Genomic DNA, 144,179 nt, shown 5'->3' with positions numbered 1-144,179 from the left:
GTCTGTGCGGAGAACATTTTCTCCACGGTCGACCATGCTTGTTCCGCCGTCTCTGCACTGATGATTTGTGGCTGAATTTCCTTCCCCGCACTTGCTAGGATGAGCCAAAGGATCTGTTGATCCCGAGAATACCACACCTGAAACGCTGGGTTAGGATTGGTGACGATCGTGTCGTCGGTCTTCTTCTCGACGATTTCAGCATCGGGAGCCTTGGTCTTGCCATTGAGATGCCCCTCGTAGCCAGCACCGCGGATCGCGGCGAGGACCTGCGCTCTCCATGACGCATGATTGTTCTTGGATAGCTTCTCGGTCACTTGGAAGCCGAAGAATGGATTGGTGATGGTGCTTGAACTCGTTGCCATGGAACCCTAAGCTCTGATTACCATGTGAGAGATTCAGAGGCGCTTGGAAGGAGAGAAACGTCGTCACAGGCGTGCTGCGTGTTGATGGATTGATGACTGGAAAAGCCCCAGCCGTGGCTTACATATAGGGGAGGTGTAGCACCTAGACAACGGCCAGGAGATAATTAAGGAGGTAAAGATAGTAACAGATTATCTCTTTTCCTTTTACAGCGCTAGCTACCATATCTCCTTGCCTCTTCTATCTTTGGTGTACACGTTTACAATCTGTCACAGCATACATACTCTAATACGTGGAAGCTGGCCAAGGTCGTAGACTTGCAGGGATGGGGAATCGGCAGTCGCAAGGAGGGAGGGTTAGGTGTACATCGGGTGCTCCGTCGCAGATCTAGCTTGTCCCCGACCAACTCCATTGGCCCTCCGTCGCAGATCTAGCTCGTCGGTATTTGACACGAAGCCGGCGGCGGAGGATATCGCGAGCACAGCCAGGCACCAACGACCAACTCCATCGGCCCTTCGTCCAGCCGCCAATCGCCATTCCTGTGTAGGGACATTCGAACGATCATTTTCCATGTCCCATACGGAAAAATGTAAACTACAAAGCTTGGTTAATGAGTTGGTAAAAATAAGTATGAGTAATTTAGGCTACATAATCAAGAATGCAATATGTAGCGTATTTTATTTTCGAGACCTGCAAATAATATGTTTCTTTGTGTCGAATACAGAAAAATATAGAATACAAAATATGGTATCACTGTTCATATAGAGAACATAATTTAGAGTATACTGCTGGAGAAGGAGAAGATATAGAGGATGAAATTTTTTGGAGTGTGTTGTAAAGGACGGAGAATATTCTTTTAGGGGATAAAATTTAGAGGACATTGCTGGAGACAGCCTAAGGTTTTATCTTATAGTTCAGCTAGTCACTAGCTAATACCTGTCTATGTCATTGTTATTGGTCAGAAGTCAGATCCCTTGCACATGAAGGATCGAGGAGCAGAAGCCCTGGCATGCATGCCAGCAGCCTTGGTTCGTCTTGGCCGGAAGAGGACAGCGCGATAAAAACGGTGGTGTGTGTGTGTGTGTGTGACATCGTCGCTGCTGCGTCATCGCGATCATGGCCACTGTGTTTTGCTAATGCTTGGCACCAGCTTCTGTAGCCTGGGTCTGGCTGCCTGGGCACGTAGTAGGATGTAGCTTGTCACGCAGCTGCGTCGCCGTGCGGTCTACGGTGCGTAGTGCCTTCATCCAGGCTGTGGCCGCCAACCGTGACGTCCGAACCGCCGCCGCAGCTTTGGCCGGCGCGCGCGGCCGCGCCTTTTGGAGCACACTATAGTACTGTGTAGCCTGGGCCCTGGGCTCTGGGCTCGACGCGAGAGAGGAAGCAACAGAGAAGGGGCGCCAAGGGGGTCGGTGACGGTAACGGATGCCTCGGCCAATGGAGTACAAGTGTGTGCGGGCGGGATGGATCATGGTCGACATGGGTTGTGTGCCATGGCATGCGCATACAGACACAGGATCGCTACTCTGCCGTTGACCTGAACGGATCCCTAGGCGCGCGCTGCCGGCGGGAACGGCACCTGGGTCGGTCGCGCGATGCACGCTGCACGGGCGTGTTGCCGCCGGCCCGCTTCACGTGAGGATCGGGGGGATAGGCGATAGCGATCGAGGACGGTGTGACGCGACGCCAGGAGCCCAGGACAGCCTGCGATATCGACCAGCGGTGTCCCAGGATCATACCATACCAGTATTTGTGACGGCCTGATCGGCAGTGGCCGTCAAGTGGATCATTAACCTTGGTCTCGGCGGGAAGCCTGGGCTGGGATAGCCGTGCTAGCTCTAGGGCTGGAAACGAGCCGAGCCGAGCTCGGCTCGGCTCGGTGCCTGAACGAGCTCGGCTCGGCTCGTCCATTCCACGAGCTGGTGAAAGAGGCTCGGCTCGGCTCGACCTTGGCTCGCGAGCCGGCTCGGCTCGGCTCGCGAGCCATATTTTGGTACTTTTCGTTGCATTATTTGGTGAATTAACATTATATAAATTTGAAATATAGAATCATCATTCTACATTATGAGTAAATTAAATGATAACTTGTAATATATTCATCATCAAATACTAAAAAATAAGCTATTATCCATAAAATTATCTAATATTCATTATTATTCCATAAATTGACCATTTTTGCAAGGCTCACGAGCTGGAACGAGCCAGCTCGGCTCGGCTCGCTGCAAAAACGAGCTCGAAGAAGAGGCTCGGCTCAGCTCGTTCGAGGCTCGCGAGCCGCTCCGAGCTCGAGCCGGCTCGCGAGCCTCGAGCTAATTTTCCAGCCCTAGCCGTGCAGGCTCGGGAGGCATACGAGTTCCGGACGGCAGTTCCGAGGGCGCGCGATGCCCCCCTTCCCCCCAGGTTGGGTCAGCTCCGCACCGCTAGCTCCGGGCGACGTCACGCATTGGCTGCGCACCGAAGAAATTGCTGGAGTAAATAGGATAGGATTTTTAATATCATTCGTCGGTGCCTTGCCTGCCCACCTCGTCTCGCTTGCTGCGTGCATATGCATGCATGCTTTGCGGTCAAAACTGCCGATCCCGAGGCAATCTTTGAAACCCTGCCACTGATTTCTTCTTGTACTACTCCCCAAGTCCTCCCAGGCTACTACTCCTTAAATGAGACTAAGGCTATCTGCACCGGCGAACCTTAAATGAGACGCTACACAGATCGAGTCATACATATGCAGTAAAAATTTCCTGCAGCGGCTTACTCTATCAAATATGGATAGGCAAAGAAGGCAGGTGTTCTCGTGCGCAAAATGCATCCAGTCGATCCGTTTTATATCCAACGGTGTTATGACATTTTACAAATAAGTCCTCCTATGCTCTCCACGTTGGTGCTGTTCATTAAAAATAGAACACAGCACTGTTAGGTACTGGACGGATGGGTTGAATGTATTTTGCGTATGAGAACACATGACTTGTTTGCCTATAGGATATGCTCTCATATCCAATATATACCGTGAAGTTGAGAGAGACCACGAAAACTTTATTTGCGGCGTCCCCCTTCCGTGCTACTGGAAGCCTAGAGGTGGGAGTGTGGGACCGGATGCGAGGCTGGAGGCAATCGCGGTGGGAGGCCGGTAAGAGTGAGGTGAAATAAATAATAGAATATATGGTAGTTGGTATAAAGCAGAGATTTAAGGTAAAACTCTTACTATAATTTTATAAATAAATATTTAATTTCATGTCGGTAATCGTGCCAAAAAGAGTTTTGATCCATGTAAAACTCTTTTTTTTAACTTAAAAACATTACGTATCATCAACATTATTTTAAAAAACGCTTATGTCTATCAATTATTCGACATGAAACTCTTACTAAAAACTGACCTCACCAAATCATGACCCAACACAACACACGTACGTGACCATCCAAGTACCAACCTCCGAAACAGCGGATGATGTCGCCTTGTCTCTTCCATTCCATTCCCTCGCACATGACAGTCATGCGACGCACCGCGACGACGCCGCAGCGAACGACGCGGGCCAAAACTGGAAACGCCGGCATCGGCGGCAAACGACGGAGAGCGAAACGGACGGTCGTCCGGGGGATCCGGTCCGGCGGGCCCCGCGTCGCGTCGCGTAGCGGGACAGTGACGGGGACGGCAGCATAAATGACGCCAACTGGACACGAAAACGACTAGGATACGCATCGTCGCTACGCTATACGTACGCAAGCAGACGCTCAGCTCCGTTCCGTTCCGTTCCTTTAATTCCTTTCCTTTCCTTTCCTACACGTAGAGCGGCGTGGTGTTGGAGAACGGGGCACTGTGTGCGCGCTGTGCTGTGTCAGAGCCTCCGTTCCGGTTGTACAGTCAAAAAGGCTTGGCCGGATGCAATAGTGCGTGGATCGGTTAACAGTGGTACGGTGGACAGTAGTGTTCGTATGTCGGACGTACTAGACCGTAGGAATACAATGATAGGGTGTCCTGGTAACTTGTCAGGGTCGGCTTGGTTTGCTCCGCGCCAGAGCTGTCTCTCCCCAGACAGAGACAGCGCTCCCAGACAGGCGTCCGATTTTGATCGTCTGGGGCTAAGATATTTTGCTTAGCAGGTAAGTGACTGTGAGTCCGCAAAACAAATAACCCCTTATGTACAGTTTAGTTCACATATTTATAATGTAATAGGTAATTGATAATGTTGGTGAGTTGTTCTCAAATACTATAAGTTAAAAATAAGGCAACATAAAATATTAATGGTTAAAATTCTTCGTCCTTCGAAGCATTATCCTCTGTAAGATATAATGATCTTCAGACGAAGGTCATGAAGGACGTACATTCATCATCGTAGCATATATTAATGAAATAAGAAGCATATGAAACATGAGAAATAACATTAATCCATATGATATTGTTAATATATCTTTACTATATCATCATGAATGAACATAAAAAATATTGAATTACATCTGTACTTTCGGCTTGACAGAAGGTAAAAGTCCAAGCGTGACACACGAATGAATACAAGTCAGCGTGAACATCTATTTATAGACACAGGGCGCAGGCTGTGTAAAATTACATTCATGCCCTTTATGTTTACTATTGACTTAAGGACAATCTATCGAGGACTAGATAGCATTTTCCTCTTTAAGTCGGTTCCTTTTTTTTTTTGCTGCTGAGCCGAAGCTTCCTTGCGCGTAGCTTCGGAACCGGTTCAATATTCGTCCCGACCATGCTTTACATATTGTGTACATCTTCATTACGAGTCCGAAGGTTCCTATAAATATATCACACTTGGAAAACATTGTTAATCATGTTTTTAAGAACCTTCGGAATACGAAGGCCTCCAACAGATAACGTTAAATAATGTTTATTTTAGTATATGTTTTTATTTTAAAAGCATCTTCTGAAAATCATTAGGTCTAAAGAAAATGCTTGGAATAATTTGATTGTACGTTTGCACCATATAAATAAGTAAATAAATAATTGTACATGATGTATGTGTCCTCTGTATATACTGGAGTATCTGACAGGCGGCTACCAGAGCAGCGCACACATGAAAAAACAACCGTCACTGCCGCGCGACAGGAAAGCGTCCTTGCAGAGAACGCTACAGCGACGTCGTATCGTACGTACGTGGTCCTGGCCGGAGCCGGACACGACACGCCCGGACCACGTCCAGCTCCAGCCCCACCTCCACGTCCCGGTCCGACCGAGGGACCCAGGACCGCGAACCAGAGTATTTCTCTTCCGGATGACAGACACCCCCCGTGATCCGCAGCGGCGAAGAGCAGACGCACCGCGCGCCGCCGATCGGCCGATGCGGCCGCGCCACATCAGCACGCAAGCAAACACAGCGCCGCGGAAAGCAGCGGGACGGGGAGGCGTGGGTGGGTGGGGAATACCGCGCGCCCGTGAATTAAGGGTCGCTGTCGGCTGCCGCCGTGGGGCCACGTGCGCTTGGACGGGCCTCGGTTGTCGGGTGACGTCAGCGTAAGGTGGGTCCGGAGACTGTTCATGAGTCAAAGGAGGCTTGCCTTTTGTTCTCGCTGATACTACTGACTACTCAGGTACTCACTCCGGTGTCTGTTAGTTGTCATTGAGACAGTGATATGGTCTATACAATATATTTTTAACTAATTTTTTTATTCAATATAAACAAACTTTTAATACATTTATATTTTTATAGAAATAATTTTAAGATAAATCTGTACGTATAAACATTAGGTTTCAAAACTAAATAATAAAACAGTTATTTGTAATTAAAATTTTATTAATTTGATTCAAAACTTGTTCAAAATGACAACTAATTGGATATCAGAGGGAGTAGTTGAGACTACACGTAAGTTTGGACCGAGCTATTTGGAAAACTCGTTTTGAAAATAAAGAGTCTAAAAGCAACTCCAATAATTTTTTGTAAAAAAAAGCTTCCTAAACTTGTGTTTAACAAGTTGTATAGGATGTGAGGTCGGAGAACAAGGCCGATCAGTATGACATGTGGAACATGGCTATCTCGCTGCACGGGAAAGAGAAAAAATGAGCACGCGTGTGAAGAAATCGACGCCAATTGTGTTTATGGAGTTCCTATTTGTTTACTAAACTTGGAGAGTAAATAGGCTTGATAGCAAATAACCAAATTTAGCAAATATATTTAGAAAACTATTGGAAAACATTTTTCGTTCAATTCTTAAGTTTAAGATTTACGATGTTGTTTCTAGAACTATTAAAGTTGCTCCAAGACTGTCCACAACAATTCTCCTTAAATTTCTCTCTATATCTAACTTTTGCACCATGTCGCCAAGATTCTATCCCTATCTTTTCATCTCCCGCGGTGGTTCCTTCTAAATTCTCCCCCCTATAGCCCACTATAATCATAAAATATTGTTTCTTATACCTACTTATTATTCATTATCATTTTTCTCTACTAACAATAACTCATGGGCACAAAAGATGAGACGGGGACAATGTTTAGCGTTCACAACGACTGCGGGGGAGAGAGACTGTTGCCGCTGTGTAGGAGGCTGTGAAGGGGTGGTCGCTGCGCCGTTTGGCAGCCGGTGACTGTAGCCGACATGCAAGATAGGGGGATTAGGGAGAGGGCACCGGTGCAAAAAGTCTAAGGTATGGTCCGACACAAGAAAAATAGGTCGTTCAGGCACGACCTAATAGTCGTTCGTGCATGTCGTGTCATGCCTCAAACTTAGGTACGATGGGTGACACGTAACAACACCACTAGATAGGTCGTGTTTGGGCCAGTATGGCACGAAGTGAGACACAGATTAAAAAAACTAACGTTTAAATTCTTATTTCATACTCTAATATTTTTTATCTCTTCATAAAAATTATAGAAAACATTGATAATTATATTCATCTGAGTAGAATATATGTTTTTATTAAAAAGGTGTATATATATATATATATATCAATTTTGAGTCCATTGCTAGTCATAACCGTTTATTTTTAAATATTTTATTTTTCTCATATAATTTTTTTAATATATAAAAAATTATGAATAATTTAAAGGTGTATTATATATATATATATATATATATATATATATATATATATATATATATATATATATATATATATATATATATATATAGGGACGAGGTAATGGAAGCCCTGGGCTTCCATTAGTACCAGGAAGCCCTAGCCAGGTATAGTCACGTCCCGTACCAGCGGGCGTCCCATCGGGCACGGGTTCTGACTCGCACAGATTTTAACATAAAACGTAAACAAAACAGCGTAAATGATTACGAATTTTAGCGTAAATCGTAGATCTGTTTTAAAACTGCGAATGCGGTCCGAAAATTACGGCGTAAAAATCTCGCGCGTCCCATCGTGATCGGGTTCTGACTCAGAAAGATTTTAGCGTAAAACATGAACCAAAACAGCGTAAATGAGTACGAAATTTAGCGTAAATCGTATATCTGTTTCGAAACTGTAAATGGGTCCCGAAAATTACGGCGTAATAATCGCGTGCGTCCGATCGTGCTCGGGTTTTGGCTCAAATAGATTTTAGCGTAAAACGTGAGCTAAAACAGTGTAAATGAGTACACAATTTAGCGTAAATCGTATACCTGTTTCGTAACAGCAAATGAGGCCTGAATTACGGCGTGAAAATCGTGTGCTGCCGATTGAGCGCGTGTTCTGGCTCGAATGGATTTCAGCGTAAAACGTGAACCAAAACATTGTAAATTAGTACAAATTTTACCATAAATCGTATATCTGTTTCGTAATGGTGAATGGAGCCCAAATTTACGGCTCCAAAATCGCGCGCCACCGGTCGTGTGCAGGTTCTGGCTCGGACGGATTTAAGCGTAAATCGTGAACCAAAACAACGTAAATGAGTATGAATTTTAGCATAAATCGTCCATCTGTTTCATAATAACGAATGTAGACCGAATGAATCTCTCAGCGCATGAGATTGTCATAAAATGCATCAAGAAATTTCGTAAATTGGTGTAAGATACAACAAGAAGTGATCTGAGGTAATTGTAGCGTAAAATGCAAGCTAACCATCTACAGGAGAACTGTTTCAGATTTTACAATAAGATATAAGAGATCATTATTCCTGTACTCAGCTATGATAATGTCGTGTTTACATTTTAGCTGTTGGTACATACACACAAAACTCGGTTTCACCATAACACCACTGTTAGCAAAAAACTGAGTTCAAAAGGCTCTTCCAGCTTTCCTAATGTGGAGAAAACCACTGAGGTCCATATCTGCAAACATAACATGAACTGTTAATATGATCTTTCCTTGTTAATATGTCTTTTCAAGCTTGTTATGACTAACATAACCAAAAGTCTAAACTGAATGCAAACTTGAGTTAGAAGATCAGATTACCTATAGCACAGATGTCATGTGATTCTGACTGGGATCATATCTGGCTGGGTCTCTGCCCATCTCCAACCTCGAGAGCCCACCAAACCCAAAGCCCAGGCCTCTCCGTCCCCAATCCCCCATCCGGCTTGCCCACCGTGTCGTCGCAGTGCCCCTACTGCCGCGCGTCGGGGCCGGCGCGGTGCGTGACGACGCAGCCGCCGCTCTCGCGCGCCGTCTCCGAGTGCTCCGCCTGCGCCCGAATCGTCCTCGAGCGCCACCTCCACACGCACCCCTTCTTCCCCCTCCTCCCCTCACTCCATCCGCTCCCCCTTGTCACCCCGACCTCGCCACAGCCATCGATCCCGCCCCATCTCCTTCCCCCGGTGACGAAGATGACGAGGACCCCTTTCTCCCCGCGGGCTTCGTCTCCGCCTTCTCGGCTTTCTCCCTCGAGCGCCACCCCGTCCTCGCCCGCTCCGCCTCCACCTTCTCTGGACACCTCGCCGAGCTCGAGCGCGCGCTCGCCGTCGACTCCGCCACCGCGGCCTCCAACCCGGACCCCGCCGGCCCCATGGTCTCCGTCGACAGCCTCCGTGCCTACCTCCAGATCGTCGACGTCGCCTCCATACTCAGGCTCGACAGGGACATAGCGGACCACGCTTTCGAGCTCTTCAAGGATTGCTCGTCTGCGACTTGCCTCAGGAATCGGAGCGTCGAGGCGCTCGCGACCGCCGCGCTCGTGCAGGCTATCCACGCGCGTCGAGCCAACGCCGTAGAGCCCCTGAGGTGGCGAACAGCAGAGCAGGAGATCCGGACGCCGGTGGCCGGTGCCTAGGCAGCTGGCCGAGTCTGCGAATCACCGAGTCTGGAGAGGGCGAGGGGCGAACATATCTGGGCTAGGAGGCGGTGCGCCGGAGGGATCACGTGCAACAGGTGGGGACGCTTGTCCGCCGCGGGCGAGGGTTTGTGCGGGAAAGGGGGTAAGGTGAGGGGAGGGAATAAAATGAGGGAAACAAAGGGAAGGCACCTCTGGAACGATGACAGGGAGGCGATCGCCATGGATCTCGTATGCTTGTCCGCCGTGCTCGCTCGTGTCGCGCAACCGCCGCCACTGAAACCCTAGTCTCAGCCATCGCGCGGAAGGCCAGGTAGAGCGGTTGGTTTTATACAATGGTACATGAGCGTAAACTCGTAAACTTGTGTATAACTAAGCGTAAACATTATAGTGGGTGGACTGGATGGTCGCCTGGTCAACCGAGCGGGTGGTCGGGGCTTCCTGTAGTTAAAAAGAGCCCAGGGCTCTAAATACTATATCTATCTATATATATATATATATATATATATATATATATATATATATATATATATATATATATATAAGTTTTTTCTTTATGACGTGCTTGGGTCAGCAAGGCACGAGCATCGTGCTTTTTGGTCGTGTCGTGCCTAGATTTTGGTATTTAGACCCGGTCTAGCTTAGCCCGAAATTATTTCGTACCATGCTAGTATGAAAAAATTAGCCCAAATCATGATGGGCTCGGGTCATGCTGGTATGTCCGACTCGACCCAACTTTTAGCTCTAGTTGAGACCCAACAGTTGGTGTTAAAGTTAGACCGTGCTAAGTAGAGAGTGCATATATTTTGTATCATAGACTGTACTATCTATAAAGTAGAGTTTGAAATAATGAGTAAGATGATATAAAGTCTGCAGGAGATAGCATTAGAACAGAGATGAATGGGTAGAGGTGGATTAGGGTGAAAACAGGAAGGGTATCAGGGTCGGGTATTAGATATAGGTAATAAAAAGTTTAATGTTTAGGTATCAGATATAGATGGTAAAAAATTGATTTTTTGAATATGGATACATATAATTTTATTCTTGGGACGAATATGGATACTATTAGGAAAATATACTCTCACATATGGGTAGGATATAAAATCAATGGTATTCGACAAATACTCGAAACCAAAACCACTGACGCATGCACCTTTAGGAAGTGTGCACCTTTGTCGCACCTAGTTTTAAGAACAAAAGAAATACACATGTATGTCATGAGTGCTCTGCGATCCGAAGGGTTCGTAGGTCATGAGTGCTCTGCAGTTAATGCGCCCGAACATTTATGATGGGTCAGTCTCGGGCTAGACACAGAATCCGCACGAGTGGTTTCCTTCGGCACCCAGCCCCATGTCAGGTTCCACCACACACGACTGGAAGGAAAATGTGCCGTTGGGACATTTCTATATTGTTTTGGTGATTAGATGCACAACACATTATGTTTAAACTAATATGGTGTATGAGCAAAGGCATATAAAGCAAATTGAACTAGGAAAAGGACATAGTGCAAAATCTATTGGATCAAGTAATAAAGGTAAGCTCTGGACACTTAGTCAATTGTTTTGTGCGCTAATCATGTTTGTTTAAGTGCCAGAGACTCAGTTAAGACAAATCCAAAAAGAGCTAAAGAAAATAAAGGAAGAAACAGAGAAAGTACGCTAGACTGGAGAGCAGAGCACCGGACGGTCCGGTGCCACCCACGGATAGTGGTCCAGCGGCGCAACCTATGGGGCGGCGTTGGTCTGACGGCGAGAAGAAGCTTATGTCACGTGTGTCGGACCTGTTTGCCTCGCAGGAAAGGGAAAAAAGGGCACGTCGGACATGGCTACCTCGCTACACAGGAAAGAGAAAAAATGAGCACGCGTGTGAAGAAATCGACATCAATGGTGTTTAGGGAGTTCCTATTTGGTTAGCAAACTTGGAGAGTAAATAAGCTTGAATAGCAAGTAACCAAATTTACCAAATCTATTTAGAGAACTATTGGAAAAAACATTTTTGTTCAGTTCTTAAATTTAAGATTTACGAAGTTGTTTATAGAACTATTGAAAGTCGCCTAGAGGGGGGTGGATAGGCGAAATCTGAAATTTGCAAACTTAAGCACACACTACAAGCCAGGGTTAGCGTTAGAATTAAATCTGAGTCCGAAAGAGAGGGAAAACAAATCAACCAAGAAATAAAGCGGATGAACACGATGATTTGTTTTACCGAGGTTCGGTTCCAAAGAACCTAGTCCCCGTTGAGGTGGTCACAAAGATCGGGTCTCTTTCAACCCTTTCCCTCTCTCAAACGGTCACTTAGACTGAGTGAGCTTTCTCCTTAATCAAACGGGTCACTTAGACCCCGCAAGGACCACCACACACTTGGTGTATCTTGCTTTGATTACAAGTTACTTGAGAATAAGAATGGGAAGGAAGAAATCACGATTGCAAAAGCCAAGCGACAACAACGACAAATAACACACAAATTACTCTCTCTCAAGTCACTAATCACTAATGATCACTTGTCTAAATTGTGGAACTTGAAGAGATTGGAGCTTTGATTGTGTCTTTGAATGGATTGCTAGCACTTGTATTGAATGTAAAGGATTGGAGTGCTTGGATCAAGTGAATGGAGGTGGTTGGGGTTGTATTTATAGCCCCCAACCACTTCCTAGCCGTTGCTCCTTTTCTGCCGATCGTGGACGGTCCGTGCCCCTGGTCCGGACGGTCCGCCTCTGCACATCAACGACTGAAATCGCAACGGTCAGCATTAACGGTTATATCAACGGCTATATAGCATTTAATGTGTCGTTAGATGTCAGATAAAGCAATCGCGGACGATCCGGTCGTGCACCCCGGACGGTCCGCGAGGACGCTAAAAATACATTTTACCGAACCTGTCACCTTCGGGGTTTTCTGGTTTTCACCAACCGGACGGTCCACGCCTGAGGCCGGACGGTCCGCGCTTGGTCCCGGACGGTGCTTGCTTCTCCATCGGACGGTCCGTAGTGTAGACTTGTGTTTTTGTAGTGTTCCTGTCCGAGGGTCACTTTGGTGTCGCAGACGGTCCGCGCTTAGTCTGTTTTTCCAAAAAGCTTCTCCTATCCGGAATAATCTACGGTATTCCGGACAGTCTATTTAGAATAGTTGTAGATGAACTTATGCACCTGTGAAATGATCAACTAGGCAAACTGGTTAGTCCACAAGGTTTGTGATGGTCGTCAAACACCAAAATCGATTATAGGAAATGTTGAGACTATTTCCCTTTCAATCTCCCCCTTTTTGGTGATTGATGCCAACACAAACTAAAGTAAATATAAAGTGTAGAAATGTAACTAGTTTACATTTTGACAGATGTGCATAAGTTATTTTGAAATGAAAGCATTTCTAAGTATATAAGTATGATTTGATATTTAACATTTTGGACCACATTTGCACCACTTGTTTTGTTTTTGCAAATAGTCAAATATATATGAATAAAATTGTGAGAAGCATTTTCAAGATTTGAAATTTTCTCCCCCTGTTTCAAATGCTTTTCCTTTGACTTAAACAAAACTCCCCCTGAATGAAATTCTCCTCTTAGTTTTTAAGAGGGTTTTAATAGATACCAATTGGAAATATATTGAGATGATAGTTTTTGAAAAACTTATACCAATTGAAAATATCATACCAATTTGAAGTATATCAATAACAAGATACCAATTAAAAACGTTATTTTGAAAAAAAATTAGGTGGTGGTGCGATCCTTTTGCTTTGGGCTAATACTCTCTCCCCCTTTGGCATGAATCGCCAAAAACTGAGACTTTTGATAGCCCTTCTTACTTTCTCTCCCACTGGTACAAGTAAATATGAGTGAAAGGTTATACCAAAGTGAGAGTGATGTGGAGTGACGGCGAAGGGTAAATGATACCAATAGAGTGGAGTGGAAGCCTTGTCTTCGTCGAAGACGACATTTCCCTTTCAATATATGACTTAGTAGAAATACACTTGAAAACACATTAGTCATAGCCTTGGTACATAAACAATAAAAATTATGCATTTGTACCAAAATGAAAGAGATATGATCAAAGGTATATAAATGAGCTATGTGTGCAATGTTTCAATCAAAATTCCGAGAATCAAGAATGTTTGGCTCATTCCTAAGTTTGGTAAAGGTTTTCTCATCTAATGGCTTGGTGAAGATATTGGCTAATTGTTCTTTGGTGCTAACATAAGCAATCTCGATATCCCCCTTTGTTGGTGATCCCTCAAAAAGTGATACCGAATGGCTATGTGCTTAGTGCGGCTGTGTTCAATGGGATTATCCGCCATGCGGATTGCACTCTCATTATCACATAGGAGAGGGACTTTGCTCAATTTGTAGCCATAGTCCCCGAGGGTTTGCCTCATCCAAAGTAATTGCGCACAACAATGGCCTGCAGCAATATACTCGGCTTCGGCGGTAGAAAGAGCTACTGAGTTTTGTTTCTTTGAAGCCCAAGACACCAGGGATCTCCCTAGAAACTGACAAGTCCCTGATCTCCCCAGAAACCTTCGACTTGTGAATAACCTTTGGCCACAAGTCAGGCTTTGTTGCTTGTCACCACACCATGCTCATCTTGATTGTTGTGGAATACCCACTTGGTACCTACAACATTTTGATTAGGACGTGGAACTAAATGCCATACCTCATTCCTCGTGAAGTTGTTGAGCTCCTCTTGCATTGCCAACACCCAATCTGAATCTCTAAGTGCATCCTCCACCCTGTCTGGCTCAATAGAGGAGACAAAAGAGTAATGTTCACAAAAATGAGTGACTCGAGATCGAGTGGTTACCCCCTTATGAATATCGCCGAGGATGGAGTTCACTGGGTGATCCCTTTGAATCGCTTGGTGGACTCTTGGGTGTGGTGGTCTTTGACTCTGAATTTCTTGCTCATCTTCCTTATCTTTGTCATGGTCATCTCCCCCTTGATCATTGTCCTCCTCTTGAGGTGGCTCATCCTATTGATCTTAATCTTCATTGTCTTGAGCTTGTTCCTCTTCTTGATTTGGTGGAGATCCTTGCATGGAAGATGATGGTTGATCTGGTGCTTGAGTGGGCTCTTCGGATTCCTTAGGACACACATCCCCAATGGACATGTTCCTTAGTGCGACGCACTGAGCCTCTTCATCATCTAGCTCATCAAGATCAACTTGCTCCATTTGGGAGCCATTAGTCTCATCAAACACAATGTCACAAGAAACCTCTACTAATCCTGTGGATTTGTTGAAGACTCTATATGCCCTTTTGTTTGAGTCATAACCAAGTAAAAAGCCTTCTACAGCCTTAGGAGCAAATTTAGTTTTTCTATTTCTTTTAACAAGTATAAAACATTTGCTACCAAAGACTCTAAAATATGAAACATTGGAATTTTTACCAGTGAGGAGTTCGTATGATGTCTTCTTGAGGATTCGGTGGAGGTAGAGCCGGTTGATGGAGTAGCAGGCGGTGTTAATCGCCTCAGCTCAAAACCGGTCCGGAGTTTTGTACTCATCAAGCATGGTCCTTGCCATGTCCAATAGAGTTCTATTCTTCCTCTCCACTACACCATTTTGTTGAGGTGTGTAGGGAGAAGAGAACTCATGCTTGATGCCCTCTTCCTCAAGAAAGCCTTCAATTTGAGAGTTCTTGAACTCCGTCCCATTGTCGCTTCTTATTTTCTTGATCCTTAATCCGAACTCATTTTGAGCCTGTCTCAAGAATCCCTTTAAAATCTCTTGGGTTTGAGATTTTTCCTGCAAAAAGAATACCCAAGTGAAACAAGAATAATCATCCACAATTACAAGATAATACTTACTCCTGTCGATGCTTATGTAAGCGATAAGGCCGAATAAATCCATGTGGAGTAGCTCAAGCGGCCTGTCCATTGTCATTATGTTCTTGTGTGGATGGTGGGTGCCAACTTGCTTTCCTGCTCTACATGCGCTACAGACTCTGTCTTTCTCAAAATGAACATTGGTTAGTCCCAAAATGTGCTCTCCCTTTAGAAGCTTGTGAAGATTCTTCATCCCAACATGGGCTAGTCGGTGATGCCAGAGCCAACCCATATTAGTCTTGGCAATTAAGCAAGTATCGAGTTCAGCTCTATTAAAATCAACTAAGTATAGCTGACCCTCTAATACTCCCTTAAATGCTACTGAATCATCACTTCTTCTAAAGACAGTAACACCTAAATCTGTAAAAAGAGAGTTGTAACCCATTTTGCATAATTGAGAAACTGAAAGCAAGTTATAATCTAAAGAGTCTACAAGAAAACATTGGAAATGGAATGGTCAGGTGATATAGCAATTTTACCAAGTCCTTTGACCAAACCTTGATTTCCATCCCCGAATGTGATAGCTCGTTGGGGATCTTCGTTTTTCTCGTAGGAGGAGAACATCCTTTTCTCCCATGTCATGTGGTTTGTGCATCCGCTATCAATGATCCAACTTGAGCCCCCGGATGCATAAACCTGCAAAACAGTTTTAGGCCTTGTTCTTAGGTACCCAAACAGTCTTGGGTCCTTTCACGTTAGAAACAAGCACCTTGGGTACCCACAAAAGTCTTGGAGCCCTTGTGTTTGCCCCCAATATACTTGGCAACTACTTTGCTTGATTTGTTAGTAAGCACATAAGAAGCATCAAAAGTTTTAAATGAAACATTAGGTTCATTTGATGCAGTAGGAGTTTTCTTTTTAGGCAATTCAACATGGGTTGATTGCCTATAGCTAGAAGCCTCATTCTTACACATAAAAGCATGAGGTGAAACATTATGAGGTTTCTTAGCATGAATTCTCCTAATCTTATGCTTAGGATAACTAGCAGGATATAAAATATAACCCACGTTATCCTGAGCCATGGGAGCTTTGCCCTTAAAAAAATTAGACAATCTTTTAGGGGCATTAAGTTTGATATTGCTTCCCTGTTGGAAACTGTCGGTACCCTGAATCAGGGGTACCCCCTACTACGGTATGAAGACGCGGTGCCCGTACGACGTTCCCTAGCCGCACGGTGAACAACACCCGACCCCACCACGTGGGCGGCTCAAGGGGCACCACGTGGCGAGAAAAGATGATACATCCCAGGATGTATCAGTTGGACCGGACCTCCGCGAGGGAGCACCGGACCCCTGTACGCACAACCTGGACCCCTGATTACGCCCCGGGACTCCCAAGTAAGCATGCCGGGTCCCTTGGATGGGGTCCAGATCCCTCCGAGTAAGGTCCGGGCCACAACGAGGTCCCGGGACAGGGGAGACCCTGGCATAAGCAAGGGTCCGGTACTGACACGTGTCTAGGCCTTATCCTGTGCGCTTGCGCTCCCCGCTCAGGCGGAGACCCGATGCTGCCACGTGGCTTGTTGCCCGTGACATAAGCCAACAGGCGGAGCCTGATGTAAGGCCTCTAGGCCGTGTGGTCTCTGCATTTATTGCGGAGAGGACGCGTGAAAGTCGCCTAGAGGGGGGGGGGTGGATAGGCGAAACCTGAAAATTATAATTCTAAATCCAAACTAGATCCCTTGATTAGTGGTTAGAACAAGATTCACAATTATCGGAGAATAAAACTAAGTCCTTTGCTTGCAACGAGTATTGTTTTCAAAGAGTGCGGAATTTAATCAATAGCAATACTACTAGAAATGTTAGCGGGGAATAATGCAAGAGGGCTTAAATAAGAAGAGGATAAACACAAGTTCTTTCTTGGAAGGAGTTGCTTCTTTAAATGAGAATTTAACTTGAAGCAACACAAAATATTATTAGTAAAGAGTAGCGCAAGAGAACTTATAAAGGGAGAGAACAAACAAATCACAAGCAATAAACACAAGAGACACGGGTGATTTGTTTTACCGAGGTTCGGCCCTCGAAGGCCTAGTCCCCGTTGAGGAGTCCACTAAGGACGGGTCTCTTTCAACCCTTTCCCTCTCTCCACCGATCACCAAGACCAGCGAGCTCTTCTTCTTCTTTGTCAACAAGAGACCAAAGTCTCCGCAAGGCCAACCACAAAGATAAGGGGCTCTTGCTAGCTTTACAATGAATGGGAGTCAAACTCCACGCTCAAATGATCACAAGAGGTAGCACACACTTTCTCTCAATAATTCTCACAAGGAACTATCGCTAAACGCACACGAGTAGCACTTTCTTGCTTGATCTCTCTTTTGTGGCACTTGTGAGGCTTTGATGTGTATAGAAGTGTTGCTCTAGTAGATAGGAGTGAATACCCAACTCTTGTGTATGAAATGTATCAATGAATACTTGTGAATGGGCTGGTTGGGGTGGCTTTTATAGCCCTCAACCACCCATATAGCCGTTGGGGCGCATCTGCCAGAAATTGCAATGGCGGACGGTCCGCTGCTAGGGCCCGGACGGTCCGCGACCCTCCAACGGTCGATTCTGACATCTTCAACGGATACTTTTGATAGATCAATGGCTATCTTCCTCGGTGACACCATGCGGACGGTCCACGCTAGCTCTATAATTCCTTTTGCTCAACTTGTCACCTTCGGGTTGAACCAGGTCTTCACATGCGGACGGTCCGTGAATTATAGCCGAACAGTCCGTGCTTTGTAGCTGGACGGTCCGCGGTTTAGTCGGACTATCCATGATTTATAGTTCCTGGTTGAAGTCAAAGCGGTGTCGCGGACGGTCCGCCAGTAGGGGCCGGACGGTCCACACTTGGCAATTTTAGAACTTGAGTTTCTGACTTCTTGTTGATCTTTGAACAATCTTCTCCAAGTTGCTTTGGCTAAACTTGAGAGAGATCCTATGACTTAGAAAAATATATCAAGTGGTTTTCCATCTAGTCTAAGTCATGGATCATGAACATTTTGATTCTTTCACTCATATTTCTTCTTTTGCTCAAACCAGCTCCAAAATAGCGATATGTTGATTTTGAGCTTCCCAACCTTTCTAGAAGTGTTGAATACGTTCCTCAGGGTATTTTGAACTTATCAAAAGAGTAGAATTATTGGTAGTTCATCTATTCCATGTTTTACCCCTATTTGGTTGAGTCTGAGCTGATTCTGAGTAAGAGACTGAACTGTTGAATCTTATGAACCTGTGAATCAAAGACTAGGAAAACTAGTTAGTCCGAATGGTTGTGATGGTCATCAAGCACCAAAATATAAGAAATGGTTTAAGGCCATTTCTCTTTCAATCTCCCCCTTTTTGGTGATTGATGCCAACACAAACCAAAGCAAATATGAAGTATAAAATTGTAACTAGTTCGCAATTGGTCAAGTGTTCATAAGCTACTGAAATGAAACATGTTTTAAGTGCATATGAGTGATATTGATATGATTGTAGTTTCGGACCACTTTTGCACCACTTGTTTTGTTTTTGCATGTTCTTTTGGAAATTATTTTCAAAGTCTTTTTTTCAAATAGTCAAAGGTATAAGAATAAGATTTCGAGAAGCATTTTAAAGATTTGAAATTTTCTTCCCCTGTTTCAAATGCTTTTCCTTTGACTAAACAAAACTCTCCCTTAATGAAATTCTCCTCTTAGTTTTCAAGAGAGTTTTTACTATTTGAAAGAAGATCAAATGTTTTAGATACTAAGTTTTGAAAAAGCTCTTCCTTAAAATAGATACCAATTGAGATAGAATTTCTTAGAGGAATACTAATTTCAAAAATACCAATTGAAAAACATTTAACAATTTAAAATTATTTCGAATTTTTTTGAAATTGGCGTGGTGGTGCAGTCCTTTTGCTTTGGGCTAATACTCTCTCCCCCTTGGGCATGAATCGCCAAAAACAGAGTCTTTAGAGCCCTTTTTATATTTTCTCCCCCATTGATAAATGAAATATAAGTGAAATATTATACCAATTGGAGAGATGGTGGAATACCGACAAAGGGTAAATAATATCGATGGAGTTGAGTGGAAGCTTTGTCTTTGCCGAATACTCCATTTCCCTTTCAATCTAAGACTAATACAAGAAATACTCATGGAAGCACATTAGTCTTAGCCTTGGCACAAGAAGAATAAGAAATATGTATGTGTACCAAATGAAAGAGATATGATCAAAGGATATGTCAATTGAGCTCTATCATTGTTCTATATAATATAGATTGCTCCCCCTAAATGTGTGCCTTGAGAGGAATACATATTTTGGCCTTAAATGCCAATTGCACATAATGAGGTTAATGAGAACATATCTATATCATAGACAATGTGAAGTGCATTGTGTCATAATATAAGCGTGATGCTCACGACAGACTATGCACTTATGAAAGCATGTTATAGATATTTGATGCATTTACCCTTGAGATTTCAAAGGGACTTAAGGAACCTCCACCTTTGGAACAAAGGTAGTTTATCCTCGGTACAAGGTTAAGATTTAAGCTCTTTGACAAAAAAAATTACTTCACCTAGTTTTAATAAAAAATGCATAAATGTAGGAATGAAATTTTTGAGAGGTAAAACTAGGTATGAAGCAGGGATATGCATAGACATGCTTTCTCTTCCTTTTATACAAGATATGCAAGGAATGTATAGAAGAGGAAGATTTAGGTACATGTGTAAATGAGAGGAAGCAGTTTTACCCTTTTGTACCTTCACATAGAGACACTCTCTTCATTGTGCTTTGTCCTTAGTCTTAGTTACTTAAGACCTATATTCAAGACAGTGTATGGAAATATTTTGCACAAGAGAGGGATCTACAACTAGTGACCATTTTCTAAGATATTGTTATTATATATCAAGTAGATCACAAATTGCATAAATGTATCATAAATTCTCCTTTTAACTTAGTGCATATCAAGAGAGATATTGATTATATGAGGCACTAAGAAACATAAGTGTTAATTGAAGTTATTCAATGATCAAACAAATAACAGATGCGATCAAAAGAACAACATATGCATTAGATTATCAAACAAGCTTAAACTAGGAGAATCCAGTAAATATGCTACTTTAACAGTGAAAGATACAATCCTTGATAAAGGTGACATTATTTTACCAAGTTGGATTGAAATGTAGCAGCATACTTCATGAGAAACTTATTCTCATACTTGAGACTTTATGAGATTACTAAGAGAAAATGTTAGTCTCAATATGATCAATATATAGAAATGAAGCTCCCCCTAAAGATATGCATCAAGTATTTGAATGAATTGATAGATGCACTTACTTTTAAAGACAGACAGGAAGATTCTATGAACATCTTGATCAAGGTATGTAGAATTTGTCAATGAACAACTTATGCCTTGTATTCTCTTAATGAAAAAGATTTAGAATGCTTACAACGGCACCATTGATTGTTTTGAGGATCTTATTATCCAAGTAGGTGTTGTTGTTCTTGATGTCTTCCTTTTTCATTTGAGTGTCCTCCCTTTGTAGTTGACTCTTTTTCCTTCCAAACTTATTGAAAATACTCAAGATAGATGTTAATAGCGCAAGGGAGTAAAAGATGATGGATGATTTCTTTTAGATAAGAAATGTAAGTAATTCATCATCCACTAGTCACATAGACATGAAGTAAAATCCTTAACATTAGTGCACATCATTAAAAAGAGGAATATGCACCTTTTAAACATTTATCAATCATAGGAAATTTACTTGTTCATATTGAATTTATTATCATAACTTGAAGGCCCATCAATATGAGAATAGATATAGCAAAGGCATGAATTAGATTCTAATGGACAAGTGCATCTTATGAGAATGAGATTGAATGCACATCTAGCTGATTTAAGTCCAACAAAGAATCTATTCTTTACATAGGTAGAATTTGATAAGTTAGAGTAAATTACCATTGATGGGAACTATATTTGATTAAGAAGATGAGTTCCCAATACCTTTGCTTTTACCTTTCTTCCTTTGGGTGAAGAGTAACCCTTGAGGCTTGTGGCTTGCACTTACACTCTTGTAGATTTTCATAAGTAAGCTCAAGAGATATGTCATTAGTAACACAAGCACTAGTTTCCCATCCTTTGGCTTTCCTCCATGTTGTAGGCCTTGATTTTTCCGCATAGGATAATTCCTTATTTCCTACAACATCAATATCTTTCCCGAGATGATATGAGTTTTAGACATAACAATTCAAAATAACTTTGGGTCAATCTTGGATAAATAGATCATTATAAGATTGATAGCTTGAGTTAATCAAGAATTGAATAGACTCTTTCAAGCACCCCAAAGCTTCATATCATCTCTTTCTCCTACAAAGCTTGTCAAGCATATTTTGGTACCCATCACTTGATGGGTTCATCAAGGTTAGTCAACAAGGATCTAGGAACCCAAATGTCCTTTGTGTTAGCACTTGGTAAACTCATTACCTTTCTAGCACAAGTTGCAATTTTGGGTTGCCTAGTTACATGTGAATTAATTGACAAGCTAGAAGCGAGATAGTTACCAATGGGACAATCCTTGCATAGGTGTCCCTTCTTTTGGCATATGTAGCAAAGGCGATCTTCAAGTCTTGAAGATTTCTTCTTTCCTTGTCTCTTGCTTGCTACATGGTTAGTAAATATTTTCTTTTCTAAAACTATGCCTTTTTGTTTTACATAGGGACATGACTTAATCATATGTCCCTTCTCAGAGCATCTAAAACAATGTTTATCATCCTTATTAATAATCAAGCCATTCTTTTCAATATAGGGACAAGACCTAATCAAGTGCCCATTTTCATAGCATTCACTACACTTCTTACTTTTTTGGTGTGAAGTGTGGCTTGATCATTACCTTGGATGTTACCTTGTATGGAGGCATGGTTGAGGCTTTTGGTAGAGGTATTGATTTTCTTCTTTTGTTCCTTCCTCTTGATAATACTCAAGTCCTTGACTTTTTCTTCAAGGGATTTTGTGCATGCCACGGTTGTTTCTGTCTCAAGCTTTTTCACCATGTAATCACGGTTATCCTGAGAAGGTTGGGTAGTGCACTTCCCTTTTAGTTGTGTCAAGCTCATTCTTAGCCTCTTATTTTCTTCCTTGAGCTTTTGACATGTATCATCTTTTGTTCCTGGAAATTCTAGCTAGCTCAAAGGAGGAATTACTTGTTGACGAGCAACAAGCATTAGCACATGGTAATATAGTTTCAATTTGAATACATGTGCATGAGTGAGGTTGTTGGGATTTTAAGTTTTCTATCACAACCTCATGAGTAATGTTTAACATGATATGATCATCCATAAGATTTTCATGAGAACATAGAAGCATATCATGTTTTTCTTGAAAAGCTAGATTTTCAATTTTTAGCTTTTCTACTTGGTCCTTAAGCACGACATTCCTAGTTACCAATTGAGCGACACAATATAAAGAGTTATCTTGCTCAATTGAAATAGTCTCATACCTTTGGACCAAGTCAACATGAGAGCACTTTAGCTCATCATGTTCTTTAGTGAACTCTTCAAAGCATTGGCTTTTTACGGCGATAACAGCTTCTAGCATTTGAAGAGCTTCACTTTGCTCTCTTGTTCTTTTTAGAAGTTTGAGCATGACCGCGTTATCTTCTTGGCTTAGATGAGCGTAGAGTCGTATGAAGCTTCTTTCATCCTCCTCATCCTCATTTGTGCTTCCGCTATCATTTTCATTAGCCACACAACATATGTGGGAATCAAAATTGGAAGACAAACCTTTTGGAGAGGTGGATTCATCGTTTGGTCTCCATCGTTCATTTTCTTCTTCTTCCTTCAAAGGGTTAGTTTCATAAGGACCAAAGGAAGTAGAAGCACAAAATGAACCATCATGTTTGGACTCATCAAATTTAGTTTTAATTCTAGTCCAAATATCATGCGCATCAGGAATATGTTCATAATAATTCATTATGAAGGCATGATAATCTTCCTTGCTAAGAGACTTAACAAGGATGTCAAAAGCTAGATAGTTTAAGCGTATACATCCTTGATCTTCTTCGGAAGTATTTTTCTTATCATAACTAGGAGGTATAATACTCTTGTATAAGATTTGTTCTAATCGTGGATCTACGGTTCTAAAAGCATTTAGCACCCTAGTAGACCATGAATCATAATTAGAACAATCGGAAAGTAATATCTCAAAAGTTACCTCCTTGTTCTCCTTGGTCTTCTTGTTCTTTTGGGATCTTCTTCGAGCCATCACTTCGAGTTGTTAGACTCAATATGAAGTGCCTAGCTCCGATACCAATTGAAAGTCGCCCAGAGGGGGGTGGATAGGCAAAACCTGAAAATTATAATTCTAAATCCAAACTAGATCCCTTGATTAGTGGTTAGAACAAGATTCACAATTATCGGAGAATAAAACTAAGTCCTTTGCTTGCAACGAGTATTGTTTTCAAAGAGTGCGGAATTTAATCAATAGCAATACTACTAGAAATGTTAGCGGGGAATAATGCAAGAGGGCTTAGATAAGAAGAGGATAAACACAAGTTCTTTCTTGGAAGGAGTTGCTTCTTTAAATGAGAATTTAACTTGAAGCAACACAAAATACTATTAGTAAAGAGTAGCGCAAGAGAACTTATAAAGGGAGAGAACAAACAAATCACAAGCAATAAACACAAGAGACACGGGTGATTTGTTTTACCGAGGTTCGGCCCTCGAAGGCCTAGTCCCCGTTGAGGAGTCCACTAAGGACGGGTCTCTTTCAACCCTTTCCCTCTCTCCACCGATCACCAAGACCAGCGAGCTCTTCTTCTTCTTTGTCAACAAGAGACCAAAGTCTCCGCAAGGCCAACCACAAAGATAAGGGGCTCTTGCTAGCTTTACAATGAATGGGAGTCAAAACTCCATGCTCAAATGATCACAAGAGGTAGCTCACACTTTCTCTCAATAATTCTCACAAGGCACTATCGCTAAACGCACACAAGTAGCTCTTTCTTGCTTGATCTCTCTTTTGTGGCACTTGTGAGGCTTTGATGTGTATAGAAGTGTTGCTCTAGTAGATAGGAGTGAATACCCAACTCTTGTGTATGAAATGGGTCAATGAATACTTGTGAATGGGCTGGTTGGGGTGGCTTTTATAGCCCTCAACCACCCATATAGCCGTTGGGGCGCATCTGCCAGAAATTGCACTGGCGGACAGTCCGCGACTAGGGCCCGGACGGTCCGCGACCCTCCAACGGTCGATTCTGACATCTTCAACGGATACTTCTGACAGATCAACGACTATCTGCCTCGGTGACACCATGCGGACGGTCTGCCCTTGGTCCCGGACGGTCTGCGCTAGCTCTATAATTCCTTTTGCTCAACTTGTCATCTTCGGGCTAAACCAGGTCTTCACATGCAGACGGTCCGTGAATTATAGCCGGACAGTCCGCGCTTTGTAGCTGGACGGTCCGCGGTTTAGTCGGACTATCCATGATTTATAGTTCCTGGTCGAAGTCAAAGCGGTGTCGCGGACGGTCCGCCAGTAGGGGCCGGACGATCCGCACTTAGCAATTTCAGAACTTGAGTTTCTGACTTCTTGTTGATCTTTGAACAATCTTCTCCAAGTTGCTTTGGATAAACTTGAGAGAGATCCTATGACTTAGAAAAATATATCAAGTGGTTTTCCATCTAGTCTAAGTCATGGATCACGAACATTTTGATTCTTTCACTCATATTTCTTCTTTTGCTCAAACCAGCTCCAAAATAGCGATATGTTGATTTTGAGCTTCCCAACCTTTCTAGAAGTGTTGAATACGTTCCTCGAGGTATTTTGAACTTATCCAAAGAGTAGAATTATTGGTAGTTCATCTATTCCATGTTTTACCCCTATTTGGTTGAGTTTGAGCTGATTCTGACTAAGAGACTGAACTGTTAAATCTTATGAACCTGTGAATCAAAGACTAGGCAAACTAGTTAGTCCGAATGGTTGTGATGGTCATCAAGCACCAAAATATAAGAAATGGTTTAAGGCCATTTCTCTTTCAATGCGCCGCCTGTCCACCCTACTGACAGGCGATGTGCCCCCTCAGCATTTAATGCGTCCTGTCCACTCCGCTGGCAGGCGGCGCCAGGGCCATCCTGCAGACGGCGTACCTATCCAGTCCATTGTCAAACAGTGCGCCCGTGCTGTGTGGCACACTGTGCTCATGATCCCTTATACGAGAAGCTTCCCCTGCACGCCGATGCTACGAAGATCTTGGACGTCAGGGCGCAAGAAGATTGCTCCAGCAGCAAACATTAGTAGCTCCAAGTACTACATCTGTTATGTTCCTAGGCCCACATGTTGGGGCTCAGTACCCTTGTACATGCCCCCCTTAGCTATAAAAGGGGAGGCATGCAACGTTAAAAAACAGACTCTCAACTCTCAAGCTTCCAGAACAATCCAACACACAGTGGAGTAGGGTATTACGCTTCGGCGGCCCGAACCACTCTAAATCCTCGCATGTTCATGTGCTTGGTGATCGCTGAAAGGGAAATGTGCCTTTGGGCCATTTCTAAGTATTTTGGTGATTGAGTGCAAACACAAGTGCTTAAATGTAAATCTATGCCCATGGATGAACAAAGTGCAAATCACAAGTAAAGGTATGTTTCTAAGCCTTAGTACATTGGTTTTGTGTACTAATATACTTGTCTAAGTGATAGAAACAGAGAGAAGAAGAAAGAAGAAGAGTTGGCTGTGTACAGCCAAGACCTAGCTCGGTCTGGAGCACCGGACTGTCTGGTATGCACCGGACAGTGTCCGGTGCGCCAGACTCACTCGGCGCGAACTGCCCGCTCTTGGGAATTTGCCGACGGCGTACGGCTATAATTCACCGGACTGTCCGGTGAGCCAACGGTCGGCTGGGCCAACGGTCGGCCGCGCAATCTGCGCAGGACACGTGGCCGAGCCAACGGTCGGAAGGGGGGCACCGGACTGTCCGGTGTGCACCGGACTGTCCGGTGCGCCAACGGCTCCCAGATCTTCAACAGTCAGCAACGGTCGACTGCGCCAATTATGGAAATAAATCGGGCACCGGACAGTGTCCGGTGTGCACCGGACTGTCCGGTGCACCCGACGACAGAAGGCAAGGATGGCCTTCCAGATTTATTCTCAACGGCTCCTAGCTGCCTTGGGGCTATAAAAGGGACCCCTAGGCGCATGGAGGAGCACACCAAGCATTCCTACAACACTTCTAAGCACCAAGACATTGATCTCACGCATTCGTTTCGTTGTGATAGCATATAGAGCTCTTGTGGAGTTGTGAACTCTTTGTGTTGCGTTGCGAGCTCTTGTTGCGACTTGTGTGCATGTTGTTGCTCTGATTTTCTAAGTCTTGTGTGCGTTGCTCATTCCCACCTTACTCTGTGTTTCTTTGTGAACTTCAATTGTAAGGGCGAGAGACTCCAAGTTGTGGAGATTCCTCGCAAACGGGAAAAGATCAAAGGAAAGAAAAACACCGTGGTATTCAAGTTGATCATTGGATCACTTGAGAGGAGTTGAGTGCAACTCTCGTCCGTTGGGACGCCACAACGTGGAGTAGGCAAGTTTTGTACTTGGCCGAACCACGGGATAACCACCGTGTCAACTCTGTGATTGCTTTCTTGTGGTTATCGTGTTTTGACTTCTCTCTAGCCACTTGGCAATTACTGTGCTAACACTTAACAAGTTTTTGTGGCTATAAGTTTAAGTTTTTACAGGATCACCTATTCACCCCCCCTCTAGGTGCTCTCAATTGGTATCAGAGCCGCTCTCTTCAAGAAAGGGACTAGCCGCCCGAAGAGATGGATCCTAAGGGGAAGGGAATTGTGATCAACGACAAGGAGAAGGAGTCCTTCGTCAACGAGCCAAGGGATGACAAGTCCAACGACTCAAGCTCGGGCCACAGACGCAAAGGTGGGAAGAAGAAGAAGACAAGACGCATCAAGGAGATTGTCTACTACGACAGCGATGAGTCTACTTCTTCCCAAAAGGATGAGGACAACGACTACAAACAAAAGACGGTTAACTCAAACTTTTCTTTTGATTATTCGCGCATTCCGCATAGCTCGAATACACATTTGCTCCCCATTCCACTTGGCAAGCCTCCTCACTTTGATGGAGAGGACTACGGATTTTGGAGTCACAAAATGCGTACTCACCTATTTTCTCTCCATCCAAGCATTTGGGAGATTGTGGAAAGTGGAATGAAATTTGATAGCTCGGATAGCCCTTCATTTATAAATGAACAAATTCATAAAAATGCACAAGCTACTACTGTGTTGCTAGCCTCTTTGTGCAGGGACGAGTATCACAAGGTGAGCGGCTTGGACAATGCCAAGCAGATTTGGGATACCCTCAAGATCTCTCATGAGGGAAATGACGTCACTTTACTCACCAAGATGGAGTTGGTGGAGGGTGAGCTCGGACGTTTCGCGATGATAAGGGGCAAGGAGCCGACACAAACATATAACCGGCTCAAGATCCTTATCAACAAAATAAGGAGCTACGGAAGCACGCGATGGACGGACCACGACGTCGTCCGTTTAATGCTAAGGTCATTTACCGTTCTTGATCCTCACTTGGTGAACAATATTCGTGAAAATCCTAGGTACATCAAGATGTCGCCCGAAGAAATTCTTGGGAAGTTCGTAAGCGGGCGGATGATGATCAAGGAGGCAAGATACGTGGACGACGCGTTGAATGGTCCCATTCATGAGCCTCAACCCATTGCTCTCAAGGCAACAAGGAGCAAGGAGGCGCTACCCAGCAAGGTGGCGCAAATTGAGGCGGCCGGTCTTAATGATGAAGAGATGGCCCTCATCATCAAAAGATTCAAGACGGCACTGAAAGGTCGCAAGGGACAGCCAAGCAGGACTAAGACCAAGGGAAAGCGATCATGCTTCAAATGCGGTAAGCTTGGTCATTTTATTGCTAACTGTCCCGATAATGATAGTGACCAGGAACACGGGAGCAAGAGGGAAAAGAAGAAGCACTACAAGAAGGCCAAGGGCGAGGCACATATCGGAAAGGAATGGGACTCGGATTGCTCCTCCTCCGACTCCGACAATGAAGGACTCGCCGCCACTGCCTTCAACAAGTCATCCCTCTTCCCCAACGAGCATCACACATGCCTCATGGCTAAGGAGAAGAAGGTATGTACTCGAGACAGTACTACTTATGATTCTTCTAGTGATGATGAATCTAGCGATGAGGAAATAGACTACTCTAGCTTGTTCAAGGGACTGGATAGAAATAAAATTGATAAAATCAATGAATTGATTGATGCATTAAATGAGAAGGATAAACTCTTAGAGAAACAAGAAGATTTATTATATGAAGAGCATGATAAATTTGTAGAAGCTCAAAGATCTCATGCTCTAGAAGTTAAAAGAAATGAAATGCTTTCTTGTGAATTATCTTCTTGTCATGAGACAATTTCTAAATTAAGGAGCATTAATGATGATATGAATGCTAAGTTAGAAATAGCAAATAAATCTAATTCTTGTGTAGAACATGTTATGATTTGCGCTAGGTGTAAAGATTTTGATATTAATGCTTGTAGTGAACACTTAGTTTCTATTTCAAAATTAAATGATGAATTAGCTAGTCTTAATGCACAACTTAAGACTAGCAAGAGTGATTATGAGAAACTAAAATTTGCTAGGGATGCCTACACGGTTGGTAGACACCCCTCAATTAAGGATGGGCTTGGCTTCAAGAGGGAAGCCAAGAACTTAACAAGCCATAAGGCTCCCATTCCCGCTAAGGAAAAAGGGAAGGCCCCTATGGCTACTAGTGCTAAAAAGAACCATGCCTTTTTGTATCATGATAGAAGACAAACTAGAAATGCTTATAGGAGTTATAATGCTTATAATGATTTTGATGCTCATGTCATGGTTGCTTCTAGTTCCTCTTATGTGCATGATAGAAATGTTAGTAGGAGAAATGCTATTCATCATGTGCCTAGAAAGAATGTTAGTCATGCTCCTAGGAAAGTAGTAAATGAATTTTCTACAATATATCATGCTCTGAATGCTTCCTTTGCAATTTGTAGAAAGAATAGAAAGGTAATTGCTAGGAAGTTAGGGGCTAAATGCAAAGGTGATAAAACTTGCATTTGGGTCCCTAAGGACATTTGTGCTAACCTTGTAGGACCCAACATGAGTTGGGTACCTAAAACCCAAGCCTAAATTTGCCTTGCAGGTTTATGCATCCGGGGGTTCAAGCTGGATTATCGACAGCGGATGCACAAACCATATGACGGGGGAGAAGAAAATGTTCACCTCCTACGTCAAGAATAAAGATTCCCAAGATTCAATCATATTCGGTGATGGGAATCAAGGCAAAGTAAAAGGGTTAGGTAAAATTGCAATTTCCAATGAGCATTCTATTTCTAATGTGTTTTTAGTAGAGTCTCTTGGTTACAATTTACTATTTGTTAGTCAATTGTGCAACATGGGGTATAACTGTCTATTTACTAATGTAGATGTGTCTGTCTTTAGAAGAAGTGATGGTTCACTAGCTTTTAAGGGTGTATTAGACGGCAAACTTTACTTAGTTGATTTTGCAAAAGAAGAGGCCGGTCTAGATGCATGCTTAATAGCTAAGACTTGCATGGGCTGGCTGTGGCATCGCCGCTTGGCACATGTGGGGATGAAGAACCTTCACAAACTTCTAAAGGGAGAACACGTGATAGGTTTGACTAATGTAAAATTCGAAAAAGATAGACCTTGTGCAGCTTGTCAGGCAGGTAAACAAGTGGGAGGAGCACATCACAGTAAGAATGTGATGACCACTTCAAGACCCTTGGAGCTGCTGCATATGGACCTCTTCGGACCCGTCGCCTATCTGAGTATAGGAGGAAGTAAGTATGGTCTAGTAATTGTTGATGATTTTTCCCGCTTCACTTGGGTGTTCTTTTTGCAGGATAAGTCTGAAACCCAAGGGACCCTCAAGCGCTTCCTCAGGAGAGCTCAAAATGAGTTTGAGCTCAAAGTGAAGAAGATAAGGAGCGACAACGGGTCCGAGTTCAAGAACCTTCAAGTGGAGGAGTTTCTTGAGGAGGAAGGGATCAAGCACGAGTTCTCTGCTCCCTACACACCACAGCAAAATGGTGTGGTAGAGAGGAAGAACAGGACGCTAATCGACATGGCGAGGACGATGCTTGGAGAATTCAAGACCCCCGAGCGGTTTTGGTCGGAAGCCGTGAACACGGCTTGCCACGCCATCAACAGGGTCTACCTTCACCGACTCCTCAAGAAGACGTCATATGAACTTCTAACCGGTAACAAACCCAACGTATCTTACTTTCGTGTATTTGGGAGCAAGTGCTACATTCTAGTGAAGAAGGGTAGAAATTCGAAATTTGCTCCTAAAGCTGTAGAAGGGTTTTTGTTAGGTTATGACTCAAATACAAAGGCGTATAGAGTCTTCAACAAATCATCGGGTTTGGTTGAAGTCTCTAGCGACGTTGTATTTGATGAGACTAATGGCTCTCCAAGAGAGCAAGTTGTTGATCTTGATGATGTAGATGAAGAAGATGTTCCGACGGCCGCTATTCGAACCATGGCGATTGGTGATGTGCGACCACAGGAACAAGAAGAGCAAGATCAACCTTCTTCCTCAACTATGGTGCATCCCCCAACTCAAGACGATGAACAGGTTCATCAACAGGAGGCGTGTGATGAAGGGGGAGCACAAGATGATCATGTGATGGAGGAAGAAGCGCAACAGGCACCTCCTACCCAAGTTCGAGCGATGATTCAAAGGGATCATCCCGTCGACCAAATTCTGGGTGACATCAGCAAGGGAGTAACTACTCGATCTCGATTAGTTAATTTTTGTGAGCATTACTCCTTTGTCTCTTCTATTGAGCCTTTCAGGGTAGAAGAGGCCTTGCTAGATCCGGACTGGGTGTTGGCCATGCAAGAGGAGTTAAACAACTTCAAGCGCAATGAAGTTTGGACACTGGTGCCTCGTCCCAAGCAAAATGTTGTGGGAACCAAGTGGGTGTTCCGCAACAAACAGGACGAGCACGGGGTGGTGACAAGGAACAAGGCTCGACTTGGGGCAAAAGGTTATGCCCAAGTCGCAGGTTTGGACTTTGAGGAAACGTTTGCTCCTGTGGCTAGGCTAGAATCAATTCGTATCTTGCTAGCATATGCCGCTCACCATTCTTTCAGGTTGTTCCAAATGGATGTGAAGAGCGCTTTCCTCAACGGGCCAATCAAGGAGGAGGTGTACGTGGAGCAACCCCCTGGCTTCGAGGATGAACGGTACCCCGACCACGTGTGTAAGCTCTCTAAGGCGCTCTATGGACTTAAGCAAGCCCCAAGAGCATGGTATGAATGCCTTAGAGATTTCTTAATTGCTAATGCTTTCAAGGTCGGGAAAGCCGATCCAACTCTTTTTACAAAGACTTGTGATGGTGATTTATTTGTGTGCCAAATTTATGTCGATGACATAATATTTGGTTCTACTAATAAAAAGTCTTGTGAAGAGTTTAGCAGGGTGATGACGCAGAAATTCGAGATGTCGATGATGGGCGAGTTGAACTACTTCCTTGGGTTCCAAGTGAAGCAACTCAAGGACGGCACCTTCATCTCCCAAACGAAGTACACGCAAGATCTGCTGAAGCGGTTTGGGATGAAGGACGTTTAGCCCGCAAAGACTCCGATGGGAACCGACGGACACACCGACCTCAACAAAGGAGGTAAGTCCGTTGATCAAAAAGCATACCGGTCAATGATAGGGTCATTACTTTACTTATGTGCTAGTAGACCGGATATTATGCTTAGCGTATGCATGTGTGCTAGATTTCAATCCGATCCTAAGGAGTGTCACTTAGTGGCGGTGAAGCGAATCCTTAGATATTTAGTTGCTACGCCTTGCCTCGGGCTCTGGTATCCAAAGGGGTCTACCTTTGACTTGATTGGATATTCAGACTCCGATTATGCTGGATGTAAGGTCGATAGGAAGAGTACATCGGGGACGTGCCAATTCTTAGGAAGGTCCCTGGTGTCGTGGAAATCTAAGAAACAAACCTCTGTTGCCCTATCCACCGCTGAGGCCGAGTATGTTGCCGCAGGACAGTGTTGCGCGCAACTACTTTGGATGAGGCAAACCCTCAGGGACTTTGGCTACAATCTGAGCAAAGTCCCACTCCTATGTGATAATGAGAGTGCTATCCGCATGGCGGAAAATCCTGTTGAACACAGCCGCACTAAGCACATAGACATCCGGCATCACTTTTTGAGAGACCACCAGCAAAAGGGGGATATCGAAGTGTTTCATGTTAGCACCGAGAACCAGCTAGCCGATATCTTCACCAAACCTCTAGATGAGAAGACCTTTTGCAAGTTGCGTAGTGAGCTAAATGTCTTAGATTCGCGGAACTTGGATTGAATTGTAGCATACATGTGTTTATGCCTTGATCATGTTCATTCTGCATTTTGTTGCTTATTGTGGTGCTCAAGTTGTACAAACACTCCCTGGACCTCACAAGTCCGTTGCAAAGTGATGCACAGTTTTAGGGGGAGATGTGTTACAACTTGACCCTTTGAGACTAATCATATGCTTGAGTTTGTTTGACTTAGTCTCGAAGGAGAATTGAAAGGGAAAAGGTGGACTTGGATCATGAAAGACTTCCACTGCACTCCGATGAGAGGGTAACTAATTCCAAGTTCATCTCATGAACTCTTATTGCCATTTGATCTTAATTGAAGATTTTTGTGAGGCAATGGGGTTAAAGGGCCAAGATTGATCCCGTTTTGGTGCTTGATGCCAAAGGGGGAGAAAATAAAGGTAAAAGTGATAAATGGATCAGCTACCACTTGAGAGATTTTGAAAATAGTAGGATAGAGATTTTGAAAATAGTAGGATAGAGCTTTTTGATTTGTCAAAACTCTTTTATTGCATCTCTTGTCAAAAGTTGGCTTCTTGTGGGGAGAAGTAGTGATTATAGGAAAAAGGGGGAGTTTTTGAAATCTTTGATCAATCTCTTTTGGAATGACTCTCTTTATGCTTCAACATGTGTGTTTGACTTAGAGATAGAGATTTGAGTTTGATTTGCAAAAACAAACCAAGTGGTGGCAAAGGATGATCCATATATGCCAAATTCGATTCAAAATAAAACTCATTTTATTTGAAGTGATTTTGCACTTGTTCTAGTTGCTTTATGTTGTGTTGGCATAAATCACCAAAAAGGGGGAGATTGAAAGGGAAATGTGCCTTTGGGCCATTTCTAAGTATTTTGGTGATTGAGTGCAAACACAAGTGCTTAAATGTAAATCTATGCCCATGGATGAACAAAGTGCAAATCACAAGTAAAGGTATGTTTCTAAGCCTTAGTACATTGGTTTTGTGTACTAATATACTTGTCTAAGTGATAGAAACAGAGAGAAGAAGAAAGAAGAAGAGTTGGCTGTGTATAGCCAAGACCTAGCTCGGTCTGGAGCACCGGACTGTCCGGTGTGCACCGGACAGTGTCTGGTGCGCCAGACTCACTCGGCGCGAACTGCCCGCTCTCGGGAATTTGCCGACGGCGTACGGCTATAATTCACCGGACTGTCCGGTGTGCACCGGACTGTCCGGTGAGCCAACGGTCGGCTGGGCCAACGGTCGGCCGCGCAATCTGCGCAGGACACGTGGCCGAGCCAACGGTCGGAAGGGGGGCACCGGACTGTCCGGTGTGCACCGGACTGTCCGGTGCGCCAACGGCTCCCAGATCTTCAACAGTCAGCAACGGTCGACTGCGCCAATTATGGAAATAAATCGGGCACCGGACAGTGTCCGGTGTGCACCGGACTGTCCGGTGCACCCGACGACAGAAGGCAAGGATGGCCTTCCAGATTTATTCTCAACGGCTCCTAGCTGCCTTGGGGCTATAAAAGGGACCCCTAGGCGCATGGAGGAGCACACCAAGCATTCCTACAACACTTCTAAGCACCAAGACATTGATCTCACGCATTCGTTTCGTTGTGATAGCATATAGAGCTCTTGTGGAGTTGTGAACTCTTTGTGTTGCGTTGCGGGCTCTTGTTGCGACTTGTGTGTGTGTTGTTGCTCTGATTTTCTAAGTCTTGTGTGCGTTGCTCATTCCCACCTTACTCTGTGTTTCTTTGTGAACTTCAATTGTAAGGGCGAGAGACTCCAAGTTGTGGAGATTCCTCGCAACCGGGAAAAGATCAAAGGAAAGAAAAACACCATGGTATTCAAGTTGATCATTGGATCACTTGAGAGGAGTTGAGTGCAACTCTCGTCCGTTGGGACGCCACAACGTGGAGTAGGCAAGTTTTGTACTTGGCCGAACCACGGGATAACCACCGTGTCAACTCTGTGATTGCTTTCTTGTGGTTATCGTGTTTTGACTTCTCTCTAGCCACTTGGCAATTACTGTGCTAACACTTAACAAGTTTTTGTGGCTATAAGTTTAAGTTTTTACAGGATCACCTATTCACCCCCCCTCTAGGTGCTCTCAATCGCTTAGCAAGACAGGCAAAACGCTTAAGCCCCTTCCTCATCTTAGGATTTAGGGCGGGTGCATTCCGCCACCCGGCCGGAGAATTCCTTCTCCGACATTTGGCGCGCCAGGTAGGGGGCTAGGCATTAGGTTTTTGCTTGTTTCCTCGCTCAGCATGATGGCGCAAATCGTGGAGCACCACGCCGAGACTTCAACGGATTTCCTGGTGGAGGAAGAAGCTGTTTCTTATGCCATAGGTTCCCAACCACCCAGTGTCGGGCACTGCTGCTGTGCACGCTGCACGGCAGCATACAACTGTGCAGACATCCTAGACTCCGTCGAGGGTGGCTCCGTGAGCATTGTCAGCAGCCAGGGAGTTGCTATGTCACCCTCCAAGCTCCACGGCCTCACCCGGGGCCATGAAGAAGTGGCGGGACGACATCGACTAACTGCTCGGCATGGCACATTCTACCTCAACCAGGTCGAGGCCACGGTCATCCCGGCGCCAACATGAGGCGTCAGTGTCTGTGCGCTCGCCCTCAGTAAGGGGCGCACAGACCAACGACCTCCGAGCCGAGCTCAACCGCAGGCGTGCGGGAGAGGACGCCCGGGTCTCTTTAGAGAGGGCGCACGAGCGCTGCCAAAACATCAAGGGTCACAACCTCGATCAAGACTTCGCTGCGGTAGCACCGCAGGCCCCAATGGGCACCTGGTCCCAAGCGGGTGTCCCCTTGGCCGGCGTAGGCTGCGCCGCTCTCGCGGATCATCTCCGCGCGGCGTCATGGCCATCCAAGTTTCGGCCACACCTGCCGGAAAAGTACGACGGTACGTCAAACGCATCGGAATTCCTGCAGGTGTACGTCACCGCTATCATAGCAGCAGGTGGAAACACCGCTGTGATGGCGACATATTTTCATGTTGCCTTGTCTGGACCTGCCCGGACTTGGCTCATGAACCTCGCCCCAGGGTCAATCTACTCCTGGGAAGAGCTCTGCACGCGGATCGTTGCGAATTTTGCCAGCGCTTACCAGCAACACGGTGTGGAGGCCCACCTCCACGCAGTGAGGCAGGAGCTCGGAGAGACTCTCCGGACGTTCATCTCCCGCTTCACCAAGGTGCGAGGTACTATACCTCGCATTTCCGATGCTTCCATCATCACGGCCTTCCGCTAGGGAGTACGTGATGAGAAAATGTTGGAGAAGTTGGCCACGCATGACGTGGAGACTGTCCCCACACTCTTCGCTCTGGCCGACAAATGTGCCAGAGCCGCCGAGGGCCGTGCATGGCACTCGGCCCCACAAACCAGGGCTGCCCAGTCGGGTGGCTCGGGTGCCATCCCCCGAGACAGTAAGAATAAAAAGAAGAAGGACCGCGACTACCAGAAGCCGTGGTCCACCGCTCTAGTCGTTGCAGCCACGACCGGGGCCCGAGGCGACCGCAACAAACGCCCACGGCGCAGAGGGGTAACAGCGGCTCATGCCCTGTGCACCCCAACGGTCGCCACAGCGCCGCGTAGTGTCGCGAGATCATTGACCTCGCGAAACGCGTCAGCGAGCGGCGCGAGCAGTCTTCCAAGGACGGCTCCCCACCTCGTCACCGACCAGGCAAAGAAAAGGTTAACGACGGCGCGGTGGCCACGGCTGAACGGGACCTCGGGTATCAGTCACCGAGGGGGACCTGAAGGATGTCTTTGTCGGAGGCTCCTACTCCGGTGGGGACAACTAGATGGACCCCCAGAGGGACCCCGTGCTCCTCGGTCTACGGGGCTGAAGCCTGCCTTCCCCATAAACCCTTCTGGACTCCCCACGGGTCTAGGCCACTGACAAATCCATGCAGAAGTGGCTACAACACGAGGACGAGGGCTCCCTCGTCAAACGCAGATGGGAACCCAGGGTCGGGACCTAGTCCTACGGCAAGTACCAAGCCAAGAAGGGCTCCTCAACTCTCCCCCAGCTGGGAAGGACCCTTCAAGGTGACGGGAATATGCCGACCCGGGGGTGACTATCTTGCTATGACTGAAGGAGTACCTCTTCCTGGCCACTGGAGCATCTCTGTAAGTTCTATCCATAGGAGCAAGTCTGAGGGGTCGAATTTTTCTCCCTTTTGTAACTAGGTAACGCATACGTGCACGCCAACCCGGTGAGATCCACCCTCATAAGCCTAGCCTGTTGGTCTGCACCCATGCATGACGGGTTATAAGGAAAAAATTTACGCCCTCAGATGTGCCTCTATGATAGTTTTATCCTACTGCTCCATGGTCTTACCTTGCAGTTTTCCAGATGTTATTTTATCTAACCCACCCAAATAGTTCCATTTCCATCAGACATAATGACATCCAAATTGAACAGCCAGGCTTGCAATTTAGGACCTCTTTGCGAAAGCAGGAGGGCCCGACAGCCTGGGGGCCGGTTCTAGAGAACGAAAGCTCGTTCCGTGGGGTGGTCCGGAGCCTGTGTGGCAGCTTAGCCTGGTCCCGTACCCGAAAGCCTGCACACTCCACCACTCCGTGACGGGTACCCTAGTATTTGGAGCTATAAGTCCTGTGGGTCCGGCAACCTGGGGTCCGGAACTAGAGAATGGACACTTGTCTCCTGGGGTGGTCCGGAGCCCGTGTAGCCACTCAGCCTGGTTCCGTACCGTGGGCCTACACGCTCCACCACTCTGCGACGGGTGTCCTAGTACCTAGAACCACCATCTAGGGGGTCCAGACGCACAACTTGGCCTCCTAGACTAGACCCTGCAGGTCCCGAGCATGTATCAAAGGATGGCTAGTGTCAGATGGCGGGTCCTGTGGGTGTACTACTGATGCTCCCTAGCCAAAGCTGTATGTAGGCTCAGGTCCCAGTCGAGGCTACCTCCTGGGGGCCATTGTCAACTCTTTCTTAGGTATGCTGGTCTGCAGCCTTGACAAATCGAGCCTACATCCCGTGGGCCACTTACCAAGGAGGAATCAGTTACACCACACACAACAGGGACAAGTGGTACACAGATAAGTGCTAATACTGCTTGATAAATAGTACTCAAAAGTACCTTACAAAAAACAAAAGTATTACATCCGCCTTCAATTGGAGTCCTAGCTCCATCTCTACTCTACAGGTATGAACTACCTCCACACCAGTAGGGCCGCGTGGGTAGCTAGCTCCGAGCGGCTCGCCAGTGGAGGCGACCACCTCTACACCGACGGCTCGCCAGCGGCGACGACTACCTCAGCTCCGAGCGGCTCGCCAGCAGAGGCAACCACCTCTGCAATGGGCAGCCTCACCAGCGGCGGCGACCACCTCTGCACCGAGCAGCCTCCCCAGCGGTGGCGACCACCTCAGCGTGTGTGCCATGGCGAAGAGGTCCTCGCCTCTGTCCCCCTACGGGGGTGAGGACAAGACTATCCAAGCCATGGAGCTGGGAGCACTAAGGAAGGTGGTGCTTGCGGTCTGGCCAGGACCGCGTAGCCGAAGTTCGCCTCTTTCACAAGGCTGGTGATCTACCTTTTCCTCTGAATGCTGGAGGAAGAGGCGGGCACCAGCCCATGTGGGAGGCGAAGCCGCGGCTCATCTCGCTCCCCACCACCGTGAGGCTGATGAACATCCTTGAAGCCAAGCACCGGTGGAAGAGCACTGCTCCCACAAGGCCGCGCACCTCCAGCAGAGGGAAGACAAGACCGGTAGCACCGACCCGCTAGGGAGGACAAAAGGCACGAACTCTCTAGCGGCAAGCTCATCGGAGTGGATAACACCGGCGCAAATCCTTCCGCCGAGCGCCGACGCATTCCATCCAAGCAGGCGGTATACCATGTCGAGCACTCACCCAGTCTGGGCGTGCTCAGGATGAAGTCACAAGGCCATGGCAAACTACGGCAACGCGAAGCAGAGACCTTGAAGGCAAAGGGGTGCAGGGAGCTCGGAGATGAAAGGACGCCGCGAGTGTGAGAGAAGCAAGACATGGCTGCTACTCGAGGCTTGAACTCCTTTTTAAAGGCAGATTTCCCCGCTCGTGCCCCGAAGCGTCACGGACAAGGTCTCCCCCGATGCGCACCAGGGTTCCCATCCTATGACATGGGGGCCAGGCCTCACATGTCATACAAGCTGGCCCGAAGAGCGAAGAAGGCGAATCGTCGCACAAGGAGCATGCCACCGCCCCGCGGTAGTACACCCCTTCATCTTCGCTGCAACCAACGGTCAAGAAGGCGAACTGCCGCACAAGGAGCGTGCAACCGCCCTGCGGTTATACGCCCTTTCATCTTTGCCGCAACCATTGGTCAAGAAGGCGAACCGCCGCACAAGGAGCGTGCAACCGCCCCGCGGTTGTGCGCCCCCTCGGCTTCGCTGCAGTCGGCGGTCCAACCTCTGGCATGGGGGCCCAGGCCCACATGTCATGCACCCGACGCGCCGGTTTCTGGGTGCAGAGAAGTCGCACCGCCGCTCGCGCCAATACCGCGTCTCCTCGGGGCCATCGCAGAAGACTGAGAAGATAAATTTTCAAAACCATTGCAGCGACTCGAGGCACCCCGCGCATGGCCCAAAAAAGATATTAAGTGTGGAGGTCACGGGTCAGTCAACCGCGGGGACAAGCGTGGCAGTCGGCGTGACCATGGGCGGACTGGCAGTAATTGCATCAATGGGCGCGCAGGGGCAGGGAGCCAATCGCCAATCAGACTTTGGCCCCACCTTCAGGCTCGTATCCTCCCCTGAGGCGGGCCCAGGGGCCACTGTCGGTACCCTAAATCAGGGGTACCCCCTACTACAGTATGAAGACGCGGTGCTCGTACGACGTTCCCTAGCCGCACGGTGAACAGCACCCGACCCCACCACGTAGGCGGCTCAAGGGGCACCACGTGGCGAGAAAAGATGATACATCCCAGGATGTATCTGTTGGACCGGACCTCCGCGAGGGAGCACCGGACCCCTATACGCACAACCCGGACCCCTGATTACGGCCCGGGACTCCCATGTAAGCATGTCGGGTCCCTTGGATGGGGTCCATATCCCTCCGAGTAAGGTCCGGGCCACAACGAGGTCCCAGGACAGAGGAGACCCTTGCATAAGCAAGGGTCCAGTACTGACACGTGTCCAGGCCTTATCCTGTGCGCTTGCGCTCCCCGCTCAAGCGGAGACCCGATGCTGCCACGTGGCTTGTTGCCCGTGACGTAAGCCAAAGGGCGGAGCCTGACGTAAGGCCTCTAGGTCGCGCGGTCTCTGCATTTATTGCAGAGAGGACGCACCGCCTGTCCACCCTACTGACAGGCGATGTGCCCCCTCAGCATTTAATGCGTCCTGTCCACTCCGCTGGCAGGCGGCGCCAGGGCCATCCTGTAGACGGCGTACCTGTCCAGTCCATTGTCAAAAAGTGCGCCCATGCTGCGCTGCGCACTGTGCTCATGATCCCTTATACGAGAAGCTTCCCCTGCACGCCGATGCTTCGCAGATCTTGGACGTCAGGGCGCAAGAAGATTACTCCAGCAACAAACATTAGTAGCTCCAAGTACGACATTTGTTATGTTCTTGGGCCCACATGTCGGGGCTCAGTACCCTTGTACATGCCCCCCTTAGCTATAAAAGGGGAGGCATGCAACGTTAAAAAACAGACTCTCAACTCTCAAGCTTCCACAGCAATCCAACACACAGTGGAGTAGGGTATTACGCTCCGGCGGCCCGAACCACTCTAAATCCTTGCGTGTTCATGTGCTTGGTGATCACTTAGCAAGACAGGAAAAATGCTTAAGCCCCTTCCTCATCTTAGGATTTAGGGCGGGTGCATTCCGCCACCCGGCCAGAGAATTCCCTCTCCGACAGAAACCAATGCCATCCTTGATGCCAGGACGCCTCCCACTATAGAGCATGTTTCTAGCAAATTTAAAATTTTCATTTTCTATCTCATGCTCATTGATTTTACTAGTTAATTGAGCTATATGATCATTTTGTTGTTTAATTAAAGTAAGGTGATCATGAATAGCATCAATGTTAATATCTCTACATCTAGTACAAATAGCAACATGTTCAACAGTAGATGTAGAGGGTTTGCAATATTTTAATTCATCAATCTTAGCATGTAGAATAGCATTCTCATCTCTAAGACTAGAAGCAGAATCATTGCAAACGTTTAAATCTCTAGCCTTGGAAATTAATTTATCATTCTCAGTTTTAAGGCTAGAAGTTGATTCATTCAATTTATCAATCTTAGCAATTAAACTAGCATTTTCATTTCTAAGACTGACAATTGAATCATCACAAACATTTAGCTTTTCAATCTTAGTAATTAAACTAGAATTCTCAGTTCTAAGGTTGGAAATAGTGTCATGGCAAATGCTAAGCTCTTTAGTCAAATTTTCACATTTTTCTATCTCCTGAGCATAAGCATTTTTAACTTTAACATGCGTTTTGTTTTCCTTAATAAGGAATTCCTATTGCCTATCCAAGAGTTCATCCTTCTCATGAATAGAACCTATCAATTCATTCAATTTTTCTTTCTGTTGCATGTTAAGGTTGGCAAAAAGGGTAAGCAAATTATCTTCATCTTCACTAGAACTACCCTCATCACTAGATGTTGTATATTTGGTAGAGGCTCTAGATTTTACCTTCTTCCTTTTGCCGTCCTTTGCCATGAGGCACTTGTGGCCGACGTTGGGGAAGAGAAGACCCTTGTTGCGGTGATGTTTGCGGCATCCTCGTCGGAGGAGGAGTCGGTGGAGCTCATGTCGGAGTCCCATTCCCGACACACGTGGGCATCACCACCCTTCTTCTTGTAGTACCCCTTCTTCTCCTTCTTCTTTCCACTCTTGTCGTCGCCCCTGTCACTATCACAAGACATAGGACATTTTGCAATAAAATGACCGGGCTTACCACACTTGTAACACACCCTCTTGGAGCAGGGTTTGTAGTCCTTCCCCCTCCTTTGCTTGAGGATTTGACAGAAGCTCTTGATGATGAGCGTCATCTCCTCATTGTCGAGCTTGGAGGCGTCGATGGGAATTCTACTTGGCGTAGATTCCGTCTTTTCTTCCTCCGTCGCCTTGAATGCGACGGGTTGCACCTCGGGTGTGGAGGTGCCGCCTTGCTCCAAGTTGACGATTTGTTTGGAGCCTTTGATCATCAATTCAAAGCTCACAAACTTTCCTATAACCTCCTCGGGAGACATTAGCTTGTATTAGGATCACCATGTATTAATTGAACTTGAGTAGGATTACGAAATACGAGTGATCTAAGAATAACCTTGACCATTTCATGGTCATCCCATTTTGTGCTCCTGAGGTTGCGCACTTAATTCACCAAGGTCTTGAGCCGGTTGTACATGGCTTGTGGCTCTTCTCCTTGGTTGAGGATGAATCGATCGAGCTCCCCCTCGATCGTCTCCTGTTTGGTGATCTTGGTCACCTCGTCCCCTTCGTGCGCCGTCTTGAGGACGTCCCAAATTTCTTTGGCTGTCTTTAACCCTTGCACCTTATTATACTCCTCTTGACACAAGGAGGCGAGGAGTATAGTTGTGGCTTGGGAGTTAAAGTGCCAAATTTGGTCGGCCTCGTCCGAATCATAGTCCTTATCCCCTACCTTCGGTACCTGCGCTCCATACTCAACAATATCCCATATGCTTTTGTGGAGTGAGGTTAGATGATGCCTCATTTTATCACTCCACATACAATAATCCTCACCATCAAAAAATCGTGGTTTGCCTAAGGGAACAAAAAGTAATGGAGTGCGTTTAGAGATGCGAGGATAGCGGAGGGGCATCTTACTATACTTCTTACGCTCATGGCGCTTAGAAGTGACGGATGACGATTTGGAGACGGAGGTGGAGGGTGACGAAGAGTCACTCTCGTAGTAGACCACTTTCTTCATCTTCTTCTTCTTGTCACCTCTTCATTGTGACTTGATAGAGGAAGCAGACTCCTCCTTATGCTTGTGGCTGGACTCCTTTGAATGAGTTCTCCCCGAGCTTGCGGACTTGTCGCCACCGGTCAGATCTCCCTCTTGGCGTGATCTCCCGACATCACTTTGAGTGGTTAGACTCTAATGAAGTACTGGCTCTGATACGAATTGAAAGTCGCCTAGAGGGGGGTGGATAGGCGAAATCTGAAATTTGCAATCTTAAGCACACACTACAAGCCAGGGTTAGCGTTAGAATTAAATCCGAGTCCGAAAGAGAGGGAAAACAAATCAACCAAGAAATAAAGCGGATGAACACGGTGATTTGTTTTACCGAGGTTCGGTTCCAAAGAACCTAGTCCCCGTTGAGGTGGTCACAAAGATCAGGTCTCTTTCAACCCTTTCCCTCTCTCAAACGGTCACTTAGACCGAGTGAGCTTTCTCCTTAATCAAACGGGTCACTTAGACCCCACAAGGACCACCACACACTTGGTGTATCTTGCTTTGATTACAAGTTACATGATAATAAGAATGGGAAGGAAGAAAGCACGATTGCAAAAGCCAAGCGACGAGAGCGACTAATAACACACAAATCACTCTCTCTCTCTCAAGTCACTAATCACTAATGATCACTTGTCTAAATTGTGGAACTTGGAGAGATTGGAAGTTTTGATTGTGTCTTTGAATGGATTGCTAGCTCTTGTATTGAATGTGAAGGATTGGAGTGCTTGGATCAAGTGAATGGAGGTGGTTGGGGTTGTATTTATAGCCCCAACCACTTCCTAGCCGTTGTTCCTTTTCTGCCGACCACGGACGGTCCGCGCCCCTGGTCCGGACGGTCCGCACTGCACATCAACGACTAAAATCGCAATGGTCAGCTGTAACGGCTATATCAACGGCTATATAGCATTTAATGTGTCGTCAAATGTTAGATAAAGCAGTCGCGGACGGTCCGGTCGTGCACCCCGGACGGTCCGCGAGGACGCTAAAAATACATTTTACCGAACCCGTCACCTTCGGGTTTTTCTGGTTTTCACCGACCAGACGGTCCGCGCCTGAGGTCGGACGGTCCGCGCTTGGTCTCGTACGGTGCTCGCTTCTCCATCGGATGGTCTGTAGTGTAGACTTGTGTTTTTGTAGTGTTCCTGTCCGAGGGTCACTTTGGTGTCGCGGACGGTCCGCCGCAAGGGCCCGAACAGTCCGTGCTTAGTCTGTGTTTCCAAAAAGCTTCTCCTGTCCGGAACAGTTGTAGATGAACTTATGCACCTGTGAAATGATCAACTAGGCAAACTGGTTAGTCCACAAGGTTTGTGATGGTCGTCAAACACCAAAATCTATTATAGGAAATGTTGAGACAATTTCCCTTTCAACTATTAAACTTGCTCCAAGACTGTTCACAACAATTCTCCCTAAATTTCTCCCTCTATTTCTAACTTTTACACCACGTCGTGAAGATTCCACCCCCTATCTTTTCATCTCCCGCAGTTGTTCCCTCTATATCCCCTATATCCCCTATATCCCACTATAACCATAAAATATTATTTCCTATACCTACTTATTATTCATTATCATTTTTCTCTACTAACAATAACTCGTGGGCACAAAAGATGATACAGGGACAATGTTTAGCGTTCACGATGACAGCGGGGGGGAGACTGTTGCCGCCGTGTAGGGGGCTATGAAGGAGTGGCTGCCGTGTAGGGGCTGTGAAGGGGTGCCCACTGCGCCGTTTAGCGGGTGACTATAGCCGACATGCAGGCTAGGGGGATTGAGCAGAGGGCAACAATGAAGAGAGTATAAGGTTTGGTACGACACGAGAAAATTAGGTCATTCCTGCACAACCTAATAGCCTTGTCGTGCCTCAAACTTAGGTACGATGGGTGGCACGTTACAACACCACTAGATAGGTCGTGCTTGGGCCAGTATGGCACGAAGTGAGAAACAAATTAAAAAACTAACTTTTAAATTTCCATACTCTAATAAGTTCGTCCTTACCAACGCTTCCTCATGGTGCCATCGGGGTCGATGTCTCAAGTTTGTTTCTCTTGACGTCTCCGGACAGCTCTCGCGTGAATCTGGCGGGGCGGCTGAAGCTCACCCTTTTTCTTTTTTACAGTGAACTCGGAACTTGCCTTCGTTAGTACGGTGGAGGTTGCAGTCGTAGGGCGGACAATGTCCCTCCTTGCTCATGGGGAACCCTAGACCGCGCTGCTAGGCCTCGGTGGCTGACCAGGCGTCCAACTCGCTCCAGATTGCCCTGCTGAAGGCGATGACCCCTGGCCCTATGTAGGGAGCTAAACGAGAGCAATGTGACTGAGAAGGGGTTTGTGGGACAACCTTGACCGGCTTTCAACCGCACGCCAAAAGCTAGCGGTAAGCTGCACGTGAGTGGCTCGGTGAGGGAAATGATCCTCATGCTAATCAACTCATTGTTTGATTTTCGTGTTTTCAGTCGCTCGTAGGGATGATGGTAGGCAGATTCTGCCTTCTTTTCGACCAAAGGGATACATGGGAGCATTCCTCTAGTGAACTTATGGCAGCGAAAAGCGAGACCGCTAAAGCCCGCGCCCGCGTTGCATCGATCCAAAATGCCTATGATACCCTGGTCGGAGCAACAAGGGGGGATGCAGAGTCGACGACCCTTGCATGTCTTAAGAGCGTAAAAGCGAACTCTCGCCTCTATATCCTGGAGCAAGGAAAATAGGTCACCGAGGCTCGAGTCGCGGCCTTGGAGGAGGAACTGGGTGGTCGATCCAAGAAGGAGGAGAAAGTCCTAGCCTCTCTGCAAAGTAACACCTTTTAATAGTCTTTCCTTAAGCTAGGCGTTCGCTGCCCACTTCCCCCTATCATGGCTTATGTTTTGTTTGGTCAGCCATACAGAAAATTCAATACCTCCGAGGGGAACTTTGTTGAGGTTCAAAGCCGCCTAGAGGAGCTGGAGAATAAGATGCTTCTTCTATCGAAGGTGGTGAGTGCCATGAGTTGGCGCTTCAGAGCACGTCCTTCTCCCAGGTATGAGTCACTCGTCTCCCGCCTTTGTCATCATAACATCTCACTTGCTAGTTTTGAGAGCTTGAGAAGGAATCTTTCTGCCATGGGATCTGCTAGGCCTTTGTCATAATAACATGTCACTATGAAGGGGCGATCAAGCTAGAAGACCTAATCGTAGGCTATTGCAACGTCTGGAGTGATTCGGATTTTGCCGGCATGGTGAAGGCCATGGAGCCTTTCGCCTAGAAGCTTGGTGCTGCCCTGCTCGGTAGCACCTCGCCTAGGGAGAGTCAAGGTGGACCCGGGCCTTTATGGCGGCTGTGGGAAAAGAAGGGGCCTTCCTTTATCTTAGTACTTCATCTAACTGCTCGTGAGCACCTATGCTCACCGACGCCTCGAGAGCGTTTTTTTAAAAAAATTGGGGCTAAAAGATGGTTTGCCATTTGAACAACATTTGTTGATGATGGGATTTGCAGGGCGACCGTCGTCACTTGTCTACGATGAGCTTTTCTTGCAGCTATCCCGCGCTCGTCTCTCAGAAAGAATTTCGCAAATACACTTCATTCACTATAGCCTGAAGCGTTTACAAACGGGGCATGGATCCACTCCACCCTAATGCCTACTATGGGCCCTTGCTGGAAGTGTTATGTTCGATGACCCCTCCGACTCCTACCATGCATGGTGCCCCACTGTGTTGGTATAGCTGATGGGGCCTCAGCAGCCGAGCGGTCTTTGTTCTCCTTACCACCGGGGGGTTATTCTTACTGCTCTCAGGGGGACTCAGATCCAAGTCCGAGTCGGTGTAGAGCGTCGAAGATGAGGTCCCGTCATCGTCGGCCATCCCTACGAACTCCAAGTCATCGGAGGTGGGGAGGTGGCCACGGGCCACTAGGGCAACAATCACAGTTGGGGCGTGGAGCAGTCGAGGCGGGAAGGCACGACAACCTCTATTAGACCTACCGTAGTAGGATGACGCTTCCGCGTCGTATGACCTAGAGAGCTCTAAGTAGGATGCGAAGAAAACCAACAGATACTCAAACGAGGGGTTTAGCCCATATGAATCGTGATCGGTCGCCTTATTTTGTCGGCCTCGGAAGGCAGGGTCAACATGTGCCTCACATACCACTTGCGCGGGGCAAGGCAGAGGGCTCCGAGGGTCTCCAAGACAATGTTGGGGATCTCGAACAGAGGAGGTAGGGCCGGCATCGCCCTGATCAAATCGCCCTCCTCGTTGATGACAAAATCAAGGCTCCTGAAGTGAACAACCGTTTTGGGGGCGTAGTCAATGTGGGGGCCACCGCTGGCCCTCATGGTTGCGTCAAGGGTCTAGATTCCTCGGCGAAGGAGGTCGGGCTTCTGGGCCTTGACTGCCTTGCCTTCGTCGTCGAAGGGGAAGACGAGACTCTCGAAACGGATCGTCATTTCGGGGGGGGGGGGTTGATTGGCATCGTGGCTTTCCATTCGAAGCTTGAAGAACTTCGTTAGGAACACACAAGCCTCCTATCTGGCGCGCCAACTGTCGATGTTCTAACCATGCTCCGACAAGTAAATTTATTGTCCACATTCTGGGCTCCGAAAAGTGTGCATGGTGGGTGCAATATTTATACTGGTTCAGGTAGAATGTCCCTACTTCTAGTCATCGGTGGCTTGCGCTACCGACACCATTGATGATCAAAGCTCATAGAGAGAGAGAGATAGAGAGAGAGGAGAGGCTTCCAAGTCACTTAATCATGGTGGAGGTGGTTATAGTGTGGATTCCTAGCTAAATCTTGGCTTGGCGACGGGGCTCCGGCCTCTCGGTCCTTCTAGGCATCTCCTCCTCCGAGGTCTGTCCTTGCGTCCGTCGTGTGTTCGAGAGAACTCAACCCCCAACCTAGGGGCCAACCCCTCCCATTTATAGATCGGGAGATGGGTCGACCGGTAGTGTCTTCCCTAGGAAGGAGTCATCAAGCAAGGGTAAAAACAAGTGTTCTGCTGAGGGTAAAGCTACTTGTGCTCGTGGGCCCTAGGGTCGTCATCCTATCTCGTATTCTTTATGGTGGATGGCACCGACAATGTGGGTCCCAAGCGCCATTATCTATGCTATCCCGACCCATGGCCTTTGTAGTGTGGGGCTCAACACGGTTTGTCGTGTTGTGCCCTACCAGCGACCTATGCACCTAGGCCTAGTCCCGATAGGTCATGTGTGCGTCATAGTCCGGGGGATGCGCGAGCCATAAATGCGCCACAGTCCAAGGGGCTCGTAGGTCATGAGTGCTCTGTGGTTCGAAGGGTTCATAGGTCTTGAGTGCTCTGCAGTTAATGTGTCCGAACATTTATGACGGGTCAGTCTTGGGCTAGACGCATGATCCACTCGAGCGGTTTCCTTCGGCACGCCTGGTCCCTTTGCCAGGTTCCGCCACACCCAACCTCGGGCTCGGCGTTGCGGGGTTCATTCGGGGGAAGGTTCTTCCAATGTAGGCGTTACCTATCACCTCCAGCTGACTAATGGCCCCCATATGCTAGGACTCTTTAGCTAGTATGCTCGCTGACAGATGGCCCCCAGGGACCGAGGATCATATTCTCGACAGTAGGCAATGGAAAACCTCTTTGTTTTGGAATGAAACTGGTGAAAGCCAAGTATTTGGTCTAGAGATTCTTCAAGAAGCAGAGAAGTAGGTGTTGGGGACTTGTTCTCAATTACTTCGGCTTAAGAACAAGGCAACACGAAAGTTAATGATTAAAGACCTTTCGTCCTTCGAAGCATTATTTCCCTTAGGATATAATGATCTTCAGACGAAGGTCATGAAGGACGTACCTTCATCATCTCAATATACAATGGAAAGCACGATCATATGACACATAAGAGACATGAATAATCATATGATATCATTCAGGCATTTTTATTATATAATCATGAATAAACGCGGATAATATTGAATTACATTTATACCTTCGGCTTGACAGAAGATGAGAATCCGAGTGTGACGTGCGAGTGAATACAAGACAACGTGAACAGTACGGGGGTACTGTTCATCTATTTATAGGCACAGGGCACAGCCTGTGAGATATTACATTCATGCCCTTTACAAAAGATTACAATTATGACAGACTCTCATGGATCAATCGATCATTTCATCTTTAAGTCGGTGCAGTCCTTCGTCTTGAGACATGCCACTATGCCGAAGCTTTATGGATGATAGCTTTGGCACTGCTTTTGAGAGGATTTGCCGAAGGTGTTTCTTCTTATAGGATCTTCGGCGACGAAGCATACCCCCAACAGTAGCCCCTTCGCGGTGCTAGATCGTTTTTCGTAATGAGCTTGATCCGTGAAAAAGTCTCCTAGGCTTCGGAATGCTGAAGGTCCAAAAAACACCTTCCCTGGGCTCGTTGCCGAGAAACGATTAAAATATTCCGAGCGCGAGGTGGCCCCACCATGCGGCGGGTACACGCGTCCTGGCGATTCACCTTCTCGGGTTCTGTGGCCCACCATTCAGTGGGTGCGGGCGACTGTTCGTTCGGTGCGGAAGACTTGACGATTCACCTTCCCACATGCGGCACTATATAAACAGACGGGTAGGTGTGAAGTTACCGCAGCATTCATTGCTATTGCACTGTTTTGCTGCCAAAAATTTGACCACAGCCGAAGCTTGTTTATCGCACTCAACCGAAGCACCGCTGTCGGTTTTGCTTCGTCACAAGAGGAAGAGCTTCAGGAAAATTAAAAAATTAACAAAGTCAACAACTTCATCGAAAACTGTGAGGAATTCATCATTAAATGGCAAGGGTACGTTCCACTGCCAGGGTTACACGTGATGGAGAAGAAGCCGAAGCTGCTGAAACCGCTCCGATTTCCAAAGTGATGAAACGGTCGGGGCTGGTAGTAGCGGAGGATGTTTCTGACGAAGGTGCACCTGCCGCGAAGCTGAGCAGGTTGGTGCTGAGGAAGGTGAATCTGAAGATGATTATAGTGTCGTTCCATCTAAACCCAGCCACCTGGAGTTTGGGAGGTCCACTATTACCGAAGATGATATGCCTAAGTTGATGAAGTTAGGCTATTTCAGTGAAGCCAAAAAGGAACTAATTCGCTTTGGCGGAGAGGAAACTACTCCGAAGCCAGAAAACGATGAGGTGGTAGTCTTTAAAAGCTTCTTTAAAGCAGGATTAAGATTTCCTTTGAATGAGATGATTGCGGATGTTTTAGGGAAGTTTGGGATTTATCTTCATCTGCTAACTCTTAACGCCATTGTTAGGCTTAGCGTCTACATCTGGGCCCTCCGAAGCCAGGGGTAGAACCGTTTGCCGAAGGCTTCTGCCGGGCACATGAGCTTCATTATCAGACAAAAGCTAGATAAGATGGGCTGCACGAAAACTTTGGCTGCTACAATTTTGCTTATCACAAAGATGCGAAGTCTCCAGTTATCAGCTATCGTACCAAATGACCAGCTGGCTGGAAAACTGAATGGTTTTATGTCAAAGTTGATGCGAAAAATGAGAAGCTGGTTCAAAACCCATTAGAATTAATCTTCGGAGAGACTAGGCCTCGGTGCAACATGAAACCGGAGAGTCCATGCCAAATTTCACTGGGGGGATTTCGAGTTATTGCGGAGAACATTGGTACAAGGGATCTGGTGCAAGAATTCTTAGCTTTTAGAGTGTTCCCAACTTTGAAAGAATGGGACATGTCGAAGCTCAAAGGGGGAAAAGAAAACGAAGGAACTTGTTCGGTTGCCCTATTACTATAAATTCAAGAAACACTTCAAAGAACCTTGCTAAGAATGGTTAGACACGATTGAAGTTATGTGCAACGAGATCCTTGGCAACTATTCTAAAAAAGAAGATCAATTAATGACTGCAACCTTCGTCACTCGACCGAAGCGAAGGTTGAACCGGGTGATGGATGCCCTGAACTTTGAGTATCCTGACTATGAGCGATTGGACAGAGGTGTTGAAGGACAAAAAAGAAAAAGAGTTGCTAGCGTCCTGGATAAAGAAGCTGCTAAATTGGTGAAAAAGGATGAAGAAACTTTGAAGAAAAGAAAACTAAGCCCTGAGCCGAAGATAGTTGCTTCGAAGAAAAAGAAAGCTGCGGCTCTGGAGCGAAAAACGACTGATATTGAGGATGAAGCTCCTTCAACACCTCCTGCTACCGATGTGGAACAAATTTTAAAGGTAATGACTGAATCTTTGCCTGTCAAGCTAAGTCCACTAGGGCCACATCTGACGAAGCTTTTTCAGAAGGAAAAGGAGCCTTCGGTAGCGAAGAAGCCAGATGAGCCGAAGAAACGAAGAATTATTCATGTAGTTGAAGTTATCGAGCAGACACCGCCACTGGCATCGGCGTCAAAGACTCTAGCTATTGAGAGCACTGCTGCTGCCGAAGCTGCACCCACCGAAGCCGAAAGTGCCGAAGCTGAAACCGCTGAAGATGTAAATCTAGATGCCACGCTCTCTGAAATTGATACCATGCTTCTGGATGCGGCCGCGGAAGAAGCTGTTGCAGCCGCTGAAGAGATCCTGGGCACAGTGGCTGGAAAAGGAAAGGAGAAAGCTGAGGATACTTCAGAAGAAGAAGACTTCAATTTCCAAGATATACTTGGGCAAGAATTGTCAAAGGCTGAAAAAGAAGAACTGAAAGAGTATGCCATATCTTGCGGGTACAGACCAGGTGCGTTACTCTTCGGGGGAGTCAACGAAGAAAGCTTAGGATGCCTTCGGGACCATACTGGGGCGAAGGTTGTCGGCACTCTATCAAAGAGTGTGGGCTTCCCGAAGGTTGAGGCAGACCTTAGCAGGTACCGGCGGCAGCATATCGCCGATAGCCTATTTTATGCTAACTTTAAGGTAAAATTCTTAACTTTTTATTGCTTTGATATGAAGATTGTTTTCTGATGAAGCTTATTTTATCAGAGCTTACTGCTGAGCAAAGTCCTGAGGATGCAACAAGACCTCGAGGACAAAAAGAACGAAATTATAATTGAGGGCCTGGAGAAGAAGATTAAAGACCATGAGGCTACCCTGGAGAAAAGAGACTTCGCACTTCAAACCATGAAACTGCTTCTTTTTTTTGAGCCGAAGGCGAAAAACACCTTCCCTTCTTTTTGTACACAACGAAGCATGAAACTGCTTCTTTTTCTTTTTTGCCGAAGCCTTATCTTTATAGTCGAAGCATCTGCCTGTGTATGTATGTTATGATGATGATGATCCTATGTATGTCTAAATGAATGTTTATGAATGCAAATGTATGATGTAATGTGTCGTGCAAATGAATGTCCAAACACACGCATACGAAGCCACAACCATAGCCTTCATTCCCTTGGGAATGTCCGAAGTCTCTTTGCCGCTTATTTTTCGGCTTCACCGCTTATTTTTCGGTATATCAGCGCTGACTTTTCGCTGTAAGTTCTGCATCCCCTTAGGAACGTCTTTTGAACTTCTTCGCCTTCTATTTTGGCGGTATCGCGTTGACTTTTCGCGCTTCGCCTTATATTTCGGCGGTATCAGCATTGACTTTTCGCTGTAAGCTCTGCATTCCCTTGGGAACGACTTTTGAGCAGAAAACTTACGCTGCGCTCCCTTAGGAACGGCTTTTTGTAGCTTCGTCGTGCTCTGCATCCCCTTAGGGACGACTTTCGAGCTTCTCCCTGTTTTTTCCTTTTTCCCTGCACTCGATGGTGCATTCTCATTTTTTACATTTACATATTTGGGGGATTTTGCTCTCGTAGAGCTGAATAAGAAAAAGAGAAATTACATGCTATGGCCCCATTAAAAACCTTTCTCCCCCTTTGGAAAGGAAAAGTGTGTCATAGGAAAAATAAAAAGATTACATCAAGCTAGACATAATATCGCTGAAGCTCATCCGCATTCCAAGATCTAGAAATGTCGTTGTCGTCCATATCTTTCAATCTGTAAGAACTGAGTCTTGACGAAGATACTACCAGAAAAGGTCCTTCCCACTTCAGCTGTAGCTTGCCTACTGTATATGGGTTGGCCACTCTCTGAAGTACCAAATGCCCTGGCTTAATGTTCTTTAGCCGAACTTTTCTGTCACGCTATTTTATTATTTCGGATTGATATTTATTGATATTCTCCACGGCCTGAAGCCTGATCCCTTCTATAGCATCTTTTGCCACAGAATAATCAGCTTCGTCCTCTGCCGAAGCCACTGTTCTTATTAATCCTGCCTTAGCTTCTTCTGGGGTTATTGCTTCGTCACCAAACAATAGTTTGAATGGTGTAAAACCTGTTGACCTTGATATTGTTGTGTTGTGGCTCCACACCACTTTGATCAATTCATCTGGCCACTTTCCTCTGGGCTGATTGAAGATTAACTTCATTATTCTCGTTATTATAATACCATTAGCTCTTTCAACAAGTCCATTTGACTCCGGATGTCTGACCGATGCAAAATGAATCTTCGTGCCAATTTGTTCACAGAATTCCTTGAAAGCTTCAGCATCGAACTGTGTTCCGTTGTCTACAGTAATAGCCTTCGGCACTCTGAAGCGACAAACAATGTTTTGCCAGAAGAATTTCTGAACAGTGACCGAAGTTATTGTGGCTAAAGGCTTCGCCTCAATCCACTTGGAAAAATACTCTACCGCCACCACAACATATTTTAGATTTCCTTGTGCTGGTGGAAGTGGGCCTAGCAAATCGAGGCCCCACCTTTGCAACGGCCAAGTGGGCTGTATTAACTGAGTGAGAGATGAAGGTTGCTTCTGGTCTCTTGCATATTTTTGACAACCTTCACATTTTTGGACTAATTCTGCTGCATCCGAAGTGCTTCGATCCAATGTGAAATCCACACAGCCTTGCATGTATCTCTTTCATTAATTCCATACCTTCAGTTCTTGATAAACACTTGAGGATTGGTGAACAAACTCCATGTTTATACAATTCCCCTTCTATTATCACATATGGTCTTGTTCTTGCCTCCATTCTCTTGTTATAAGCTTCATCACTTGAAAAACAATTACCTTGAGGAAAGATATTATTTCAGTTCTCCAGTCTTCACTGTGTACTGGAGAAATAGTAAGCACTGCTCTCCATGAGCTCAACCGAAGGTGCTTTTATTGTTTCAAAAAATACTTCTGAGGGTAGGGGGAGCCCCTGAGCCGCTGATTTGGCTAGCAAATCTGCATGCTCATTCTAACCTCTTGGAATATTCTTAACAGAAAAACCTTCGAAGGAAGCTTCCAACCTTCGAACTGTATCCAGATATCTTTCAAGCTTCGGATTTCGTGCCTTGCTGCTTTTGTTCACGTGGCCAGCAATAACTTGAGAATCAGTCTTTAGGATGACCCTTCTTATTCCCATTGCCCTTAGTTTCCGAAGCCCCAATAGAAGTGCTTCGTACTTAGCAATATTATTTGTGCAGCTGAAATCCGGTTTGATTGCATAACATGTTTTGACTTTTGAAGGTGCCATTAGAACCGCAGTTGCTCCTGCACCGAAGGCTCCCCAAGAACCGTCGCAAAACACTGTCCAAGCTTCGGCATCTTTGCTTGTCCCCTCTTCGTGAGCCCCTAGCGTCCAATCAGCGATGAAATCTGCTAGCGCTTGGGATTGAATTGAAGATCTGTGCACGTAGTCAATAGTGAATTCATTAAGCTCTGTGGCCCACTTTCCAATCCTTCCAGTAGCTTCTCTATTCCTCATGATATCCTTTAGGGGCTGTGATGAAGGAACAATTATGTGATATGCTTGAAAATAATGCCGAAGCTTCCTGGACGCCATTAACACAGCATACAACACCTTCTCCAATTCTGTATAGTTTTTCTTTGATAAACTCAAAACTTCGGAGACAAAGTATACTGGGACTTGCTTTTTAGCTTGTCCTTTAAGCTTCTCTTGTACAAGCGCCGCACTCACTGCAGAGTGCGAAGCTGCCACATACAAAAGCAATGGAGCCCCTAGCACGAGCGGAGTTAATGTTGTTAAATCAATCAGGTATTGCTTCAATCTCTTCGAAAGCTTTCTGTTGAGTTGGGCCCCATTGAAAAACTTCAGCTGACTTTAGTACTTCAAAGAATGGTAAATTTATTTCTAATGATCTAGATATAAATCGATTCAAAGATGCCAGTCTTCCTGTCAGCCGTTGGGCCCCCTTCTTTGTGCTTGGCGGCTCCATTTGAAGGATAGCTTCGATCTTGCTTGGGTTGGCTTCGATCCCCTTCGTTGAAACTAGACAACCAAGCAACTTGCCCTTCTTCACTCCGAAGACACATTTTTCTGGATTTAATTTAAGGCCAGCTTGCCTAAAATTAGCAAATGTTTCCCGCAAATCAGTAATGTGGTTTTCTTGCTTCGTGCTCTTCACTATGATATCATCAACATATGTTAGTACATTTCTGCCTATCTGAGAATGAAGAACCTTGGCTGTCATCCAGCTGAAGCTTCCTCTAGCATTCTTGAACCTTGGCTCTTCACTATGATAACAATATGTACCACTGGGGGTTATGAAGCTAGTCTTTGGCTCATCTTCCTTCTTCATCCAGATTTGGTGGTAGCCTGAATAACAATCTAGTAAACTCGTGAGCTCTGACGAAGCTGCTGCATCCACTAGAGAATCTATTCTTGGTAATGGGAACTCATCCTTTGGACAAGCCTTGTTCAGATCAGTAAAATCAATGCACATTCTCCATTTACCATTGGCCTTCTTCACCATGACAGTGTTGGCTAGCCATTCTGGGTATTTTACTTCTCTGATGACACCAGCGCTGAGAAGTCTTTTTACTTCGTTCCGAGCACCTTCGGCTTTATCGTCAGACATTGTCCGAAGCTTTTGCTTCCTGGGTCTGAAGGATGGATCGACATTGAGTGAATGTTCAATGACGTCCCTGTTGACACCACAGAGATCGTTGGCTGACCATGCAAAAACATCTTTGTTGTTGAATAAAAACCTTATCAAGGTTTTCTCCTGCTCTTCAGATAATTGAGACCCCAGCAATACCCTCTGCTCTGCTATGTCTTCACATAGAAGCATGGGCTTCGGCTGATCAGCCGAAGCAGCCTTCTCACTTCTGTACTTATATTGTTCACAAGCTTCGGCTCCATCTATATTGTGGATTGCTTTTGAGTCTGTCCAATTTCCTTCAGCCTTTCTGGCAGCTTCCTGACTTCCATGAATAGCAATAGGCCCTTGATCTGAAGGTATCTTCATGCATAGATATGCTGGATGAAGAATTGCTTCGAATGCATTGAGTGTTCCACGACCAATGATTGCATTGTAGGGCTATTCCATGTCAACAATATCAAACACAACTTGTTTAGTTCTTGTATTGTGGACAAATCCGAAGGTCACTGGCATTGTGACCTTTCCAAGTGCTACAATCTGCCTTCCTCCGAAACCACAAAGAGGGTGTGTAGCATCATAGATCTTATCCTCTGGCTCTTGCATTTGTCTGAAGGCCTTAGCAAATATGATATCCGCTGCACTGCCTGTATCAACCAGAACATTGTGGACTAGAAATCCCTTGATGACACAAGATATGACCATAGCATCATTGTGAGGGTAATCCTTGAGCTGAAGGTCCTCTTGGGAGAAGGTAATTGGGATGTGAGACCATTTTGACTTGATGAAGGGTCCCTGCACCCCAACATGTTGTACCCTTCTCTAGGCCTCCTCCTTCTGCTTCTTGTTGGTCGGCTCTGAGCATGAATCGCCTGTTATCGGGAGCACCAGCTTCGTAGCCGAAGCAGCTTCAGCTTGATTGTTGAACGAAGCCATCAGCTCAAAAAGTGGAAGTGAGTTCACCGGAGGTGGACGCCAATGTTGGGGACTTGTTCTCAAATACTTCGGCTTAAGAACAAGGCAACACGAAAGTTATTGATTAAAGACCTTTCGTCCTTCAAAGCATTATTTCCCTTAGGATATAATGATCTTCAGACGAAGGTCATGAAGGACGTACCTTCATCATCTCAATATACAATGGAAAGCAGGATCATATGACACATAAGAGACATGAATAATCATATGATATCATTCAGGCATTTTTATTATATAATCATGAATAAACGCGGATAATATTGAATTACATTTATACCTTCGGCTTGACAGAAGATGAGAATCCGAGTGTGACGTGCGAGTGAATACAAGACAGCGTGAACAGTACGTGGGTACTGTTCATCTATTTATAGGCACAGGGCACAACCTGTGAGATATTACATTCATGCCCTTTACAAAAGATTACAATTATGACACAGACTCTCATGGATCAATCAGTCATTTCATCTTTAAGTCAGTGCAGTCCTTCGTCTTGAGACATGCCACTATGCCGAAGCTTTATGGATGATAGCTTCGACACTGCTTTTGAGAGGATCTGCCGAAAGTGTTTCTTCTTACAGGATCTTCGGCGACGAAGCATACCCCCAACAATAGGTATAGATTATCCATGAAAACTTAAGGATATCACAATCTCGATAGAATGATAATGTTGATAACATAAGAAGATATTTGACCTTTGGTATTGGTGACTTTGTGTATCTCAAGGTGTCACCAATAAGAGGTCCATAAAGATTCAAAGTCAAAGGAAAGTTAGCTCCAAGATATGTTAGACCTTCAAAATCCTGGATAGCAAAGGAGAAGTTGCATATTAGATAGAGTTACCATCTCAGCTCTCTAACATACATAATGTATTCCATGTATCTCAACTAAAGAAATATTTTAGAGTTCTAGAAGAGTAGCTATCGATGGGAGAACAAAATTTGGGTGAAGATCTCACCTATATGGAGCATCCAATCAGGATTGTAGAGATGGCCAAATGAGTAATCAGAAGCAAGACAATCAAGATGCAAAAATTCAATAGACTCATCACTCGAAAGATGAAGCCACATGGAAGCATGAGCAAGATCTCATGGTAGTTTACAAAAACCTTCTTCCATCTATTCTTGAATCTCGGGGCGAGATTCATCTAAAGGTGGGTAAGTTTATAACACACACATATATAATAGTATATATATTCATAAAATTAAAAAATATGACATCTCATGGTATATTTTATAATTTAATGTGCATATTAGTTTATCAAAAATATTATTTTCCTTCTTGTTCCATCCCCTTTTCTCTTTCTTTTGGCCACGCTCACAAGGCCCACCCATGCCCCCTTCCACTTCCTCTTCCTCTAGCCACAACCAACACACCGAGTGCATTGCAACCAAGCCCGCCACCATACTTTAGCCACCTCGACTCCATGCCAAGTCACTCGTCTACCGCACTTTCCCTCCTCTACCCCCTTGTCTTGGTAACACCCGTACCCCTCTCACTCCTGCAACACATGTGTCACACGCATACCCACCATTAGTGGTATCGACTTGGTGTGTTGGTTTTTCTCACCTCTCCATCGCTATCTCAACCTATATAAGGCGAGGATGCCTTTGTCGTGGCCTTGCAGACCATGAAAACACCCTCTCATCTCACTCTCATGCGCTTGTTCATCCCCACATCGTTGCTTTTGGGGGCCTTCTTCTCCGCTGAAGGTCCTTTAAGCAAAAACACCTTCGGTAAGATGACATGCAAACAGGCGTGACGTGAGGCTGTATGCCAAAGCTACCATTGAAAGAGCTTCGGCATGATGATACGCTTGAGACGAAGGGTGGCACCGACTTAAAGAGGAAAAGACCACATAGTCCTTGATAGTTTGTATCATGATTATGATTAGTTGTCAAGGGCATAAATGTAATTTTGTCCGGGCTGCGTCTCGTGCCTATAAATAGATGAACAGTACCCTCGTACTGTTCACGCTAGCTTGTATTCACTTGCACATTACTCTTGGATTCTTACGTTCTGTCGAGCCAAAGGTATAAATGTAACTTATATCGTTAATATATGTTCATGATCATATAATGAGAATATAGATAATCTAATGATTTAATATGATTACTCATATTCCTTATATGTAACATATGTCCCTGCTTTCCATTACATATTGAGATGATGAAGGTATGTCCTTCATAACCCTCGTATGAAGATCATTATATCCTAAGGGAGATAATGCTTCGAAGGACGAAGGTCTTTAACCATTAACATTTGTGTTGCCTTGTTCTTAACTCGTAGCATTTGAGAACAAGTGACCAACATTGGCGCCCACCTCCGGTGAACTCACTTCCACTATTGTGACAATGGCTTCGTACATCGACCAAGCTGAAGCACTTTCGGTCACGAAGCTGGTGCTTCCAATCACAGGCGGTTCAAGCTCAGAGCCAGCTAACAAGAAGCAGAAGAAGGAAGCACAAAGAAGAGTGCAACATGTTGGGGGTGCAAGGACCCTTCATCAGATCCAAGTGGTCTCATATCCTAATCACCTTCTCCCAAGAGGATCTTCAGCTTAAAGACTATCCTCACAATGATGCCATGGTTATATCTTGTGTCATCAAGGGATTCTTGGTCAACAATGTTCTGGTTCACACAGGCATTGCAACGGATATCATATTTGCAAAGGCTTTCAGACAGATGCAAGAACCATAAGACAAGATTCACGATGCAACACACCCTCTTTGTGGCTTCGGAGGGAGACAGGTTGTGGCACTTGGCAAAATGACAATGCCAGTTACCTTCGGTTACGTCCACAACACAAGGTCTGAACAAGTTGTCTTTGACATCATTGACATGGAATATCCATACAATGCAATCATTGGTCGATGGACGGTTAATGCCTTCGAAGCCATACTTCACCCAGCGTACTTATGCATGAAGATACCTTCGGAACAAGGGCCCATTACTATTCACGGGAGTCAAGAAGCTGCCAGGAGGGCTAAAGGGATTCAAAGGCGATCCATAACATAGATGGAGCCGAAGCCTGTCAACAATATAAGCACAAAAGAGAGAAGGTTGCTTCGGCAGATCAGCCGAAGCCTATGCTCCTGTGTGAAGATATAGCAGATCAAAGGGTACTGCTGGGATCTCGGTTATCTGATGAATAAGAAAAGACTCTACTAAGATTTTTGTTCAATAACAAAGATGTCTTCACTTGGACAGCTAATGATCTCTGTGGTGTTAACAGAGATGTCATTGAACATTCACTGAATGTGGATCCATCTTTCAGGCCAAGGAAGAAAAGACTTCGGAAAATGTCTGAGGATAAAGCCAAAGGTGCTCGGAATGAACTAAAGAGACTTCTCAGTGCTGGCGTTATCAGAGAAGTAACATAACCAGAATGGCTAGCCAACACTGTTATGGTGAAGAAGGCTAATGGAAAATGGAGAATGTGTATTGATTTCATAGATCTCAATAAGGCATGTCCAAAGGACGAATTCCCTTTACCAAGAATAGACTCCCTTGTAGATGCATCAGCTTCTTCGGAACTCATGAGTCTATTGGACTGCTACTCGGGCTATCACCAAATTTGGATGAAGAAAGAAGATGAGCCAAAAACAAGGTTCATAACTCATAGTGGTACTTATTGTTACCTTCGGATGCCTAAGGGGCTCAAGAATGCTGGAGGAAGCTTCAGTAGAATGACAACCAAGGTTCTTCACTCTCAAATAGGCAGGAATGTGCCGACTTATGTTGATGACATCATAGTAAAAAGCACGAAGCAAGAAAATCATATTTCTGACTTGCAAGAGACGTTTGCCAATTTTAGGCAAGCTGGTCTTAAGCTAAATCCAGAAAAGTGTGTCTTCGGAGTAAAGAAGGGCAAGTTCCTTAGTTGTCTGGTATCGACCAAGGGAATCGAAGCTAACCCAAATAAGATCGAAGCTTTCCTTCGAATGGAGCCACCAAATTCAAAGAAGGGGGCTCATCGATTGGCAGGAAGGCTGGCGTCGTTAAATAGATTCATATGAAGATCAGCAGAAAGGAATCTGCCATTCTTTGAAATACTGAAGTCAGCCAAAGTTTTTTAGTGGGGTCCGGCCCAACAAAAGGCTTTCGAAGAGCTCAAGCAATACTTAATAGACTTGACAACTCTAACTCCACCTTCATCAGGGACTCCGTTACTCCTGTATGTGGCAGCCTCTCATTCTGCAGTCAGTGCAACACTTGTACAGGAGAAGCAAGATGGCCAAGTAAAAAGACAAGCACCAGTAGACTTCGTCTCCGAAGTACTCAGTTTATCAAAGCAAATTACACAGAATTGGAGAAGGTGTTGTATGCTGTGCTAATGGCCTCCAAAAAGCTTCGGCATTACTTTCAAGCCTATCATATAATTGTACCTTCATCACAACCTCTGAAGGACATAATGAGAAACAGAGAAGCTACAGGAAGAATTGGAAAATGGGCTGCGGAACTCAATGAATTCACTATTGATTATGTACATAGATCCTCAATTCAGACTCAGGCGTTAGCAGATTTCATTGCTGATTGGACGCCAGGGGCTTAGGGAGAAGAAGCAATAAAAGATACCGAAGCCTAGACAATATTCTGTGACGGTTCTTGGGGAACCTTCGGCGTAGGAGCGACTGCTGTTCTAGTAGCGTCATCTAAAGTCAGGACATGCTACGCAGCAAGACTGGACTTTAGTTGTACAAATAACATTGCTGAATACAAAGCCCTTCTGTTGGGGCTTCGGAAGCTAAAGGCAATGGGAATAAAAAGGGCAGTCCTTAAAACTGATTCCTAAGTTATTTCTGGCCATGTAGACAAAATCAGCAAGGCAAGGGATCCAAAGCTTGAAAAATACTTGGATACAGTTCGAAGGTTGGAGGCCTCTTTCGAAGGGTTTTCTGTAAAAAATATTCCAAGAGGGGAAAATGAGCATGCAGATCTGCTAGCTAAGTCAGCAGCACAGGGGCTCCCTCTACCTTCGGAAGTATTCTTTGAGACAATAAAAGCACCTACGGTTGAACTTATGGAGAGAGCAGTGCTTGCAATATCACATGTACATAGTGAATATTGGAGGACTGAAATTATATCTTTCCTCCAAGGTAATTGTCTTTCGAATGACGAAGTTTATAATAAAAGAATGGAAGCAAGGACAAGACCATATGTCATAATAGAAGGGGACTTATACAAACATGGAGTCTGTTCTCCACTACTCAAGTGTTTATCCAGAACTGAAGGCCAAGAGCTGATGAAGGAGATACATGCAGGTTTATGTAGATCTCATATTGGGTCTAAGCCTTTGCTGGGGAAGGTTTTCAGACAAGGAATTTATTGGCCGAAGGCAGCTTCAGATGCAGCAGATCTGGTTCAAAAGTGTGCAAATTGTCAAAGATGTGCAAGAGACCAGAGCAACCTTCATCCCTAACCCAGTTAATACAGCCAACTTGGCCACTCCAAAGGTGGGGTCTGGATTTGTTAGGTCCACTTCCACCTGCACAAGGAAATTTGAAATATGTTGTTGTTGCAGTGGAGTATTTCTCCAAGTGGATCGAAGCAAAACCTTTAGCCACAATAACTTCGGCCACAGTACAGAAATTCTTTTGGCAAAACACGGTTTGCTGCTTCGGCGTGCCGAAGGCAATAACCATGGACAATGGAACACAATTTGATGAAGAAACATTCAAAGATTTCTGTGACCGAATTGGTACAAAAATCCATTTTGCATCAGTAAGGCATCCGAAATCAAATGGGCTAGTAGAAAGAGCAAATGGCATTATAATGACAGGAATAATGAAGTTCATCTTTAATTAGCCCAGAGGAAAATGGCCAGATGAGTTGATTAAAGTGGTGTGGAGCCACAACACAACTGTGTCAAGGTCAACAGGATTTACACCCTTCAAGCTCCTGTTTGGTGATGAAGCAATAACACCAGAAGAAGCAAAGACAGGATTAATAAGAACAACAGCTTCGGTGGAAGACGAAGCTGATTATCAAACAATAAGAGATACTATAGAAGGGACCAGACTTCAGGCTATAGAACAACATCAATAAATATCAGGCCAAAACAATAAGGTGGCGTGATAGGAAGGTTCAATTGAAAAACATCAAGCCAGGGTATCTGGTGCTTCGGAGAGTGGACAACCCAGATACAGTGGGCAAGTTGCAACTGAAGTGGGAAGGTCCTTTTCTAGTAGTATCTTCGTCAAGACCCGATTCTTACAGATTAAAGGATATGGACGGCAACGACATGCCCAGATCTTGGAATGCGGATGAGCTTTGACGGTACTACGTGTAATTTGATGTAATCTTTTTTCATTCTTTTTCTATGGCACCCTTTTCCTTTCAGGAGGGGAGAAAGGTTTTTAATGGGGCCATAGCTTGTAATTTTTCATTCTTATTTAGCCCTACACAATACAAGGGCCAAAATCTCCAAAGATGTAATATATAAAATCAGAGTTTGCACCATCGAGTGCAAAAATAAAAAAACAGGGAGAAGCTCAAAAGATGTCCCTAAGGGGATGCAGAGCATGACGAAGCTACAAAAAGTCATTCCTAAGGGAGCACAGCGTAAGTTCCGAAGCTCAGAAGTCGTCCCTAAGGGGATGCAGAGCATGACAAAGCTACAAAAAGTCGTTCCCAAGGGAGCGCAGAGTAAGTTTTATGCTTAGAAGTCATTCCTAAAGGAATGTAGAGCCAAATACCACCGAAATATAAGGTGAAGAAGCTCCAAAGTCGTTCCTAAGGGGATGAAGAGCTTAAATGTCACCGAAATAGAAGGTGAAGAAGCTCCAAAGTCGTTCCTAAGGGGATGCAAAGCATAAAGACTAAAAAGACGTTTCTAAGGGGATGCAGAGTCTGGGTGTGGCTTCGTGTGTGTTCGGGACATTCATTTGCACATTACATTACATCATTCACTGCATTCATACACATTCATTTAGACATTTGTAGGATCATCATCATCATAACATGAAGCACGAACAAAAATACTCTATCTTCGACGACAGTGCTTCGATGAATACAAAGAAGCTTCGTTTCAAACGAATACATGTGACGCAACAGCATGCTTTGTTGTGTATGAAAAGAAGGGAAGGTGTTTTCGCCTTCAGCTCAAAAAATACAAGTTTTGTCCACAGCAAAGCAACTTGTACATCGATGAAAAGGTAAAAATATATTACAAGGTATGGACAGTTATACATAACATTGTTCAATCCTCGGTTACAGTTTTTTCCTACAAAGTTAATACAAATGTTCCTAAGCTCTATACAGGCAGGCCCTAAAGAGAAGCTTCAGCAGCCTTCAGAACGTGCTTCGGCTTATCAATCTCCAGCACCACAATCCTGCAAACAAACAAACGATATAAGTTAAAAAGTAATTACAAGAGAAGGCAAGCAACAGGAATAAGTTCCATACCGGTTTGAGTAAGTTTTGGGCTTCGTCACCAACCAGCTCTCGCCCACCCTTGGCCCAAATCTGTGTTATAAATTTGTTCCCTATGCTCCGGGCTTCACTGGGGATATCAACCAAATCTGTTGGAGACAGGCTGAAGGTTGGCCTATTCACAGTCTTTGCGTGCGTGTAGCCAGCCTTCAAAAATGCTACAGCTGTGCCACGAGAAGCTAGCAAGGCACAAAAGTCACGTGCCCAGCTATTACTTCATCAAGAGCATCAACTTCATTTTCAATATGATCGAAGGTGCTTGATATGTCTTCAGCCGAAGGGATAATATCTTCGAAGCTGGCCCCGACCGAGCTGAAGACCTTTTTCAATCGCTGCACGCAACTACTACCGAATTACAGACACTTAATTTGAATCTCTTTCAAAGACTTCTGCAGCTTCAGATTGTTATCAGCTTCGGCTTTGCATTTTGCTTGCAGTTCTTGTTTCTCTTGCTCGAAGCATTCCGAATTTTTCTTTAAAATTCCTTGAGCCTGGAGAAGCTCCTTGGTTAATCTGGCATTTTCAGTTTGAAGCTCTACGAGGGAGCCCTCCGTTGCCTGAAGCAGGAAGTCTTGTCTTCAAGGTCTTGTTGCATTCTCAGTGCCTTACTCAGCAGCATACTCTGTAGAGATAAGCCAACATAAAAAACCTTGCTTCATCACAAAAATAAAAAGAAATTCAGATATCAGAATTTTACCTTGAAGTTGGAGTAAAACAAACTATCGACGATATGTTGTCGTCGGTAGCCGCTGATATCAGCTTCAATCTTTGGAAATCCGACACTCTTCGATAGAGTACCGATTATCTTTGCCTCGGCCCGCTCTCGAATACATCCTAAGGCCCCTTCGTCAATCCCACCAAAGAGCATAGCTCCTGGTTGGTAGCCACAGGATATACCATATTCCTGTAGCTCTTTCTTTTCAGCCTCGGATAATTCTTGTCCGACCAGATTCCGAAGGTCGAAGTTCATTTCATCCGAAGTGGCATCGGCAATCTTTTTCCCTTTGCCAGGCACTGTGGCCATGGTCTTCTCCGCAGCCACAGCTGTTTCTTCCGCAGCCATATCCAAGAGCATTTTATCAATACCAGAAAATGTACTCTCAAGGTTGGCAGCTTCGGCAGCAGCTGCAGCTTTGGTAGAGGTATTAGCTTCGGCAGCGGCCTCAACGCTTGCAATGGGTGTTATTTTGGATGCCGAGGCCGACGATGGCGTTCGTTCAATGGCTTGCATAACAGTAACGATCCTTCGCTTTTTCTGCCCATCCGCCTTCTTCTTTGTAGCTGAAGGCTCGTCCTTCTTCTGTAAAAGTTTCGTTAGTTCTGGCCCCAGAGGACTTAGCAGCTTGACGGGTAAAGATTCAGTCATTACCTTTAAAATTTCTGCTATTTCGGCAACAGGAGGCGTCGAAGGAATCTCCTCTACTGCCTCGGTTATTTTCGGCTCTGGACTTTCAGCCTTCCTCTTCTTCGCAGTAGCAGCCTTTGGCTCAGGAGTGGTTTTTCTTTTCTTTGAAGTCTTTTTATCCTCCTTCACCATTCTAGCAGCTTGTCTGCTCAGAATACTGACAACTCTCTTTCTTTTTACACCTTCGGTACCCTTATCAAGTCTTTCATAATCAGGGTATTCAAATTTCAGGGCATCCATCACCCGGTTTAACCTTCATTTTGGCCGGGTGCCGAAGGCTGCTGTCATCAATTGATCTTCTTTCTTTGTATAATTACCAAGTATTTCATTACACATTGTCTCGGTCATGTCCAGCCATTCTTGGCAAGGCTCTTTAAATTGTTTTTCAAACTTGAAACGATAAGCTAGTCGAACAAGTTCATGCTTCTTCTTCTTTTCTTTCATCTTCGGTATTCCCCAGTCGCTTGACGTTGGATATGTCCGGTTAGCCAGATATTCCTGCACCAGGTCCCTGGTACTGATTTGCTCAGCTACCACCCTGAACTCTACTTCAGCCAGCTGACATGGCGATCCCAGTTGCATGTTGCATAGAGGCCTGGTCATCCCGAAGCTCAGAGACAACGAACTCATGACCATCGTCATCAGTTTCCCTCTCTTTTTCTCATCATCTTTCATGTAAAACCATTCATTTTTCTAGCCAGTCGGCCACTTTGTACGGTAGCTGAGGACAGGTGCCTTCGTATCCTTGCGATACACAAAATTGTAACAACCAAAATTTTCGTGAAGACCATCTGCTCTGGCCTTTGTCTGATAGTGCAGCTCGTGCACTTGGCAGAACGCTTTGGCATCTGGGCTCATCCCTTAACTTCGGAGGGCCCAGATGAAGACACTAAGCCTAATAATGGCGTTAGGGGTCAGCTGATGAAGATATATTTTGAAATTCTTTAGGACTTCCACTATCATCTCATTCAAAGGAAATCGCAGTCATGCTCTGAAGAAGCTTTTAAAAACCACTACTTCATCATTCTTCGGTGTTGGGGTAGTCTCTTTTCCGGTAAGTCGGACAAGTTTGTTTTCAGCTTCCCTGAAATAACCTAGTTTCATCACAATAGGCATGTCGTCTTCGGACACAGTAGATTTCTCAAAATCTAAATGACTGGGCTTTGTTGGGATCAAAATACTGTAATCTTCACTTTCATCAACATTTTCTTCTTCAGCAACAGTCTGTTCAGCTTCAGCATCGGGACCACCTTCGTCAATAGCTCCCTCTGTCACAACTAGACCTGATCGTTCCATGACTTCTGAAATTGGTGCTGTCTCAGTAACCTCGGTCTCTTCTCCCTCACGAGACACCCTTGCAGTTGATCGCACTCTAGCCATTTGGATGGTTTTCACAATTTGCCAAAGCTAACTCGTCTGATGAAGTTAACTTTAAATGATGAAGTGCTCGCTTGAGAGTGTAGCGCAGAAAGCTTTGGCTATGGTTAAATTTTTAACATCACAACAATGCAATGGCAATGAATGTTGTGGTAACTCCTCACCAACTCGTCTTCTTATATAGTGCTGTAGGTGGGAAGACGAACTGCCAGGTCGCCCGCACTCGCTGAATGGTGGACCACTCAGCGCTCGGAGTATTATAATCATTTCTCGACAACGAGCTCAGGGAAGGTGTTTTTTGGACCTTCGGCATTCTGAAGCCTTCGAGTTTTTTCGCTGATCGAGCTCGTTACGAAAAACGATCTAGCACCGCGAAGGGGCTACTGTTGGAGGCCTTCTTCTCCGCCAAAGGTTCTCTAAGCAAAAACACCTTCGGCAAGATGACATGCAAACAAGCGTGACGTGAGGTTGTATGCCGAAGCTACCATCAAAAGAGCTTCGGCATGATGATACCCTTGAGACGAAGGGTGGCACCGACTTAAAGAGGAAAAGACCACATAGTCCTTGATATTTTGTATCATGATTATGATTAGTTGTCAAGGGCATAAATGTAATTTTGTCCGGGCTGCGTCCTGTGTCTATAAATAGATGAACAGTACCCCTGTATTGTTCACGCTGACTTGTATTCACTTGCACGTCACTCTTGGATTCTTACCTTCTGTCGAGCCGAATGTATAAATGTAACTTATATCATTAATATATGTTCATGATCATATAATGAGAATATAAATAATCTAATGATTTAATATGATTACTCATATTCCTTATATGTAACATATGTCCCTGCTTTCCATTACATATTAAGATGATGAAGGTATGTCCTTCATAACCTTCGTCTAAAGATCATTATATCCTAAGGGAGATAATGCTTCGAAGGACGAAGGTCTTTAACCATTAACATTTGTGTTACCTTGTTCTTAACTCGTAGCATTTGAGAACAAGTGACCAACAGTTGCTACCTCGGAGCTCGTCGTCATTGTTGTGTTCTGGTTATTCTTGACCATTGTGCATGCATTGATGGTTGCTCTCTCTTCCTCTAGGCCACACGCACCTTCTTAGGAATGCCATGTGGTCTAAGACTACTTTGGTCAAAGCTCCCGAGCCAACCTTCCATGCTTTGGACATGGTTGGTCCATGGCTTAGGGTGTGGATTTGGTCCACGAACCTATGGACATAGTCCACGGATTTTCCTTTACAAAAAAAGCAGATAAAAATGTGATACTTATTTTTGTTTTTATATAATTTTATTTTTCATATAGCACCTAACTTTTGTACATTATTCTAATAAAATTTTATAAAAAGTATATTATATATATGTATGCTTCTATCACTTTTGTATTGCATGTTTATATACGGTATTGAGTGTAATTGTATGATTTCTTGTATGCACCGAACAAATTTAGGCGAGAACACCAACATTTGAGTTCGTTGAGCAACAATTTAGGATCAAGGCAAGTTGAGAGCACCTAGAAGGGGGTGAATAAGTGATCCTGTAAAATCAAACACTAAATAGCCACAAACTTGATTATATAAAAGTTAGTGCGAGTTAATGAAGTTGCTATGAAGCGATCTCTTGCGAACAAAACAATCACAGAAGAGCAACACAAGAGACACACAATTTTATCCCGTGGTTCGGCCAAGTAACACTTGCCTACTTCCACGTTGTGGCGTCCCAATTGGACGAGGGTTGCACTCAACCCCTTTCAAGTGATCCAATGATCAACTTGAATACCACAATCTTTTCTCTTTTGAGTATTCTTCCCGTTTGCGAGGAATCTCCACAAGTTGGAGCCTCTCGCCCTTACAATATGGATCACAAATAGAGCACAAGAGTAAGGATGAGAGAGTAACACACGCAAGACCCAAATCCGCAGCACACCCACGCACACAAGCCAAGACTTGAGCTCGAAGCACAACACAGAGAGTTTGCAACTCAAACGGAGCTCAAATCACTAACACAATCGATCAAATGTGTGGAAGTGGAGTCTGGGAGTCTTAGAATGCTTAGAGAAGGCTTGGTGTTTTGCTCCATGCGCCTAGGGGTCCCTTTTATAGCCCCAAGGCAGCTAGGAGCCGTTGGAAACCAACTTGGAAGGCAATTCCTGCCTTCTGTCGAGTGGTGCACCGGACAGTCCGGTGCACCACCGGACAGCTACTGTAGCAGTACGGTGCGCGATTTCTTTCCTTTCCTGGCGCATCTGACCGTTGAGCCGGCGGTCCCGTTGGCACACCGGACAGTCCTATGTGCCCAACCAACCGTTGGCTCGAGCCACGTGTCGCCCGCTGATTTCGCTGCCGACCGTTGGCTCGGGCGGCTCTAACTCATCAGACAGTCTGGTGCACCAACGGACAGTCCGGTGAATTATAGCCGCGATGTCCTCGATGAATTCCCGAGAGCGACGAGTTCGTCGCCGAAGACCTCGGGCGCGGGCACTGAAGACTCACCGGACAGTCCGGTGAATTTTAGCCACGTCGCCCGACCGATTCCCGAGAGCAGCCAGTTCACTGTCGAGCAGCCTGGGGCACCGGACAGTCCGGTGTGCCAGGCTCGAGCTGGTTTTGGCTGTACAGAGCCAACTCTTCTCCATCTCCTTTCTTCTTTTCTTGGCACTATTTCTAGCACTTAGATAAACATGTTAGTATTCAAAAACAATTTACTAAGTCTAGAAACATACCTTGTTCTTTGATTTGCACTTCTCACACATTTAGCACATAAGAACCCAAACATTATGTGTTGGGCATCTAATCACTAAAACACTTAGAAATGGCCCAAGGCCACATTTCCCTTTCACAAGTGTCCTTGACCATACTAATATTATATTTTATAAATGTTTTGTTCGTAAAATTACATGCTTGTGTCAATGAATGTGCACACGATATAAGGTTTACTAGACTTCCACATAATTCATGTACCCTTGTTATTTAAGTATTTGTGGGTAGAAAGGCTTAGCCATATTATACTTTGGATCAGATAGAATTTAATTTGACTAATTCAACTTTTCACCTAGTCAACTAATCATTTAGCAACATGGAGATTAAAGATTTTGGAATCTGGTATGTGAACTGTGTTGGGATACCGATAGTTCAGAAACTACAAGGGATTACCAGTAGTTTCCTTGGTTGTTTTTATCACCTGAATCTTAAGGACCGGTTCATGGAGCAACCGCCCATGAAAACAGTACACCCACAAGCCAAGTATGAACTCAGACCTAGCATAGTAAGTGGTGGAGACCCATTTGGTGCACACTAAACAATGTTGCAGGGGTGGTGAGTTACCCCAAATCCGTCTAAAAAGTGGCGTGTGGAAGATAGGATGGTTAATCTTGATACCCATTTGACATAAGAGGGAGGATCTTCCGGGAAAGGGTTACTTTTGGCATGGTCAACACCTTAGTGAGTGCATACAACCTGGATGAAAAGCTTTAGAGTGAACTCCTTGTCACACATCAAAGAAAGTGTGCAAGTGGCTTGCAACTATGGGCTGGATGGGGATTTTTAGTCATCCAATAATAGAAGACGAAATCACTTCTCTTGGTGAATATGTATAACCTCTATAGAGAGAAAATCGTCATGACGATCGTGCTCACGGTCAAGAGTGGCATAGACCCTCACATGATTAGCTAGGTTATGATTTGGTTGGTTTACTACAAAAACTGTGGCATGATGGATGGTCCTAGTTTTTTAGAGTGTTTGGTGTTGGAGAATCACATAATAAGCAGCTTGAGCAAAAGAACTAAGTCTAGACTTTCTTGACTTTACATACATCTTTTACCATACTTTGTTGAGTGTAATAAGTATTAAAACTTGTTATATACATTGTTGCTCAGTTGAATGTAGTGTCTGAGTGTACGTGAACAAAGACAGTGCTGAAGAACGTCTTGCTACCTGCTCGGTCGAAACCCGTGGAGACCACCATGACTAGTTTTGCTACTATTTGATCTTTTGATGCAGAATTATGTAAGTTTCTATTTTAGACCTATGGGTCATTATGTAATAATTTTGCCGTTATAATACACTGGATATGGTGTGATGTTATCACTAATGACGTCGTTGTGTGCATGTGAGTAACTTCCTAGACATACATATAAGTGCATTCAGTTTCTTCTGAAAACTAGATGTGACATTGATAGATTAACTGTGGTGGATTTATTAGGTCAGTCTGACATGAAAAAAGCTCGACACGTTATGTCATTGCCAGGTTTCCACCGTTCCTTACGGCACCCTCCCTCTCTCTTATTTTTAAATGGTACTAGTCGGTCGCCCGTGCGTTGCGACGACTCACAATAATACCCACATAAACTATCCACCAGAAAGATCTCAAGGTTTTTTTATTGATTGTCTTCGCTCTTCGTATAATATTTTTTATGAACGCACAGGTACCATAGGCAGCAAATCAGAGACCACATCCCTCGCCTCCCCCACTTCCAAGGTTTCATAGAGCAGGAGGGGAAGGGAAGAGGCGAGCATACCTGTTCGTTGTCGGAGAAGGACACGACGAAGACCTGGGTATCTAGAGACGACATAGGTAGTATACCGTTAGATACATATAAGGAGAGAGCACGCAAGCGGGGAAAGAAGCACAGCCGGAGTAGCTCCAAACCGAGAGGCACCCGCACCAGGCGTCAGTCCGAGAATGGCGAGAGAATGTGAGTGTCTTCCCAACCCTGGACCCGCCGAAGCGACACAACACCACCACCAACTCCATAGCATATGCCGACTGCTGCCACGCTACGAGCCTTAATTGTCCAATATCTCAAACCTGAACTCCTCATCACCAAGATAACCTAAGCGTGGCAGGCGCCACCATGTCCTCCTCGACGACACGCACAAAGAAATGCCAGAAGCATGACCAACTCGCCATGTACCCGCGTCGACGAGCGTCGTCCGCTCGCGGCTGCGATCGTAGGCGGGGGGCAGCAGGATGGGGAGGAAAAACAGGACGAAGGCCGGAAAGACGAACGAGACGTTCGACGATGGTGAAAACGATGGTGCACGCATGATGTGAAACATCCTCGTGGACATGCAATAGCCACTGCGTGAGTCGGTGTCGGGGCTGGTGTCGGAAGAATATGGGGAGGAGGCGCCTGCTCCTACGTCCTCTGCCGAGAATGGGGTGGTGCGGAGGTGGAGGCATGAGGGGAGAGAGAAAAGAAGCAGGATGTGGAACGAGGTGGTGGCAATTGAGACGAGGACCATCATTATCGTGCGTAGGTATAGATGGCCAAATGAGCCGTGTCTGGTGAGCCGGCCCGAGGCACGACCCATTTAATAGTGCCTGGGCCAACCTGGCACGAGCGTCGTGCGGTGCTCGGGCCGTAGCCTCGACCCGTAGTGCTGGCCCGACACGATTATTTTTTATTTTACAAAAAATCATATATACATATGTATAATTTATATTCAATATTATAAACATCTGAACATGATTTTCTATTGGTTAGACAGCTTCGCTTAGTGTCTCCTACCCATCTTCTATTAAGGTGTGGGTTCAAACCCCACCTCTTGCATTGCTTTTTAACGTTTTATGCTGATTTAACCAAATGACTCGACGGGTGTGGTTTGTGACGTGGAGGTTGGTAGGTTATTTGTAAAAAAATAACGTGGAACGACCAGTTGGCAGGTTAATTTTAAATAGATGTGAGGGGTTATTTGTAAAAGGTTCAAACCCCACCTCTTGCATCGTTTTTTAACATTTTATGCTGATTTAACCAAATGACTCGACGGATGTGGTTTGGGACGTGGAGGTTGGTAGGTTATTTGTAAAAAAATAACCTGGAACGACCAGGTTAATTTCAAATAGATGTGAGGGGTTATTTGTAAAAAAATGACGCAGAACGACCGTTGAAACTGGTACTTTAAGTATAGTATAGAAAAATCTAAAATTATGTACAAAACCTAGCTAGCCACCACCTAACAGCATAACTCACACTCACACTCACACACAGTGGTGGAGCTCCGTAAAAATAACGTCTCGGGCCACTCTACAAATATAACGATGTACTACTCGTTTTTTAATTTTTCGCACTTTAGGGTAGAAACATTTAAAACAATTCAGTGGAACTGTGACAGATAGGAAAAGTGAATCAGACATTTGGGAACAATTACTCACAATAGAGGAGAATCACGGGCACATAGCAGCAGACAGTCAACATTCAGCACACAACGATCGCCGCTCAGGTGGTCGCTGCCCATTGGCCAGGGAGGCGCTCCGCCCTCGCCTATGAATAAGAAAAGAAAGGGAATCAGGTTGGGGAAGTTGTATAGTTTGGGAGAAGATGTAATGGCAAGGGCGGATTTGGGCGGTGGCGCGGCGCTAGTGCAGGCCGCGCGCGTCATTGCTATAGGGTCGAAGGGACGCTGGAGGCAGGCCGACGGAGGTGGAGGTCGGACTGGCGGTGGCGGATGCCTGAGTCAGAGCCCGCCCGGCCAACTCAGAGGTTGCTGCCTTGTGCCATTACCGGATTCGTAGAGCCTGAAGGTGTGGAGAGCGATGGAGGACTGAATAGAGACGGCGTGCCGATGGCAAATGTAGGAAACACAGCCACGCATGTTTGCGAAATAATTGTAAGAGCCTATGTTTTAGTGACTTGAGCGACTGAGTGAGGCTGCCAGCGCCTGGCTCGATCGGTGCAAGCAGGAGATCTTTTAGACCACATTTTTAGGCTGAAATATATTTTAGACTAATTTTTTGATTGAAAAAGACCTATATATAAAAGGATTTTTAGGCTCGTCCCGGGCCACGGCCCAGGTGGCCCGGGGGCCGGGGCCGAAATTCGCCCCTCCTCACACATGTTGTTCTTGACTGTTGTAACTCTAATTCATATGGACAAAACACTCTGGAGTAGAAGCCTGTACGGAATAAAGCAAACCAATATGGTGACGGTTCCACCCCTCGAATTCAATCGCCGCAATCCGCATGCAATCGTGTGCCGCGTTTACAAATGTGAGCCAGACCGCCCTAGCCCATGGCCTCCCATGATTCAGTTCATGTGCTTGAAACGGCGTGCGTCGGTTCACGCACGCTGTAAGGAGTTTGGAGATCGAATGGACATTCCACATGATGACCCGGTCCGTTTCCAGTCATGGTTTGCTTGCTTGTCCAGGAGACCAGACCACAAATGCGCGAGCTTTCTACACAGGGGCGAGCAGCGTGTGCTCTTCATCAGTCCAGCTGGACCCCGTCGCGGCAACTTTGGCTTCATGCATGCACTGGGCGCCCCCCATCTGTTTGGATCGCAGAAAATTTCGCTGGCCCCTAATAAAATATATAAAAAAGTGTTATTCCAGTACCTCGTCAGGTCCTTTCATAATTAATAAAAAAGAAAACAAACATTACTAGTAGTATTGGCACGCACTGTCTGAAACCGAGTAAAGTCTGTGGGCCAGTTGATGAACCAGCAGGAGGCTGTTGGACTGGCATCTGATCTGATGATGATTGATCATCTCGAGATGGATGAATGAATGAATTCATTCAAACAGACACGACCGTCAAAAACGGAACGGAGTAACCACCACCGCGCGTTGCCCGGCCTCACCCCACCGACAGCCCGGCAGGCTGGGCCCCGCGGGTCATGCTCTCCCGAACCCGATGGTGGTGGGAGTAGGTACTCGCTGTCCCGTGTGCCGCGCAGCTGTTCGCTGTTCGCGCGGGCGCGGCGGATCCGGTGGTGGGGTCGCGCTCCCACACTGGGGCCTGACTGTGGTGCTGTGCTACTGCAGCTGCAGCGGGGAGAGCGGCCCACTCATCAGTCATCACCACAACAAGGTAGAGGCGTCCGAGGCCTCGCCATAATTCCAACCCACTGTGTGTGCCGCTGTAGCAGCGCAGCGCAGCGCGCGCGCCACCACCGTCAACCTCCTGATCTCCCCGCCTCGCCGCCGTCGATTCTTCGCCGTCTTCCTGGGGCTCGGGGGCAGCCGGAGCAAGCTTGGGGGGGTGGTGTCCTCGGACCGACGACAGAGTCGTTGCCCGCGAAGATGCCGGCCCTGGTGTACATTCCTACTCCGCTTTGCCCGGTGCCAGAGCGTTTCTCCCGGAGTAGCGGTTGCGCCGCCTCATGATCTGCCAATTGGAACCCCTGGGCGTGCGCAGAGGAGGTATCGCTCGCTCCTGCTGTCTGTGTCCGTTTCGTTTCAATCGCGTGCTTTTCGTTCAGTTCCGTTTTGTGGGGGTTGCGTGGGGTGGTTTAGTACTTGGGTTCGCGCAAATAACGGGAGACGTTGCAGGTTGCTCTGCAGCTGGACAGTGATCGCGTTTGGTGGGTGTGGCGGCGGTGGAGGAAGACGACACGACGAAGACGAGGAGGTCAGGAGGCCATGAAGGAGGCGGGCGAGGAGAGGTGCCTTGACCCGCAGCTGTGGCACGCGTGCGCCGGCGGCATGGTGCAGATGCCCCCCGTGCGCTCCCGTGTCTACTACTTCCCGCAGGGCCACGCGGAACACGCGCACGGCGGCGGCGGCGCCACGGACCTCGCCGGGGCGCGGGCGCGACCTCTCCCGCCGCTCGTGCTCTGCACCGTCGCCGGGGTGCGCTTCCTGGCCGATCCGGAGACCGACGAGGTCTTCGCCAAGATCCGCCTCGTGCCGGCCGCGCCCGGCGAGGTGGAGTTCGGAGAGCCCCGCGAGTTCGGCATCGACCCCGAGGACGCCCGGGAGAAGCTGTCCTCCTTCGCCAAGACGCTCACGCAGTCCGACGCCAACAACGGCGGCGGCTTCTCCGTGCCGCGCTACTGCGCCGAGACCATCTTCCCCAAGCTCGACTACCGGGCCGACCCGCCGGTGCAGACGGTGCTCGCCAAGGACGTGCACGGGGAGGTCTGGAAGTTCCGCCACATTTTCCGGGGCACGCCGCGCCGGCATTTGCTCACCACGGGATGGAGCGCGTTCGTCAACCAGAAGAAGCTCGTCGCCGGGGACTCCATCGTCTTCCTGCGCACCGAGCATGGCGAGCTGTGCGTCGGGATACGCCGTGCCAAGCGGGTGTCCTGTGGTGGCATGGAGTGCATCTCTGGCTGGAACGCCCCGGTGTACGGGGCCTTGTCGGCGTTCTTGAAGGACGAGGAAGGTAAGATCACTAAGGGTCCTGGTGGGTACATGAGAGGCAGGGGGAAGGTGGAGATCACGGACGTTGTTGAGGCCGCAAGCTTAGCCGCGAGCGGGCAGCCATTTGAGGTGGTGTACTACCCGAGAGCTAGCACTCCAGAGTTTGTTGTGAAGGCTGCATCGGTACAGAACGCGATGAGGAACCAGTGGTGCCCTGGGATGAGGTTCAAGATGGCATTTGAGACAGAGGATTCGTCAAGGATCAGCTGGTTTATGGGGACGATAGCTTCTGCTCAGGTTGCTGACACAATCAGATGGCCAAATTCACCGTGGAGGCTTCTTCAGGTTTTGCTTCATCCCATGTTTCCCATACCTATATGCCATACTTCATTATGAACTGATGATTGCTACTTTTAACTTCCCGTTTGGGGTTAATAATTAATAGGTGTTAGTGTTTCTGGTACCCATAAAATGCTTAATGCCCTGTGAAATTAACTGCTGTTATGGAACTGTTGGTTCAATGTTAATATGGAACATGCAGCGAAATGGCCTCTAGCCGAGTTGGTTAGGTGGTCTGAGTATCACTCCTCAAGTCCTGGTTTTGACTCTCTGTGGGAGCGAATCTCAGGCTGTGGTTAAAAAAATTCCCTCGTCAGTCCCACGCTAAAGCACAGGTCTAACTCTAAGGCCCGGTCGCGGTGGTTTCTCACATGGGCTACGGTGCCACTGTGTATGAGGGTAGGGCAGGGGTTTGAAGGTTTTCTTATCCTGCGTGAGAATGTCTTCTTCTTAATATAATGACCGGGGGCTGTCTTACCCGCAGGTCGAGTTTTTTTGGTTCACACTAGAAGGTGCACCTGAAAGATGACCAACACACAGCGCATGGTGCTCTACCGTTTGTTGCTCACATAAACCATCTGTAAGCCTTCATTAAAAAAAATAAATTATGAAATTGGGCATTTGAGGAATTTTGGGAGAGATACTTAGACAGGCAAAAGCCACATCTCTAGTTGTGTTAGACTAGGATGGGAACAAGTTTTGTACAGTTCTAACCATAAAGAACAGGTTAGAAAACACAACTGTACTACTTTACCTATAGCTATAATGAGCTATACTGTCTGTTTGATTCAGTTACTTTCTCCTCTGGAACATATATTTTTTCAAATTTTAGTATGTTTGGTCAGTCTCTTCTGGTAAATGGTCACTGAGAGCAGTGTTGTCATCTTCTACAGCATTGTTTCTCATCTCCATATATCCTACCATCATAGGTTACAGATTCAATTTGCAGGATCTTTTAGCTATTTAGATTTTTGTGTCTGTTTCTGCACAATTCGGAAGCTGATTAACATTATTTTGTTAGCATCAGGAGGCATTAGGGAACTTTGGAGGTTTTGTTTGATGCGCTTATGAATCCTCCCTTACAAATTTGATCTGCTTTATATGTGTCTAGCTGAAATTGAAATGTGGGGAGCGAACTGATTAACATCCACATATTTCCAACAAAGCATCCATTTATATATATATGTCTCTCGGTCCTGGACTCCTGAATCAATTGGCCCTTTTGTTCCAAGTTAATGACAGTACCTTACACTTTCCCTATATGATCAATGCCCTTATAAGATTGCTAGCCGATCTTTAATTGCAGCATAGCTTTGTACATCTGTACCTTGAGAAAGAAATTGAGACACCAAGCCACCAACAATAATATTGATCAAGCATTTGTTTAACTTTAGTGTGCTGCCTGTTGGTTCTTCATCTGTCCTTACCCTAGCATATTTTCGTTTTTCTTGGAATTGCCTTGGTACATACTACATAGTTTGACAGGCAATGTAGGATTACAAATGTAGGTGTCTTACTAACAGTGTTAAGTGAGACATTTGAATTTTGCCAGCTAATATTGTCTAATGTTATCAATTATAGCAGATGCAGGAAGTGTTCACTTTTGAACACTAAAACAATTTACTTGTGAAATTGGTACACGATTTATTGTTAGATGATGCTTCCTTTATCCTTATTAGCTCTGCTAGCACCAGCGCATTCTAATTGTGTGCACTGTGTCTTTTTGTTTCTTCACATAGCTGCGATTTATTGCAGGTGTCATGGGATGAACCAGACTTGCTGCAGAATGTGAAATGTGTCAATCCATGGCTTGTGGAGATTGTATCAAGCATTCCACCGATTCACCTAGGGACATTTTCTCCACCTAGAAAGAAGTTGCGGGTGGCCCAACATCCAGACTTTCCATTTGAGGGTCAGCTGTTGAATCCAATTTTCCATGGCAACCCACTTGGTCCAAGCAACAGCCCACTTCGCTGTTTCTCGGACATCGCTCCTGCAGGCATACAGGGAGCCAGGCATGCTCAATTTGGTTTACCCCTAACAGACTACCAGCTTAACCAGCTGCACCTCGGTTTCAACCGGCTTGGTGCTATGACTCCGACGCCCCGTATATCCAAGGGTTTTGTGATCAGCAGCGCACCAGCCAGTGAGAGTGTCTCTTGCTTGCTGACAATCGGCACACCACAGGCCACAGAGAAATCTGATGACATAAAGAGACCCCACATAATGCTGTTCGGAAAGCCTATCCTTACTGAGCAGCAGATGGATTCTGGAGGATCGAGGGAAGGCCTATCCCAAGACCGCAAGGCTTCTGAGCTTGGGCTAGAAGACGGGCACTGCAAGGTGTTTATGGAATCAGAGGATGTTGGCCGCACCATTGACCTATCTGTCTTTGGTTCGTACGAAGAGCTGTACGGCCAGTTAGCGGACATGTTTGGAATTGAGAAGGCGGAAATAATGAGGCACCTTTGCTACCGTGATGCTGCTGGTGCTGTCAGGCATACTGGTGAAGAGCCGTTCAAGTGAGTGTTTTCCTTAATGCCATCAGCTTTTATTTACCTGGTATATAATCAGTGTCAACTATATACTAGTGCATTTAAACTATGTTGTGTGTGTGTGTGTGTGACAGTGACTTCATGAAAGTAGCACGGAGGCTCACCATTATAGAGGGCACGGAGGGGAGACCGCAGAAACCTCTCGTGGAATACATGGTCGAGCGGGCTTGATTGCATGGTGGTTCGGACAAGGCAATCTGAAACTTGTGCAAGACTGAGCTTAGAGCGAAGTAACTGCTGTGTGTTTTCATTTGTGTTTGTCTGCCGCCGAAGCAGAATCGCGATGCTTGTCTGGTCGTGTGGAAAACCTTGGTGTACGCTTCGTGACTTGGTCGTTAGAACTCTGTCGTGGTCAGTTGTGTTTTGCTTGGTCGAAGTTGATGAATAACCTCTTTGACGAATTAGCTTGGAATAAAGTTCGAGTTGTTGTGTTATGGTAAGTGCCATGGCAACATGGCAATTCAGTTGTCACTGTCGATTTAGTTAAAATGCGTGTATCTGTTATTACAGTTTGACAACACTTATTCATTTCATCAGCATACTTGTGGCCGGTTATCTATCGCCAGTTTGGGAACACCATCCTTTCAAGAGATTTTTATTTTTTCAAAAAAAAATTAGTTTACTTTTCTTTGGAAAAATATAATATGAATCCGTTAAGAAAATGGAGTTTCTAAACTAGCCTTAAACATGAAAATGGTACGAGTATTTGTTAAGGAGTTGGCGTGAATTCTGAAGCACGCATGCAGATCCGCAGAGCATACTCCTGTGCGTACGTTATGCCATGCGCTTGTCGTTTAAAGGAGTGGATCCTTCACGTGTTTTACACGGGATGGAACCGATGGAGCGTGTGTACGGCGACTGCCCCAAGGCCAGCTCCGCGCGCAGGCAGCAGCTGCTACGCGAGTGCAGCATCCTGTCAAACATCGAGTCCAAGCAGATTGAAGTCTGGTTCCAGAACCGGAGGTGAGCGCGCATCGTCTTCTGTCAACCAGTCACTTAAATCTGGTGGAACCTATCTTCGAGGAAGCGAATCTTGATGAATCCTTTCGTTTCTATTTATCGTACGGATGCGATAGGTAGAAAGGAAGATGAACGACCCCAGGGTAGGGGTTGTTGTGCAAACATGAAAGTCGGTTCTATGCTATTATGAGCAAATGGCTAAAACGTAAGGCGACACAACTAAAAAGATATAGCATTTTCCCTCATTGAGGAGCCCCGCTAGGAAGGGCGGCAACGGCGTGCGCCTGCACTGGGCAGGGTGGCTGCGCTAGCCTCCGGCCAGGAGAGGCGGCGGAGGTGGCGGAATAGAAGGGGCAGTGGTGGATCCGACCGAGAAGGCTGTGGCAGCGATGGATCTAGTCGTGGCGGCGACAAAGAAAAGGGGAGGGTGGCAGGGCACGCCGGATCCAGTCAGGGGGTAGTGGAGCTGGCGAAGGGAGAAGCAAGAAGAATTGGGAGGCGCTGCTGGGCGTCGGCGCAGGCAGGGAGTAGACGACATTGCTAGGGGAGAGCACGTCAGCAGGTCGTGTGGTCGGAAAGAAACCGTAGCGGCAATGGGGACAAGGCGATGATGCTCAGGAAAAGAGAGGGAGTGGCGGGTGGGGGCATGACTAGGGGTGGAAGGGGGTGGCGCGCTAGGCGACGCGGGCGGCTGTAGTTGCGGTCGCGGTCTAGAGGGAGGCGGGCGCGCGTGTGTGTGGCCTGAGGCGACGGCCACCATGGTCGGCAAAGAGATGGGCTCGACAAACATGGGTGCAGGGCCGAGTGGTGCTGCTAGCCAGCAGCCGAGGCAGGGGCAGAGCCGGGTGGCACGGTCGCGACGGAGGGAGGCGCGACTGGGCATGGAGGAAGCCACGCGGGTGGCAGAACGTCGGATCCTCCCGTGCACTCACGTGGCTAGCGGCGGGGAGGCGGTTGCCATGACCGACAACCGGAGAGGGGAGGGCGCCAGGCTCCAGTGCGCTAGGGAAGAGGAGCGCCCGAGCCATGAGTAGGGGGTTGTGAGCGTTTCTGGGAGTGAATGGACGAACCTCTCGGGAACTGCGGCGCAGAAGCAAGTGATTGAGCAAGAGGTGCCCAACGACTGTGGGGTGGGAGGGAGGAGAGGAACCCTAACCTAGCGAGATACCAAGTTAGAAATTGAGATTCCACACGTATTGTATATAGGATGGTTAAATATATAGATCTAGAGAATCCCTAACCCTAAGGCTATCTTCAGCAGTTTACCCATCTTCATACCCATATTCAAACTCCACTCCGCGAACAGTGCAATCTACAGTACAAAACAATGTTTTGAGTGACCATATTAGTGAACTGCTAGAAACAGTCAAATGGACTGGCAGACCACATACATAAATAATATAAGAATACACTAACTTCTTGATGTTGCTAGTCCTGTGCGTGATGATTCTTTTTGTCTGCTCTAACTGAATTTTGCCTCCATTCTTTCATGGTGTTAGGTGTCGTGATAAGTAGCCGGAGTCGACTTGTTGTTCGAGAAAAACCGAAAGTAGTCTCTCTAAGGTGATTCATTCATAATATTTATTTTGTGCGGTTTCAAGATGCTAAAAAGGTATATTTTATAATAGGCTTTTGAGCTCCATTATGTGTACAATGTACTTTATCATTGTTCGAAAAAATCGAAAGCAGTCTCTCGTATGTTATTGTAAGGTGATTCATTCATAGTATTTATTATGCGCGGTTTCAAGATGCTCAAAAGGTATATTTTGTAATCGGTTTTTGAGCTCCATTATGTGTACATCGTACTTCATCAATATAGGAATTATGGACTTAGCGGAGTCTCCAAGGTTCCAAGCCATGAACAGAAAACTGATCGCAATGAACAAGCTTCTCATGGAGGAGAATGAGCAATTGCAGAAGCAGGTTTCCCAGCTGGTTCACGAGAATGTGTACATGAAGCAGCTGCTGCAGAGTGTAAGCCCTGGTTTTGTTAACCAGAAGCCATATCGTGACATTTGTTTTGCATATCTACATGTCCATTGCTGCCTTTCACTTTTCTCCTCTTATACCATCTCTTCACTGCTTACATCCCTCATTGGCAAATGTGTGATTCAAATGTGACCACTCCTGCAAACCTAAGGGACGCGAGTAACCCATCAGGGTAAATAAACCAAAGCTTCCCATGGAACTTTCTCACTTCAATAGGATTTAATAACATACTGTTTACAATAATCATTTTCCTCTTTTGCGCCAGGCTCCTTTCAATTGCATAGAACACCTTTACAAAGTTCCTCTCAAAGGATACATGGACTGCTATTGATTGGGTCCAGATACCCGGGATGAAGGTGGAATGATAACTTTAGGGGCTAGTTTGGAAACTCAATTTCCCACTCAATCCCGGAGGGGATTTAAGTTTCCAAACTAGTATTAGATGTTCCAATATTTCATGCTCTAGCATGAAAACTAAGTTGATTGAAACATGTTTACCTCAATCTCTTTTTTGTGTGATTAGCCTAGTCCAGATTTGTTTGGTATTGTGACCATTTCCCATGGTGGCCATGGTGTTGTTGCTCGTGCCTTTGGTCTTGAGAACCTAGAACCAACAAAGGTAGCTTATGATTCAGCAGTTTGTTCAGAACTTACGGTATCTCAAGTATTTATGTTGTTGGTTTACATGAATACATATTGAAACTCTTGTACCATGGGCAGAGCTCAAGGTCGGCCAACGGGGTTATGCCCCCGTGGCTCAGAATATTTTACCAATTCATTTGAGTATTTGACAGTAGATGTATGAACTGCAAGTCTGAACTAAACATTACACATGACGTAGGTAACTACTGCTCTTGCCTTCTCAATTAGAAATAACCAAAGCGGCGTACACTACACACACTCGCTCGTTGCCCCTACTGAAAGTCACCTAGAGGGGGGTGAATAGGGCGAATCTGAAATTTATAAACTTAAGCACATCTACAAGCCGGGTCAGCGTTAGAAATATGAACGAGTCCGAGAGAGAGGGCGAAAACAAATCGTAAGCGAATAAAGAGTGAGACAAAAGGATTTGTTTTACCGAGGTTCGGTTCTTGCAAACCTACTCCCCGTTGAGGTGGTCACAAAGACCGGGTCTCTTTCAACCCGTTCCCTCTCTCAAACGGTCACTTAGACCGAGTGAGCCTCTCTTCTCAATCAAACGGGACACAAAGTCCCCGCAAGGACCACCACACAATTGGTGTCTCTTGCCTCGGTTACAATTGAGTTGATCACAAGAAAGAATGAGAAAAAGAAGCAACCCAAGCGCAAGAGCTCAATTGAACACGAGTCACTCTCTCACTGGTCACTATTTGATTTGGAATGATTTTTGGACTTGGGAGAGGATTTGATCTCTTTGGTGTGTCTTGTATTGAATGCTATAGCTCTTGTAAGGTGTGGGAAGTCAGAAAACTTGGATGCAATGAATGGTGGGGTGGTTGGGGTATTTATAGCCCCAACCACCAAACTAGTCGTTTGGTGGAGGCTGCTGTCGAATGGCGCACCGGACAGTCCGGTGCGCCACCGGACACTGTCTGGTGCGCCTGCCACATCAGTCGGCCGTTGGATTCCGACCGTTGGAGCTTCTGTCTTCTGGGCCACCGGACAGTCTGGTGGTGCACCAGACAGGTATTGTTTACTGTTCGGTGCGCCATCTGGCTCTGCTCTGACTCTGGCGCGCACTGTAGCGCATTTAATGCCTTCTACATACGACCGTTGGCGCGAAGTAGCCGTTGCTCCGCTGGCACACCGTACAGTCCGGTGCGCCACCGGACAGTCGGGTGAATTATAGCGGAGTGGCTCCCAGAATTCCCGAAGGTGAGCAGTTCGGAGTTGAAGTCCCTGGTGCACCGGACACTGTCCGGTGGTGCACCGGACAGTCCGGTGCGCCAGACCAGGGGACACTTCGGCTGACTTTGCTCTCTTATATTTGAATCCTTTCTCGGTCTCTTTATTGGTTTGTTGTGAACCTTTGGCACCTGTAGAACTCATAATCTAGAGCAAACTAGTTAGTCCAATTATTTGTGTTACTCAATTCAACCACCAAAATCAATTAGGAAAAGGTGTAAGCCTATTTCCCTTTCAATCTCCCCCTTTTTGGTGATTGATGCCAACACAAACCAAAGCAAATATAGAAGTGCATAATTGAACTAGTTTGCATAATTTAAGTGCAAAGGTTACTTAGAATTGAACCAATATATTTTCATATGATGCGCATGGATTGATTTCTTCATTTTTAATATTTTGGACCACGCTTGCACCACATGTTTTGTTTTTTTTGCAAATTCTTTTGTAAATTCTTTTCAAGGTCTTTTGCAAATAGTCAAAGGTAAATGAATAAGATTTTGAGAAGCATTTTCAAGATTTGGAATTTTATCCCCCTGTTTCAAATGCTTTTCCTTTGACTAGACAAAACTCCCCCTCAATGAAATCCTCCTCTTAGTGTTCAAGAGGGTTTTAGATATTAATTTTGAAGAGGGTACACCAATTTGAAATTATATCAATAATAAGATACCAATTTGAAAATCACCATTTGAAAAATCTTTGCTAAACACAACTTTGAATTTTGAAATTGGTGGTGGTGCGGTCCTTTTGCTTTGGGCTAATACTTTCTCCCCCTTTGGCATGAATCGCCAAAAACGGATACTTGAGTGAAATATAAGTCTTTTTACTTTCTCTCCCTATGGTAAATAACATATGGGTGAAGATTATACCAAAGTTGGAGAGCGGCACGGAGCGACGGCGAAGGATGAGTAATTTGATGGAGTGGAGTGGAAGCCTTTTTCTTCGCCGAAGACTCCAATTCCCTTTCAATCTATGACTTAGCATGGAATACACTTGAAAACACATTAGTCATAGCAAAGATATATGATCAAAGGTATATCAATAAGCTATGTGTGCAAAACATCAAAAGAAATTCCTAGAATCAAGAATATTTAGCTCATGCCTAAGTTTGGTAAATATTTGTTCATCTAATGGCTTGGTAAAGTTATCGGCTAATTGTTCTTTGGTGTTAATATATGCAATCTCGATATCCCCCTTTTGTTGGTGATCCCTTAAGAAATGATACCGAATGGCTATGTGTTTAGTGCGGCTACGCTCAACGGGATTATCCGACATGCGGATTGCACTCTCCTTATCACATAGAAGAGGAACTTTGATTAATTTGTAACCATAGTCCCTAAGGGTTTGCCTCATCCAAAGTAATTGCTCGCAACAATGGCCTACGGCAAAATACTCGGCTTCGGCGGTAGAAAGAGCTACGGAATTTTGTTTCTTTGAAGCCCAAGACACCAGAGACCTTCCCAAGAACTGGCAAGTCTCTGATGTGGTCTTTCTATTAATTTTACACCCTGCCCAATCAGCATCGGAATAACCAATTAAATCAAATGTGGATCCCCTGGGGTACCAAAGGCCAAACTTAGGAGTATAAACTAAATATATCAAGATTCGTTTTACGACCCTAAGGTGAAATTCCTTAGGATCGGCTTGGAATCTTGCACACATGCATACGAAAAGCATAATATCCGGTCGAGATGCACATAAGTAAAGCAAAGAACCTATCATCGACCGGTATACCTTTTGATCTACGGATTTACCTCCCGTGTCGAGGTCAAGATGCCCATTGGTTCCCATGGGTGTCTTGATGGGCTTGGCATCCTTCATCCCAAACTTATTTAGAATGTCTTGAATATATTTCGTTTGGCTAATGAAGGTGCCCTCTTGGAGTTGCTTTACTTGAAATCCTAAGAAGTACTTCAACTCTCCCATCATAGACATCTCGAGTTTTTGTGTCATGATCCTACTAAACTCTTCACATGTAGATTCGTTAGTAGACCCAAAAATGATATCATCAACATAGATTTGGCATACAAACAAATCATTTTCAAGTGTTTTGGTAAAGAGTGTAGGATCGGCCTTTTCGACTTTGAAGCCGTTAGTGATAAGAAAATCTCTTAGGCATTCATACCATGCTCTTGGGGCTTGTTTGAGCCCATAAAGCGCCTTAGAGAGTTTGTAAACATGGTTAGGGTACTCACTATCTTCAAAGCCGGGAGGTTGCTCAACATAGACCTCTTCCTTGATTGGTCCATTGAGGAAGGCACTTTTCACGTCCATTTGATAAAGCTTAAAGCCGTGGTAAGTAGCATAGGCAAGTAAAATGCGAATTGACTCAAGCCTAGCTATGGGTGCATAGGTTTCACCGAAATCCAAACCTTCGACTTGTGAATATCCCTTGGCCACAACTCGGGCTTTGTTCCTTGTCACCACACCATGCTCATCTTGCTTGTTGCGGAAGACCCACTTGGTTCCTACAACATTTTGATTAAGACGTGGAACTAAATGCCATACCTCATTCCTAGTGAAGTTGTTGAGCTCCTCTTGCATCGCCACCACCCAATCCGAATCTTGAAGTGCTTCCTCTACCTTGTGTGGCTCAATAGAGGAAACAAAAGAGTAATGTTCACAAAAATGAGCAACACGAGATCGAGTAGTTACCCCCTTTTGAATATCGTCGAGGATGGTGTTCACGGGGTGATCTCATTGAATTGCTTGGTGGACTCTTGGGTGTGGCGGTCTTTGAACTTGTTCATCTTCCTTGTCTTGATTATGGGCATCTCCCCCTTGATCATTTCCCTCCTCTTGAGGTGGCTCATCCTCTTGATCTTCTCCTTCATCATCTTGAGCCTCATCCTCATCTTGGGTTGGTGGAGATGCTTGTATGGAGGAAGATGGTTGATCTTGTGCTTGTGGAGGCTCTTCGGATTCCTTAGGACATACATCCCCAATGGACATGTTCCTTAGTGCGACGCACGAGGCCTATTCATCATCTAGCTCATCAAGATCAACTTGCTCTACTTGAGAGCCGTTAGTCTCATCAAACACAATGTCACAAGAAACTTCAACTAGTCTGGAGGACTTGTTAAAGACTCTATATGCCCTTGTGTTTGAATCATATCCTAGTAAAAAGCCTTCTACAGCCTTAGGAGAAAATTTGGATTTTCTACCTCTTTTAACAAGAATAAAGCATTTGCTACCAAAGACTCTAAAATATGAAACATTTGGCTTTTTACCGGTTAGGAGTTCGTATGATGTCTTCTTGAGGATTCGGTGTAGATATAACCGGTTGATGACGTAGCAGGCGGTGTTGACCGCCTCGTCCCAAAACCGATCCGAAGTCTTGTACTCATCAAGCATGGTTCTTGCCATGTCTAAGAGTTCTATTCTTCCTCTCCACTACACTATTTTGTTCTGGCGTGTAGGGAGAAGAGAACTCATGCTTGATGCCCTCCTCCTCAAGGAAGCCTTCAGTTTGAGAGTTCTTGAACTCCGTCTCGTTGTCGCTTCTTATTTTCTTGATCCTTAAGCCGAACTCATTTTGAGCCCGTCTCAAGAATCCCTTTAAAGTCTCTTGGGTTTGAGATGTTTCCTGCAAAAAGAACACCCAAGTGAAGCGAGAATAATCATCCAAAGTAACTAGACAGTACTTACTCCCGCCGATGCTTATGTAAGCTATCAGGCCGAATAGGTCCATGTGTAGGAGCTCGAGTGACCTGTCAGTCATCATGATGTTCTTGTGTGGATGATGAACACCAACTTGCTTTCCTGCCTGACATGCGCTACAAACCCTGTCTTTCTCAAAATGAACATTTGTTAGTCCCAAAATGTGTTCTCCCTTTAGAAGCTTGTGAAGATTTTTCATTCCAATATGAGCTAGTCGGCGATGCCAGAGCCAGCCCATGTTAGTCTTAGCAATTAAGCAAGTGTCGAGTTCAGCTCTATCAAAATCTACTAAGTATAGCTGACCCTCTAACACTCCCTTAAATGCTACTGAATCATCACTTCTTCTAAAGACAGTAACACCTACATCTGTAAAAAGACAGCTGTAACCCATTTTACATAATTGTGAAACTGAAAGCAAGTTATAATCTAAAGAATCTACAAGAAAAACATTGGAAATGGAATGGTCAGGAGATATAGCAATTTTACCCAATTCTTTGACCAAGCCTTGATTTCCATCCCCGAATGTTATCGCTCTTTGGGGATCTTGGTTTTTCTCATAGGAGGAGAACATCTTCTTCTCCCATGTTGTAGCATCCCAGAAATTCAAATTCTAAAATATTCTCAAACTTGCTCTAAATTCAAAATGAATTTCAAATTTTGTTTCAAGATGTTTGTTTGCAAGTTGATATCAGCAAGTAAAATATAGTGGTCCATATTCTCTCTAAAATCCTCCTCAAAATATCCTACAAATATTTCCCCAGTGATCACCCTCAAACTCTTTCAGAAATACTACCCAAATATTCCACCGATATATCTCCAAGTATTTTCTTCCTAAGAAATACCTTCAGAATCATTTTTCAAGCCCCCACAAATATTTTCTTCATAACTTTCTTCATGCTCATACGTATATGTATGCCTCCGGTGTCATACGGTGGGCTCTACAAGCTAATTACACTCATATAAGACAAATCCATGCTAATCTCCCACTAATCCTCTCATCCCTCCCCCTAATCCCCCCACCATGGCTATAAATAGAGGGGCAAGGGCCTCCTCTCATCCCACCCCAAGCCATTTCATGGCAACTCTCTCCCCCCCACACACACCCACTCCATGTTCCACACAAGCACACACTAGCACAAGGATCGTTCGGTCGTTCTTCGATCGTTCGTCCCCCTGTTCTTAGTTTGTTCGTTCGTTCGTCCGATCGTTCATGGTTCGTTCGTCCGTTCGTCCGATCGTTCGATCGTTCGTCCGTTCGTTCGTCCAAATAATCTTTTTCCTGCTGTTATGCTGCCGAAATTCCGATCGTTCGATCGTTCGTCCGTTCGTTCGTCCAAATAATCTTTTTCCTGTCGTTATGCTGCCGAAATTCCGATCGTTCGTTCGTTCGATCATTCGATCGTTCATCGTTCGTTCATAGTTCCTATCCATCGTTCATCGTTCGTTCATACGAACTATTCACCATCACTATTTACCGTTACTATTTACCGTTAATATTTACCGTTACTTTTTACCGTTACTATTCACTGTTACTATTTACCGTTACTTTTTACCGTTACTTTTTACCGTTACTTATTACCGTTACTATTTACCGTTACTTTTTATCGTTACTATTCACCGTTACTATTTACCATTACTTTTTACCGTTACTTTTTACCGTTACTTTTTACCGATACTATTTACCGTCACTATTTACCGTTACTATTCATCGATAATCCGATCACCCCAAATTTCAACTACTCATCCATCATGCTGTCCAGTCCACCTAAGACCAGCCAGACCCATATTCCAGTTATACAAACTCCGGTGACTGTGATTTTCCTTCCAGTAGGAACTTCCCATCTGGTCACCCATCCTAGGTTTCTCCAAGTTGAGCACGCTTAACTTGAGATTCCTTCGAACCAGGCTTCCAAACTCAGATTCCAATAATTCTCGTTTCTAAATTCTTATCGAATTATTCCCTATCCAACCATGTCATCCCTTAAGCATGGTTCATATTCCAGAAAACTCCCAAAATACTCTCGTCCCATATTCTGCCTATAACTCTCCTGTTCATACTAAGTCAGACGATTCATTCGTCACTATTCTCACCAACAGTGAACTTCACTGTGCTACACCACATACACCCAGCTATAAATACACCCAGCTACCCTCTCCCTCTCCACACACACTCAACACCCTCAGCCAAGGAAAACACCCCACCCACTCAGTTACTCCGCTCTGCTGGCTACACGCATAGTGTCGCTTTGCCTCCAGTCCACCCTCCTGTTATCGAAGCGTTCGTGTCGTCTCGTGGAGGCCAGATCTGCAAGTCTACGCCAGGCGGTGGAGCCAGAAGCCAGTTCCGCGAGCTCTCCTTCCCCCTTCACCGGATAAGCACGACAAGCTTACTGGATCCCTTTGATGCATAAATTACCTATGTTTTTTCAACCACAACCCTCAGCCTGTTATTTTATGCATGATATGATTTTGAGACAAGTTATTATGGCCACCCAGCCGCTTGCCGCTATCCATCCCTGATATATTTGTTACAAATGATTTGAGAAAAGGTGTGAGTTTTCAAAAGAAAATGCTTTTCAAAATGTGTATGATGAAGGGTTTTCACCCTTATCACCTTGTGAGTGGGATAATCAGGGACTCCCTGGTTTAGGGGAGGGCCTAAGGTGATGGCTCAGCTGGTTTAGGCATGAGCAGAAGGATTGTCCCCTCGTATAAGGACCGGTTTGTCATCTTTCACTACCTGTACTCATGATAAGTACAACCACTCGAGACTGTGTGGGCAGTCACTCAATCTGAACTCGTACGGTCCAACCCCAGGGTTATGAAGGCTGGGGAGCACCGGGAGGATAAGGAGGGGGAATGTTTTGTCCGATTTGGACATGGTGGTGGCCTGACTCCTTCCGGTATAACCTTTAAGGTTAGGACGTGCGAGGAAAGAAAGAGATTCGGCATTCGGGTCTCACGACGGTGAGATCGCAGAAACCGGACTAGTGGGTAAAGTGTTCACCTCTGCGCAGAGTTTGAAAACCTATTCGAATAGTTTGTGTCCACAGGAATGGACGAGTCTGGTATGGTATGGCAATTAATGTTTTGTTTTCCCAAAAAAAGTGCTTTTGAGAAAAGTGGTTTTTAAAAGGTCCGGCGGTTGAGCCGTGAGCTATGGTGGACGGGAAGTCCAGTGGCTGTTGTTGAAAATGAAAACCAGTGGGAAACTGCTGAGATACCTGGATGGTTTAGTCCAGGGGATTTTGTTCTAATACTGAAAAACTTCCTGCTCCTTTTGGAGAGGATGCGCTTTGCAAAATACAAAATGTTTTTCAAAACAACCCTGCATAAAATATTGATGTTTCTGCAAAATATCCTGAGCTCCACATATTCCATGCATTATATCTTATTTCCCCATTCCGCGGGTGAAGGTGGGATGCTGAGTACGTTTGTACTCACCCTTGCTTATTTATTTATTTTCAAAAAAAAGGAGATCGGGTAAGAGTTACGACTGTTCCCAACCTTGCCTGTGGCTGTTGGACCGCTGATTTGCTTCACTGCGTATATCGGGCTGCTTCAGCCCCACTCTGATGATATGTCTCGAGTTGTGGACCAACTCTTAAAGTTGATCGCCACCTTTATAGGTTTGTCTCGTTTAAGCAGATCTGTAATCATCTGATGTATAAATTTGTTTACTAGCCTCCTGGGACTAGTAATTGTATCACATTTGAGTCCTAGAGGATTGGGGACGCTTCAGGTGGTATCAAAGTTGTTAGGTTGGCCGCAGGACGTAACCCTTAGCCTGATCAAAAGTTTTTGAGTCCAAACTATTTTCTAAAAAAAATCTTGCTCTCATCCCTTCATTTCAAAAATGCTTTCCCCCTTTCCTTCTCTCAGAAGTCAGATGGAGGTCCGCTGCCAAACCAGCTTGTGCCAGAATGAAGATGGTTTCCCCAAGTTGCTGAGAGCATGCACAGTTCGCCTCGGAATCAGGAGCCAGCCAGAGTATGATGGTCGTGAATTCGTCGAGCATGGCACAGAGAAATGTGTCGTGACTGTGTACATTGGATCCAGTCCGCACTATGTGGAATGGAGTGTCACTACTGCTGGGCACAGATTCAAAGACACCTGCCAAGTCGTCGCCCGCAAGGCATTGAGGGCCCTGTGTCAGATCTATGAAGAAGAAGTGGCCGACACACTGTTCAGATTCTTTCCGCCCTTTCAGAGAAACCGTCCCGTTTGGATGGCCAGGATGCGTGCATTGGAAGGGCAGTAGCTGCTGGAGGACGACCCCACAGTCGTGTACCTCACTGCATACCTGCTCACCCTGGATGCACAGTATGATTTCTTGGCTCGGCACCACCGTCAGATGATTACCCGAGCAGAATATGTGGAGAAGCTCAACCGTAAGCACTATGTGGATCTCACCACAGCTCAAGCCCGTGTAGCTGCCTTGGAAAGTCGTGAAGTCATTGCTGTTGAAGCCCTGAAGCAAGCCAAGGAGGAGCACGTCCAGAAGTTGATGGAGGCCTACTTGGTAACCCATAACCAACGTAGAGCCCTGTGGATCCAAGAGCCCGCTTCATCCAACCCAGTTCAACCAAGGAGAGCTGAAGACCCCCAAATTCTTGAAGGTCACCCGGTCTCTATCAGAGGAGAGAAGAAGGCTTGGGAACTACCGGAAGGAGCCATAGTCTTGGAAGGAATTCCAGTCTTCCCTCAGGCTATGGATAAGCAAGAGCACCCCGAGTCCTCCCAAGATCCCCTGCCAGAGTTGTTTGAGCCCCTCACCATGAAGAAGATTCCAGCACCGTCCCGTGAGATCAAAGAAGAAGCTGCAAGCACCCTACCAGCACCGCCGCCCTCTAAGGAGCTACAAGAGCCAGTCCAGCTTGAAGAAGAGTTCGACCCCTTCCTTCCATCTCAGTCGCCGCCAGAAGAAGTCATCAACATCAGCTCCCTCTTGACCCATCCAGGAGATGTCTCAGATTGAAGTTGTGTGCCAGCCTTGCCAGAAGAGAAACTGCCTGGTCTGAGTTAGTTATGCCCAGTCCTCTGCATGCATTGGGTAGTGAAGTTTTTCTTCACTTTGGCTAGAGCCCTGCATGTATGAGAGGTAATCGTGTAGACTCGTATTTTGCAAAACTCTAATTGTGTGGCCCTCTAGGGCATTTCAAAATGAATTTCGCTTGATGTTTTTCTCCCCTTTTGAGTGCATATGTGATGCTTTAACGTTAGTGCTCATAAGTCCTGGTTAGCATAGTTCTCAATTCAGGAGCCGAGCAATAGTAGTTATGCTTAGCCCCCGAATCTGAGTAGTCCGTGCTTTGGAAAAACTCTATTCTTCCCCTATTCAAAATATTTGATTTGTTTGTGCTTATCATTGCTGAACTTATGTGTTTTCTTTCTTTTTAAGAAAGGTTTTCTCTAAAAACATAAATCACAAATTAGATCTAATCCTCACCTTATGCTTCCATTCTCATCTTAACCCATCTCAAGAGAAAAGTGCCTTACCTAAGAAGATACCGGGAAGCTTACCCTTGAAGCCTGGAACAAGCTACAGAAGAAACCAGTCCAGCCGCTCAGTCAAAAGGACCGACCATGAGAATCAAAGCACTGCCCCTGAGTCAAAGTAAACAGAAAAAGAGGACAGAAGAAGTTATTACCATACAGAGAGGCAAAGATTCTTGGAACCAGAGACCACAAACATCAGGGTCATTGACCCCACCACTCACTCGTGCCCCCCCCCCGCACGCGTGCCCGCCTCCATGCGCACTACCACCCCCACACCCCTTTGCAGCGCACCCACGCCATCGTCGCCGACAACAGGCCCCCCTTCCCCTTGTCACACCTGCTGCCTCATGTCACCTACTCCATCACCGCCACTCCGCACCCGAGCACCCACACTCGCCTATAAAACCTCCCGCACCAGCTCCCTCAGTTCCCATCCCAAGCAAAACACTCCAGATAAATCCCCTCTGCCAAATCACAAGCAACTCCATTTTCCACTCCCTCGCCCCTAAGATCACAATTCTTGATGATTCTTGGGTTGAAGACTGTTGTACATGGTTCAACATCTTCGGTTTCCTCCTCTGTATGATGGTAATACTCTTTGATAGAATCCTCCAGTGGGAAGAGAAAAGAGAAAGAAAGGGTCAGTGAAAAGAAGATAAGAAGAAGGTTCTCCCAGAATCAACCCTATGACAGTCATCTCTCTGCAGCCTGGTCAAGCAGCAACAGCAGAAGAAGGCCCCGTAACACTCTTGTTATGAGGTACTTCAAGAAGTTCAAATCCCCAAGATTCAAGAGTTCTACCCTCATTCTTTTTAAGTGGGGTAGTGTTCCAGTAAAGTTCCTGCTTTGGAGAAAAAGAAGAAGGCCTGTAGCAAGCTTGTGGAGGACCAGATCATCAAAGCATATAAGTTTTTGGATGAGAAGTGGTCACCCAAGTTTTGTTGATGAAGCACCAGAAGACTAATCAAGGAAGGAATCCATGTGGGAGTTCGCGAGAGAAAGGTTGCATGTTGGCATCGTTGCTTCTTCAATAAGCTAGCTGCCAAGCAAAAGCTAGAAGCCTGAAGATGATCTTTGAGTAGCCAGAATCAGCGTTTGCAATCAGCAACCGGTTGCTCCTAAAAGGCCAGATTTTGTTGAAGTTCCATCTCCTCGAAGAGTCTGCAAAGTGAAGATATGTAGCTGAAGTAAAGCTATACCCATAACCCTTCTAAGCCGAATCTCGAGGACGAGATTCCTTTTAAGTGGGGTAGATTTGTAGCATCCCAAAAATTCAAATTCTAAAATATTCTCAAACTTGCTCTAAATTCAAAATGAATTTCAAATTTTGTTTCAAGATGTTTGTTTGCAAGTTGATATCAACAAGTAAAATATAGTGGTCCATATTCTCTCTAAAATCCTCCTCAAAATATCCTACAAATATTTCCCCAGTGATCACCCTCAAACTCTTTCAGAAATACTACCCAAATATTCCACCGATATATCTCCAAGTATTTTCTTCCTAAGAAATACCTTCAGAATCATTTTTCAAGCCCCCACAAATATTTTCTTCATAACTTTCTTCATGCTCATACGTATATGTATGCCTCCGGTGTCATACGGTGAGCTCTACAAGCTAATTACACTCATATAAGACAAATCCATGCTAATTTCCCACTAATCCTCTCATCCCCCCACTAATCCTCTCATCCCTCCCCCTAATCCCCCCACCATGGCTATAAATAGAGGGGCAAGGGCCTCCTCTCATCCCACCCAAGCCATTTCATGGCAACTCTCCCCCCCCCACACACCCACTCCATGTTCCACACAAGCACACACTAGCACAAGGATCGTTCGGTCGTTCTTCGATCGTTCGTCCCCCTGTTCTTAGTTTGTTTGTTCGTTCGTCCGATCGTTCATGGTTCGTTCGTCCGATCGTTCGATCGTTCGTTCGTCCAAATAATCTTTTTCCTGCCGTTATGCTGCCGAAATTCCGATCGTTCGTTCGACCGATCGTTCGATCGTTCATCCGTTCGTTCGTCCAAATAATCTTTTTCCTCTCGTTATGCTGCCGAAATTCTGATCGTTCGTTCGTTCGATCATTCGATCGTTCATCGTTCGTTCATAGTTCCTATCCATCGTTCATCGTTCGTTCATACGAACTATTCACCATCACTATTTACCGTTACTATTTACCGTTACTTTTACCGTTACTATTTACCGTTACTTTTTACCGTTACTATTCACTGTTACTATTTACCGTTACTTTTTACCGTTACTTTTTACCGTTACTATTTACCGTTACTATTTACCGTTACTTTTTACCGTTACTATTCACCGTTACTATTTACGATTACTTTTTACTGTTACTTTTTACCGTTACTTTTTACCGATACTATTTACCGTCACTATTTACCGTTACTATTCATCGATCATCCGATCACCCCAAATTTCAACTACTCATCCATCATGCTGTCCAGTCCACATAAGACCAGTCAGACCCATATTCCAGTTATACAAACTCCGGTGACTGTGATTTTCCTTCCAGTAGGAACTTCCCATCTGGTCACCCATCCTAGGTTTCTCCAAGTTGAGCACGCTTAACTTGAGATTCCTTCGAACCAGGCTTCCAAACTCAGATTCCAATAATTCTCGTTTCTAAATTCTTATCGAATTATTTCCTATCCAACCATGTCATCCCTTAAGCATGGTTCATATTCCAGAAAACTCCCAAAATACTCTCGTCCCATATTCTGCCTATAACTCTCCTGTTCATACTAAGTCAGACGATTCATTCGTCACTATTCTCACCAACAGTGAACTTCACTGTGCTACACCACATACACCCAGCTATAAATACACCCAGCTACCCTCTCCCTCTCCACACACACTCAACACCCTCAGCCAAGGAAAACACCCCACCCACTCAGTTACTCCGCTCTGCTGGCTACACGCATAGTGTCGCTTCGCCTCCAGTCCACCCTCCTGTTATCGAAGCGTTCGTGTCGTCTCGTGGAGGCCAGATCTGCAAGTCTACGCCAGGCGGTGGAGCCAGAAGCCAGTTCCGCGAGCTCTCCTTCCCCCTTCACCGGATAAGCACAGCAAGCTTACTGGATCCCTTTGATGCATAAATTACCTATGTTTTTTCAACCACAACCCTCAGCCTGTTATTTTATGCATGATATGATTTTGAGACAAGTTATTATGGCCACCCAGCCGCTTGCCGCTATCCATCCCTGATATATTTGTTACAAATGATTTGAGAAAAGGTGTGAGTTTTCAAAAGAAAATGCTTTTCAAAATGTGTATGATGAATGGTTTTCACCCTTATCACCTTGTGAGTGGGATAATCAGGGACTCCCTGGTTTAGGGGAGGGCCTAAGGTGATGGCTCAGCTGGTTTAGGCATGAGCAGAAGGATTGTCCCCTCGTATAAGGACTGGTTTGTCATCTTTCACTACTTGTACTCATGATAAGTACAACCACTCGAGACTGTGTGGGCAGTCACTCAATCTGAACTTGTACGGTCCAACCCCAGGGTTATGAAGGCTGGGGAGCACCGGGAGGATAAGGAGGGGGAATGTTTTGTCCGGTTTGGACATGGTGGTGGCCTGACTCCTTCCGGTATAACCGTTAAGGTTAGGACGTGCGAGGAAATAAAGAGATTCGGCATTCGGGTCTCACGACGGTGAGATCGCAGAAACCGGACTAGTGGGTAAAGTGTACACCTCTGCGCAGAGTTTGAAAACCTATTCGAATAGTCCGTGTCCACATGAATGGACGAGTCTGGTATGGTATGGCAATTAATGTTTTGTTTTCCCAAAAAAAAGTGCTTTTGAGAAAAGTGGTTTTTAAAAGGTCCGGCGGTTGAGCCGTGAGCTATGGTGGACGGGAAGTCCAGTGGCTGTTGTTGAAAATGAAAACCAGTGGGAAACTGCTGAGGTACCTGGATGGTTTAGTCCAGGGGATTTTGTTCTAATACTGAAAAACTTCCTGCTCCTTTTGGAGAGGATGCGCTTTGCAAAATACAAAATGTTTTTCAAAACAACTCTGCATAAAATATTGATGTTTCTGCAAAATATCCTGAGCTCCACATATTCCATGCATTATATCTGATTTCCCCATTCCACGGGTGAAGGTGGGCTGCTGAGTACGTTTGTACTCACCCTTGCTTATTTATTTTTTTTCAGAAAAAGGAGATCGGGTAAAAGTTACGACTGTTCCCAACCTTGCCTGTGGCTGTTGGACCGCTGATTTGCTTCACTGCGTATATCGGGCTGCTTCAGCCCCACTCTGATGATATGTCTCGAGTTGTGGACCAACTCTTAAAGTTGATCGCCACCTTTATAGGTTTGTCTCGTTTAAGCAGATCTGTAATCATCTGATGTATAAATGTGTTTACTAGCCTCCTGGGACTAGTAATTGTATCACATTTGAGTCTCAGAGGATTGGGGATGCTTCACCTGTCATATGGTTTGTGCACCCGCTATCGATGATCCAACTTGAGCCCTCGGATGCATAAACCTACAAAACAATTTTAGTTCTTGATTTTAGGTACCCAAACGGTTTTGGGTCCTTTGACATTAGATACAAGAACTTTGGGTACCCAAACACAAGTTCTTGACCCCTTGTGTTTGCCCCCAACATATTTGGCAACTACTTTGCCGGATTTGTTAGTCAAAACATAAGATGCATCAAAAGTCTTAAATGAAATACTAGATTCATTTGATGCAATAGGAGTTTTCTTCTTAGGCAATTTAGCACGGGTTGATTGCCTAGAGCTAGATGTCTCACCCTTATACATAAAAGCATGATTAGGGCCAGAGTGAGACTTCCTAGAGTGAATTCTCCTAATCTTGTGCTCGGGATAACCGACATGGTACAAAATGTAACCCTCGTTATCCTGAGGCATGGGAGCCTTGCCCTTAACAAAATTTGACAATCTTTTAGGAGGGGCATTAGGTTTGACATTGTCTCCCTTTTGGAAGCCAATGCCATCCTTGATGCCAGGGCGTCTCCCACTATAAAGCATGCTTCTAGCAAATTTAAAATTTTCATTTTCTAAGTCATGCTCATTAATTTTGGCATTAAGTTGAGCTATGTGATCATTTTGTTTCTTAATTAAAGCTAGGTGATCATGAATAGCATCAACATTAATGTCTCTACATCTAGTGCAAATGGAAACATGCTCAACGGTAGATGTAGAGGGTTTGCAAGATTTTAGTTCAACAATCTTAGCATGTAAAATATCATTTTCACTTCTAAGATTGGAAATGGAAACATTGCAAACATCTAAGTCTTTAGCCTTAGCAATTAATTTTTCATTCTCATTTCTAAGGCTAACAAGAGAGACATTTAATTCTTCAATCTTAGCAAGTAAACTAACATTATCATCTCTAAGATTGGAAATTGAATCATCACAAACATTTGAATCAACCTTAGCAATTAGTCTAGCATTCTCATTTCTAAGGTTGGCAATAATATCATGGCACATGCTTAGCTCACTAGATAATTTTTCACATTTTTCTACCTCTAGAGCATAAGCATTCTTAATCTTAACATGCTTCTTATTTTCCTTAATTAGGAAGTCCTCTTGGGTGTCCAAGAGTTCATCCTTCTCATGAATATCACTAATTAATTCATTTAACTTCTCTTTTTGTTGCATGTTTAGGTTGGCAAAAAGAGTGCGCAAATTATCTTCCTCATCACTAGAGGTTGCATATTTCGTGGAGGATTTTGATTTTACCTTCTTCCTTTTGCCGTCCTTTGCCATGAGGCACTTGTGGCCGACGTTGGGGAAGAGGAGTCCTTTGGTGACAGCGATGTTGGCGGCGTCCTCGTCAGAGGAGGAGTCGGTGGAGCTCTCGTCGGAGTCCCACTCGCAGCACACATGGGCATCGCCGCCCCTCTTCTTGTGGTACTTCTTCTTTTCTCTCCTCTTGCCCTTCTTGTCGTTATCCCTGTCACTGTCGCTTGATAATGGACATTTTGCAATAAAGTAACCGGGCTTACCACACTTGTAGCAAACTTTCTTGGAGCGGGGCTTGTAGTCCTTCCCCCTCCTTTGCTTGAGGATTTGGCGAAAGCTCTTGATGATGAGCGCCATTTCCTCGTTGTCGAGCTTGGAGGCGTCGATGGGGAGTCTACTTGATGTAGACTCTTGCTTCTTCTCCTCCGTTGCTTTGAATGCGACCGGTTGTGCCTCGGGCGTGGAGGAGTCGCCTTGCTCGATGATTTTCTTTGAGCCTTTGATCATTAGCTCAAAGCTCACGAATTTACCTATAACTTCCTCGGGGACATAAGCTTATATCTAGGATCACCACGAATTAATTGTACTTGAGTAGGATTAAGAAATACTAGTGATCTTAGAATAACCTTGACCATTTCATGGTCATCCCATTTGGAGCTCCCGAGGTTGCGCACTTGGTTGACCAAGGTCTTTAGCCGGTTGTACATGGCTTGAGGGTCCTCGCCTTGGTTGAGTCGGAATCGACCGAGCTCCCCCTCGATCGTCTCCCGTTTGGTGATTTTGGTCACCTCATCTCCTTCGTGCGCGGTCTTGAGCACGTCCCAAACCTCCTTTGCGCTCTTCAACCCTTGCACCTTATTATACTCCTCTCGACTTAGAGAGGTGAGAAGTATAGTAGTGGCTTGTGAGTTGAAGTGCTCGATTTGGGCCACCTCGTCCTCATCGTAATCTTCATCCCCTACGGATGGTACCTGTACACCAAACTCAACAACATCCCATATACTTTTGTGCAGTGAGGTTAGGTGATATCTCATCATATCACTCCACCTAGAATAATCTTCACCGTCAAACGTCGGTGGTTTGCCTAATGGGACGAAAAGTAATGGAGTATGTTTTGGAATGCGAGGGTAGCGTAGGGGGATATTACTATACTTCTTGCGCTCTTGCGCTTAGAAGTGACGGATGCGGCGTCGGATCCGGATGTAGAGGGTGATGAAGAGTCGGTCTCGTAGTAGACCACTTTCTTCATTTTCTTCTTCTTCTCGCCACTCTTGTGTGATCGAATGCGTGAAGGGGATCCATCCTTGTTGTTGTTGGCGGACTCCCTTGATGGAGCCTTCCCGTGGCTTGTAGCGGTCTTCTCACCGTCGATCACCATCTTCTTGGCGTGATCTCCCAACATCACTTCGAGCGGTTAAGCTCTAATGAAGCACCGGGCTCCGATACCAATTGAAAGTCGCCTAGAGAGGGGGTGAATAGGGCGAATCTGAAATTTATAAACTTAAGCACGTCTACAAGCCGGGTTAGCGTTAGAAATATGAACGAGTCCGAGAGAGAGGGCGAAAACAAATCGTAAGCGAATAAAGAGTGAGACACAAGGATTTGTTTTATCGAGGTTCGGTTCTTGCAAACCTACTCCCCGTTGAGGTGGTCACAAAGACCGGGTCTCTTTCAACCCTTTCCCTCTCTCAAACGGTCACTTAGACCGAGTGAGCTTCTCTTCTCAATCAAACGGGACACAAAGTCCCCGCAAGGACCACCACACAATTGGTGTCTCTTGCCTCGGTTACAATTGAGTTGATCACAAGAAAGAATGAGAAAAAGAAGCAATCCAAGCGCAAGAGCTCAAATGAACACGAGTCACTCTCTCACTAGTCACTATTTGATTTGGAATGATTTTTGGACTTGGGAGAGGATTTGATCTCTTTGGTGTGTCTTGTATTGAATGCTATAGCTCTTGTAAGGTGTGGAAAGTCAGAAAACTTGGATGCAATGAATGGTGGGGTGGTTGGGGTATTTATAGCCCCAACCACCAAACTAGCCGTTTGGTGGAGGCTGCTGTCGAATGGCGCACCGGACAGTCCGGTGCGCCACCGGACACTGTCTGGTGCGCCTGCCACATCAGCCGGCCGTTGGATTCCGACCGTTGGAGCTTCTGTCTTCTGGGCCACCGGACAGTCTGGTGGTGCACCGGACAGGTATTGTTTACTGTTCGGTGCGCCATCTGGCTCTGCTCTGACTCTGGCGCGCACTGTAGCGCATTTAATGCCTTCTGTAGACGACCATTAGCGCGAAGTAGCCGTTGCTCCGCTGGCACACCGGACAGTCCGGTGCGCCAGACCAGGGGACACTTCGGCTGACTTTGCTCTCTTATATTTGAATCCTTTCTCGGTCATTTTATTGGTTTGTTGTGAACCTTTGGCACCTGTAGAACTCATAATCTAGAGCAAACTAGTTAGTCCAATTATTTGTGTTGGTCAATTCAACCACCAAAATCAATTAGGAAAAGGTGTAAGCCTATTTCCCTTTCACCTACACTAGCTGTTGTGGAGTCTGGACACTTCTGCACTTTGGATTATTTTATTTGTTTTGCAATTTTGTTGCTTGCTCATTATTTGAACCTCATTATGTGCTAGGAATGCTATATTTAATGATTTAAAGGCTAATTACTTTTTATTTGTTACATGATAACTCACATTAGGCAAAAATGGCCATCCCTACATTTTGTTGCAAGCTCTATCACTGTCTTGTATCTGTATTATTGAAAGCTCTCTTGTGAGTTTTGGTGTTTGGATGACAACTCAATTAAAGGACTAACAAGTGTACTAAGTGTTGAACAGGTGCTTAAGGTAAAACCTACAGGGTTCAACACAAGTGAACAAATGTGATGGTCCAAGAACTGGATTATGGATACATAATGGACATCACAAGCAAGATGGACATTGCAAAAGTGATACTCGGGTGCGTAGCTCGGAGGCAACTGATCAAGCCAAGGATGGAGGCAAGAAAAGCTTCGAGGTACCAAGTGCACGGGAGAAGGTCAAGGAGGCTGAGGAACCCAAAGCCAAGGGTGAAGAAGAAGGCTTGCAAAGTCAAGGGTAATCGAGTTGAGAACAGCTACGGCACATCAAGGATCACTACATAAGGACATGACTTACAACCAATGAGGTAACAGCTACAATTATGTGGTGTAAGTCATAAGGCTCAAGACCAAGCTCTAAGAAGGAGATCAAGGTCACTAGAAGGAGAACAAGTGTCAAAACCAGAACTGGAAGCAGCCCAAAAGAGCTAAGTTCACCTTAATCTTTAGTTTGAGTTGTTCCTATGCTTGGAGATGTTCTATGTGACCTTTGCAGGATGTTGGAGCTAAGAAATGTTAATCTAGATCAAGTCAAGCTGACTTGATGATTTATGAGTCCAACATCAAAGCTCAAACATGTGAAATGCTATAGATGTAATAATTAAGAGAAGGTATGTTTCTAGACTTAGTACATTGGTTTTAGTGTACTAATATACTTGTCTAAGTGTTAGAAACAGAAAGAAGAAGAAAAGAAAAGAGGAGGAAAAGGCTTGGCTGTGTACAGCCAAGACTCAGCTCAGTCTGGCACACCGGACTGTTCGGTGGTGCACCGGACAGTGTCCAGTGCGCCAGGCTGGCTCGGCGTGAAGAGGCCGCTCTCGGGAATTCGCCCACGGCGTACGGCTAAAATTCACCGGATTGTCCGGTGTGCACTGGACTGTCCGGTGAGCCAACGGTCGGCCGGGCCAACGGTCGGCCGCGCAATCTGCGCAGGACACGTGGCCGAGCCAACGGTCGGAAGGGGGCACCGGACTGTCCGGTGTGCACCGGACTGTCCGGTGCGCCAACGGCTCCAAGACTGCCAACGGTCGGCTTCGCCATAGAAGGAAAGAAATCGGGCACCGGACAGTGTCCGGTGTGCACCGGACTGTCCGGTGCGCCACCCGACAGAAGGCAAGATTTGCCTTCCTGGATTGCTTCCAACGGCTCCTAGGCCCCTTGTGCCTATAAAAGGGACCCCTAGGCGTCTCAAGCAAAAAATAAGCGCAGCCAACAAGTGTAGACTTCACTAGAATCAATTCTCACTCTCCCTCTTGTGTGTAACTCTATAGTTTGTGTAGAAGGCACAGCTATAAGCCTTTAGAGAGAGGAGAAGTGCTGCTAAGAGCTAGAACAAGGTCTTGAGCGTATCGTTACTCTGCCGAGGTGCTGCCAAGAGTTTGTAAGCAGCCACGGTGTTGTTGTAACTCAACTCAATAGTGAAAGGCTCTATCTGTCATACTGACAGATCTGAGCAAACGGAGGAAGGAGTTGAAATAGACTCCAAGCCCAGGTGTGGCTAACTCCAACGAGGACTAGGCAAGCATTTCAGGCTTGGCCGAACCTCGGGATAAATCCTTGCGTCTGTGTGCTCTGTTCTGTATTATACCCTGACTCTCTGTCTTACTCGTCTTTATATCTGCACTTCAACACTTATCTGTGGTATAAGCTTTATTGAAAGTGCAGGAAATTTTGAGACAGGATCTTCTATTCCGCTGCAACCTACTTGAAGGATCTTCTCATTCCACTGCGTACTAAGTCTTCGAGTAGAGTAAGAATTTAAGTTTTAAATTGATAAGTTTTATTCGCCTATTCACCCCCCCCCCTCTAGGCGACATCCCAGATCCTGTTCCCGGGTCAAAGGGAACTTTCAATTGGTATCGGAGCTAGGCCTCTCCAGTGTGGGCTTAGCCGTCCGGAGATAACGATGTCGTCACAAGAGGTAACTGTAGAACTTCTTTTAGGCGATGGCTCTAATTACAAATCCTTGTCTGTCTCTATTTATAATGCTTTCATGAGTGTTGATCCTGATTTGAGACAAATCTTTAGTAGAAGTATTTTTCCATCCAATATTAGTAAAAATCCCTCTAATGATGAACTAAGATGTTTATCTCTCAATCATCATGCTTGCAACATCTTAGTTGAATCTCTTTCTAGAGGTGCTTATTTTGCCATCATGAGTAGTGATAATGATTCATTTGGTGATGCTCATGATTTATGGAATAGGATTAAAGAAAAATATTTTGTGGCAAACTGTGATACTCCTACTCTCTATATTACTTGTGATACTAACCATTCAAAGGGAGAAGAACAAGAACGATGGCACCCAAACGATGAATCCACCTCATCGACAGGTTCGTTCTCCACTAGTGATAAATGTTTTATTGCTAACAATGACGGTGGAGACAAAAGCCACAATGAGGAGGAATATGAGGATGATAGCGAGGATGAATCTTCATCATCACAAGGTACATTTTCCTATATTGCTTCCACTGACATTAATGACAGGGAAAATGAGACCGATGATGTCAACGAAGAGGAGATTCGCCGTTTCTACAACAATCTCAACAAAGCGGACAAAGCTCTCTTGGTTAAGTTGTTGAGAAGAAACAAGGAACAAGGTGAGACGCTTCTCAGGCTAGAGGAGACTCTCATCAAAACCAACGACAGCCTGGTGAAGATGACCAAAGAACATGAGGAGCTAAAGTACTCTCATGGGAATTTGGTCCAACGGTATGAATCAATTTTAATTGAGCAAAGAAATAATCATGATGTATTATCTAATGCTGCTCAACTTAAAATTGAAGATTCTATGCTTAGGAATCAAGTAGAATTGTTAAGTCATGATAACCTTGCTCTTACTAAAAAATATGACTTATTGTCTTGTTATCATGATAATCTCTTGGATAGACATATCATGCTTGAAGTTGCTCATGAGGTCGTAATTACGAACTTAAATTCATGTGAACTTCATTCCTGCACAAGTACACATTTAGATAATTCATCACCATGTGCTAACCCCTGTTGTTCAAAAGAAAGCCAATGTTTGAATAAGCATCAAGCTGCAGGGTCACAAAAGAAATTGTGTGGGAACAAGAAGCAAAGACAACTGAGGAGAAGACACATTGCTCAACTCTCTCAAGATATCCACGGGCGCGTGGTGAAGAAGCTTGAGAAAGGAAAAACTGTAGCAAGTGTCAAGCTCAATAAGAAAAATGCTCCTAAAGATGAAGAAATCAACATGAGCTTGGAAAAAGGTAAAGATTCAATTAATCATGTTGTTTGCACTGACTTCACGTCATTCAAGTACAAAAAGGCAAAAGGAAAAAGGAGGTGTTTCAAGTGCAAGGAGTTAGGTCACCTCATCGCGTCTTGTCCATACAAAGACAAAAAAGAAGGGACAAGGAGTTGCTTTGGATGCAACAATAAGGACCACATGATCACTTCATGTCCGGTCATGAAGGATCAAGGATGTGCATCCTCCAAGGTGACCCTCACCAAGGAAAATGACACACAGCAAGCGTCATGTCAGGTTGAGCGACGTTTCTGCTACAAGTGTGGTGAGCAGGGTCATCTATCCAAGGTATGTTATAAAGGTAAGATTCCTAAGCAAGTGAATTTGTGTCAATCTTATTCGCGTAGGAGACCCAAATCATACACTTGTGCTAGATCTATAACGAGATCACCTAGAACTAGCACAACGGCAATTTGGGTACCAAAGGCACATTTAGATGATCATTATGGACCCATCCCGAGATGGGTACCAAACTGTGCTAACTAGACCATGCAGGTGCCTTGAGATGGACTGGAGACCATGGGAGAGCTTAAGACGGTTATCTAAAGCTCTATGCTTAAGCTGTTAATTGTTTTGGTGTTTATTGACCCAAGGTTGAATTATTGTGAAACACTAATCCCATGTTCATCTCGAGTGAAATAAGATGTATAGGTCCTGAATCATTATTGGTGAATCAAGCAAAGGACTTTGATGAGAATCTACAACTGGCCCTCCAAAGGACGGTACCTGTTGGGGACTTGTTCTCAAGTGCTATGAGTTAAGAACAAGGCAACATAAAAAATGTTAGTCGTTAAAGTCCTTCGTCCTTCGAAACATTATTTCCCTTAGGATATAATGGTTTACGGACGAAGGTCATGAAGGACGTACCTTCATGAACTCATTAAACAACGACGAAGGAGGAAATGTAAAAGATATGAGGGACAACATGAACGATTATATATTATAATCGGGCATAAACAGAAATATTATTGAATTACAAGTGTACCTTTAATCGAGAGGTAATGACAATACAAGCGTGACGCAAAAAGTGAATGCCAAGTCAGCGTGAACAGTACGGGAGTACTGTTCAACTATTTATAGGCACGGGACGCAGCCCATGTAAAATTACACTTATGCCCTTTACATTTGATGATAATCTTATAGTAGTCTATCGAGGTCTGAATAGCCTTTTCATCTTTAAGTCGGTTCCACTCTTTGCTGTCACGCCGAAGCTCTCCTGCTCGCACCTTCGGCTCTGTATCAACCTTCGTATTATTCTGGTCTACTGCAATGCCGACTTTTAGTCCGAGGATACCTGTTCACACATTGTACTCCAGAAATACTGTTAAATCCTGTTTTTGAGGACCTTCGGACGCCGAAGGTCCCCAACAGTAGCCCCTCGCAATATTAATTTGTTCGAAATAACAAATTTAGATTGCGATATGGACGAAGGCTCTACGCCGAAGGTCCGAAAAAACACCTTCCCTTTGCTAGAATAGCAACATTCACTGACAAGTGGGGTCTTTCAATTTTCAACGCACCGAGCGTATAAATACAGTCATACCGCAAACTCATTTGGCACGCTTTCTTGCCATTTGTTTCTGCTCACTCAATTTTTAGCTCTTGCACACTAAGATTTGCTGAGCTTTTATTTTTGAAGCTTCGGCTTTGAAAACAGTTTTTTAGTGTTTCCGAAGATGTCTGAAGCTGCTAAGAAGGTTGCTGCTGAGACGAAGCTGAGTCTTGATGAAGAGAAGAACTTGGGGTTTCTTATAGCGATGTCGAAGACCAACACAGAAAAAATCACCAAGGAGATTCTGGAAGGTTTGTCTGAAGATACTGGTGACAGCGACAGTTATGATGTGGACAGTGGTGGTGAAGACTCCGAAGATCGTCCCTGGCGACCGAGCCATTCAGTTTACGGTAAATCAGCTATCAAAGAGAATCATGTTGTTAACATGAGAGGAAGGTATTTCCGGGATTTGTCCGTTGTGAGGGCCGACGAAGGGGAGATAACTTGTCCACACCCTGAAGAGAATGAAGTCGTAGTGTTCCGAAGCTTCTTGAAAGCGGGACTGCGATTTCCCCTGAGCAGTTTTGTTGTAGAGGTGCTGAAAACATTTGAAATCTACCTTCACCAACTTATTCCCGAAGCAATCATAAGGCTAAATATCTTCGTATGGGCCGTGAGAAGCCAAGGTCTGGAGCCTGATGCAAAAAGTTTCTGCAACATACATGAATTATTATACGAGACAAAACCCTGGGGTAAAGAACAGTATCACAATAATTTTTGTTGCTACAGTTTTGTTTCTCGGTCTGGGTCAAGCTGTCCCGTGCCAACCTTTCGGAAGAGATGGCCCGGCGACTGGATGACAGAATGGTTCTATGTAAAAAATGATCTGAAAACCCGAGAAGATATCAAAGGTATAATTATGCGTCCTATCTGGCAAAGCTTCGGCCTTCGGAGGCCGAAGGTTGAAATGAATGAAGCTGCCGAAGAATGCCAGAGAGCCTTCGGCGTTGTCTGCTCTTTTATAGGAACAAGGGACTTAGTACAAGAGCATATCGCCTTCAGGGTGTGGCCGCTTGCGGAGAAATGGGAAATGCCAAAAGAAACCATAAAAGAGGCCGACGAAGGTGGACTTATCAGGTTTAAGTACACTTTTAAGTTTGGAGATAAATTCGTTGAGCCAGATGATGACTGGTTAAAAAGCATTGAAAATTTAAGTGATGAGCTGCTTGGGACCTATTCGAAGGCCGAAGACACTGCAATGTCAGCAGCCTTCGGAGGCCGAAAAAAGAAGAGGCTGAATCGGGTATTTGATGCAATCGGGTTTGTCTACCCTGACTATTGCTATCCCATTCGAAGGCAGAAGAGAAAAAACACAACCTCTACAATAGAAGAAACTGCAACTGCTCCTATCGAGCCAGAACCGAAAAGAAAGAAGATAAAAGTTCTTACGCATCGGCCGCGCTATATTGAACCAGCTTCGGTGCCCGAGTTTACCGGAGAAACTTCTTCGGCCACCGAAGCTGGAAAACCAACCGAGCCAGCCTTGTTGCCAGAAGTCGCAGAAACGGCCGAAGTGCTAACAAAGATAGAATTGGAACAATCAAACATTTTGTTATCAGAAACAAAAGAGAAAGCCGAAGCACCGTCCACAGAAAAAATGGAAGAGGTAAAAGAAGCAACTGAGGGCTCCAAAACATCAGGAGTTTTGAGTCCTGCAGCAAACGTTGAGACAGTAAAAAATCAAAAAGTGCCAGCAATGACTCCGAAAAGAAAGAGGATGGCCAATGTGCTAGATGTACTGGAAACAATCAAATCTTCAAGCACACCTCCGAAGAAGGCTGCTGTCATTCCTGAAACAGCAACTGAATTTTCTGGTTCTAAAGCTCCAGAGCAAGAGATTGAAGCCGAAGCTGGGCCCTCAGAGCCCGCAAAGACAAAACCCTTGGAAAGTGAGGCAGAGAAAATAATAAAGCCAACTTTTGTTGAAGAAACCGGTGTTATTGCCCCCGAAGCATCCCCCAAAGTTCGTGATTATATTTTTCGTCATGCTTCGGGGAAAAAATTATCAGAAAAAGAAGAGCAAGAGGCCCAACACTATGCCCAAAAACTGAAATATCCAAAGGGGGCGTTAATATTCAATGGCAGTGGAGAGGAAGACTTCTTGTATTGTCTTCCCGACAGCAAGGAGATTTCTGTCTGCCGGGAGATGAGCAAGAGCTTCGGATTCCCGACTTTAGAAGATGGGCTCTCGGTGCTGTCGAAGAACGATCTGGCCGACAGCCTGGCTTACAATAGCTTAAAGGTACGACAAATAAAATCCTTGTATTTGTTCATTCGTTTAAACCTATTGACATACACATATTTCTCTATGTAGGGCTTGATACTTAGCAATGCCCTCAGAGCACAGAAAGATGCTGAAGACGAAGGGTGCACTATAGCCCTGAGCAACCTTCGTTCCGAAGTAATTGAACTGAGGAACGAAGGTCTCGAAAAAGATAAAATATTATACTCATTGATAAATAAAATAAAGGAAGACGAGGCTGCTTTTAAAGTTCAAGCTGAAGCTCAGAAGCGCGAAGTTGAAGATCTTCGGAAACAACTGGCCAGAGCTAAGGAAGAACGCATACTTGAAGAAACAAAGCGTGAACTCAGCGATCAATGGGCAGATCACCTAGAAGTGACTGTTGAAGAGCTTCGTTCGTCCAAAAAGAGATGCTATGACAAATCTATAGATTGTGTTAAGAAACTAAAGGCTAGCTTCGCCAGGGTCGGTGCATTCTTAAGCGAAGAAAACTTTACAAGAGGCAATCCCGAAGGTCCCATCGAATGGATCGATCGCGAAGCTGAGGCCTTCGAGGAAATTTTAAATAGCCGTGGAGATATATGTGCTTTCTCAGGTGCCAGAGGGATTGCCACCATTTTAGAGAAAAAGGGCTGTGAGCATATAAAGATTTTAGCGCAATCCGAAGCTGCCTTATCCTTCGAAGATGCAAAGGATCCTTCGGCCGAAGCTAGTACGGTCGGTGGAAAATTTTTCACTGACATCTGGGATAACGGTGGCCGAGAAATGGCCGGAGAGATTATTCGAAAAAGCGAAAAGGGCATTCACGACGCTAGAGAAGTAGCGGAGGCTGCTGAGAAGAGCGCAGAGCCCGAAAGGCAGTTAGGTACTAACGAATAGTTTTTATTGTGTTGTAACTTTTGATCTTAAACTTCGTTTGCGATCTGTAATAGCAATGTAGTCGTGTCCTGTCCTTCCTCAGATCCTACTGAAGTATCTCCGGGTCCTCAGCCTAAAAATGACGATGAAATTAAAAAGATGGCCGAAGCTATCATGGATGAAGTTGTCGATCGATTATTGAACGAAGCTGCAGAGGTAGTACTTAGGGAAGACTAAGTGCTATTGTAAAAACATTTGAGACGTAATATGTGTAATATCTTGTAATCCTGCATATGATATTTTATGGTTCAATTCTTTACGATGCATGAAACTGTAAACACATACCGTTTTTTAGTCTTTGACGAAAAAAAACACCTTCCCTTCTTTTCATGCTTCGTGAAGAAGAATTAGCATTTATCACAACAATATCCAAGCTTCGTAGAAATATTCTTCGAAGTTATCTGAGAAGTGTCCAAGCTTCGTAGAAATATTCTTCGAAGTTATCTGAGAAGCGTCCAAGCTTCGTAGAAATATTCTTCGAAGTTATATGAGAAGCGTCCAAGCTTCGTAGAAATATTCTTCGAAGTTATACTTCAGAGATCAATATTGTTTCTCCTTGTGACTTGGCATGATTTGCCCCCTTTTTCAAAGCATTTTCCCGAAGATCAATATCATACCCCCTCCTTATGCCGCATGCAGCATGATGTATGATGCTTATGTTATGCAAAATGATGTGATGATGTTATGCTATGTAAGATGATATTCCGAAGGTACACGCACATCCGCGCGATAAAACACACAATCTTTTTGTGAATCAGCGCTGACTTTTCGCTGTAAGCTCTGCATTCCCTTGGGAACGACTTTGGAGCTTCCTCGCCTTTTACTTAGGCAGAATCAGCGTTGACTTTTCGCTGTAAGCTCTGCATTCCCTTGGGAACGACTTTGGAGCTTCTTCGCCTTTTACTTAGGCGGAATCAGCGTTGACTTTTCGCTGTATGCTCTGCATTCCCTTTGGAACGACTTTGGAGCAGAGAACTTACACTGCGCTCCCTTTGGAACGGCTTGTTGTGACTTCGTCAAACTTACTCTGCGTTCCTTAGAACGGCTTTGCGTTGCTTCGAAGAATTTTCGATAATTCGAAGGTCCTCTTTGTTATGACAAATCTTTAAACTTCAACAACTAAAGCCTGTGAAGAAAATATATTTTCTTTGTGGGAATCAACGAAACTATTTACATGAACTCTAAACAATGTCCTTTATTACACAGAAAATAAAACTGAATGAAAAAGATTGCTATTAAGGTAGGATATTTGCCAATAGATGTGCTTTGATTCTGGCACAGTGCTGTTGACCGTGCGAGCTTCGAACTGTTCTCTGAAGTCCCTTTGGTGTGGAGGATATTGGCTCCCTTCTGGCTGCTGGCCTTGTTGCAGCGGTGGTGGAGGCGGAGGCTGTTGCCAGGAAGCTTGAGGCTGACTCGCCGAAGCAACAGAAACTGCAGGATGATTGCCCACATATTCTGGGATGTAGGGCGAATGATACGAAGTTGTATGCATGACCTGCTTCGGCTGAGCTTGTTGTGCTGCTGCTTCAGCTATTTCCTTTTGCTTCTGAATAGTAACATGGCACATCCTGGTAGTATGGCCTTTGTTCTCACCACAGAATAAGCAAAAGATTCTTCTCTGTTGATCGCCAAATCTTCCTCCGAAGCCCCTGGCGCCTCTGCCTCTTGGAGCTGGTGGTCGGAAGGAGCTTTGTTGTTGCCCCGAAGCCTGTGAGGAGTATTGTGGCCTTTGCTACTGACTCCCTTTATCATCATTTTGAGTAGCATTATGAATTGACCTGACATGCCTCGGGTAAAACCTTCCTCTGAAGCCCCTGGTCATCTCAGAAAACCTGAAAGCCTCCTCCCTTCTTTGACGAAAATCATTGTCAGCTCGAATGTATTCGTCCATCTTCTGGAGCAACTTTTCCAGCGTTTGTGGTGGCTTCCTGGCAAAATACTGTGCTGACGGCCCTGGCCGAAGCCCCTTGATCATAGCCTCAATGACAATCTCATTGGGCACTGTCGGTGCCTGTGCCCTCAGTCGCAGAAACCTTCGGACATACGCCTGAAGGTATTCTTCATGATCCTGGGTACACTGGAAGAGAGCCTGAGCGGTGACCGGCTTCGTCTGAAACCCTTGAAAGCTAGTTATCAGCATATCCTTCAATTTCTGCCAAGAAGTAATCGTTCCTGGCCGAAGAGAGGAGTACCAAGTCTGAGCAACGCTTCTGACGGCCATGACAAAGGATTTTGCCATGACTGCCGTATTGCCACCGTACGAAGATATAGTTGCTTCATAACTCATTAGGAATTGCTTGGGGTCTGAGTGACCGTCATATATGGGAAGCTGGGGTGGCTTATAAGTCTGTGGCCAAGGTGTAGCCTGCAATTCTGTTGAGAGAGGAGAAGCATCATCAAAAGCAAAGTTTCCATGATGGAAATCGTCATACCAGTCATCCTCATTGCGGAAGTCTTCCTGATGAAGCTCTCTGCGTGGAGGCCTTCGGCTTTGATCATCTTGAACAAGATGACGAACTTCTTCAGAAGCTTCATCTATTTGTCTCTGAAGATCGGCTAGACGAGCCATCTTCTCCTTCTTGCGTTGAACCTGCTGCTGAAGGATCTCCAGATTTTGAATTTCCTGATCTAGATCATCCTCCGGAGGTGTTGGACTGACAGCCTTCCTCTTCTGGCTTCGGGCCTCTCTAAGAGAAAGGACGTCTTGATTGGGGTCCAGCGGCTGCAGCATGCCAGCCCCTGCTGCTGAAGCTTTCTTCGGCGGCATGACGAAGGTGATGCTTGCCGAAGATGTTCAAAAGGCTCAAGAAATGGAAGTGAGTTCACCGGAGGTGGGCGCCAATGTTGGGGACTTGTTCTCAAGTGCTATGAGTTAAGAACAAGGCAACATAAAAAATGTTAGTCGTTAAAGTCCTTCGTCCTTCGAAACATTATTTCCCTTAGGATATAATGGTTTACGGACGAAGGTCATGAAGGACGTACCTTCATGAACTCATTAAACAACGACGAAGGAGGAAATGTAAAAGATATGAGGGACAACATGAACGATTATATATTATAATCGGGCATAAACAGAAATATTATTGAATTACAAGTGTACCTTTAATCGAGAGGTAATGACAATACAAGCGTGACGCAAAAAGTGAATGCCAAGTCAGCGTGAACAGTACGGGAGTACTGTTCAACTATTTATAGGCACGGGACGCAGCCCATGTAAAATTACACTTATGCCCTTTACATTTGATGATAATCTTATAGTAGTCTATCGAGGTCTGAATAGCCTTTTCATCTTTAAGTCGGTTCCACTCTTTGCTGTCACGCCGAAGCTCTCCTGCTCGCACCTTCGGCTCTATATCAACCTTCGTATTATTCTGGTCTACTGCAATGCCGACTTTTAGTCCGAGGATACCTGTTCACACATTGTACTCCAGAAATACTGTTAAATCCTGTTTTTGAGGACCTTCGGACGCCGAAGGTCCCCAACAGTACCCGTGTGTTTTAAGTACATAATTGCAATTTAGTATTGTTCTTATGATTGTTGTGCTACCTGCCTTTGGAGTAGTTATGCTTTATGATTGCCTGTATTATATGAATCATAATGATGTTTGCTTAATCATGACTGGTGCTATATAAGATATATCTTTTGAATTATTCATGGGTAGCTCTTTCATTTGTTATATCCACAACGATTAACTCTCCTGGTGTATATGGATAAACCTGTAACTTTTTGTAAATCATGCTAAGTGCAATTATGACACTTTGTTTAGTCCATGTTCACATGATTACCCTAGTTTGGTACTGTGAGAATTTCAAATCCATGTCGTGCCCTTTTAAGCTATGAGGTGCATGAGCAAAAGGAGCCTTGAATTGGTGATAACAAGTGCTCTCATAAAGGCAAAGGTATGGAAAATGGAACTGTGCAATTTTATTGAATATCTTGAAGTTTCATTGATAGTGATCATAGCTATGATGTGCTTAGACTTGATCATGTTGTTTTTCAATTAGTAGATGTGATGCAATGATAGTTAAGTAAGAAGCATGTCTAAGTTATGTGTAAATGTTATACTTCCTGTGAGTATTCAATTAGCTTAGGTGCCACTGAGACATGCATTGTTGTTTTTAACCTTTCATTTAGCCTTCAATTGGTGTTAAGTGGCTTTTCATTTGATATTCAAATTGGCATCTTTGTGTGATGAAAGTGATAGAGTATGCCTTGACCAAGGAATGTTGTGATTCTCTCTAGTTCTGAGGAAGCTAGAATGTGCGAAGTGCAAGTCATTCAAATACTTGATGCACAACTTGAGGGGGAGCACACATAACTTGTGTCTTTTGAGACTAACTGTTTCTTGAGCAATCTTGTATAGTCTCTAGGTGGAAAAGAGAAGATGTGCAAGAAATGGAGCAATCAGGACTTGGGTACCTCTGTAAGTCAAGAAATTGGTATCTCAAGTCATGAGTAAGTGCATATTTTTTAGATTGCTCATGCTCTATAACATCTGGTGATAATAGATGCTTATTCTTAAATATCATGGAGCTATGATAATAAATGAACTTTGCGATTGGTATCTTTCGATTGGTAGCCATGATAGTTTGCTTCAATTGACATCTTTTGATAATCATTAGAATAGAAGTTTCTTCTTGTGCCAAATACTATAACTTGTTCTAAGTTTGGTGTCTTAGCAACAAGGAAAAGTTAGGATAAAGAATCAGGCACAAGTGTGGAGAAGCTCTCGAGAGATTAAACACTTTCAAGATGGGAAGTACACTACAACATGGTAAAGGTACAAAAGGAAGTATTAATCTCTTTGCAAATATGTATCTTACCTAAATGTTGATAGTGCATATGTTCAATAAGTAAGGGGGAGTTTTGATAGTCGTTTTTCCTCCTTAACACCCTGCTGTTCCTTGACATCATCCTATGTTCTTGCTTGAATATGGTTTTTGGTGTTTGATGTCAAAGGGGGAGAATTTGTGTATTAAAGCTTATCTCAAAGGAAAGCTTATCCTAAGGGGTGATGTGTTATTCATATGCTTCTTGCAGTATTATATGTGTTGCATCATATGGACTAGTGTTTCCGCTGCGATGAATTATTTGGATTCTATAGTATAATAGATAGTCATATGGTTAATGGTGCTTTAAGACTAAAGGTGCTTTAAGATTGCTTTAAATTGGTATCTTAGTTTAAATTGGTATCTTAATGGTGAATAGTGGTAGGTTGATATTCCTGTGATATATCCACTAATTTGAATGATGTTTAACTCTGATTGTGTGCATTTGTGTGTTATAGCATCATGGTTTGATTCTTGACACAATGCATCCTAAAAAGTGCTAAGGTGTAGAAATGTTTCGAATTGCCTAAGTATGTGCAAATTGGCGTCTGAGGCCAAGATATGTTTTTGAAGTAAGCACATATTTAGGGGGAGCATTCTATAAACTTAGAATTGAAAATTTGTGCTTCAAATCTTATTCTTATGCAAGCTTTAATTGTGTTGCCATCAATCACCAAAAAGGGGGAGATTGAAAGCTCTCTTGTGAGTTTTGGTGTTTGGATGACAACTCAATTAAAGGACTAACAAGTGTACTAAGTGTTGAACAGGTGCTTAAGGTAAAACCTACAGGGTTCAACACAAGTGAACAAATGTGATGGTCCAAGAACTGGATTATGGATACATAATGGACATCACAAGCAAGATGGACATTGCAAAAGTGATACTCGGGTGCGTAGCTCGGAGACAACTGATCAAGCCAAGGACGGAGGCAAGAAAAGCTTCGAGGTACCAAGTGCACGGGAGAAGGTCAAGGAGGCTGAGGAACCCAAAGCCAAGGGTGAAGAAGAAGGCTTGCAAAGTCAAGGGTAATCGAGTTGAGAACAGCTACGGCACATCAAGGATCACTACATAAGGACGTGACTTACAACCAATGAGGTAACAGCTACAATTATGTGGTGTAAGTCATAAGGCTCAAGACCAAGCTCTAAGAAGGAGATCAAGGTCACTAGAAGGAGAACAAGTGTCAAAACCAGAACTGGAAGCAGCCCAAAAGAGCTAAGTTCACCTTAATCTTTAGTTTGAGTTGTTCCTATGCTTGGAGATGTTCTATGTGACCTTTGCAGGATGTTGGAGCTAAGAAATGTCAATCTAGATCAAGTCAAGCTGACTTGATGATTTATGAGTCCAACATCAAAGCTCAAACATGTGAAATGCTATAGATGTAATAATTAAGAGAAGGTATGTTTCTAGACTTAGTACATTGGTTTTAGTGTACTAATATACTTGTCTAAGTGTTAGAAACAGAAAGAAGAAGAAAAGAAAAGAGGAGGAAAAGGCTTGGCTGTGTACAGCCAAGACTCAGCTCAGTCTGGCACACCGGACTATCCGGTGGTGCACCGGACAGTGTCCGGTGCGCCAGGCTGGCTCGGCGTGAAGAGGCCGCTCTCGGGAATTCGCCCACGGCGTACGGCTAAAATTCACCGGACTGTCCGGTGTGCACCGGACTGTCCGGTGAGCCAACGGTCGGCCGGGCCAACGGTCGGCCGCGCAATCTGCGCAGGACACGTGGCCGAGCCAACGGTCGGAAGGGGGCACCGGACTGTCCGGTGTGCACCGGACTGTCCGGTGCGCCAACGGCTCCAAGACTGCCAACGGTCGGCTTCGCCATAGAAGGAAAGAAATCGGGCACCGGACAGTGTCCGGTGTGCACCGGACTGTCCGGTGCGCCACCCGACAGAAGGCAAGATTTGCCTTCCTGGATTGCTTCCAACGGCTCCTAGGCCCCTTGTGCCTATAAAAGGGACCCCTAGGCGTCTCAAGCAAAAAATAAGCGCAGCCAACAAGTGTAGACTTCACTAGAATCAATTCTCACTCTCCCTCTTGTGTGTAACTCTATAGTTTGTGTAGAAGGCACAGCTATAAGCCTTTAGAGAGAGGAGAAGTGCTGCTAAGAGCTAGAACAAGGTCTTGAGCGTATCGTTACTCTGCCGAGGTGCTGCCAAGAGTTTGTAAGCAGCCACGGTGTTGTTGTAACTCAACTCAATAGTGAAAGGCTCTATCTGTCATACTGACAGATCTGAGCAAACGGAGGAAGGAGTTGAAATAGACTCCAAGCCCAGGTGTGGCTAACTCCAACGAGGACTAGGCAAGCATTTCAGGCTTGGCCGAACCTCGGGATAAATCCTTGCGTCTGTGTGCTCTGTTCTGTATTATACCCTGACTCTCTGTCTTACTCGTCTTTATATCTGCACTTCAACACTTATCTGTGGTATAAGCTTTATTGAAAGTGCAGGAAATTTTGAGACAGGATCTTCTATTCCGCTGCAACCTACTTGAAGGATCTTCTCATTCCACTGCGTACTAAGTCTTCGAGTAGAGTAAGAATTTAAGTTTTAAATTGATAAGTTTTATTCGCCTATTCACCCCCCCCCCCTCTAGGCGACATCCCAGATCCTGTTCCCAGGTCAAAGGGAACTTTCAATTATGCTACAGAGATTTTTCATCCATGCCACTGCTTGAGGTGCACTCTTCAACAATACCACCAAGCTATCCAATGACATCTGGGTCTGGTTCTACTTCTACATGTCATTGAGAAAGGCTTGCGGTATAGATGAAAGGTGTATCTTAGGTGGGGTGCAGAAGATAGTATTCTAAAGCTACAACTAAGCTTTATCTAGAATTATATAAGACACTTAGGGTTAATTTTATAACTTAAATCCCCTTCGGGATTGAGGGGACTGAGGGGAAAATTAGCTTAATTTCCCCCTCAATCCCCGTGTAACTTTCAAAACTTGCCTTTAGAGAGGTTTTAAGAATGCAAATTGTGCACTACATGTGGGGTACGATTATGTATGTACTTGTTTGATCAATTAACATATTTAAAACTAGTTCCACATCAGAGTATTCTTTACCAAATATTTTGTTTATAACTAACTTACCTTGTTGGACATTGATCCTCTTTTTTCCATATGGCTCAAAACCTAGAACATTTTATGAAACTTTTTAGACATACAACCAGTAAATTACCTCGAGGTTTCTTATGATTGTTTTCTTGATAGATTGTGGAAATCTTGAAAGATCGCCCATCTTTGTTCAGTGATTGTCGGAGTCTTGAAGTCTTTATAATGTTACCGGTTGGAAATGGTGGGACCATTGAACTTGTTTACATGAAGGTTAATTATATTTCGCTGACTATTTGTTTACTTTGTTGTGTTCATGTATGTTTTAGGTCTGTGAGAGGTCTTTAAGTGGTTCGGAAGTTGGTCAAAGCGCTACCACAACACAATAGTTACTAAGAGTGTGGATGCTTTTCTAGTGGATATTTAGTTCGCCAATGTGAGGGTGGGGGCTCGATTTTGTGAATAGTGGACCATATGAACTTTGACATATGATATTCCTGAATTATACATGCTTGTTACAGTGATGTTAAATTTCCTTTAGCTAGTTACCAATTCAGTGCGACTATTTTATAGGCTTGGAGTGTCGCTGAAGTTCTTCACCCCCTCTTTGAGTCCTTGGGTAGTGATCAGAAGATGACAATATTGCAATCTTTCTAGATCTAGTTATATCTGATATTCCATATGTTGAAGTGTATAAGTGGATTACCTACCTTCTCTTAAGAGCTGAAGTTTTGGGTTGGATTGGTTATTGCTTTCACTCTAACATGGTATCAAAGCAAGAGGTATTGAGTTCGAATCCTGGTAAAGGCTTAAGTTATGCCTTCGTCCCTTTATTTCCACATTTGTGACTTTCTTTGGATAGGTTGGATTGATTAGTGTCCACTCTAACACCATAATATACTTTGTAGCATGTGTAAGTCACTTCTATTTTTCTTTTCACGTATCAAAAATAAACATGTTAGAAGAAATTTACTTTATATCTCATCCACATTCACATTACATCAAATAGGTAAGTTAGATCATGCATGTATTATGATCTAACAAGAAGCTATTTTTCTTATTTCTCCTGTTACCTCCTAGGAGGTAATAAGTTATAATTTTCATATGTAATTTACACTGATTGTTGCTATCAAGGCGCTACACAGACAAATTGCTCAAGAAACAAGAGAAGTTGTATGTGCGCTGGGGAGGCAACCCGTGTTCTACAAATGTTTAGTTAGAGGATGAGTGGATGATTCTTAAATAATGGTATTACTCTTGTAACCTCAGCACCTTTCTCTGGGAGTAGTATGTTGTTTATTGTAACATCAACCTTATTCGCTTCTAGAGGGTTTAATGATGCAATAAGTGGTTTCAATTATGGGTGGAGATGGCATAGAAGATGTTATCATTGCTTGCAACTCGAAGAAGATTAAGGTGTTGTTTGGGAACAAAGTTTTTGAAAACTACAGTTTTTGAATTACTACAATATATTTTAGTCATGGCAATACCACAATTTAAAATACTAGTCTTAAAGACTAAAGTCCAAACCTAAGTTTAGAATACCTTAAAATAATTATAGTATTTACAGTACTTTAGTTTTGAAAATAGAGATTTTGGCTAGCTTGTAAAGCACCATTCCTTATATAATACTATAGTATTTTAAAATACCTACATTATTTTTTCAAATCTACGAAAAATCTTCACTCCCAAACACCCCTAATAGAGGTAGCAATCTGGTAACTGCTTTTGGAGCCCGCGGAGGTATCATATGCGCTAAAGCGTCTATGTTGTTGCCGGTGATAGTGCACTAATTTCACATAAATGTTACCCGTTGTTATATACTCTGTTCCAATTTATAATTCGTTTGACTTTTTTACTCTAAGTTTGACTAGCTCGTCTTATTGAAAAAATTCATAATTATTGTTAGCTGTGATATTGTTTAGCATATAATATACTTTAAAAATGGCTTTGAATTTTTCATTTTTTCGCAAAAAATTTGAATAGGACAAGTCAATCAAACGAATTATAATTTGGTGCAGAGGGAGTACTACCTATAATTGGCCTGTTTGGTTCAGCTTTTTTCTAACCAGCTTTTCTGAAAATCTGGCTGTGGGGAGAATCTGGCTGTGAGGAGAATCTGAGTATCATTACGATTACGTGTGGATGAAGATAAAATTGTTCATAGGGCTCAGGATCTAGAAAGTAACGGATTTCTACTATTACAACGACTCAACCGATTATGTGTTTATGTTGATTTTGGATTGTTTTTGCTCCAATGAATTTTATAGAAGCTGGCTGAAAAGCTGAGCGTTTGGCAGTCCGCAGCAGCTTTTGGTGGCCAGAAGCTGCGAGAAGCCGAAACAAACGGGTCCAATGTTAGCTTGGAATTCAGGGCCTAAAAGTATCGAGTCAACAACTCACTTTTAAATCTTGATATGAATATATTAAATAACTAATTTGATGCCATATGAGAAACATTATATTACTGACCTAGTGTCATGAATTTATGAATTTCATTTGGCTGTGACTTATTTTGCGTCTGTGCTGGGTTCTACAGAACGGTATTGTTACACCAGTAGTTTTGCTTTGCTAGCCTTTAATGGAAACCCTAAATACTGGAAGTTATAAAAAATTAGATGAAAGCGTCTCCCCTTGTGAACTATCTGCTGGTTCATCTAAATATATAGTTTGAACAACCTGTTGGTTGATTAAAATATATAGTTTTGTTCCTTACATACTGTTGCTTCATTGTTTGTTATTTCAGAGTGCTCCTGAGGGAACATCGGTCTGAGTGGGCAGATTATAAGGCTGCCCGCACTGGCGTACTGGAAACACGACTGGAAAGGATGCCGTATGATATAGAGTTCGAATTTAGGTGCAGCGGTTCACTGGAAAGACGACGCTAAAATACAGTTGGCTAGCAACGACCCTATATACAGCGTTCGCTTTCATGGGACTGCACAGGAGACAGGCGGGACCACGGGTGGGGCCTGACGCAGACGTTGTGAGAGGCTGGTTTAGAGGGAGTTGAAAAATAAATAATAGAATATGTTGTAGTTGGTATAGAGTAGATATTTAGGGTAAATATGAATGCAGAGTATTACAGGATAGAGTAGAGAATCTCGGTGACCAGGACGAAATATTCCTTTTAGAGTAGAAATTTAGGGGGTGTTTGGTTACCCCAAACTAAAATTTAGCCTCTGTCCCATCGAATGTTTGAACCTCCGTTCCGGGTATTAAATGTAGTCGGATTATAAAACTAATTTATCAGCCGAAGATTAAAAGACGAGACGAATCTAGTCCAGTTGGTTGGGTCTATATTTCATACTCCTATTTAAAAGTCAAACGCTTGATGTGACCCGGGCTAAACTTTAGCAGGAGCAACCAAACACCCCTAGGGTTCCATGAGTACGGATAGCCTAACTTTGACTCATATTCAGCTTCAGCACTGAAAACAAGACCGTGTTCCCTTCCTAGGTTGCGTCCTACGAGATTTTCAGGGAGCCAGATCATCATGCCCCTTGCTCAGTCACACGGTGGAGAATGAGGAGGTAATGTTCAGTTCCTTCACTGGAAACTTTAGTACTTGCGGCTGTTGCTGTTATCGTTCACGGTCTACTAAATATCTTAGATTTTCTGTTGCTTACCAATAACAAGATTGTATAGCCTAACTACGTGTACAGACCTAGAGATTGTGCGTCTGTTTGGAGTTTGGTTACCCGTATCGTCTCATCTCATGCTACATGACTACATCTCATGCTACTGTGTGGATTGACTTTGGTTGAGCGTCTGATTAGTTGCGTGCATGTGAGAAACGCTAGCTAGAAACGCTAGCTGTACGAGCGGATGCAAAATAAATTATTTTAAATTTATTTTCTTGCATGTACACATACGCTAGAAATGTGTGTATCCGATCAACGAGTCTCGCACCAGCTTAGGTGTACACGGGCAACAAACCAATTAGGCGGTATATAATTGTATCACAAAGTTGCATGAAGCTAATATATAATAACCCTATCCCGCTCGAAGAGTGTTTGAGTGTTTGGTGTTGCCCATCTCTCTCTAGATGGTACCATGAATCTGGGGTCCCATCTACTTTGACTCCCGTTACCTTCTTTGAATCTTGATCATCTCTAAGAGACTTTTTATTTTTGGCTCTCTATTTAACTTTTCATAAAGATTACACTATATATGTAGCATCTCACTACAACAGATTATCTATCTAGTTTTGCTAGTTAGATGGCTAGCCAAATTTGGCTAGTAAAAGAGTTAATTTAGAGAGTCAGATAGATTGACGAGTCTGATAGCTGGTCTGTTGGAGGTTTATTTTGCTGTTGATTAGCCAAAATTTGGCTTGGCGAGCCATTTAACTAGTCTCTTGAAGATGCTCTAATCTAGCACCACTGATTTTATTTCTGGTCATGCTTGTCGCCCTATCCTCGTCATGCATCCCTGATCCCGCACCTGTGTTCACCTTCCCTTCATGCCGTGTTTCCTGTGACCGTGACCACTATCCTAATCACCGTGTACCCAGTCGTCAACAAGTATATCCCATTCGTCTTAAAATAGTATTCATTTTAGTTCTTGGTTTTTATGTCTATATTTAAATAGATGTAGATGAAACTAAACACATATATAAAACATATACATTATGTATCGTATGAACCTACTAATTAACTAAAACAAATTTTAATTTAAGACGGGTGGAGTATTTAAATAAAAAATTGCAGTAACATAAATATATAGTTTGAACAATATGTGCTTTATTGTTTGTTTGTTATTTCAGAATGTTGAACAGCTGGTCACATGGCATGTTCACCTCCTGCATTATATTTTTTATGTGTAATCAAATATGTACAAACTGTAGGATCGAAAGATACAAAAATAGGCAATTAGAGAGGGTGAATTATTGCGGAAGATCAAAGATAATTATAACACCTCTAGTTGCAAAATCAAATTTTCATGTTTTTCGAAACTAAACAGAACTTTGTTTTGTTAGTGAAAATTTTATCGGACTAAATCTAGATAAAATTGTGCAACTAGCCCAACTGAAATCATGTCGATGAGGCCTCGCCTGATCTCAAGATATTAACAAAACAAGAAAATTGTGATATGCTAGAATTGACCAAGACCTAATTTTGTGATTAACCAAAAACCATAAAAGATTAACCAGCTAAACTTTGCATATCACTAACTTGATGCTCTAACAGTAGTTTAGATGAAACAAATCAAGATTATCGCTTGAAATTTACAAATCAGTCTAAAATGAAAAGCTAGACGTGCAAATAATGAGCAAAGAAGGAAGGGCATGATTACCACATTAATCTTGCATAAGCATCACCTTTATTACAAAGATTGTGTGTATAAAGTGCTCTCTAAAAGCGCCATAAAAAATTCTCTACAAAATGTCAAAACCCCTAGATTAAAATCTAATTTGGATCTAAATCTGCGAAAAAAATAGACGAAGTCACTATTTATAGGCACATGGGCTGCCAGGCCATGCCTGATGCCTAGGGCCGCCACTCGCCCGCTAGAAAGTCGGCCGAAAGGCCCTTGCTGGCACTTATAACCTTCTTATACGTTGTTCTCTAGCCCGAACACCCTGTATGATATTCTTGACCAATGGAACTCATTTTTTCCCTGAACTTAGTTCCGAAACTTTGTTTTCCTCTAAACCTAGTTTCAGTTCATCACCGTCCATGTTAAACACCTGTAATTGAACAACACACGCAATCGTATATGAGCACAAGTCTACGATATAACTCAAAATCAATCCATGCAACAACAGTCACACGATTGTGTCACATCAATATCAAAGCCACACATTAGCACGCATGCACAACACCCTATGTTATGCTAATCATTTTGCAAAGTCAATTTCAACCTAAATCAATGTTTTACTACACATGATTTCACAAAACCAGATCATAGTGTTTTGACAAAGGAGAAATTGATGTGTTCTGCTGCACTATATATTTTTTGATTTGTGTAATCAGATTGTTTCCTATCGTCAATATACATATCTTAGAAGTTGTTCGGCTTGAAGTAATAACAATCTGCTTCAGGTAATACATGACGAGGAGTAATAACAATCTGCTCCAGGTAATACAGATCTTAGAAGTTGCTCGGCTTGAAGTAATAACAATCAGATTGTTTCCTATCGACTCTTACACATGACGAGGGCCTTTCGTCAAGAGATATCCATCTGCTTCAGGTAATAATAACAATCTGCTCTGTAGGGTTTTGACGTGCAGTCTTGTTGCTGGTTTGCTACAAATTGGTGCTAACATAGTTACAGTTAAAACAAATCATTACTAGGACTAATCACTTAATAAATATGGAATTTTACTGTGTCAATTTTAGGGCTAGTTTGACAACCCTATTTTTCCCAAGAAAAAATGAACTAATTTTCTTTGGAATAATGAAAATTTCTTTAAAAAATGGGATTGCCAAACTAGCATTTAGAGTATTGATATGTCTGTTGGATTTCTCATTTCTGATGAGCATGCATAATTATACTAGTATTGTAGGACTCCCTTATAAGAAATCTTCTAGCAGATATCTGAGTTGAGTATTTTTCAGCTATGGACTGTGTTGAGCACCAAATTGAGCGTGCGGACGATCCGGCCCTGAGGCCGGACGGTCCGCGGTCCGGACAGTCCGCGCCTGTGGGCCGGACGGTCCGCGCGTGCGCAGAACAGATTAGGGTTCCGAGTTTTGTGCTACGGTTGTTAGCTAAAATCAGGGGATAAGCTCGGAAATTAGTTTGTAAAGGGTCCAGCCCCCCTCCTCTATAAATAGAGAGGTATACGACCGATTTGTAATCAACAATCGAATCAATACAACTTCTATTCGCATTTATTTCCAGTACAATTAGGAGTAGTTCTAGTCTAGTTCTAGTTTAGCCTCTCAATCCCCAAATTCTTCGCCTCTCTTCGACTCTACGCCGATTAGAGGAGTCTAGGTCGGCCGGCCCGAGCCTAGACAACCCCTAGGATCTCTCCTCCCCGACGGGGTCCCTCCCGGGAGCGAGATCCAGGCGCCGCCGGCGATCTTCCGCCGCCCCTGCACACGCGCGGACCGTCCGGCCCCAGGGCGCGGACCGTCCGGCCGTCAGGCAGGAAACCCTAGCCCCTGCGCCAGGTCGCGGACCGTCCGGCCCCAGGCCGCGGACCGTCCGCGCCTGACCAGAGAGCACCGCCGCCGGTTCTTCTTGAGTATTTGGCGCTCCGAAAAAGTGTCAACATACTTTTTGGCGACTCCGCTGGGGACAACACATATAGACCTATCAAATCGGCCCTCAATGGCTGGTTCAAAGGATAGCTCTGAGGTTTCCACCAGCAATATCATCACACCGACATGGGAAGCCTTGCCGGCTGAAGAACAGCTCCTGTTCGAGGAGCGCCAGGAGCAGCTGATCCAAGAAGCAAAGGCGAAATTCCTGGCTGACTTCAAAGTGGACAGGAACAACAAAGTCGTCCGGCAACGGGCGACAGATCTGGCTTCGCTCCGACCTACTACGATTACCCCAAATGTAAGTAGCACCAACGAACTCCAATCTCTTAAAGCTTACATAGACGAACAGCGAGAACAGATGCAAAATATCATAGGGGTTATGCAAAACGATTGTAGGAGACTAGTACGTGCATTTGATAAATCTAGTGTAGCAAATTTTCCTTCACACGAATTTGAATTAGGAGATAATACACGTAATACATCGGTTAGAGGTTGTCACGACCAGTCACAACCCCCTTATGGGATGCCGATGGACACGTACCCTGAGCAAACGCAAATCGGCAATAAACCAGCCGATCTACACATGTCCGGACCGTCCGCTCGCGAGCGCGGACCGTCCGGGTCAGCCACAGCCGGGCCCATTTTTAATGAGTTACCTAGACACGCACCCGAGCCACCACATAGGGCACCGAATTTAAACTACCCAGTCGGACGGTCCGCCTACAACGACGGACGGTCCGCACATAATTACGGACGGTCCGGACCAATGTCCGGACAGTCCGCATATGACCTTTTTGAGGAAGATTGTTACTTGAATCCTCACCCATCCCAGCAACACTCCCAATCACAATATGCAATGCACCAGCCCATTAATTCAAGACCTAGAGCCCAGGAAAGCTTTCCGGCCCCACCTAGAAGGCCAAAAAGAAACGATCAAACATATGAGCCATATAGGGAAAATGGAAATGCACCACGTAGCTCAAACCAATGGGGGAACGACAACATACTAACATGCAACCAACCCCACCTATGTTTGACGAGAGAGCCGGTGGTCTTGCACCGGCTGCCGTTGATATAGTGAGGGAAGAAATAGCCGGGGTGTTCCGAGATAAGCTCGGAGTAAGCATGATCCCTGGGGGGCAATCATATCGGAAGCCTTATGACAGCCGATTTGATCACCACCCATACCCACAGGGAACCAGGATACCCGAGTTTGCAAAGTTTTCGGGTGACCAAGGAAAGAGCACGCGTGAGCACATAGGCCAGTTCCTAGCACAATTAGGAGAATTGGCCGACACCGAAGCATTCCGTGTGCGTTTATTTTCATTATCCTTAACAGGGACTGCATTCACATGGTATGCCACGCTCCCTCCTAATTCCATTTTATCATGGGGAGACTTAGAGCAAAAATTTCATGAACATTTCTTCTCTGGTGATTATGAGCTAGATTTAGTAGACTTAGTGACCCTACAACAAGAAAAGGATGAATCGGTTAGTGATTATATCCGGAGATTCCAGGATACGAGAAACCGATGCTTTCAAATTCATTTAACAGAAAAACAACTGGCGGGAATAGCCTTTGATGGATTGCGCTATTATTTAAAAGAGAGATTAGAAGGCATCCAGTTCTTTACTCTAGCACAATTACATCAGAGAGCTTCGGCTTGTGAAAGCCGAAGCAAAGAACTAGTCAGAACGGTTCATCATAATGTCCCTATAGTAGAACACAATCAAAGTAGTTCGGACGATGAACCAAAGAAAGTTTACACTGCCGAAATAGTTTGGCCCGAGCAGGCCAAATCTTCGGCTTGCTCCTCCTTGCAGTCAGTTCAAAAGGAACGGCAGGAGGAGGTTAAGTTTACATTTAATGTCGGCAAATGTGATAAGATATTCGATGAATTACTAAAAAATGGTAACATTAAAATTGATTATATCGTTCCACCTGCCGACAAACTAAAGCGTCGTGCATACTGCAAGTGGCACAACTCATTTTCCCATGCCACTAATGATTGTAATGTGTTCCGACGACAAATTCAATCGGCCATTAACGAGGGACGATTGAAATTTCAGGAGGACACGGAGCCCTTCCCAATGAATGTGATCGACTTTAATGGCAAAAAGGTCCTAATTCGGCCCAACACAGCCGATAAGGGCAAAGACAAAGAAGTCATCATCGGCAACGCACGGGAGGCCGATGGAAACAACAAAATTTCTTGCAGGAAAGTGATGGCCGAGAAGACTCCTGATGGAGGGGAGACACTGAAGGTAACCATCACAAACTCCAGCGCTGAGGGGCAAGCACGGACAAAGGGACATGAGCGAGAACCCATACTACGCATCGCGGACGGTCCGGTGCCCAGGCGCGGACGGTCCGTAACATTACCGGACGGTCCGGAGCTTTCCAGCGGACGGTTCCGGCAACTCCGAAGAGCCACGACGACCACGTACCTTCAAACCACGACGACCAGAAATAGGTACGTGGAAAACTAACACGTTCAAGGCAACTGGTCGGTTGGTAAAATCTAGCCCGACCTTTGATCAATTATTGTCTAAATATGTGAAAAGGAAGGCTGGCCCCAGCGACCGGCCACCAAAGGGACCTCGCTTACCCACCCAGGTGCGACGGCAGGTTAGGCCGATTGGACCACCACAACAATCGGAAAGGACAGAAGGTCATAATGTTCAATTAAGACCTAACGTACCTGCATGGACACCTCCACCACTATATCCACCTATGTGAAAGGGAATTAGGCTTACACCTAGTTCCTATATAATTTTGGTGGTTGAATTGCTCAACACAAATCTTTGGACTAACTAGTTTGCCCAAGTGTATAGATTATACAGGTATAAAAGGTTCACACTCAGCCAATAAAAAGACCAAGTTTTGGATTCAACAAAGGAGCAAAGTGGCAACCGAAGGCCCTCTGGTCTGGGAGCACCGGACTGTCCGGTGTACACCGGACAGTGTCCGGTGCACCATAGGACTCCAACTCGAACTCGCCACCTTCGGGAATTTCTGGAGGCGCTCCGCTATAATTCACCGGACTGTCCGGTGTACACCGGACAGTGTCCGGTGCTCCAAGAAAGCTCAGCCTCCGGAACTCGCCAGCCTCGGGAATTTAATTCAGCCGCTCCGCTATAATTCACCGGACTGTCCGGTGTGCACCGGACTGTCCGGTGTGCACCGGACTGTCCGGTGTGCACCGGACTGTCCGGTGAACCACGGAGCAACGGCTACTTCCGCGCCAACGGTCACCTGCAGGCGCATTTAATGCGCGCTCTGCGCGCGCAGTCGTCAGGCGCGCCCATACTGGTGCACCGGACAATGAACAGGAGTTGTCCGGTGTGCACCGGACATCCAGGCGGGCCCACAAGTCAGGAGCTCCAACGGTCAGAATCCAACGGCAGTGATGACGTGGCGGGGGGCACCGGACTGTCCGGTGTGCACCGGACTGTCCGGTGCACCATCGAACAGACAGCTCCCACCAACGGTCAAGTTGGTGGTTGAGGCTATAAATACCCCAACCACTCCACCATTCATTGCATCCAAGTTTTCCACTTCCCAACTACTACAAGAGCTCTAGCATTCAATTCTAGACACACCAAAGAGATCAAATCCTCTCCAATTCCACTCAAGCCTTTTGTGATTAGAGAGAGAGATTTGCCGTGTTCTTTTGAGCTCTTGCGCTTGGATTGCTTTCTTTCTTTCTCACTTGTTCTCGTGATCAAAACTCAATTGTAACCAAGGCAAGAGGCACCAATTGTGTGGTGGCCCTTGCGGGGAAGTTTTGTTCCCGTTTGATTGAGAAGAAGAAAAGCTCACTCGATCCGAGGGACCGTTTGAGAGAGGGAAGGGTTGAAAGAGACCCGGCCTTTGTGGCCTCCTCAACGGGGAGTAGGTTTGCAAGAACCGAACCTCGGTAAAACAAATCTGCGTGTCACACTCTCTATTTGCTTGCGATTTGTTTTGCGCCCTCTCTCGCGGACTCGTTTTCTTATTACTAACGCTAACCCGGCTTGTAGTTGTGTTTATATTTGTAAATTTCAGTTTCGCCCTATTCACCCCCCCTCTAGGCGACTATCAATTGGTATCAGAGCCCGGTGCTTCATTAGAGCCTAACCGCTCGAAGTGATGTCGGGAGATCATGCCAAGAAGGAGATGGAGACCGGCGAAAAGCCCACTACAAGCCACGGGAGTACTTCATCGGAAGAGTCCCGCACCAAGAGGAGGGAGAAGAAGAAGAGCTCCTCCAACAAAGGGAAGGAGAAGAAATCTTCTTCTCTCCAAAAGGAGAAGAAGGAAAAATCTTCTTCCCACAAGCCGCATCGGAGTAGGGACAAACAAAAGAGGATGAGGAAGGTGGTCTACTACGAGACCGACACTTCATCACCATCTACCTCCGGCTCCGACGCGCCCTCCGTAACTTCTAAACGCCAAGAGCGTAAGAAGTTTAGTAAGATCCCCTTGCACTACTCTCGTACATCTAGACATACTCCATTACTTTCCGTTCCATTAGGCAAACCGCCAACTTTTGATGGTGAAGATTATGCTAGGTGGAGTGATTTAATGAAATTTCATCTAACCTCACTCCACAAAAGTATATGGAATGTTGTTGAGTTTGGTGCACAGGTACCGTCTGTAGGGGATAAGGATTATGATGAGGATGAGGTGGCCCAAATCGAGCACTTCAACTCTCAAGCAACAACAATTCTCCTCGCCTCTCTAAGTAGAGAGGAGTATAACAAAGTTCAAGGGTTGAAGAGCGCCAAGGAGGTTTGGGATGTGCTCAAAACCGCGCACGAGGGAGACGAGCTCACCAAGATTACCAAGCGGGAAACGATCGAGGGGGAGCTCGGTCGGTTCTGGCTTCTCAAAGGGGAAGAGCCACAACACATGTACAACCGGCTCAAGACCCTAGTAAACCAAGTGCGCAACCTCGGGAGCGTAAAATGGGACGACCACGAAATGGTTAAGGTTATTCTAAGATCTCTCATTTTCCTTAACCCAACTCAAGTTCAATTAATTCGTGGTAATCGTAGATATACAAAAATGACCCCCGAGGAAGTTATCGGGCATTTTGTGAGTTTTGAATGCATGATCGAAGGCTCGAGGAAGATCAACGAGCTTGATGAACCTACCACATCCGGAACTCAACCCGTTGCATTCAAGGCAACGGAGGAAAAGAAGGAGGTGTCTACACCAAGTAGACAACCAATCGACGCCTCCAAACTTGACAATGAGGAGATGGCGCTCGTCATCAAGAGCTTCCGCCAAATCCTCAAACAAAGGAGGGGGAAAGACTACAAGTCCCGCTCCAAGAAGGTTTGCTACAAGTGTGGTAAGCCTGGTCACTTTATTGCTAAATGTCCATTATCAAGTGATAGTGACAGGGGCGACGACAAAAAGGGGAGAAGGAAGGAAAAGAAGAGGTACTACAAGAAGAAGGGCGGCGATGCCCATGTTTGTCGGGAGTGGGACTCCGACGAAAGCTCAAGCGACTCCTCCGACGACGAGGACGCCGCCAACATCGTCGTCACCAAGGGACTCCTCTTCCCCAACGTCGGCCACAAGTGCCTCATGGCAAAGGACGGCAAAAGGAAGAAGGTTAAATCTAACTCCTCCACTAAATATGAGTCTTCTAGTGATGATAATGCTAGTGATGAGGAGGATAATTTGCGTGTTCTCTTTGCCAACCTCAACATGCAACAAAAAGAAAAACTTAATGAATTAGTTAGTGCTATTCATGAAAAGGATGACCTTTTGGACTCTCAAGAGGAATTCCTTATTAAAGAAAATAAGAAGCATGTTAAGGTTAAAAATGCTTATGCTCTAGAGATTGAAAAATGTCAAAAATTATCTAGTGAGCTAAGCACTTGCAATGAAACAATAGACAACCTTAGAAATGAAAATGCTAATTTGTTAGCTAAGGTTGATTCTCATGTTTGCAATATTTCAACTTCCAATCCTAGAGATAATAATGATGATTTGCTTGCTAGGATTGAAGAATTAAACATTTCTCTTGCTAGCCTTAGAAATGAGAATGAAAAATTAATTGCTAAGGTTAAAGAACTAGATGTTTGCAATGTTACAATTTCCGACCTTAGAACTAAAAATGACATGTTGCATGCTAAGGTTGTAGAATTAAAATCTTGCAAACCCTCTACATCTGTTGTTGAGCATGTGTCTATTTGTACTAGATGTAGAGATATTGATATCAATGCTATTCATGATCACATGTCTTTAATTAAACAACAAAATGATCATATAGCAAAACTAGATGCTAAAATTGCCGAGCACAACTTAGAGAATGAGAAATTTAAATTTGCTCGTAGCATGCTTTATAATGGGAGACGCCCGGGCATCAAGGATGGCATTGGCTTCCAAAGGGGAGACAATGTCAAAATTAGTGCCCCTCCTAAAAGATTGTCCAACTTTGTTAAGGGCAAGGCTCCCATGCCTCAGGATAACGAGGGTTACATTTTATACCCTGCCGGTTATCCTGAGAGCAAGATTAGGAAAATTCATTCTAGGAAGTCTCACTCTGGTTCTAACCATGCTTTTATGTATAAGAGTGAGACATCTAGTTCTAGCCAACCAACCCGTGCTAAGTTGCCTAAGAAGAAAATTCCTAGTGCATCAAATGAGCATGATATTTCATTTAAAACGTTTGATGCATCTTATGTTTTAACTAACAAATCCGGCAAAATAGTTGCCAAATATGTTGGGGGCAAGCACAAGGGCTCCAAGACTTGTGTTTGGGTACCCAAAGTTCTTGTGTCTAATGCCAAAGGACCCAAAACCATTTGGGTACCTAAAATCAAGAACTAAACTTGTTTTGCAGGTTTATGCATCCGGGGGCTCAAGTTGGATACTCGACAGCGGGTGCACAAACCACATGACAGGGGAGAAAAAGATGTTCTCCTCATATGAGAAAAACCAAGATCCCCAACGAGCTATTACATTCGGGGATGGAAATCAAGGTTTGGTCAAAGGTCTTGGTAAAATTGCTATATCACCTGACCATTCCATTTCTAATGTTTTTCTTGTAGATTCTTTAGATTACAATTTGCTTTCCGTATCTCAATTATGCAAAATGGGCTACAACTGTCTATTCACTGATGTAGGTGTCACTGTCTTTAGAAGAAGTGATGATTCAATAGCATTTAAGGGAGTGTTAGAGGGTCAGCTATACTTGGTAGATTTTGATAGAGCTGAACTCGACACTTGCTTAATTGCTAAGACCAACATGGGCTGGCTCTGGCACCGCCGACTAGCACATGTTGGAATGAAGAATCTTCATAAGCTTCTAAAGGGAGAACACATTTTAGGACTAACAAATGTTCATTTTGAGAAAGACAGGGTTTGTAGCGCTTGTCAAGCAGGAAAGCAAGTTGGTGCCCATCATCCGCATAAGAACATAATGACAACTGACAGGCCACTGGAGCTCCTACACATGGATCTATTCGGCCCGATCGCTTACATAAGCATCGGCGGGAGTAAGTACTGTCTAGTTATTGTGGATGATTATTCTCGCTTCACTTGGGTATTCTTTTTACAGGAAAAATCTCAAACCCAAGAGACCTTAAAGGGATTCTTGAGACGAGCTCAAAATGAGTTCGACTTAAGGATCAAGACAATAAGAAGCGACAACGGGACGGAGTTCAAGAACTCTCAAATTGAAGGTTTCCTTGAGGAGGAGGGCATCAAGCATGAGTTCTCTTCTCCCTACACGCCACAACAAAATGGTGTAGTGGAGAGGAAGAATCGAACTCTATTGGACATGGCAAGAACCATGCTTGATGAGTACAAGACTTCGGATCGGTTTTGGGCCGAGGCGGTCAACACCACTTGCTACGCCATCAACCGGTTGTATCTACACCGAATCCTCAAGAAGACATCATACGAACTCCTAACCGGTAAAAAGCCCAATATTTCATATTTTAGAGTCTTTGGTAGCAAATGCTTTATTCTTGTTAAAAGAGGTAGAAAATCAAAATTTGCTCCTAAGACTGTAGAAGGCTTTTTACTAGGATATGATTCAAACACAAAGGCATATAGAGTCTTTAACAAGTCATCTGGACTAGTTGAAGTTTCTTGTGACGTTGTGTTTGATGAGACTAACGGCTCTCAAGAAGAGCAAGTTGATCTTGATGAGATAGGTGAAGAACAGGCTCCGTGCATCGCGCTAAGGAACATGTCCATTGGGGATGTATGTCCGAAGGAATCCGAAGAGCCTCCAATTGCACAAGATCAACCATCCTCCTCCACGCAAGCATCTCCACCGACTCAAAATGAGGATGAGGCTCAAGTTGATAAAGGAGAAGATCAAGCAAATGAGCCACCTCAAGATGACGGCATTAATCAAGGGGGAGATGCAATTGATGAAGACAAGGAGGATGAGGAACAAAGACCGCCACACCCAAGAGTCCACCAAGCAATTCAACGAGATCACCCCGTCGACACCATCCTCGGTGACATTCATAAGGGGGTAACTACTAGATCTCGTGTTGCACATTTTTGTGAGCATTACTCGTTTGTTTCCTCTATTGAGCCACACAAGGTAGAGGAAGCACTTCAAGATTCGGATTGGGTGGTGGCGATGCAAGAGGAGCTCAACAACTTCACTAGGAATGAGGTATGGCATTTAGTTCCACGTCCTAATCAAAATGTTGTAGGAACCAAATGGGTCTTCCGCAACAAGCAAGATGAGCATGGTGTGGTGACAAGGAACAAAGCTCGACTTGTGGCCAAGGGATACTCCCAAGTCGAAGGTTTGGATTTCGGTGAAACCTATGCACCCGTAGCTAGGCTTGAATCAATTCACATATTATTAGCCTATGCTACTTACCATGGCTTTAAGCTTTTTCAAATGGACGTGAAAAGTGCTTTCCTCAATGGACCGATCAAGGAAGAGGTCTATGTTGAGCAACCTCCCGGCTTTGAAGATAGTGAGTACCCTAACCATGTCTATAGGCTCTCTAAGGCGCTTTATGGGCTTAAGCAAGCCCCAAGAGCATGGTATGAATGCCTTAGAGATTTCCTTATTGCTAATGGCTTCAAAGTCGGAAAGGCTGATCCTACACTCTTTACTAAAACTCTTGAAAATGATTTGTTTGTATGCCAAATTTATGTTGATGATATTATATTTGGGTCTACTAACGAATCTACTTGTGAAGAGTTTAGTAGGATCATGACACAAAAGTTCGAGATGTCTATGATGGGGGAGTTGAAGTATTTTCTAGGATTCCAAGTCAAGCAACTCCAAGAGGGCACCTTCATTAGCCAAACCAAGTACGCTCAAGACATTCTTGCTAAGTTTGGGATGAAGGATGCCAAACCCATCAAGACACCCATGGGAACCAATGGGCATCTCGACCTCGACACGGGAGGTAAGTCCGTGGATCAAAAGGTATACCGGTCGATGATAGGTTCCTTACTCTATTTGTGTGCATCTCGACCGGATATTATGCTTTCCGTTTGCATGTGTGCAAGATTCCAATCCGACCCTAAGGAATCCCACCTTACGGCCGTAAAACGAATCTTGAGATATTTAGCTTATACTCCTAAGTTTGGGCTTTGGTACCCTCGGGGATCCACATTTGATTTGCTTGGTTATTCGGATGCCGATTGGGCGGGGTGCAAAATCAATAGGAAGAGCACATCGGGGACTTGCCAGTTCTTGGGAAGATCCTTGGTGTCTTGGGCTTCAAAGAAGCAAAATTCGGTCGCTCTTTCCACCGCCGAAGCCGAGTACATTGCCGCAGGCCATTGTTGCGCGCAATTGCTTTGGATGAGGCAAACCCTGCGGGACTACGGTTACAAATTAACCAAAGTCCCTTTGCTATGTGATAATGAGAGTGCAATCAAAATGGCCGACAATCCCGTCGAGCATAGCCGCACTAAACACATAGCCATCCGGTATCATTTTCTTAGGGATCACCAACAAAAGGGAGATATCGAGATTTCTTACATTAACACTAAAGATCAATTAGCCGATATCTTTACCAAGCCACTAGATGAACAATCTTTTACCAAACTTAGGCATGAGCTCAATATTCTTGATTCTCGTAATTTCTTTTGCTAGATTGCACACATAGCGCATTTATATACCTTTGATTATATCTCTTTCATATGCTATGACTAATGTGTTTTCAAGTCTATTTCAAACCAAGTCATAGGTGTATTGAAAGGAAATTGGAGTCTTCGGCGAAGACAAAGGCTTCCACTCCGTAACTCATCCTTCGCCGCCACTCCATGCATCTCTCCATTCTTGGGGAGAAAACAAAAGCACTTCTACCTTGGTATAATCTTAACTCATTTACTTATGCCCAAAGGAGAAGAACGATTGAAAGGGCTCTAATGATTCCGTTTTTGGCGATTCATGCCAAAGGGGGAGAAAGTAAGAGCCCAAAGCAAAAGGACCGCACCACCACCAATTTCAAAACTTTGTGTTTCCAAGATTTTTATCAATTGATATCCTATTGTGTTCAAAAGGGGGAGAAAGTAGTATTTAAAAATGGTATATCAAAACCCTCTTGAACACTAAGAGGTGGATCTCATTTAGGGGGAGTTTTGTTTAGCCAAAGGAAAAGCATTTGAAATAGGGGGAGAAAATTTCAAATCTTGAAAATGCTTTGCCAAATCCTATTCATTTATCTTTGACTATTTGCAAAAGGACTTTGAAAAGAATTCACAAAAGAGTTTGCAAAAACAAAACATGTGGTGCTAAAGTGGTCCAAAATGTTAAAAACAAAGAAACAATCCATGCATATCTTGTAAGTATTTATATTGGCTCAATTTCAAGCAACCTTTACACTTACATTATGCAAACTAGTTCAATTATGCACTTCTCTATTTGCTTTGGTTTGTGTTGGCATCAATCACCAAAAAGGGGGAGATTGAAAGGGAATTAGGCTTACACCTAGTTCCTATATAATTTTGGTGGTTGAATTGCTCAACACAAATCTTTGGACTAACTAGTTTGCCCAAGTGTATAGATTATACAGGTATAAAAGGTTCACACTCAACCAATAAAAAGACCAAGTTTTGGATTCAACAAAGGAGTAAAGTGGCAACCGAAGGCCCTCTGGTCTGGGAGCACCGGACTGTCCGGTGTACACCGGACAGTGTCCGGTGCACCAGAGGACTCCAACTCGAACTCGCCACCTTCGGGAATTTCTGGAGGCGCTCCGCTATAATTCACCGGACTGTCCGGTGTACACCGGACAGTGTCCGGTGCTCCAAGAAAGCTCAGCCTCCGGAACTCGCCAGCCTCGGGAATTTAATTCAGCCGCTCCGCTATAATTCACCGGACTGTCCGGTGTGCACCGGACTGTCCGGTGAACCACGGAGCAACGGCTACTTCCGCGCCAACGGTCACCTGCAGGCGCATTTAATGCGCGCTCTGCGCGCGCAGTCGTCAGGCGCGCCCATACTGGTGCACCGGACAATGAACAGGAGTTGTCCGGTGTGCACCGGACATCCAGGCGGGCCCACAAGTCAGGAGCTCCAACGGTCAGAATCCAACGGCAGTGATGACGTGGCGGGGGGCACCGGACTGTCCGGTGTGCACCGGACTGTCCGGTGCACCATCGAACAGACAGCTCCCACCAACGGTCAAGTTGGTGGTTGAGGATATAAATACCCCAACCACTCCACCATTCATTGCATCCAAGTTTTCCACTTCCCAACTACTACAAGAGCTCTAGCATTCAATTCTAGACACACCAAAGAGATCAAATCCTCTCCAATTCCACTCAAGCCTTTTGTGATTAGAGAGAGAGATTTGCCGTGTTCTTTTGAGCTCTTGCGCTTGGATTGCTTTCTTTCTTTCTCACTTGTTCTTGTGATCAAAACTCAATTGTAACCAAGGCAAGAGGCACCAATTGTGTGGTGGCCCTTGCGGGGAAGTTTTGTTCCCGTTTGATTGAGAAGAAGAAAAGCTCACTCGATCCGAGGGACCGTTTGAGAGAGGGAAGGGTTGAAAGAGACCCGGCCTTTGTGGCCTCCTCAACGGGGAGTAGGTTTGCAAGAACCGAACCTCGGTAAAACAAATCCGCGTGTCACACTCTCTATTTGCTTGCGATTTGTTTTGCGCCCTCTCTCGCGGACTCGTTTTCTTATTACTAACGCTAACCCGGCTTGTAGTTGTGTTTATATTTGTAAATTTCAGTTTCGCCCTATTCACCCCCCCTCTAGGCGACTATCACTATGCCATATCCATACACATACATACCTTCACCATATGTCCCAAATCAAATGTGGGGCATGCCACCATACCCATTTGGGATACCACAGTACCCCGCTTGGGGGGCACCCCAAACATCTGTATTCAATAAGTTGACACCTCCAGTACAAGACCGATTGAGAACCCCTCAATCTGGTCCACGAGCACAGGCCCAGCAAGATTGCCGAACAACTCGGCCCCAAAGGCTGACTAATCCGGCAGGGGGCATACAGCTACAACCTCCAACAGTACAAAAAAGGGAGATGTCATTAAAATAGGAACGACAGATGTCGTCGTACAACAAAATAACGAAGGGCCGATGATTTTTGGTGAATCGGCCAACACAAACAAAAAAGAAAGTGCGACTGTCAATAAAATAGCTGATCCAAAATACTCTATGCCCCGATGGTGCCCATCGGGACTGACACGATCGCAAAAGCGAAAATTACAGCGCCTCAGAGCAAAGGAGAATCAGGAAAAAGAGGCAGAAAGAATATTCAATGACACGCATCCGCAGTATCCGCCACCACAAAAGAGATGGAGACCAAAGGCCGTTGAGAAAAGTCAAACGGCCACAAAGATAGTAAATAAAACGACAACTGTGCATCTCTCTACAGGTATGGTAGACTGTCCGGCTATAAAGGCCGGATCATCTGTACAGGACGCGGACCATCCGACCCCTGAGGCCGAACCATCCGCACTACACCAAGACACCTCCGACGACGTACTGACGCCCGTGGAGGAAGACGACCTGCAAGGAGAAGACCTGGTCGACTACGGAGCTACGCCAGAACACTTAGAGAATTAGGAAGGCAAGGTGACGAATTGGTCAGTACCAGTATTACGCTCGGCGATGTTGGGACTGACAGTTCGATCAAATCTAAAGGGATCACGTCCGTTGAGTCAACCATCGAGACCAAGGCCACTGCGTACCATCCTAGTAAGTGGCAAGATGCCTAAGAAAACCGATGTGATAACATCGAGTTAGTTGCTTTTGGTTCGCTCAGCTCCACCAAAAGGCAGGGGGGGCATATGTTGAGCACCAAATTGAGCGTGCGGACGGTCCGGCCCTGAGGCCGGACGGTCCGCGGTCCGGACAGTCCGCGCCTGTGGGCCGGACGGTCCGCGCGTGCGCAGAACAGATTAGGGTTCCGAGTTTTGTGCTACGGTTGTTAGCTAAAATCAGGGGATAAGCTCGGAAATTAGTTTGTAAAGGGTCCAGCCCCCCTCCTCTATAAATAGAGAGGTATACGGCCGATTTGTAATCAACAATCGAATCAATACAACTTCTATTCGCATTTATTTCCAGTACAATTAGGAGTAGTTCTAGTCTAGTTCTAGTTTAGCCTCTCAATCCCCAAATTCTTCGCCTCTCTTCGACTCTACGCCGATTAGAGGAGTCTAGGTCGGCCGGCCCGAGCCTAGACAACCCCTAGGATCTCTCCTCCCCGACGGGGTCCCTCCCGGGAGCGAGATCCAGGCGCCGCCGGCGATCTTCCGCCGCCCCTGCACACGCGCGGACCGTCCGGCCCCAGGGCGCGGACCGTCCGGCCGTCAGGCAGGAAACCCTAGCCCCTGCGCCAGGTCGCGGACCGTCCGGCCCCAGGCCGCGGACCGTCCGCGCCTGACCAGAGAGCACCGCCGCCGGTTCTTCTTGAGTATTTGGCGCTCCGAAAAAGTGTCAACAGACTGGAAGACGAGAAATCCATGGGATCCTGCTTCCAGCTTGTCTTTGCACGAATCGATGAGTTTTTCCCTGATGATGCTCCATTGATATCTTCAGGCTTCCGTGTTATCCCGTTGGACATAAAAACAGTTGAGTGTTTCTTGTTTTATCTGTTTGAGATAAAGTTTGTGCTCATTTCCTTTCGGTGCTCATTTACTTGCATCGCTACTGTAGCCATGCTTCGTTTTTTCTTGCCACCACAAGTAATACATTTTTACATGTCTGTTATGTGCATTTAAACCACACTATTTTTTCACTACCTTGTTATGTCAGTATGTTTTCTTTTTTCGCATACTTAGCTTTTAAACATCTTTCTCTTCCACAGGATGGACTACCCTCTGGAAGAACGAACGTTAGATTTGGCCTCTAGCCTTGAAGTTGGTGCAACCACACAACGAGCGTCAGTGGATGGATATGGATCTCAGGATGTTTGCAACCTGCGATCTGTGCTGACAATTGCCTTTCAATTTCCCTATGAAATACATCTCCAAGATACTGTTGCATGCAGCTATGGCCCGTCAATATGTTCGAAGCATCGTCTCTGCTGTTCAAAGAGTATCAATGGCTATTTCTCCCTCCCAGTCTGGCTTTGAATACTGGGCAGAAGATAATTTCTGGCTTCCCTGAAGCTGAATACTGTTTTATTTATATTAAGAAGAAACATTGGTCCACTTTTGCTCCGTTCCTATCCAAAAAAAATTATTGTTGTAGGGAGATAACGATGGACTCTTACGATGGTAATGAGCATTCTTCATGCTTGCGGGTATCATTTGGGGTTGGATTTGGTCAGTGACTTGGATCAAGCTGGGGAATCACTATTGAGAATGTTCTGGGATCATCAGGACCTATCTTGTGCTGCTCTTTCAAGCTAATCGTTTCTCTGTCGCTCATGTTTATCAAGAGTTCAAAACTGGCTGGTCCTTTCTGAGGATATAATCTGATTCCCATCTGATTCTGCAGAAGAAACTATATAGCTAACTTGACATGGCAAAACAAACATGACTTTTCTTGGCTCACATGTTTCTGTCCTATATTCGCTTAGGGAAAGAAAAACTACGTTTGCTTTTGGCAGCCAGATGGGAATTGACATGTTAGAAACAACTCTGATTGCCCTAGCCTTCTGTTTCGTATGAGCAAGCTGCTGCGTGGGAAGTTCTCGATGAGGACGGCAACGTTCACTGCCTAGCCTTCTGTTTCGTCAACTGGTGGTCCTTCGTTTGATGCAATATCTAGGCGCCCTGTGCCAACTTTACGATCAGCAACCATTTTTGCGTTCTCTGTAGTAGACGAGAATGGTACGGTGTTGCTGTTACTGTTAGCTAGGTAACGGCATATCCAGGTAGTCTTGGGGAAAACCATGTCTTGTAACGACGGCATATCCAGGTAGTCTTGGGGAAAACACAAGTAGCAGGTGCCGGTGGTCTGGTCGTTCAGACCTTTCATCGGTATTTGCAGAGCCACGCACGGTGATTCGAGGTGTTGCAGCAATACGGTAGCTGCTGATTCAGAATTTCAGATCTTGCTCCGTTATTGTCGTGTAGTGGATTAGATGAGATTAGAAAAGGATATAAAGAATTTCGATTTATTAGGATTTAAAACCCATTTAATCATACCCAACCTATATGGATTGTAGGACAAACGAACATATCCTTAGAGCTTGTTTGGGTTATCTCTTATTGGAGTGGATTGAGGTGGTATGGGGTGTATTGAAGTGTAACATGAACTAATTTCACTTTCAATCCTTTCAATACATCTCAATCCTCTTCGGTTCCTCTTTACCCAAACAAAGCCTTAGTGAGATAGACTACCAACAACTATGGCGACTTCGACAATGAGGTATTGTTGTTCATTGTTCAAGAAGTTTCTTGGAGTGTGTGGGCTAGGGGCTTGTGAGGGTGGGCATTTCGGAAATGGTTGTGGCCCAAGGCCTTTAGTGAAATGACCTGATCTAACTCGGCTCTAATCAGTGAGGAAAAAAAAAACTTAAATTTGTTAGACCGTGAGTTTAGAGACCCTTTCAACTTGTGAGTTTGTAAAGCCCATTCCCAGACCTACTTATTTCTAAAACCAAACACGCTAATAGTTCTTAGGCGAGATGCCTTCTCCTCAACAAACATGAAGTAGGTTGACCAGTAGTAGCGAAACGGTTCTGGTGTCACTTTATGTTGCAATTTGTTTTCTCTATAAAGTCATGACTCATGTAGTGCTTATCAGCTTGTCAGTGACTAGATTACACGTGCACGTATTTGATTTCAGAAACATATCATTATTAATTTATTAATTAATAAAAATATGTCTAGTCTACTACTAGTTGAGACGGGGACACGACGGGGATGCCGCAATTAAATTCCCCCTTTTGGACGCCACCAGTGCGCCATAAATCGGCCTATTCGCTGGGCCGTCCATGGCGTGCTGCGCATCTATGGTGCGCTTGCGCTATAGCTGCCTCCTCCGCCTGCCGCCCCTCCAATAATTGTCGTCTGTGTTGGGCTGGGGCACAGCAGGCAGGAAAACGATGGCGTCCATCTTCATCTTCTCCCTCCGACGTACGGAGTACTATCTAGAATTCTAGACACCACACCACACCACGGACTCGCGCCTATCCATGGCTCCATGCTACACGCCCCCGGCCGCCCATCAAAATCTATTGCGAGAGTTGCTTGCTGGTCTTCGACGTCAGACGAACCACTGAAGCAGGCAGGCACGCAGGGGCAACCCCTACACTACACGCATCTGCCTCGCCCAGAGTGGCATTCATTCCGGCTGTACTGGCACGTCGTACTAAATTGCTATGCCGTGGCCCGTGGGCCGACCCGGCCCGGCCTCTACCCCCTCTGTTTTCCATATCCATCTTTTTCTCTGTTTCGGCCAGACCGCCGAGGAGACTTTTGGGATTATAACACACGGCAGATTTGGCTTCATCGAAACGGAGGTGTTGGCGAGGGTTTCGACGATATGGAAATATACAGAAGGACGAAGACGCTGAAATAGACTCATAATCGTTATTAGCCGTTGAGGACGACCATTAGTCATCCTCCGTCGCTGTCCGTCCACGCGCCGTTCTCTTCTCCCGTCAGAGCCGATGTCGCCGTCGCTACTGGTTTCCGGTGAGATCTCTCCTCTGTTCCTTCCAGATCTCTCTTTCTTCATTCTCCACTTCCCTCGAGGTACAGACCGAGGCCCTGCCGGAACCGTCTCTGTTCAGCTTCAGGACACGTACGACGTGTTGTCCTCCTCCTTGCCGCCGAGCGCCGGCGTCGTCAAGGAGTTCTTCGTCCCGGCAGGCGGCTCCGGTGACTTCCGCGTCACGTTCACGCCGGCCGCCGGCTCGGCCGCGTTCGTCAACGCCGTCGAGCTGTTCCCGGCTCCAGAGGAGCTGCTGTGGAACGCCAGCGTGACGCCGGTGGGCGTAGGCGCAGGCACGGCGGCCCTCGACATAGCCGCGTGGCCGACAATTCGAGACGCAGCCGAACACGTACAGGGACTACGCCGCCTCGGCTCCCATCTCCCGGAACCTCACGGTTACCGTCGGCATGTCCGACAAGAGCAGCCCTAGCGAAGGCGGTTTCCTGAAGCTGCGGCCTTCGGGTTCGGGATCACGCAGTAGCAGCAGGAGAGTTCTGATCATTGCGCTCTCGGCCGTGCTCGGCGCCTCGGTTCTCGCGTCCGTCGTGCTCTGCTTGTGCTTCGTCGCGCGGAGGAAAGGCGGATGGCGCGACCGGCGCCACTGGAGAAGGAGAGCAGCAAGCAGCTGCCGTGGTCCCATCGCGAAGGTGGCCGACTTCGGGCTGTGCGCGCGGCCGGTGATCGACCAGGCGCTGGAGCGCGAGCAGATCAACCTGGCGGAGTGGGCCGTGGGGTGGCAGAGGCGCGGGCAGCTGGAGCGCATCGCCGACCCGCGGATCCTCGGGGAGGTGAACGAGAACTCGCTGCGCAAGTTCGCGGAGACGGCGGAGCGGCGCCGTCCATGGCCGACGTGCTGTGGAACCATACATGAGCTCTTCCGCGGGTTGGATAACTGGAGTCCGCCGCTGCCCAGGAACTCCACCGGGACGGGCTAAGACCTTCACAGGAACGACAGGATTGCTCCTGAAAGGGAATTAGGCTTTCACCTAGTTCCTAAATAATTTTGGTGGTTGAATTGCCCAACACAAATAATTGAACTAACTAGTTTGCTCTAGTGTATAAGTTATACAGGTGTAACGGGTTCACACTCAGCCAATAAAAAGATCAAATATTGGATTCAACAAAGGAGCAAAGGGACTACCGAAGGCACCTCTGGTCTGGGGGCACCGGACAGTGTCCGGTGCACCACCGGACAGTGTCCGGTGCACCAGAGGACTCCAACTCAAACTTGCCACCTTCGGGAATTTCCAGAGGCGACTCCACTATAATTCACCGGACTGTCCGGTGTACACCGGACATGTCCGGTGCTCCAAGGAAAGATGGCCTCTGGAACTCGTCAGCCTCGGGAATTCACTTCAGCCGCTCCGCTATAATTCACCGGACTGTCCGGTGTACACCGGACTGTCCGGTGTAACAGCGGGGCAACGGCTATTTCGGCGCCAACGGCTACCTGCGACGCATTAAATGCGCGCGCTGCGCGCGCAGAAGTCAGGCACGCCCATACTGGCGCACCGGACAATGAACAGTACATGTCCGGTGTGCACCGGACAACCAGGCGGGCCCAGAAGTCAGAAGCTCCAACGGTCGGAATCCAACGGCATTGGTGACGTGGCTGGGGCACCGGACTGTCCGGTGCGCCATCGAACAGACAGCCTCCACCAACGGTCAAGTTTGGTGGTTGGGGCTATAAATACCCCAACCACCCCCACATTCAAGTCATCCAAGTTTTCCAGCTTCCAACCACTATACAAGAGCTAGCATTCATTGCAAAGCACAACAAAGAGATCAAATCCTCTCCCAACTCCACACAAAGCCTTAGTGACTAGAGAGAGTGATTTGGAGTGTTCATTTGAGCTCTTGCGCTTGGATCGCTTCTTTTCTTTCGCATTCTTTCTTGTGATCAAACACTCACTTGTAATTGAGGCAAGAGACACCAATTGTGTGGTGGTCCTTGCGGGAAGTTTGATTCCCAAGTGATTTGAGAAGAGAAGCTCACTCGGTCCGAGGGACCGTTTGAGAGAGGGAAGGGTTGAAAGAGACCCGGCCTTTGTGGCCTCCTCAACGGGGAGTAGGTTTGCGAGAACCGAACCTCGGTAAAACAAATCTGTGTGTCTCACCGCTTTACTCGCTTGAGATTTGTTTTTCACCCTCTCGCGGACTCGGTTTTTATTTCTAACGCTAACCCGGCTTGTAGTTGTGTTTATATTTGTAAATTTCAGTTTCGCCCTATTCACCCCCCCCCTCTAGGCGACTATCAATTGGTATCAGAGCCCGGTGCTTCATTAGAGCCTAACCGCTCGAAGTGATGTCGGGAGATCACGCCAAGAAGGAGATGGAGACCGGCGAAAAGCCCACTACAAGCCACGGGAGCACTTCATCGGAAGAGTCCCGCAACAAGAGGAAGGAGAAGAGGAAGGACTCCTCCAAAGGGAAGGAGAAGAGATCTTCTTCGCACCACAAAGAGAAGAAGGAGAAATCCTCTTCCCACAAGTCGCATCGGAGTGGGGACAAAAAGAAAAAGATGAGGAAAGTGGTCTACTACGAGACCGACTCTTCATCGGCATCCACCTCCGGCTCCGACGCGGCATCCGTCACTTCTAAGCGCCATGAGCGCAAGAAGTATAGTAAGATCCCCCTACGCTACCCTCGCATTTCTAAACATACACCTTTGCTTTCCGTCCCATTAGGCAAACCACCAACATTTGATGGTGAAGATTACGCTAGGTGGAGTGATTTAATGCGATTTCATCTAACCTCACTCCACAAAAGTATATGGGATGTTGTTGAGTTTGGTGCACAGGTACCATCCGTAGGGGATGAAGATTATGATGAGGACGAGGTTGCCCAAATCGAGCACTTCAACTCTCAAGCTACAACAATACTCCTCGCT

The 144,179-nt window shown here is 45.3% G+C and overlaps 1 protein-coding gene and 1 pseudogene across 1 annotated transcript; both read left to right on the top strand.

Moving 5' to 3' along the window:
- The first annotated feature begins 74,357 nt into the window (after positions 1 to 74,357).
- Positions 74,358 to 78,970, top strand: LOC100272511 (uncharacterized). The gene is made up of 4 exons (NM_001348794.1): positions 74,358 to 74,699; positions 74,829 to 75,989; positions 77,739 to 78,505; positions 78,613 to 78,970. The coding sequence occupies exons 2-4, from the start codon at positions 74,919 to 74,921 to the stop codon at positions 78,707 to 78,709; spliced, it is 1,935 nt and encodes a 644-aa protein (NP_001335723.1). The 5' UTR covers positions 74,358 to 74,699; positions 74,829 to 74,918; the 3' UTR covers positions 78,710 to 78,970.
- A 2,385-nt stretch (positions 78,971 to 81,355) lies between these two features.
- On the top strand, positions 81,356 to 139,384 carry LOC103628096 (homeobox-leucine zipper protein HOX9-like; annotated as a pseudogene).
- Positions 139,385 to 144,179: the final 4,795 nt, after the last annotated feature.

This window comes from Zea mays, chromosome 5, assembly GCF_902167145.1.
Source record: "Zea mays cultivar B73 chromosome 5, Zm-B73-REFERENCE-NAM-5.0, whole genome shotgun sequence".
NCBI classification, from domain to species: domain Eukaryota; kingdom Viridiplantae; phylum Streptophyta; class Magnoliopsida; order Poales; family Poaceae; genus Zea; species Zea mays.
The sequence above is the reverse complement of the archived record's forward strand: the minus strand, read 5'-3'. Positions and strand labels throughout refer to the sequence as shown.

Bases quoted from the DNA above. Each gene is read 5' to 3' on its own strand.
- LOC100272511 (NM_001348794.1), top strand. From the start codon at position 74,919: ATGAAGGAGGCGGGCGAGGAGAGGTGCCTTGACCCGCAGCTGTGGCAC. The intron at 75,990-77,738 runs GTTTTGCTTCAT...GATTTATTGCAG, and splicing joins CACCGTGGAGGCTTCTTCAG to GTGTCATGGGATGAACCAGA. The intron at 78,506-78,612 runs GTGAGTGTTTTC...TGTGTGTGACAG, and splicing joins ACTGGTGAAGAGCCGTTCAA to TGACTTCATGAAAGTAGCAC.